Here is a 142,521-nt window from a genome sequence, read left to right as displayed (position 1 = left end):
ATAGCAAAAAATAATCAGTATTTTTTTGTGCCAACACTGTAATGGTCGACACCTATGTCACTAAAAAAATATTTTATCTCGTGATTGTAGTGGCAAGCAATAGTAAAAATATAATTTTTTTGTATTTTTTATTGTCGACACTATGGTGGCCGACACCCATGGCAGTAAAAAATAATTTTTCTTGGTGTTGTGTTTGTAATGGCCAGCACCAATAGGCTATATATACCAACCATAGATGCACTTTGGGTTTTTGATAAAAAGGGAAGTGGGAAAAAAAATTGAGCTTGTCCTACTAAAGAAAAAAATGAAGAGAGAAAAATAGGAAGAGAGAGAGAGAGATTGAAGTTTTTTTCATCTTTTTGGGAGTGTAACATCAACTAGAGATTTCTATTATATATTGGTAGTCATGCGTTGACGAGGTTGAATTATATACTGTCACGAGATCCACAAATGTGATGATGTTAAGGGGCGAAGCTGCCAGTTACAGTTTACACGAGTAGGTGGCAGTTTTCATGGACCAAAACCTTGTATCACGAGAACCCCAAACTTGGGGTAGAAGATTCTCGATGAAGCCATTTAAAGATCAACTTAGCGTTGTTTAGTCGGAAGATCGGATAATAGAAGTTATTGCGATTTCAACACAATTAATAATAAAAGTAAGCAACATAGATGTATTTGATAGAAGGCGGTCGAACTTAATATTACTAAATACAACGGTAGACCTGATTCTAACAGAATATAAATTTGCTGAAAAAAATACTTTCAAAATACATTAGCGAACCGTGTAGCTTGATTAATTCAAATTTAGTTAGCATTACTGCACCTAGATAATTTTCATAAATTATGAAATTAGTTAGGCAAATTTTGTAAAACAACGACAATAGTAGAGGTAAATAAAATTTTGAGTAAATTTTAATGTAAATGTTAGTATGATAAAAACGGAAGGTGCTGTTTTTAAGTTATAAAAAAATTTTATTGTTCATAAGTTTGTAAATTTTATCAGTAGCCAAATTGATATAAAATCGAGAATAATAAAAGAAACTGTGATATAATGTTTTTAAAAATATAAAAAAATGGTTGAAAAATTAATAATATACAAAATGTTGTTATTTTTTTTATAAATACGAACTATAATATTAAACAAATATTCAAGTAACGGAAAAATCGTATTAAATATTGCTAAACAAATCTATTAATTGAAAAACTATATTATTAAATAATGCCACTTGATGCCAATTTGACCTAATGGCCACTGCAGTACTGTTCATCCAACTTTTTTTCCCCTTTCTTTCTCATTTTCTTCTTCTTTCTTCCCCACTATATGTGTGTGTGTGTGTGCACGACCGCGCGCGCCAATGGTCCCCCACCCATCCACCATCACCTACCACCGATCGGCCGACCACTCACTAGATTCTTTTTTGCATTTTTTTTCCGTGTATTAAAATTGAAGTTTTAAGGTAATTTAGCATGTTGTTCATTTGAATGATTTGTTCAATTATTTGTCGTTATTTTGTATGATGATTGATAATTTAATTGACATTTATATAGAAATCGGAATGAATTTTTTTATCCGAGCTACCAACCACACAACACTTATGATAATGAGTCGATAAATGTGGTCCAAGTCAATTTTAAATAAAACAACATAATTTATTTTTTAAAAATATTTTTGAAGTCAATATCTTTAAAAAAACAATTATTCATTAATTATGAAATTTAAAATATGTACAGTACGGGTATTGGGTCTTGAGTCTTGAGGCCTCGACTCCATGCTCCGAGATATTTTCCTGACCATAGGATTATACCATACTTGAATGGCACTGAGTTTGGCACAATGATATTCATTGAGATTTTTTACTTAAGGTCGTATTTAATATCTGTCATTGTGGAATGATGACGCCCAGAGACCCATATATTCCATATTTCATGTGGGGAGTGCACGATAAACGTAGAAAGACGTATCAGTTCAACATGGACTCTCGGCTAATGGACCTGCGGTCACGGGGTATAGTGAAGTGGCCGATCATAATAGGATGATAGCATAACCTTTGCAATTCTTGTGACAGTATAAAATTTAGCCCCGTTAGTGCATGACTTCCAATACAAAATAGAAATCTCCAATTGATGGTACACTCTCCTACCAGATAAAAAAAATTTCAATCTCTCTCTCCCCCCATTTTTTTCTCTTCAACACTACATTCTCAATTTTTTTTTCTCACTTCCCGTACTATTAAAACCCAAAGTGCATCCACGGTTGGTATATATAGCCAATTGGTGCCGACCACTATAAACATGACAAAAAAATTTATTGCCATGGATGCTAACCACCACAATGTCGGCATAAAAAAATATAGAAAAAGTTTATTTTTTTTTACTGTAGTCAACCACTAAAATAAAAAATAATTTTTTTACTAACATGAGTGTCGTGCACCACAGTGCCGATACAAAAAAGTACTGAAAAAAAATAAATTTATTAAATCCCCCAACAATCAGCAGGCAATGATGCGGAAACGATTAACTTGGGTGTAGGCACTGCCCTCTACTGTTTATTTTAGATTATTCCCGTAATTGTTTTTAAAGTTAGACCATTCTTGTAAATAAATATATATATAGGTTGGTTAGGTAAAAATATATGTATTGTTATGTTGAGCTCTACTCGCTCTTTCCTTTTATTTTGCTTTCTTTCTGTAATGATGTTCTACGCATAAATGGCCAAAGTCGGCCAGTCGTATGTCAGTTTATCGAAGAAATTTACTTAAATCGATTAAATTTAATTATTAATTATTTTTTAAGAGAGACTTGTCTTTAATTGATGTTATAAAAATAAATAAATAAAATATTAATTTAATTTTATAAATAATTTTTACTATTAAAATTTTTGCAGTTTAAGTTTTTATATTATAGTGGGACTATGTGTATTAAAATAAATAAAATTATGAGAAATTTTAAATAAGCACCTATTTAAGTGGAATTTAAGCTATTGAAAATTCCTCTTGAAATTACTCACAAGCTATTGAAATTTTCTAATATATTTTATCTAAACAAGTAAATTCATTTTTAGAATTTTAAAACCACGATACAATGAAATTTCACCCACAAGTTTTTCACCTAAACACACCCATAGGAGTATAGTAAAAATTTAAAAAATAAATATTTTAAAAAATACACATTGTAATTTTTTAAAGTTGTTTGTAGAATAAAAAAAATAATGTAATGTACTAAATATTAACCCTTAAATTTATTTGTGAAGTTAAAAATTAAATGGTACGATAATAATTTAAATGTAAATTCATTTCATTTAGATTATTCGGTTTCACAATTGTTTAGTTAGGCGTGGTTATTTAGTTGGTTTGTTCAAGAAAAGAAGGTTAATTGACATCTTTAATCCTTCCATTGTATTCCAACGACAATCTTTTCTGAGGTAAAGAAATATATAAATAAATAGAAAGAATTTAAGCAATAATGTCATGTTTTAATGCATAAGTTAGTAATTAATAAATTAATTATAATCGGTAATTTTTAATTACTCACATAATTTGTTTACGGCAAAAAGAAGGATTTTTTTTTTTTTTTGCTTATTTTGGAGAGGTATAGTTTCTCATTCTTCTAATTTGAAGTTTAAATTTGTACTATTTTTTCTTTATTTTTACTATATTAACACATATGTATTAACTAATAAGTTTTTTCCTCATGTTATTACATTTGTAGCCAAACATATCACAAGTATTTGGTGCAATATAAACACATTTTACTCTCAATAAGAAAACTTGGATTCAAATAATGAGATCAATATTATTAAGAGATGTAACTACAAACTATAAATATAAACAACTAAACAAACTTTAAAAAAAACAGAAAGGAAATAGATGAAATTTATGGCATTGAAATATATATAAGCATATATATATAACGTGTATATGAATGTACAACATATGATGAAATAATTTTAGTTTTAGCGAGGTGATATAAACTAATTTATATCCATTACACAAATATATAAAATATTCTACAAGACTTGATGGTTAAAGGCAAGATCTCAAGAAGAAAGAATGTATGAAACTGTGATTTCACGTTATTTTTATCCCTTTTCAATAGAAACATGATAAACTAAATTTTTCTTAATTTGTTATGCTCCTATTAAAAAAAATTAAATAAAATTATAATTTCATACCATGCCTTCTTTAAACTCAAATATTTTTTTTTTGTTAATGAAGATTATTTGGAAAAGTATCGAAAGGCGGTGCAGTGGTATGATTGGAGATGATGAAGAGGACGATGAAACTTTCCGGAAAAGGATTAGTAAGTCGACAGTTATTCGTCTGCCGTTTTGGAATATCGGGCTGCGGGAGATGATGATTATTTACAGTTACTGCATCCACTCCTCCAACTACATGTCTGCTCTCAATAATATTCTTCTACCCATTTTTGCTGATTTAATCATTGTCCAAATTAACCATTTTTAAAAATGATATCCAGTTTTAATCATTATTCCAACATTTAGAACTTTTTTCTTTTTAGAATATTTTCAAATACATTTTTTTTTCCAATTTCAAGTACATGCTGTTTATTTTGATGAGAAAAGAATTAATGTTTTTCGAGACAGTTTCCTTCCATTCAATTCTTATAACGTCCCCTGTCTAGCTTATAGCTGTAGTAACTTATTATATATATTTTTATTTTTCATATTAGTTTTACAGTTTATATTTAAAGTTTGTGGTTATTCCTCTTAATAATATCGTGTCTAATATTTGAATTTCACTCTATTTTAAAGTGTAGTATATCTTGTCACTACACCCAACACTTGATAGTAAAAATTATATATTTTTTAAGTAAAAAAATCATCTTTATTAAAATACTTCAATAAATTATAATATTTTCGTATAATAAAGAAGTTGTCAATTAAGTATTAATATCTTACATCACTTTTTTGAAGTTTATTTTTTTAAGTAATAATTTACAATCATATCAATAGTTATTGTAAAAAAGTAAATCATTACAAATACTGAACCAAATAATTATTTTAATAATTAATTTAATTCAAATTGATCCGTCTAAACATAATTTTTATTAAGCAGAACTCAAATCTAATATTTAGGATATCAAAGCTCAAGTTTACCATTTCAATCAAAGTCTCACTAGCAATGTTCCATCCTAACTCAATCTTGTACATACAGACATATATTTTAGGATGGTTGAATGAATGGGTGTGATCCACCATGTTATTTGGATTTTTAGGTGATGATAGAGTTTTGTGTCTGATAAAATTATTTTTGTTGACGTTGAGAATTTTTGCTCACACAAATCCTAACACAATGATTTATCACCATGCTTCAATCTTAACTTAAAAGAAAGTTACCTTGCCCACGAATTTGACCCCAATCCGAAAATTAGTAAAAAAAAAAAAACTTGATCAGCTAATCATAATTTTATTTCACTCCCAAGTTTTATTGTTATTTCAAAGCAATCTATTTTAAGCAAAGAAAATAAGTCGCCAAAATTTATTGAACCTTAGAATTCACCATAAAATAACTTCAAAAACCAATGGCCTATATTTTTTTAGCAGAATGAAACCTTAAGTTTGGATATTGCACTCAGGAGCGTCAAAATTTTGTTATTCCAACATATATTATATAAATATTTTGCTGCTACAATATTATTATTGATAAAACAACCCTTTTGGGATTATATCTAGTATAATAGAGGTGGCAAGATGAGTAGGAGAGAAAATGATTCAGAATTTTCTTAACCTAATAATTATTTATATTTGTATATTGTTGAATATGGATATAGAAAATAAAGGGTTAGGAGTAAAAGCAAAATATGTAGCTAATAAGTTTACAGCTTGTTTGGTTGGCGGTAATGCTAAACCATTACAGCCTTATTCAGTAGGCCCAACCTTATTCCATTGTTTGGTTGGCTGAATGGGCTATTACAGCCCTATTCCTCACAGCCTTATTCAAGGCAAAATTACTGCTTATCATTCAGTAGCCTCCTCATTGAATACCTATTCAACGTGAAATTTTATCGACTTTGCCCTTCTCTTCTTTCTCACATCGGACCATTTTTCTTCTTTCTTTCTTTTTTTCACTTCTGATTCCTATTTCCTTCCAACCTTCTCCATCTTTTTCACCTCTGAACCATCCTCACCAACCCTATCCAAGCCTAAACCTAGATCCAATTTCAAACTAAAGCCACCAAATTCTTACCTACCAGCGAATTCCATCGATTCTCGCTCCTCAAGCTCCGGTTGAATTCCATCAATTTCCATCGATTCCCATTTCCACAAATTCATCCTCAAGCTCCAGTTGTGAAGAGCGGATAAAAACTTCATCAGGATCCTTATCATCTTCAACCGCACATGCAGATTTATGTGGATTTTGTTTTTAAAACAGGAACGAAGCATTTCTATTAAAGAGTAATACAACTGTTGTTGAAGATTTCTTTGTGAACCTGGTATGTTTCTCAATTAGTCATTTTTCTGTCAATTGGGTTAAGAAAATGCACAAAAATTAATACTTGCGTGATTTAAGTTGACTTATGGTTTAGTGCTATGTCTGAACAAGACCAGAATAGTTATTTTTAACAGTATTGGACCAACTCTAATCCATATTTTCCTGAAATTAAAAAAAACCAATAATAAGAGACAGTTTATCCTCTCTTTTTTCACGAAGGATGTCCTGGTTTCTGCTTTGTGTTATTTGTATATGTATAGTATTAAATAAATGTCAAAGTAGTATGTGTTTAAGATTTTTAGTTCCTCCTTTCATAGAAAAGCAAGTTGTTAATTCTTCGTAGACATAGAGATATATTATAGATAAGCACAGGGGTCATTGTACTGGATCTTCCAAGTGAGTCTGTAAGGTATGTCAGAGTAAATTTAATAATTTCTCGTTTTGTTGCTTCATTAATTTGGTACATTGAACCTTTTGAACATATAGGCAGCTTCATAATATATTCAAGCAGTTTCTTTATTACTTTATACTAAATTCAATTGAATCATTATTTGGTATGAAGTGATGAAAAATCATGATTGATAAATCTAATAGTCTGAAATAGGCTCCTTGTTGCCCCCTCTTGCCTGAAAAATGGCCCTCTGAACAGTTGTGGGATCTGTAAACTATATGGACTTGAATTCTTGAAGACCTTTAACACTATCTTGTGCTAGATTATTATGATGGCAGTGTTAAGTTACTCTATTTAACTTATGATTTGTAGCTAAAATATTTTCTTTAATCAGTACAAAATGATGACAAACACGCAGCAAGGGGGCTCGATTCATGAAGGAAGCCAGTTTATTTTTTTGTTCAAACAGTTGAAACAAAATTCAAATATTAGTTACTCTTAATAACTATTAGAGCTTTGATGAAGGTAGCTCTTCCCCGTCAAAGGCCCTCCTATTACTTTCATCATTAATGCTAAAAAATAGATGGACCAAATGTGTCACTTCTCTACTATCTGTATAAGCATGTATACCTCTCAAGTCCTTGCTCCTGCCACTCAACCCTACCTGTATAGCCTATGTAATAATCTACATAGCATAAGCTAAGCTGCCTTTGTACTAGAACAGCTGCAAGTTTAAGCCCCCCTGTTGTCTACGATCTAAATCAAATTGTTGAAATGCCTTGTACCATATTTAAGCACAATCAAGATTAAGTGATCTTCTCCTATGAACATAGAAACTAGTTCATGAAATGATTTTAAATCAAATAGAGATATACCCTATTTTGCAGTTTTCATATATAATTCTTATAGATTGTAAATGATATTATTTTAATAGTTAAATTTTGATCTTATTTGTTTTTTTTTTTAGTATTGCTACAACTATAAAAAATTATATATAAAAATCAAACATGATTTTAATTAAAATGTTAAAACTTAAAATCCATGGTTCGTTTATTTATTTAATATAAGAAGACAAAATCTTTTTTATGATGCTCTCTATTCTTGTCACCAAATTAGTTGCTGATGCTTCTTGTTTTACTGATGAGGTTTACATCTTTTCCTCAAGAAAACCTGTTATGTTTAGTGATTAACCTAGCACTTTACATAGGTTTCACCTTCAAAACTCGACATAATTGTCGTGGGAAGCTTTTCATTGAGGAAAAGCCATAAATGTGGCATAGCACATTCCATTTCTGTTGATAAAATTCTTGCTTTTATCTATTGTTGCATTTGTTGGATAGTCTTGACAAAATTCTTGCTATTTCATTTACAATATGCCACTGGGAAAAGGCAAATTATAATGAAGTTATGTTTTTGGCATGATACATATCTTTTGTCGGCTATTCTACCTGTGATTAACTTATAACCTTTCACTTGTTGCAGATCATCTTATCACAAGAGAAGAACATTCAGAGACTTTAGGAACTTGTGCGGAGCCTTCAGCAGCAACTTTTGCCTATTATTTTTTTTAACTCTCTATTAAATTTTGTCTAGTTTTATTTTTACCTGAATTTTTCTATTCAAAATTATTTAAATATAATTTTTAATTAAAACATATTTTTAATGTTTTATTTTAATAGTTAAAACAATAAATTAATTAATATAATTTAAAAAATTAAAGTTAAGTTATATTTAATTTTTAAGTCTTTTAATTTAATAAATAAAAATTCTAATTTAATGTATTATATTTTATAAATTAAGTTATGGTTAACTATTAAAATAAAATATTTGAAAGAATATTTTTCTTGTTAAAATTTGTTTTCAAATCATCAAAATCAATACAATTTTAATTAAAAAAAAATCAAAGTTGGTGGAAATATTCAATAAAATTCAATCACATTAAGTTAATTGACAAATTTACCTATATTCTTAGAGTATAATGACAAATGTAAATTAAAATAAAGTATAATGCTATCGTGGGTGCTCTCTAAAGAGGTAAACAAGATGAATAGTCACGAAATGTGCTCCATTCTCATTAATGGGGATCAAACTCCCGACCATAAGATAAAGTAGTGAATTTGTTTTGTATTTTTTTTTGTGTGTTTGTAATATTTAGATGGCATAATGATATGATAGAATGTCATTACAATGTTGTAACTTTTTGATGTTGTAAAATTTTTAAACATATGGATTATGACATATAAACTAATGAAATCATGTAACTTTTTGTTAATATATGAATATTATGCTTGGATGTGAAACATAATTCTCAAGTTATTTATTATTTTTTTGGCAATGAGTTATTTATTACTTCTAATATTTAATTATTTTTTATTGTAGAAAAATTAAATTATTTGTTTCAGTAATGATATTTTAGCACATTAAATATGTATTGCAGTTGAAAAATAATAAAGTAGATTATATATATTTTTATAGTATTATATATTTTGATTTTTTAATTCATATAATAATTATATTAAGAATGTTATTAAATTATTTTTTATTAAATTATATTTAATAATAATTATGTTAAAATATGGTTAAACTATTTATCATTTTTATTAAATTATTTTCAATAATAAACTTATTAAATTTTAATAACAATAACAATAATCATCTACCTTTAAAAAAATTTCTGCTGAGGGTATTATGATCATTTTAGGTTTTTTACTTATGCTATTACAACATCATTCTATTCAATCAAATACAAGAATACTATTATAGTTTTATTCCATTCCATTCAACCAAACAGTTCTATTCAATTAAAATTTTATTCAATTACAGCTCTATTCAATTACAGTGAAACAAACACACCCTTAAAGTGTAACACGGTGATGGGTAAAGTGAAAATGTGTACAAGGACATTATGAAAAGAAAAACGACCATAATGAAGGAGAGCGCATAATATTAATGTGCTGAATACAATAGGGGATACAACTACAGGGACGTCCAATCAATATTTGCCCAGATTCCAGTCATGATAAAGCAATCTGAGCTCGCCATCATATGTAATAAAAAATTAATGCTCCGTCATGATTTCACGTATTTGCCCTCGGCTTTTTAGACTAATTTTTTTTCGTCTATAATGTTTCGATTATTTATAAAAAAAATAAATATTAAAATTATACAACTTAATATATTAACTTTAATTTAGGGTAATTATATATATATGAAATTTTAATTGTGATTCAAGTATATATATTTAAAATTTTGATTTTAATTCAATTATACATATTTAAAAAATATATATTATTTTAATTTCATATTAAATAATATAATTTTTTGAGCATGTAATAATATGTAAATATAAAATAATGGTATATGAATAACGATGTTAACCATTTGTAAAAATTGGATTATAAAAAAAAATCCAATCCCTTAATAATTTTCAAGTTATTTCAAAACATCCTAAATTTGTGAAACTCTTGGTTGACTTCATTCAGTAAGAAATTTTATTAAACTTTCTAGTTTAACTTTTATTTTTTAGGATTTGTACATTTTGTTTATATTTTATATTTTTGTGCGGTTTATATTTATTACTTTAATTCCCTTAAGACCATTTCAAATATTGCGTCATTAATGTTATTCTTATTTTTTAAATTAAATGTAGATGACATTTATGTTGGACTTATGAATAATGTTATTGTATTTTATTTGAATACATGTTGGTGTGGAGTTTTTTTGAATTTTTTTTTTGTTATATTTATGTATATTTGAAAAATGACATCATTGTTGTCATCATCTACGTTTCTAAGATATGTTAAGAGTACATTTCTTCGAGATGTTTAGATATATGGTAATAAATTTTTTATTGTTATGAGTAATAATTAATTTTATTTAATGAAATATTAACCAGATGAAACGATTGAGATCTCTCGATGTAGCACCTGCTGGTATTTTAGATTTGTTGAGAGTTATCGAATTTGAGTATATTGCTAAAATTACACGTTTCATCTTGAATATATGTTATTATTATGTGTGTTGTTAGGGCGATGGAGACCAAAGATGTGTACAATTATTCTAAAAGACGTTTTACTTTAGTTGGGAGTCTAAATTAATGGTGAATTAGTAGAATATTTTGACATGCGTAATTCGAATGGGTATTTTGGATATAATAGTATAATATTTAGAATAAAATAATTTTTAAATATAATGTATTAGTTCATCATGATTTTCTTCAATATAAGTTCATTAGTTATAATTTGACTGGCGGTTCAATTAATTCTAAAATTATATATTTGAGTTGGTGTTATTTTTTATTATTCAAGTTTAATATTCATGAATCGTGATAAAAATATTTAAGGTGTATTTGGTTAGATGAAAAAGTGAAGGACTGGAAGGAGATAATTAAAAAGTGGAAAGAAGATAGATATTAAGTGTGTTTGGTAGGAAAGAAAAGTGAGAGAAAATAAAATAGGAGAGATGATTAAATTTCTATCCTAATGCATAAAAAATTATTCTTCCAAATTAAAGTGAGAAGAGTGGAGAAAATGAGATATTAGTTCAAATTTATGCAATTTTCAAATGTTTTTTTTCATTCATTTTCAACTATACTAAATAATGGTTGAATTTTTTTTTTATCTTCCTTACCAAATACTAAGTATGTCTATGGAAGAAAAAAATATATTTTTTGTCTTTCTATTTTTTCATCGCTTCGATTTTCCATCTTTTTAATTTTCTTTCTCACTCTATCAAGATTGGTAGAAAAGATGGAAAGTATTTTTATAGGAAATATAGAAAATTTGAAATAAAAAATAAATTTCTTTTCTGCCACTTTTGGGTAGAGTTGAAAATTGAGAAGAAATAAAATTAAACATCTGGAGAGTGTATCATTTTGAACTAACATACATACTTCTCTTCTATTGTCTTTGTTGTTATCATTGTAATTCGAAATGAATATTTTTATGCATTAGGAAAGAAAATTATCATCTCTCTTATTTTATTTCCTCTCGCTTTTCTTCCCCTATCAAGCACACTCAATATTTATTTTCTTTTTACCTTTTCATTCCCTCCTTTTATCCCTTTAATTTTTCATCCAACTAAATGTTAAGATGATTCAAATTTAATATTCAGAAAATTTGAGTTTATTAAGTTTAGAAACAAACTATTTCATCAAATGACATTGGTTAGAATTTTATTGATACTGTATATCATGTTGTATTTGCATTATTTTTCATGTGTACAATATAAAAAAATGTGTATACTCTTTTATATATTAATAATTATTCATAAATTTTTACATATTCATATTTATTATTTTTATATAACATCTCAATACTTTCATAACTTGTGTAGTTTATTATATTAGATGAATTTTAATTTAAAAATTATTTATTAATTATATCATCATATATCATATCTAAAACTATAGTGGATTCTAGTATCCTATAACATTAGTCCCTGCCAATTATTAAATCCAAGAATTACGGTACCGGAAAAAAAATCCAAGATTTTACCTGTTTACCAATTTTGCAACTTGTTGGACCCTACTTGTCTTTTCCATTTGAATTGGTTGTCGCAATTGTTCAGATATAGAGATGTAATATATATACTTTTATTTAACCCGTCTACCTATCTATCTATTTATCTATAGTAGTTACTTGGTAGTTAGGTTGGCCAAAATAGGGCAGTACTTATTAATTATCATGCATTCGGCATCTTTTAGAAAGAAAAAAAAAGAATTTATGAAAAACCAGACTCAAAAAGTCGATCAACTCATGTTTTCTTCAGAAGGATGTTTGGAACTTGAAATAGTAAGCCAACCATTGATGGTTATTGAACGGCTGAGATTGAATTGGAATGTTAGCAGAGTAGATAAAGGCCTTCTGATCCAGAAAGCAAAAAGACACTGCCTGCCTTGGACTTGGATTGCATGCATTGCATTTATGGGTTTGTCCACCGCTTACGTTTCTTATACTCTAAAACTAATTTGCTCAAGTTGAAGAAACCTGCCAACTAAAGGTAGGAGTGAGCAAAACTCGATTCGACTCGAAAAAATTGAAAAAAAATTTAAATTTCGAGTTAAACGAATTGAGTTATTCGAGTTAACCGAGTTATTTGAGTCAACTCGAATTTTTTTCGAATTTTGAGTTCGAATCGAGTTGAGTTTTTGAATTCGAATAACTCGAATAATTCGAATATTAAACTATAATATTCTATATTTTTACTCCAAATTCCCAAACATTTTCACTTTTCTCTCAAAATTTTTACTCTTTCCCAATTAATAATTAAGGACCGTATACTTGGACACTCACAGTTACAAAAAGATAAATTCTTTAGCCTTTTAGGCTTTATATACTTCATTAATTATCAACAATGTTAAGGTTAATTTCATTGCCAATAACAACTATACACGTATTACATCTTTCTTAATTATGTTTGTATGTGTACATAATTTATAGCGTTAAAAATTTTAAAATATCTTCAAGAATTTTAAAATTAAAAAATGAATTCACTTATTTTAATAAATAAAAACTTAAAATTTGTAAGAAATTTCAAAAAGAAATAGTAACTCAAATTTCCTAGAAAATAATCTAATTTTTTTAAAAAAATATTTATTCTAACAAAATAATCATAAATATTAACATTACATTAAAAAAGAGTGAGTAAGCTTTGTCATCCAAACACACATTAAAATATCCATAAGTCTCTTCACCCAGTTAAAATATTTTATAAATTTAGTAATTTGGATAAATATTTATATTGTTTGGTGAATAATTAGTAATGAAGAAGGAAGGTAGTTTAAATTATAAAGGGGGCAAGGACAATGCTTGTATGTGGCCTAGCTGTTACCCTTTAAAGTGACAGCTGCCACAATTATGCTAAGATATACCTTTCACTTTGTTGCTTTGACTCTTTTTCTTGATGTTAAAATTTTTGTTGATGGCTGCCTTTTTATTTTTTATTTATCTTTTTTACATTACCTTTGAAATTAACCTGTTTGAAGTAAAAAAAAGGATGGTTTAATTACCTAGTTTTGAGGTTAAGCTCAATCACTTTTAACTCTAAAATTCCTCAATTACTCAAATTAGTCTAAAGCATTGATATGTTTACTTTTATAACAAAAAAAATTGAATAACTCAAATAATTCGAATATTAAACTATAATATTTTATATTTTTACTCTCCTATTTACTTTTTCTCAAAATTTTACTCCCAAAAACCCTCAAAACTTTTTATTTTCCCCTATAATTTTTACTCCTTCCCACTTTCCCCCTAAAACTTTTACTTCATTCCAATCCCACCTCCCATATTCCCCAAATTCATCCCCCCAATTTTTTTTTAATATTTTTCCTCCAAAATTTTACTTCTCCCTATTTACTTTCCCTCAAACTTTTATCCCCCAAAACTTTTTATTTTCCCCCTAAATTTGTACTTCTCACCTTTTACTCTCAAATAAAAAATCAAAATTATCCAAAAAAAATCACTAAACATAAATAGTAATAATTTTATTTATATCTACTATTTATATTATTAAATTAAATTTCATATTTTATTTTATTTATATTATTAAATTGTTTAGTCATATTGAATATTTATATTAAAATTGAATTATTAATTATGCCATTAAATATTCATGTTAAAATTTTATATTGGTATCAATTTCACATTTTATCTTTAAAATAACTTTTATTAAAAAGTCACATTTTTACGTTTAATATATTTTTTAATTCCAAAATACATAGTGACAAGAATCTAAAGATAATTGAAAAAATTAGGGAAGCAAATAAGCTAACCCTATATAAAATATTAATAAATAAATTATGAAGTGATGGAAGTTAATAAAAATTTTGATTAAGGTGGACAAATTTTATTACGACGGGTGACAGTGGTTACAAGGATCCAAATTTATTTTTTAAAATTTAACTCGAACAAATATATTCTATTCGATTCGATTCGAATTTCATCTCACTCGACTCGATTCGAAAAAATTTCAAATCAAATTAGAATGATAAAATATGATTCGTCAACTCGATTAACTCGAAATTTTTTTATTTGATTCGATCGAACGCTTCCCCTCTAACTAAAGTTCGTTAGAAGAAGAAAGGGGGCGGGAGATGAGAGTGCTATTTTTTGTCAGGCCATACGATAAACACTATTATTATTGGACAGTGGTTCCAGACACAGTTATGGGAAACCTACGATTAGAGTAGTAGTAAGCAAAATCAAACAAATAACAAGACCTTGGTGGGCTGCTTGCCTGGGTTTTTTAGTACTAAATTTGACTGTAAGAGTTACTATTAGTCCGGTCGGATAATTAAGCACTGAAAGCACCATAAATGGTGGAATTAAAAAAAAAATTAGTCGAAATTAAATTATATATTTTTACGATAGTAAAAATATAATTTTATCATTTTAATAGTTTATATTTTTATAATTTTTAAATAGTTAAATCAAAATTTTATCAAAATAGAAGATTAAAGTATAATTTTATTATTATTAATTATAAAATTTTTAAATTAAAAATATACCATGGCCCCAGTCTCTACTAAGCTCCACTACTAATCATAAAATTAAAGAATGAACGAATGAGTAATGACAGAGACCACATCTTTTATGGAATGTCAAATTTCTTTTCTTTTCTGCCTTTTCCATTTAATTAGTCTCCGGTTTCGTTTAATATAGCCATGCTTTCACATGACAACCAAACAATCGTTTTAATTTGGACTTCATTTAGAACTTTATATTATAGTGATTTCTTTTTAAAGATATAGATATTATTATTAAGGTAGTTCGTGTATGGTTTTTTTATTGGTATATACTTTTACCAGCATGTTTTGATATTATATTTTTAGAATATTTTTAAATATTCTTAATACATGTATATATTTATAGTCTTTTTTTTTTCAAAAATATTCATTAGAATAAACCTAGTGATTAATCTTTCGCATTTTGTAAGTCTATTAAAAGAGTAGATATTGATTACAATTTTTAATTTATAGTCTAGTATTTAATTTGTCAATATATATTTATAGTCTAATTTTTAGTTTCTTAATAAATTATATATTATATATACTTACAAATATACCAAAACAATATATAATTTAATTTCGACCAAAAAAAATTATATGATTATGACCAAAGAAAATATATATTATATATAAATTATATATTCTTAACATAAAAATGTAAAAATATAATATATCTAAATCCAAAAAATTATATATATATATGATTATGACAAAAAAATGGTTTTTATGTCACCCTAGTAGTCGATCAAGAGAAAAATGAGGATGATGATAAGATTGGCGAAAACTTGAAGAGGCTCTTCCTTTATTTCTAATTGTTGCCGCTGATTCAGACATATATTTTCTTTGAGCAGTCTGATTTAGACATATCAGATACCTTAGTTCTCTATGTTTTAATAATGGAGTAAATTAAATTCCAGTGACGTGAGAGGGGTGGAAAAATTGACAGCCTGCCTCAAAATGCTAAACCGTATCTAACAAATTTGGGACAATTACAAACGATGAAACTATGATCCTTTTGTAATAAAATATAATTATCTTTAATTAAATTCTCATTTGATTTTTATATAACTCTTGACCTAATAATTTTCACTAATATGTGGGCCATGATCAAGTAATTCAAATATACTATATTTTTTTGTTTTTTTTTCCTGCTAAAATGTACAGTTTCTATTGTTTAAGATATAATATGTACTGCCATAGATTCTGATGACGTCAATTTTTAATAAGGGATACCCTACTTGTAAGACATGTTTTTTTATGTATAGCCCCACATATTGAAATAGAAGAATAAATATAAACAAATCAAAGAGTACGTGTATTAACTATGATGTCCCTAATCTAGGTATCAAGGAAGCTCTATCGACATAAGTAATCAAAGTGAACACTATATTCATTGCAGCCGTGTATAAGTTGCTACTCCTAATATACATTGTATATGTATTTCAATGCTAGAATTTATTTTTGTTTTATTTTACTAGAATGGACGGTTGGGAAGAAAAGGCCAAAAAAGGCCTTTTTTTTTCTATATCTGTCAACATGGTTTAATATTTTTTAGATGCATCAGTGCCTTGAGAAATTTTTTAAAATTGTTAGAAAATAAAATCAATTTTGGTCTTTTTTGCTTTCTTTATATACTAAGTAATGTCTATCAATATTTATATCTATACCTATTTCCATGTCGTAGCTTTGATGAACCTTTTATACCAGAGATTTAAGTTCTGTTATTTTCTTAGACCTCTTTGTTAGAATAGTTGGTTGTTATAGAGATAAAGTGATGCACAACCTCATCATAATTTCATTCATAGTTTTATCTAAGCTAGTAGACCTACAATTTAGAGAATAATATGAATAATCTTTTGTAACATTTATCGATTCATCACAATTAAAAAAATACCTCATTCAATCTTTTCACGTTGACTTCGACAATGCCTTAAGTTGATACCTGTCATCTTATTATAACATCTACGCATAAAGTAGGAAACTCAATCTCTAAGACCCATGCCCAACTTCTCTTCCCCTATAAATATCCTCTCATCACTGAGATAAGAAAAAAAAAAAACCAAGAAATCTACATGGTACTTACTTTGCAAAAATTCTACCCAGTTTACTCTATCAAAACCTCTAAATTTAGCAACTTTTTTCACATGTGAACAACTTTCCTTCCTACAATATCAACTATAGCCATAAATCACCTTCAACTTTTGCATTGAAACGAATTTCATAATTATAATATTTAAACTTGAATTCGAAAATTTTAGAATGGGTTATTGTAAAGAAAAGAATGCTACAAAATATGTAGGCAATAGCCGCAGCACTTGCAGGCTGCAATTATGGTGGGCCGAAGTAGCTCATGTAAGCAAAGGCAGTCGCTTCAGTGGATCTATATTGAAGTTTATTTGATGGTATTGTGTTGTCTCCGACCAAAATCATTAAAAGTTTTGCAACGCTTAGGTGTGCCTACTTCATCATTATGAATAATAGTATATCGGCATAATCATTGAAGTTTCTCTCGCATTGTAAATGCTATTTTATAGTTTTTTGTTTTTGTTTATTATTTTGACCATAACAATAAATACGATGATACATTCGTGATCTAATTTATTTAAAAATAATATTTGATTTAGAGTTAATATAATGCATCATTAATAATTAACAGAAAAACCATAAAATATTATAATTAATGTTTAAATAAATTTTGATATTTATAAATAATTACACTATTTTTAAGATTCTCTTAGTGTTTAAGCTCAGCTGTGCATTTTATTGAAAACCAACCAACACTTGAATGCCCCTAGCAGGGAAACATCAGCATGACATCCTGCGCTTGTACTTTTGCCACTCTATTAACCGCTCTTCCTTTTCCTGTCTCCCTCTCTCCCTCTCTCTCCATGGATCCTTACTGTCTGTCTTACTCTAATTCTCTAACATTGTGTGTGCACTGCTTGTCTCTCCCTTCTTCGCATCTTTGTCTATTTATACATGTTTTTTGAGAACCCTTTTTCTCAAACCACAAAACTCTCTAATAGAGGGGAAAAGAAAAGACAGATTTGGGAGGATAGGTTCTTGTTTTGTCTCTCTATAATGGCTCCAGCGGGGTCTTCTAGGTGGTGCCCAACACCCCAACAACTTATGATATTAGAAGAGATGTATAGGAGTGGGATTAGAACCCCAAATGCCAACCAAATCCAACAAATCACTTCTCAGCTCTCTTTGTATGGCAAGATTGAAGGCAAGAATGTTTTTTATTGGTTTCAAAACCATAAGGCAAGAGAAAGACTGAGGCTTCGAAAGAAACTTACCAAGCAACTTCAACAACAACAGCAGCTTTATCATCAACTTCAACATAACCCCCATTTTCTTCACTACTTAGACTCTCCCGCCTCTCCTGCTTTTCAACATCTTTCTTGTTATAACCCTGCCTCCGCCAATCTTTTTCCTCAGGTAAAAAAAAAAAGGAGGAGAATAAATGAAAAAAAAAATAGAATATTTATTTTAATATTTTATTTTGTTTCCAATATTGGTTAAATTAGAAGATCGAACAAAGCAATAGTACATTTTTTCCTGTGAAAACCATCTTTCAAATTTTTGGAATAGTTAACTGTCGTATATAGCTGCTTTTCATCTTCAGAATTGTCCATGAAGAATATTATCTCATTAGTTTGGTCGTCCTTTCATTTTATACGATAAACGAATCTCCGATAATACTAAGTTTTTAAAATATATTTTTACTACTAATTGAAACTAATGAGAGCTATACTGTTTCATGCAGGAAGATATAAAATTAGTATTTGAAGAAAGATCTTGCAATTAAACTTTAAAAGATTAAACTTTGGGGTTCCTTTAACAGGCAGGAAATATTAATATCCAAAGTTCAGATATATCTCCACACGAGTTTCTATATATATATACATTCATGTACTTGTTTTTAATACTTCAGTGACACTCAAAAATCAAAGTCGTCTGCTACCATTAGCTTTTAATTTTGAATGACAAATGTATATATATATTTTAAAATGAACTCTTATTTCAATAAATATAACTGGTCTGGTCCCCTTTGTTTCTTGACTCTCTTCTCCGGTGCTTATTAATATTTGGTATGGCCAAAACGACTGAGTTTTCAGCTTTTATTTATGTTGCAGGCAGGGATTCATGATGAAGGAGGAAAGCAAGTGACGAACTATACGTGGAATATTGATATCCCAGAAAAAATGGACAAGAACAAGGCCATAATGAGAATGTATGGCAACGATTGGTTGATGATGGTTGATGTGGGGCTACCTTTATCATCATTACCATGCTACTCCATGATCTCCAGGCCGCCCCTTAAAACCCTTGAACTTTTCCCAGTCACTGCTTCAAATCTCAAGGAGGAGTGCAACAACATCAACATCAACAACAACAACATCAACTCTTCCAATTCTCTTTCTTCAGTTTCTTGTAACATCACTCCAGCTAAAGTACCCCTAAGCCTCCCTTAACCCCACCCTCCCGAAAATAAATAAATAAATAAGTAAAAACCCTCTGCTAACTAGGTTGTAACTCGTAACTAGGTTTTAGCTTTTTCTAAAAAAAAGAAAAGAAATTTGGGTCTAATTTTGTTTGTTTTAGTTTTCTTGGGTTTCTTTCAATGCATGTGTTGTAATGTAATTTTAGGATCTTAGAACGAAAAGGATCTGGATTGTCTGGGGAGTAATGTTACATCTAGTACTGCTCCTTTCTTACTGCAGTATAATACTAGTACTATTACTTATTGATAATAATCAGCAGTGAGTATTTTGCCCATTTTCCAGTTCCAATTCCAAATCATTATCACAATTCTAGAAAAAGGTGTTTGTTTCCCTCATTCTATTTCACCTTTTCTAATGTATATCTTAAAACTGGCATGCATGAGATGAAAGCACAATATCAGTGCTTGATGGACATCTAATCACATGGAAAGCAGCTTTTTTTAAAAGTGGACTTGGATCTTTCAGACAAGTCAATACAGTATTCTTAATATATATCAAAACAATATTTAATTTTAAAACTCTTTTTTTTTTGAACTTTTCAAACACAGAAAATTTTCTTCTTCAGTTGTTCTGAGCATTCAATCTACATTATTATTATTATTATATTTTTGGAGTTGAAACAATCTACATTATTTTACAGCTTTAATAAACTATATATGTATCCAGACCAAAATAGGCTATATATTGTATATGTTAAGATCAGGTAAAATAATAATTCAACGTATTAAGTTTAAATGAGTTGGATAAGAAAAAAAAACTGTTTTTTATAGTTATTTGCAAATATAATTCATGTTTAAACTTAAAAGATATAATATATATTTTAATCAGAAAAGATAAGATATATATTATTATCCAAAACACGTAAAAGAATAACTACTCATTTGTACGTAAGAAAGAGAGAGAGAGAGAGAGAGAGAGGATTGGAGGCAATTCAATAAAGCTTGAAAAGAGCAAAACAGTTAATGGAATATTTCCACTTTTACGGACAAAAGGAAATAACTTCAGCCGATATAATTTAATTACTATATAAGAGGCAAGCAACATTGCATGCATTCATGAATGAAAATAAGAAAAAAGCAGCCCCTCGCCTACAATGCATTAAAATCTCACCCCAAGATTTATAGATTTCAACAGCAGTGTCATTTATAAATTAAAGCTGCATTTGTAATTATATATATATTTATGAGAATTTTTAACATTATTTTTTGATTGAAAGTATATTTTTCAATATCCAGTAACATAAAGAAAAAGCCACCTACTATTATTTAATGGATATTAACTGGTTATTTTTCTGTTCCAACAATGGTGATATTAATAATTATTATGGGTTGATTTTTCAATCTAATACTTATTTATTATTTTTTAATAAAATTACTCAATTACTTTTATTGGATTAGAAAAGATAAATACGACGTCGAAGAGGGTAGTAGCGCAAAAAGATGAAGAGAAAGAAGGGGGGGGGCGAGGGGCAGATCCAACGGCCGGAAACTTCCTAAATCATGGGGCACTATCTTCTGTCTTCCTTTGGCATGAACTCAACTCAACTCACTGAGTTGATGATTACAGTCGAGTCACACCCTCTGTCCTTTCCACTCACTTTCTTTCTTTCTTTCTTCCTCTACCTCCCCGCCCCTTCTGCCCTTTTTCGTCATTTCTCCTCTAATCCCCATCCGACGTCTCCCATCCTTCCACGTCACCACCGTCTTCTTCATCCTCCCTTCCCTTGCCCCATCTCTTTCTATTTTTATTTACCCCCCTTTAGGGTTTCTCAGATTTAACCAAATTCTCTGTTTTCCCCCATCCTTATTTTTCTCAAATTATAAAAGAACAAACCTTCAAATCTCCAATTCCTTGACTCTCTCAATTTTTGCAGCAGATATTCTTCCTACCGAGGTATTTTTCTTCTTCAATTTTGTTTCATTCTTATTTATTTTATTGTATTCGTTTTCAATTCTGTTTTTTAGTTTCAATATTTGTGAATTTCTTTTATTTATTTGTTTTCTGTTAGGGTTTCGATGAATTGGCGCTCTATTCCGTAATGCGCAAAATAAAATTTTCAATTTAAGTTTTGTAGAATTGAGGATTAGATTTTTCGTTCGTTTGGTGGTTTATGTTATGATGGCGATTGAGAAGAATAACTTCAAAGTTTCACGGTTTGATTCGGAGTTCTCGTATGGTAGTAGAGAGACGACTGTGTCGAGTGATGAGGATGAGCTTCAACGACAAAGCTCAGCTGTTGATTCTGATGGCGATGATGATGATGATGATGAATTTGATGATGCTGATTCAGGAGCAGGTTCGGATGACTTTGATTTATTGGAATTAGGAGAAACGGGGGCTGAATTCTGCCAAGTTGGGAACTTGACTTGTTCTGTTCCTTTCGAGTTGTACGATCTACCTGGATTGGAAGATATTTTGTCTCTTGATGTGTGGAATGAGTGTTTAAGTGATGAGGAGCGGTTTAGCCTTACTAAATTTTTGCCCGATGTGGATCAGGATACATTTATGCGGACTTTGAATGACCTTCTTAAGGGTGATAATTTTCATTTTGGGAGTCCTATAAAGAAGTTGTTTGATATGTTGAAAGGAGGCTTATGTGAGCCAAGGGTCGCACTTTATCGGGAAGGTTTGAATTTCTTTCAGAAGCGACAGCATTACCATCATTTGAGGAAGCATCAGAATAATATGGTTGCCAATCTTTGTCAAATAAGGGATGCTTGGCTTAAGTGCAGGGGATACGGTATCGAGGAGCGGCTTCGTGTTTTGAACATTATGAGAAGTCAGAAGAGTTTGATGTATGACAAATTCAAAGATGAGGATTCTGAATCCTCCAAAAGAGAGGATTTGAATGATGGATTGTGGAGCAAAAAGGAGAAGGACAGGAAAGCTTCACAGAAAAAGGCACGCTACTCGGGCTATGGGGTTGAACCGAATTTAGAATTCATTTCCCGAGGACAGCTGATGGCTTTGGAACCAGCAAAATATGGGAAGCAGAATCCAAAAGGTATGCTTAAGACAGGTGGGTCAATTTTTCCTTTTACAAAAGATTAACCTGCTTTTACCCTAGTTTGAATATGAACTCTGAGCCATATGGTTTTCCAGGAACTCTTCCTCGACAGAAATATGAGTCAGGGGCTGTCCTCAGGTCTAGGGATTGGATGAGGTTAGATGATGATGCCGAAGACCCAATGTTCGGAGCAGGTATTCGAAGAGACCGAAATGTTGTGCGTGATAGCATTATGGGAAAATCTGGTTCATTGAGAACAGGGAAAAAGTATGAAAGACCGGAAGAATTTGCTGGTGATAGTTCTGCGGCTTTGCCTTTGTCTTCAAAGCATGACTTGCAGGCCTATGGTAGGAACAGGGATATGAATAAATTGTCAGAGGCAAAAATGTATACTTCAAAGCCTCCTAACAGGACATCTGATGATTTGCCCAAGAAGGTCAAGTATTCTGAAAACCATCTGCAATTTGCTGTTGGAAAACAAATTAAGTCTTCGAAGGGCCGAACTCCTCCATTTCCATTGAAAGGGAGTCGAGTTGACTTATCTGAATGTGCTGAAATGTTTTGTCAAAATAAGAACCATGGAGAAGATATCTCTGTGGATTCTTCAGTTAGATCTGATGATTGGAATGTTAGGAGCAAGAAATGGAAAACAGGACGAGATTCTCCAGATGTCAGTTTTAAATCTTATAAAGTTTCTTCACCACTGATGAATGATCGAATCCTGCAGTCTGACAGTAGAACAAAACCTTTGCAGGAGAAGACCAGAGCGAACTATGTGCAAAAGAGAGGCCCTGTTTCCAAAGGCAGTAGAGCGTTTATTAGAAATGAAGAAACAGAATCCGGCTCATCTGAGCAATTTGATAATGACGAGGATAGCAATCCTCTAATGAGAAGCAAATTGGCATACCCTACGGGTATCATAAAAGATTCTCAGTTGTCTTCATTGAAGTCCGGTGTAGATTCTAAAAAGACCAAATCTTTGAAGAAAAATTCTATGGAGGATGGATGGACTGTTGATGGAATCACTCACTTCTCCAAGAAGAGCTTTAGGGAAGATGTGCATGTGCCTGGAGTAGAAAACTACTATTTTAAAGGAAAACAGAAGGGCAAGATGAGTGAAAGCCCCTTGCTTAACTCTACTTCTAGATTAATGGACGAGGTTGATAGGAAACAAGTTTACAAGTTGGGTAAAAGTGCCCAGTTACGAGGGGAACCTGGTAACGGGTTACACAAGTCCTCATCGAGGGTCTACCCTACTGACAAAAGGCAGAAAGGTGAACTCGCCTATGATCATTCTACGTCTCAGTCAAATTATCTGCGTGATTATCTTGTTGATGAGGAGGATGCTTTACCTGTGACACTCTCGTTAGCTGATGAAAATAACCCGGGTAGAAATACGAAGAAAGGTCAGAGCATTGAAGCATATGATCGCTGTGAAAAATCCGAAGCTTCATTACGAGGGTGCAACAAAGGGACAAAGAAAAGGAAGGGGAAGGAGTATGTGGCACATGTTGATAGAAGGGGCGAAGATGGTAACCTGCAGTCTAACCTTGAGCAGCAAATCGATGATTCCCTTTTCTTGAAGAAAAAGGGAAAGCGAAAACTGGAGGCTGATATTAGTGCTTCTGATATGGAAGCTTCTGAACCACATGGTGCAGAATTAGGAGCCATAGATGTGGAGATAGAAACCAAACCACAGAAAAAGCCATTTATTTTGATCACCCCCACAGTTCATACTGGTTTCTCGTTCTCAATTATACATCTTCTTTCTGCAGTTCGCTTGGCAATGATTACACCACTTCCAGAAGACTCCTTAGAGGTTAGCAAGCCTAGAGAAGAGCAAAATGGAAAGCAGGAAGGTGGCGCGAATGGAGTTCTTTCTTGTGAAAATGCAGTTAGCAATGATTTGGACCATCCTGTGCAAGCAAGTGCGCTTTCTCTAACTGTTCATGAGATTGTTAGTCGGGTGGCGGCGAATCCTGGGGATCCATGTATCCTTGAGACACAAGAGCCGCTTCAAGATTTAGTTCGGGGAGTTCTGAAAATTTTCTCATCAAAAACAGCACCTTTGGGAGCAAAAGGCTGGAAGGCACTTGTTGCCTATGAGAAGTCCACAAAAGGTTGGTCTTGGGTTGGTCCTGTTATGCATAGCTCAAATGATCATGAGACTATTGAGGAGGTAACATCACCCGAAGCCTGGGGTCTGCCACCGAAAATGCTTGTCAAGTTAGTTGATTCATTTGCCAATTGGCTGAAAAATGGTCAGGAGACTCTCCAGCTATTAGGGAGTCTTCCTGCACCACCGCTTGAATTGATGCAAGCCAATTTAGATGAGAAAGAAAGGTTCAGAGACCTAAGAGCTCAGAAGAGCCTTAGCACCATTAGTCCAAGTTCTGAAGAAGTGAGAGCTTATTTCCGTAGGGAGGAGCTTCTTAGATATTCTATTCCTGACAGGGCCTTCTCTTACACGGCTGCTGATGGCAAAAAATCTATAGTTGCTCCCTTGCGAAGGTGTGGAGGTAAACCAACTTCAAAGGCTCGAGATCATTTTATGCTGAAACGTGACCGGCCACCACATGTTACAATTCTTTGTATTGTGAGAGATGCAGCTGCCAGATTGCCTGGAAGTATCGGCACCCGTGCAGATGTTTGTACTTTGATAAGAGACTCCCAGTACATTGTCGAAGAAGTTTCTGATGCACAAGTTAACCAGGTTGTTAGCGGGGCCTTAGACCGTTTGCATTACGAACGAGATCCTTGTGTACAATTTGATGGAGAGAGGAAATTGTGGGTTTATTTGCATAGAGAAAGAGAAGAAGAGGATTTTGAGGATGATGGTACTTCATCTACTAAGAAATGGAAGAGGCAGAAAAAAGATGCTGCTGAGCAACCTGATCAAGGAGCCGTAACTGTGGCTTTTCATGGGACTGGGGATCAATCAGGAGATTTGGTCTCTGATCTTAATGTCGAGCCTCCATGCTGTGATAAAAAGATGGAGACAGATTCCCATAATACACAAAACGTGGAGGATAATGTTGACACCAGTCATGGGTCTGAGCAAGGTAACACCCAACAACATGGTCATCCTGTGCAAGAAAGCAAATTGCTATGTCAAGAAAATTCCACTAATGAAGATTTTGATCAACATTTCAGGTAGTTTTTTATTAAGTATATACGGTGCATAAACTTTTTGTTTGTTAGTTGTTTGAACTTATAAATCTCTTTAACCAGATGAGGCTTCAGAGGGTAACAATGATCCTGTTCTCACCATTTTCACCTCTCTGAATATTTTATTATTTTTAGTATATGAACATTTGTAATTATGAATTTTGTAGACATTTTAGAGGGCTGCATTTAACCCTGTTAATAATAGTTATGGGATTCTCTTCTGTGCTGTCTTTTTTACTGTACTTGTATAATTTCTGACAAAGGGAAACACCGGCAGTTTTGCAGGTCAGAGTCCACCAAGAGGGTAGAAGGTGGTGCGGTTGTCGATCCCATTCAAGGTTTTTGTGTTATACGTTGAAAGGCTTACATGTATAGTGATTTCTAGTCCAAAATGTAGATTAGAAAGTGATCTTCTGAGATATGCCCAAAGAACGGTGCTTCAATACATACAGGTGGATGTTCCATGATTTTTGCGTTTCATAAATATTTTTTGATATCTTATTTTGGTAATTTCAAATATAGCTTATATATGTTCACTGAGCTGATAAAAACATGCTAATTTGGTTCTTGTAATATGCCATATTTTGCATTCCCTAGAATTTGATAGAATTATTACATGCTTTATGTGCTTATTTTTACATAAACTTTCCTGCTTCGAAATTCTCTTTTCTTCCACTTTTTTGTTGAAAAGAAAGACACATGGGTTTTATTATCTGATGGACTAGGAAAGTGTCTGGATGAAGAGAAGCTAGAAAAGTAAGTAAGAAAATTGAAAAAGATAATAAATAAATTAATTTATTCACAAAAACAAAGATTAAGACAGATTCCAATCCTCCTCTTCTTCTTCTTCTTTTTTTTTTTTAAATTTATAAAAAAATATAATGCTAAAATATTACATTATAAGCATAAAATATTAAAATCATATTATATTTTTAACGTTATTGATGAATGTCCGAAACCTTTTTCATCATCCAATTTTGTATCTCTAGAGTTTCTATCTGCCTACCATACAAAGCTTTAATCCTGGTTTTGTTTCTTCTAGATTTTCTATGTTATCTGAATCAGTATTGAGCATATTCAGTTTTTTAACGGCATTCTTTAAAAACTTTTTCATATCTCATATACATGCTTGAATACATGTCCAAAAAAACACAGATAAAGGACAAAAGAGAGAAAAGAAGAGAAGAAAATCTGATTTAGTATGTAAATGTGATAATTTGCTGAATCCAACAAGCAAACAAACAATTAATGAAATACAAGAAAGAAAAAAAAAAAGAGTGGAATGGTTCTGAATCTGTACACACCTTTTGTTCTTAACACTATACTATACTCGGCCTTTGTTTTCTTAAATATGTTTGTTCCTTTCCATCTCACTTTTAGTTTATAGCAGTGAGTGGAACTCTGGAGTCTTTCAAGGCTTGGGCTGCTTCATATGCTGCCAGCATATGTTTTACATCTCCATTCGCTAGTTTTGCAGATTTTGCTTCCCAAAACAACTTCAATAACTCCTCGAATGGAGGAGTTCTGAGTTCGTCAATGGATGAAACACTCGGAAGGTTGAATGACCTCTTCCTTGGAGTCGAACAAGATGGCTTGTCCACCTATGATTTACAAAGATAATAACGTTTTAGTAAGGAATTGTCTGATTTGTCTAAACATAATCGAGTGGGGAAGAGGTTTTAGAGTCTTTACCATGTATTCGTCCTCGAGGCATTGTGAAGCATTCTCTGTAATTTCTACAATCTTGTGGTAGTGACCACTTTTCAGGTCTCTCAAATCGTCACAACAAGGAGATATCATGGAATTCAAGTTCCCACAAGCATCACGGTCAAGTTGTAACGAATCTGCAAGGATTTTTGTTTGATTAGTTTAAGGAAATTCCTAGAAATATCTGATTTTCATTTGTTTTGGACAAATCTAGATACTTACGATCAATGGATGTTAGGCAACTGTTGTTTGCTGTGTCTACGTCTTCAAGAGCAGTGGATACAGCAGAAGAAAATTGATCACGGAATATCCGATTGGCTTCCATCCCTCCACTGGTTGAATAAATAGGAAGAAGAATATCAATGATCTAGATTTGAAAATTTTGAGGTTATGTTACTCAGACATGAGTTAAGTCTGATACGAGGTATGTTACTAAGTTTTCCTATATAGTTAAAGGGTCCTTCCCAGCACACATGTCAGAGATATGGATGTCAAATACTGGGCTTTGAAGAAAAATAAACAGTTGAAATAACAGTTTTGACTTCTGAGGTGGTAGCATACCTAACGATGGAGTCCACAGAATCGACATTTCTCTTTTCTAGGCTAAGAAGGGATTCCTGGGCGTTCCTCCACTGCTGAGCACTCATTTTTGCTTGCTTCAAACTGCACGGCAATTTCGTAGAATGGTCAGTAAAAAAAAAAAAACACATTAAAAGCAGAGATCTGATGCCAGGGAAAAATGTATCTAATGTGTCATCATCACAAAAACAACCGGTACCAGTTTTGGAGAACATCTTCCATGTCTTTCTTTCCACATTCTACAGCAGAAGTATCTTCAACATAGTGGGATTCTGTGCTTTCCATGCGAACATTCCATTCTGTTTTGACAACAGAAGTGGACTCTTGCATGGTAGACATTTCTTTCTGTAGTTCACTGGTTTTGCTCGATGCATTTTCCCGCAGATCATGGACCGCCATTTGGACCTAAAGCAGACAGAAAAAAGGAACTTATTACCCCCAAATCGGTTATCAAGCATCAACAACACACTCCTACAACATATATAAGTCGGTACCAGTTTTTTCTTCCTAGCACTTGAACCTGCTAGCAGCTCTGCAACCTTTTGTAGCAACTGCTTCTCTTCATAAGCAGCACATTCCTACATTATAATACAATGTATTAAATTTAACTGCAACAGGCTTTAGTAAAATGCATATAATATCGACTAAGAACAATAGCCAACCTCAAACTCATATAATATCGAACTAAGAACAATAACCAACCTCAAACTTCTTTTCAAATTCAGACAGCTTGTTGTCATTTACGGCTTGTGCTTCTTCCACGATTTTGGTCAGCTTGGATGCATGCATGTCTAAAGTCGCAAAGAAATTCACTGCTATTTTAGAAATTGCCCTTGCATTATCTACGGCCCTGGAATGTGCCTGTATATTGCATAGAAATAAGTGAATCTACAATCAACAGCTCTCAGTTACAGGTTAGCTGAGACACGAAGCAATCATTTACAAACCTCACGCTGCTGTTGTGCAAATGCAGTTAGCTTCTCTTCTTGCTTGTAAAGACTACTTTGAAGGTCATTAAGTAATGCATCAGCTTCGGAAGCAATTCCTTTGAAGAGCTGAACCATTATAAAATAACTTCATAAGCAGTACAAAAAGAAGGTTCACTTAAAATCTAGCCATCTTAAGACTACTTACGTCTTCCAGGTCACGTGAGTGCTTGGAAACTTCCGAGTTTAGATCACCAAAAGTTGACTTGGAGTTCCCATCAAGCTTTAGAGCTATATCGTCCAAAGCTTTGATTCCCGAACCATATGTGCTCTTCAATTTCCCCAACCTTCCTTGAAGTTCTTCCGTGGCCTTCAGTTATAAACAGGTAAAGCTATTAGAGAACTATAAATCAAGTCATAGAATATGTTCAAAGGTGATGTTTGGAACCATACCTCTGATTTTGTTGATACAAAGGACTGCATATCTTCCTCCATTTCTTTCAGTTGCTGCTCTTGTTGAGTCACAGAAGCTGCCACTGTCTTATGCAAAATTTCAAGCTGCTGGGTCAACTGGGACTGGAACTTTTGGATAAGTGCTTTATTTCCATCCTCAATTTTATCCTTCCTTTCTGAAAACAGACAGCATTTGAAAAGAAACCATTACTTCATAGAACAACCATGCCAAAACAATGTGCACTCTGAAAGATACTAACCGATCTTGGCAAACAAATCTGAGACGTCTGAAGCAGCGTTTTCAAGCTCTTCTCGGAGTTCAAAAGCACGCTCAACAAGCGCTTTCTCTGAAAAATTAGCAATGGGCATATTAGTATTAGAAACTTTCACATAGGCTGGCATGAGTTCAAACTAGAGAAAGACAACCATAAAGATATTATATACATATTTATCATCAGAAAAAACACATTTACATCTCATGAAGACCTTACCTTGTGAAAAGTCATAAAAAACAACCGTTGAGTGAAGAAAATGAAAGAGAAATAAAGTGCCCAAGAATAAAGAAGCAGGTCATATTTCAACTCACCAGATTTAAGGAGATTAGATATTAAAAATTCCTTCTCTTTAATAGTTGCATTTGCTTGTCTATGTTTATCTTCAAGATCAAACAACGCATTTTCAGTTTCCTCCAGTTTTTTCTGAAAAAGTAGGCAAGTTCAGTTCTGTCACAATATGGGAGAAGAAAAGAGCTGCTATGACATTTGTAAGTTGATCGTGCAAAACTGTAATACCTCTGTCTTTCCAAGTTTCTCACTTAAATCTGCAGTCAACATCTGCTGTGAATTGTAGAGTTCCTGAAGCTCAGTAATTTGCTGCACAAAAGTAGAGAAATAAGCTTTGACCTCTAAACCATAGTCAGAAATAAAAGAAACGATTTTGATGAAATGTACCTTCTCTTTAGATTCTGACACAAGTTCCATGCGCTCTATTTTTTCAGCCATAGCCTGAGGTAAAAGTTAACATTTATTAGTAATGCTAATAAATCTAATGCACCATGAAATCGGGACAAACAATTCTACCACTCAATCATATTGTCAGAAATCCAACCTTCTTTTCTGCTTCGTCATGGAGATAGCGATCTCGTGGAATATAAATCCCATTTTTCTCTCTTGCAGCATACACCTCTGATTAAGCGTAAAAAGGGCAGCAAAAATTCATCACATATAAGAACCAATGGATGGGGAAATTAAATATTCTTGACAAAAAATTTAGGAGCAGTCAACTACCTTGCCTTAGCCGATCAATTTCAGAATATAGATCTTTTATTAAAGCAGATTTCATCATCTTCTGGTTAATCTGTAATAATAACAATTCAACTAATTTCAGCATGTTGCCAGTAGGAAAAAAAATAACTTGCTTTATTTTTTTAAAGCAATAACTTGCTATAAAAGAGAAATGGGACAAATTCAGCTTTATAATGCGAAAAAATTTAGGAACAAAAAGCTCAAAAGGTGATCCTGGTGACTAGGACACTGACCTCTGGTTTGTTCTTGATATTCTTGGCACGATGAGCATAATCTAGAGTGCTGAGTGTTTCTTCCAGACAATGGATGGATGGTGAGACTGTGGCGATTATACATGTTTTGGTTTTCCCTCCCAGTGAGTCCCTCAGCAGTCTTGTTAGTTTGCTATCTCTGCCATTTGCAAATTTATTTTATAAATCTTATCCAAAACACGAGCAAGTGCATATGAGAATTTTTCACCTATTGATAATTCATACCTATATGGAACATGACCTGAGTGCTCAACGAGAGCATTGATAACGCGACCAAGAGTGAGCAAGCTTTTATTAATCTCTCCAGCTTCCCTTGCTCTGCCCTGTAAGAGTTAACTTATTTGAGATCGACACATGAAAGCTCTAAATATTCTAACACAGTTAATATCAAATTACAATCTCTGAAACGAAAGAAAATTATATACAATAAGGGTGGTGCTGCAATACCTCTCGCGCCCCAGAACGTGAAATATTCTCGGAACCAGCAAGGTCAACAAGATTTAGCTTTCCACATTTAATCATCTCTTCCCCCTCTGGAGTGCACTCCTTTATGTGGATTGTAATAGAAAATATAGAATGAGATCGACTACTTTGTTTGTTAAGTAGAGTCTCAGCCGTACGCCGTTTAGCAGAACCTTTTTCCAAGATTTTGTAAATTTCATTAGCAGTAGTTACTAGCTCTTCTTCCAGGCCTCTGACAAAAACTCCCCCTTTTCCATCTTCCATAAGGGCAATGGGTTTCTTAGATTTATCATCAATGAATTTTGTAGTTTCCTCTGGTGCCAAAAGATCTGTTATTTCCTCATTGTAAAGCTCTAGAAATGTAACTTTCATACTATATTCAGCACTTTGAGCTTCTAATATATCAAAAATTTGTTTAACAGCTCTGGGAATAACACCAGCGTCACTTGGAAATTCCCCGTTCTGCATAAATCAGAAGTTTCTCTTAGAATTGTAGAATCGAAAGCTAGCCAAAAAAAATGAAATTCATAAATGAATTAGGAAAATTAGGATTAAAATAGAACACAAAAGGTGAACCTTTTTCCTTGCCCCTCCTTCCATTGTGTACGTCTTTCCAGTTCCCGTCTGACCATATGCAAAGATAGTGCAATTGTAACCCTCGAGAACTTCATTCACAATTGGAGAGACAGCCAATTCAAATAACTCCTTTTGCTGAGACGATGGACCAAAGACCTAAAAGAAACAATCCTCCAACATTATAAATCGTCACTCGATATCAAATTCTTCTCTACCTTTCAAATAAAACAAACAAAAAAAGAAAAAAATTGAAATGAAACCTTATCAAAAAGAAAGGTCCTGTCAATTTGCTTATTAGCAATATTCTGTACAGCACAAACTTCTCGTCTACTTTCATTACACGATATCACCACTGGTGTATGTATTCTCATTTCTTCTGCACTCAACGGCCTATGGAAAAAAAATCAAAATTGTATTGATATCATTAATCTTATTTAAATTAAATAACTAATTAAAAATCATGGGGAAAAACTGACCTGCAACGTAAAATGACCTGAACGTTAACGCCCTTATCCTTATCATGTTTGGAGCTTGAATTGGAATCACCCGATCGCAGATCTCGCACCGGTTTATCGTTTGAACGTGGCGTTTGAGATGGAGATAGCGACACAAATCCTCCTCCTCTCCTTTGATGCTGTGAAGATTCCATTGATGAGAGCTTTAACGATTGTGCGATTCAAAGCACTTTGTAACTACACTGAGCCAACTTGGAGTCAGTGAAAATGACGTAGTATTACTTCAAGATATAAATGCATTTATTACATTTCTTTTAATGAATCTGAAAACCTTTCAGTACACCGTGATCGAAGAAAAGCTGAAAGTCATTGAGTTGACACTAATGAATCAATAATTCAGCTATATAAGATCATCACTTTGATAAATATAGAAAGAAAAAATTATTAATAAAAAAAGCAACAAAAATGTTAATGTTTTACATTAGAATTGAAAGAAGAAGCAATTACCTTTTCCAGATTAAAAAAAATGAAAGAAAGAAGGAAAATCAAACAAAATGAGATTGAAATTTATGTATAGATTCGGATCGGAACTAACAGATTTGGAGTTTTTTCCTTTCATAAAAAGAAGAGGAGAATCGGCGACGAAAATTCTTCAGTGAACACTTACAGCGTTTAGAAATGCCGGCGAGTTGAATGGACAATCAAATGGCAACGAATTTAGATAGAGAAGATTTGTTTTATTCCTCTTTTTAAAATAAGCATGAAAGAGCTTGAGAATGAAGAGAGGGAGCCTCAAGCCTGGAGCTTTTTGACGGCGTTAGTATGGTTTGACTGTGATGGGACGGCAATAAGTTCGGAGAAATGTTGAGGTTAACGGCGTTAAAAGGATAATTTCCGACCGTTCTAAATGGAAAAACAAAAGCGAAAAGGGAATAATAAAGGCATTTTGAAAATTTTCGAAAAAAGAAAAACGGATATCGGAGCTTCGGGAATTTGCCTCCCACTTTTCCATATATTACGAGATTACCACTTTTCTAAATCTGAGAGGAAGTTAGTTAAGTATGCAATTAATTAAAGTTTTGCTTTCTTTAATGTTTAATTTAAATATTGAAGATATTGATTGCTATTGGGGCCTGGGAGCCGCTAAGAACCGATGGACCCATTACAAGCTTTTTGTCAGTTCAATCAATCGTTATAGTTTTTTTTTTTTTTTAAATGGGGCAAATTTTGAATTTTAATACCTAATTTTGTCTTGTATTAAATCTTTTTTATTCATGAACCTATTTAGGAGATCTTCGTTTATTTGATTTTTTTTTCAACTTGAATGAAAGAAATTTTGAATTTTGAAATATCAAATTTTGAAAAAATAATAAGTAAAAATTTTCCATGTGAACATGGTGGGCTAAGAAACATTTGTTGAAAATGCCAAAACTAAATAAATTAATATGCTTTTTTTCTCCAAAACTTTTTGAAATTGAACTCATTTGTTACTTAAATATGTCCATTTATAACCACTTTTATTACTTTATTTTAAATCACAATCTCTTAAAAAGTTTAGCAATTTTATTTGAATTTAAGGGAAAATATTTAATATCGATTTAATAATAATGTTAAGGTTTTAGAAATTTAGAAATAAATAAATCATATTTGAATTCTCTGTATATTAAGATTCTATATTTGAATATATTTCAATTATCAAATTATGTTTTATAATAATTATTTAGATGTACTTGTAATTATAAATCAACTTGTAATTTTATTTTATTTTTCAAAAGAAAACCTAAATAAGTGGGGAAATATGAAAAAACTTTAGGTTTTATAGAAAAAAAAAGATGGATATGTCTTTATAAATAAAATAAAATCACTATTTCCTTTTGTTTGTGTTGTTTCCCTTTCTTGGGATAATTAGGTAACTACATTGGTTAGCATTTCAAAAGGAAATATAAGATTTCTTACCTAAATTTCACTCGTTACGCCTTCTTCATGCATGAAACGAAAGCACCAAGCAATCACTGCTATGGAGGGTGAGTGTATTATTTATTTATTAAAGTCGTTTTGGTTTAAAATTGATGGTTTGTTTGCTTGCTTGTTTTTAAACGATTAAAAGAAAAAAAAAATACATAAATCATCATTAAATTTTAAAAATTATAAAATTATCATTAAATTATTTGAAAGTTTTCATTTAAATTATTAGTTTGGTAAAATTGTTATTGCTATTAATTTTTTGGATAATCTATAAAAATAGTCACTTTTGTTTGTCTCAGGTTACATTTTAGTCACTTATGTTTAAATTGTTACGTTTTAGTCACTTATGTTATTATTTTGTTACGAAGTGATCACTCTATCGTTAAGTTTTGTTATCTCTCTAACGGTAATCGTAGGTGGCAGTCCAACTAGATTTTAGGTGCCAACTTAGATTCCTAAATGGGATGAAAATAAAATTTTAATTAAAAAAATTAATTAATTAAAATTTTCAAACCTAAACCTTAACTAAAAAAACTGTTCATCTTCTCTTTTTACTTTTTCTTCTATCTCTTATTTTTTTCAATGGTTTTCTCTTTCATTTGACTGGAAAAACTATTATTAAGATCAAAATAGTTGAAATCAACAATAAGAAAGAATAATCTGGAATACCCACAAAGAGATTGTGAACATGCAAGTTGATTCAGATAAAAAAAATTGATTGAGAAACCAATTATTCAAGAACTGTGAAAGAACTAGAAAATATAATAATTAGGAACAAGAACAGTGAAAGTAACAGCCCTTTTCTGAAAATTTTAAAATTAGCTTGAATGAAACATGTTTCTGGTTGCATTTTATGGGATGTCTGTTTCTGGTTGCATTTTATGGGATGTCTATTGACGCAAAATAAAATACATGTTTACAAACAATTTCAAAAAAAAGAATAAAATATCAAGAATTTTAATTTAGGGTTTTCATTAAACAATAAAAAATCTAATCTTTTGTTTTTCAATACCAAATAAAAGAGATAGAGGAATATAAAAAAGACATACCTGAACCTTCCATTGAATCCACCTTTATGAAGCAGTCAATTTGATTTCAACTATTTTGATCTTAATAATAGTTTTTCCAATCAAATGAGAAAAAAAACCCGTTGAAAAAACGAAGAGATAGAAGAAAAATTAAAAAAGATGATATGAACAGTTTTTTTAGTTAAGGTTTAAGTTTAAAAATTTTAATTAATTAAAAATTTCAATTAAAATTTATTTTTATCCCATTTAGAAATCCAAGTTGTTACTTAAAATCTAGTTGGACTACCACGTAGGATTACCGTTAGAGAGATAACGGAACTTAACGATAGAGTGATCACTTCGTAACAAAATAATAACATAAGTGACTAAAACGTAACATTTCAAACATAAGTGACTAAAATGTAACCTGAGGCAAACAAAAGTGACTATTTTTGTAGATTACCCTAATTTTTTTAGTACGCATTACCTGTACCAATCAAAAGCCCTCATTTCCCTTATTTTTTATAATTTAGTTTTTTTTTCATGAATCAACTATAAACCTCATAAAAACTGCAAACCAAAATCATAACATCTTTCTTTTCTAAACATTGGTCATCAAATCGACTTGAATCTAAAATATGTTATCTACTCGTAAAAGGGTACTGATCCACCTAGTGGCGAAGCCAAGGGGGCTGGCAAGGGCCTCGATCACCCCTAAAATAGAAAATTTGACATTTAGGCCTTCTATAATTTATAAAATTCTAAATTAGTAATAGTAAAATTACACTTTGTACCCCAAAAATAATAAAAATTTGATTTAACCGTTTAAAAATGATAAAGATATACACTATTAAAATAGTGAAATTGTATTTTTACTATCGTAAAATATGCAATTTAATTTTGAGCCCAAAAAAATTTCTTTTTGGCTCTGCCACTGGATTCACCATACCGATTGTTGAATTGTCACTTTGAGCTGACTAATCGGACTTTAAAAAAGAAAACTTAACCACCCAATAGCTTAAAATAAAAACTTTCAAATAGTTTAATAATTTAAATAAAATTTTTTAAAGCTAAATAATTAAAATGTAGCATTACTAATAATTTAGTGATTTTTAGTGTAGTTTACCCATAATTTTTTTTTTCAGAAAGGATTGCTTGCCTTTGCCTAGACAAAGTATTTGTTTTGTAGTATTAAACAAGTTTAGCAACATGTTCTTAGCTTCTTTTTTGAGAAAATGAACAAAAAATCTAAGAATTGAAAGAATAAGTGAACCAAACACCAATTTAAAAAGATTAAGACACTTACCCTAAAAGGATCGACGGTTAGAATGCAAATTAAGTGTCTCTAGCAAACTATTTAACTTCAAACAATCATATTTAACTTAATTAATTAGCAAACTACAAGATTTAAATAGGAGAATAATTTTTCTTGCTAAATCAGGAGGTTCTAATTTGGAATTTGGGAAAATCTCGAAAAATGGTTTGGAATTTGGGATAAACTAAAAAGAAAAAAAAATATTGATAATAATGGAAAAAGGAAAGCAAAGTGGGGTTTGAATGTGGTGGCAAAGACGCCCCCACATGATAAAGAGTGATGTGAGGAGGCACATGCCTATTGCTTCCTTCTATATACTTTTCTCCTCTCAATAATATAAATTCTAATGCTTTCTTAATTAGAAGAATATATATATACACACATTGTATTATATTCAAGTGGAAATTATCACGGTAATAAAAAGTAAAATAAAAATTAGAAGTGAAAATCTTAAATTATAAATAATAAAGAATATAGAGTTAGTAGAACACTGATCTAATGCTAATTAGCTAGTTGCTTTGCTGCAGTGAACTTGAAGGCATTATAGACTTGGCATTTGGTATATATTATTATTATTATTATTGGTGTATTATATCGTGTTCGTTTTTGCGTGATGTGTAATATTATGTCAGAACTAATACAATATAATTCTTTGACTTCTTTATCGAAATTAGATCCATGCACGTGCAAGGATTAACTCCATATTAACATGTCAGTTACCTTCACCTAATCTTCAGAAAGGATTGTCCATTTACATATTAAAAGCTCGCTCATGACACAATTAAGTATAATTTTTTTTCAATAATTTACAAGATTTCTTGTGATGGTGCCTCCAAAACATGAAAATTCAGAGCAAAGTAATTTAGCTTACGATCTGTCATTTAACTGCTCCAAACTTTGGACAGGATAACTGTATCTCACATGGCTATGGGGTATAAGGAATATGACAGAGCTTAATTTATCCCTTTTTCTCTGCAAAAGTAGAGAAATGCAGCAGCAATAGATGTTACCTGTCATTCTGTAAGGTAGAACAACTGTTTAGTTACTTGGGACATGCTCTATGTATGTATTTATTTGCTTCTTATGCTTTACTTCACTGCTTCTTCTTAACCAACCTTTTTCCCTCTTTATTTCTCTCTCGGATATGCATTTCAAACCCGGTATTTTCAACCGTGAACAATATATTATACTTTAGCAAAAGTAATTTGATGGATGATTGCTGCTGTTTAAATTATCCAAATTCATATGAGTATTTTACATAAATTTAATTGATAAAAGCTGTAAGTTTGGTGAGATGCAATCCCATGTTTGGGGTTTTGATGGGTGCCTTGAGATTTTTATTGGTTAAAGAGGAAGCAGCTGAAAGACAAACCAAATACCAATGGAATCCAAGTAGAAATAATATGAGAAAACTTATCCCAGAAGGTTAATGCATATATAACAAGTTTGCAATTCGAGATATTTAGCCCCACTACGATGCAGATTTTAGTGTACAATATTTGATGTGTATAGTTTCTCGAAATGGAATCTTTGAGTCGGCCAAGTACTTGTCGTTGAAGCGACAGAGCGAAGATTTCTAAGCAGTAAGAGAGTTGAGTAAGTGGGACCATTACCAAGTAAACACGAAGTAGTAATTAAGTAACATACATAGCTTTCAGCTGAGGCTTGAGAGTTCACGGTCCTATGCTACATAATTGGGCAGCACGTGTAAATGGTTGAACTGGATCCATTAAGCTGGATTTCATGGGTCAGATTAGCTCAAACCAACTGCGCTTATAGATACACTATTTATACTCTCTTTTTTCTCAATTTTTCTGAAAACGTTAGTTTAACATGATAAAAGTATTTCTGTGAAAGAAAAGAAATATTATAAACATGGAAGGAACATGTTTGCTTACCTCACAAAGCATGGCCAAACAGTGAGAAAAATGTCAAACAAAAGAAGAGTAAGGTTAGGTGATAGTGTTATTATTATGGGTTTACAACTTATCTCGATTAAGCATAATTTGTAATTGTAATTGCTTGGAAGGGAAATGAGAAATGGTCCCCATGGTGAGCGATGAGTATTGATATAAGAAATCATCAGTGTCCATAGCTTTTTCGACAGTCCAGCGAAGTAAATGATGGCAGCCCCATGTTGAAAGTTGCTGCTGCATCGGAACATCAGTTGTTTGTTTGGTAAATGGAGGAGAAAATGGAGATATCATAAGACACATATTGTGTAAACTAATTCCAATTCTAGGATGTCGATTGTTGGCTAACTTTGGAGAGAAGTGGTGGTCGAGAACTAGGCCCTGGCGATGGATATTTCCGAAGCCTAGACAATTTTTCTATGATATTAATGTCAATTTTGGTAGGGATAGGAACATGATATTAAAATTTAGGAGACAACATATGCGAATCACAACCATTCACCACTGGCATCATCACGCAACAGTGGTAACAAAAAAGTTAGGAGGAAATTACGAAAATTACAAACACAACTAAAATGCATTAAAACTAGAGTAGATAGAAAATAAAACATCCAAGGAAAGTGAAGTATGAAAAATATTTCTTAACCTAATTAGAGTATCAGCACATCCCGCTTCCTCTATAGAATACATGCCTGAGCATATGTTAGTGTTATATTTGTATGCATACATAAAAGAAAAACCTTCAGAGAATTATATCACTATTTTTTAGAATAATATTTTCTAGCACATTTATTCAGTATCCATGAAACTTAATCGCAGCGGCACAATTTCACATGTTTTTTCAGTTCCCTTGATTCTAAAAATCAGTCAAATAGGACGCAATGAGAAGCAAATGCTAACATTTTTTTTAACGCAAAAACAGAATTTGTTTTTTTTCCCCTCAAAGGGAGAGAGATTGCAGAAGAAGAGGATGCAAACAGCCGAACACGGTATGCTTGCTAATAACAATGATTGGCCATATCAAAATAGCACCAAAAAAGAGACTCAAGCATTGGTCTGAAACGTGAAAAACACAAAACTCTGAAGCTGGAAGACGAAAAGAGCAGGAGCCAATCAAGTTTCGTAAGCCAAAGGGATCCAAAGCTCAAACCAGAGCAAGCCAAGTTCCAACAACACACCACTTTTTATTGACTGCAATACTCTGACACTTCATACAGATGTGTTCCATTATGGGTGGAGTTGATGGGCCATTTACCCAAAAGGGCTGGCTCTCGTGGCAATGAGAGTTTCTTTAAGTTTGTATTGGGCCGTACCAATATCATAATATAAGGGTAATAAAAAGATTTTGAAAATATTTGTTCTTTATGAGAAGCAGAAAAACATGTTGCCTATTTGGACTGTGTTAAGTTCCAACATAAAACTAGATCCAATAGGCCCATCAGACTATTACCCTATGTTTGCATGCCTTCAAATTTGATGTTAGAATTAAGTAGTGGAGACTGGAGCGTGCCGAAGGAAGCCCCTTCTTTCCATCAGGCAAGCATCAATCACCCCAAAAATCATCAACAGACTTCATGTCAAACTAAGCTTAAAAATCTGTTCAAAATAATCCATATGGAAGTCGATGCTTTGGAATCTTCTTTTATACTTAATAATCCTTCTTTTTCCTTTCTTCCTGATCTTACTCCTCTGTTAAAGAGGAGAAAATTTTCATATGAGACTGCTTTAAACTGCAAGAGCACGACAAGTTTCTAACATGAAATAAATGCAAAATTTTAGGCAATAATACTCAAGGATGTTTGACATGAATGTCTCTACGTAAAAATACCAATATGCCATGATAATCCTTAATAAACAATTAATGCTGGAGAGAAAAAGAAAAAGAATTTCAACTGCTTTCTTTTTAAGCCATAAAACTGTAAAAGACATACTTGAAAGCTTGAATGATCTTTGCTTTTTTGGGGGGAGAAAGAGAGAGTGGTTGGCATGTAAAAGTCCAATTCAGTAATTGATACAATATAACAGTGCGATATCATATTCCATATGTTTTAATCAAGCTAATCTCCAGTCCAGTTTATATATATATCCCTTTAAACAGAAGCTTAACTTTTGTAGTTTTAAGTCTGTTTTTGCTTGTACAACAGTTGCTTCAATGGGGGTTCCCTCCTTATTCCTCCATGACCTGTTCTTAATTAAAATGGAAAAAGAATAGCATGGGATCTAACTCTGAAATGACTGCTTGATGTAAACCCTGAAATTCGCTTTGCCACAAAGCATAACGGTTGAGGCTTCTGGATAATGTCAATCCACGATTTAGGTTTTCAATCCATCATTTACAACCATATAAACTCTTTAGGTTAAAAACCCATTGTGGTGAATCCAAAACTAGACCCGAGTTTAGATTCGAATCTCAACATTGACATAATCGGTTTGTCCAAATATTGAAATTCACACTTTTTTCATTCTGAAAAGTTTGCCTTGATTAGCCTCTTTTTACTGCTGATAGATGGTAGGTAAATGTCAGTGTCATGTTTGGGACTAATAATAATGTTACAGAATTTCTTCGTTGGTTCCAAGTTTCACCCATGAAGACAATGTGGGTTTTTACTACAAACATAGAAAACTGCTCAAAATCACGTACATTATGGGAAATAGCAGAACATTCATGTAGTATAGAATTCTTTGTTAAAATATAAAGATTTGACTTATCTTTGACACCACTCTAAAGTTGTTCTAACAACTGATTCCGGATCATACTGAAGTCTACATTGAAGCTACGGGTTTTTTTTTTTTTTCAATTTAAACAGAGAGAGAGTTTCCATCACCTAATCAACAAAAGTACACACCAAACAACCTTTTAATTTACTATATATATACTTTATTGTATGCTTCAATGAATACATATACTCAAGGAGTAGTTCAAAGTTCACCCGAAAAGGAAGAGAAATCAGACCAAGAAAAAGAAATGGCAGTTCCTCTTATTTCATCACCACCATTTCTGGTTTTCTTCTCATTTTTCACACTCTGTCTACTTGCTGACCCCGTACTTGGGATCACCAGGCACTACAAGTTTGATGTATGTTTTAATTTGGTATGATTATCAATCAGATATATGTTTGCTTATGACTTCTAAATTTAGTGAACCTTGACCGTTTTGTAGATCAAGTTGCATAATGTGACACGTTTGTGCCGTACAAGGAGCATTGTTTCAGTGAACCGACAATTTCCAGGGCCACGCATTGTAGCAAGGGAGGGTGATCAGCTTCTAATAAAAGTGGTCAACCATGTGCCTAACAATATTTCTATTCACTGGTATTGAAGTTTATTTTGAAAATGATATTCTGCAGATATTACAAGTTAAATAAATGATCTCGTATCGTTAATGAGGGAAGGTCTAAACTGCATGTCGTGGTGGTGTTAAACAGGCATGGCATTCGACAGCTTCGAAGTGGGTGGGCAGATGGACCAGCATATGTGACTCAATGTCCCATACAAACTGGTCAAAGCTACGTTTACAACTTCACAATTGTAGGCCAAAGAGGGACTCTCTTCTGGCACGCCCATATATCGTGGTTAAGAGCCACTCTTTATGGTCCCATTATCATTCTTCCCAAGCGTGGCGTTCCTTACCCTTTTGCTAAGCCGTACAAGGAAGTTCCCATCATTTTCGGTAATGAAATCATCAATGAACTGATCAATTAAGATTCTACATTTATTTTTGCGAACTCAAATCAAACTCCTTTATGATAAATTGTAGGAGAGTGGTTCAATACAGACCCTGAGGCTGTAATTAGCCAGGCACTCCAGACTGGTGGAGGCCCGAATGTCTCTGATGCTTATACCATCAACGGTCTTCCTGGACCACTTTATAACTGCTCTGCCAAAGGTACAAAATAGCTAAAACTTTGTGTTAAACTAAATATACACCCACATAAATTACAGAGATATGGGATTTACGCGGGGGCTAATAATTTTGACAGATATATTCAAGCTTAAGGTGAAACCTGGCAAGACTTACCTTCTGCGTTTAATCAATGCGGCACTCAACGATGAGCTCTTCTTCAGCATAGCAAATCACACACTAACTGTTGTAGATGTTGATGCCATTTATGTTAAACCATTTGAGACTGAAACACTTCTCATTGCCCCTGGTCAAACCACAAATGTGATCCTTAAGACTAAACCAAGATATCCAAATGCCACATTCTTCATGACTGCTAGACCATATGTGACAGGCCAAGGAACATTTGATAATTCGACTGTTGCCGGTGTCTTAGAATACGAATCACCGCCCAATAGCCTTCATTCAAGCATCTCAATTAAAATGCTCCCCTTGTTTAAACCAAATCTACCTGCTTTAAATGACACTTCCTTTGCTACAAATTTCGTGAATAAACTCCGTAGTCTGGCCAGTGCACAATATCCTGCCAACGTGCCCCAAAAGGTTGACAAGCATTTTTTCTTCACAGTTGGTCTTGGAACCAGCCCATGCCAGCATAACCAAACCTGCCAAGGACCTAATGGAACCAAGTTTGCAGCTTCAGTCAATAACGTATCATTTGCAATGCCAACTACAGCACTACTCCAGGCTCATTTCTTCGGCCAATCAAACGGGGTTTACGTCCCTGATTTTCCTAGCAGTCCTATAACTCCATTTAACTATACAGGCACACCACCTAACAATACTATGGTAAGCAACGGAACAAAGGTTGTAGTGCTTCCTTTTAACACTTCTGTGGAGCTAGTTATGCAGGACACGAGCATCCTTGGAGCGGAAAGCCACCCTCTTCATCTACATGGCTTCAATTTCTTCGTTGTCGGTCAGGGTTTTGGTAACTTTGATCCAAATAAGGACCCTGCAAAGTTCAACCTGATTGACCCTATTGAAAGGAACACTGTTGGTGTGCCATCAGGAGGTTGGGTTGCCATTCGTTTTCTAGCAGACAATCCAGGTAAGTGACATGCTGAACATAAATTAGATGCATCAAATTCTTGCTTAGATTTGATGATAATAACCAATGACAACAAGAACCACATGCTTGCAGGGGTATGGTTCATGCATTGCCATCTAGAAGTGCACACCAGCTGGGGCTTGAGGATGGCTTGGATTGTCTTGGATGGTGAACTTCCTAATCAGAAACTGCTGCCTCCACCAGCAGATCTTCCTAAATGTTGATCAATATGACTCATTTCTCGGGTCCAGTTTGACCAAAAACATACCCCTCAATCTTTTTCTTTTCCTTTCTTTTCCCAACTATTTTGATTTATTGACCCTTTCTTTTTGGCTTCTGACATTGGCCTATCAGTGGTCCAAAGTTGTTTTCTTGTTTCGTGTGGAGTTAAGATCTAAGTGAGGAATTTATTTTGTAACGACATTTGCAAATGTCAATAAATGAGGTCTCAATAATATATTGGCATCCTTTTGTTCATTCAATTTTAGCCTCTGAAGCATATCTATACGATTTGCAACTACTTCATAGTATATTTATTGCTTTATTTTTCATGACAATACCTTTGCCCTGATTGATCAGCTCAACCTGAATAGCTATAATAATCTTTCATAAATCTTGATTAATATATATGATCTAGTCTGATAAAAAAATTCACTTTATTATAGAAATTGCCAATACATTGTTACACGTTTCCTAGTTATCTCTCATATTGATTGCGTTAAAATTTACTAGTGTTCAGTAAAGCATTCAGCTAAGTTGAAAACATGTAGGATCCATGGCTCCTTTGATTAATTTTTAGAACATATTTAATCACCATTCTTCTTCACAAAAGAGCAGCAAGAATCATCAATGTAGTCCAAACAAGACCTGTCAGCTAGCTTTAGGGTAAAATTGATCATTTTCAAGGACGTTCCATGATTAGAAGCCTAACCAACTAAAACAAGATTGAGGTGATGAAGTTGACTATATCAGTGGATATATTATCATCCATATATGTAACTGATTGCCTAAGCTAGGGATCAATTATGAAGTTGTATAAAATCATTTTCCTAACTTAGAATAAAAATATCCACATCACAAGGACTATAATTCTGGCTGTACCTTATCCTCAAAAGGTCAAAATATTTGCCACTTCTTTTCTCCATTACAGTATTCATCAACCTCCCAATTAGTCCCACCAACAAATCTTCTTTGAAGATAGAACAATGAACGTGACAAACTTTAATTGCTTATGTTATTGGGAAATGACCCTTGATGTAAGAAACTCTCCACAAGGTTATACATATATGACCCTTTGATGTAGGAAACTCTCCACCGTATGTATTTTTCATAATTCTGCAAGACTTTTGTTGAGTTTATGAAGGGTAGCATCGAAGTCTTTTTTTCCTCATTTTAATTATGTGGGATTGGGATTGCTCAACTTTCAAAGTCAAAAATCTAAGGCACCAAACTTTCAGTTTAGATAGTTTGACATTCACTTTTCTCCTGCTAGTAAGAAAGATAAGAACTAACATAATGGTTAGGTCTCTGTCTATCACCAGATTTTTTTCTTTCTTTCTTTGATGTTAATCATAAAACACAAGCACTTTTTGGCTAAATCATCCCACGCTCTATTTTTCTTTTAGCTTCATAAAAGTTTTGACAAGTTAGTAAGTGCAGAAAAAATGACATGTTCCTACTTTGAAACAAAAAATCACCCCCCACCCCACAATTTTACCTCATATGGAAATGGGAAATAACTTTGAAACATCATCACAATGCTCCCTTCCATTGCTTTCAATGACACTAGTGGAAAAAGTTCCACCGCACTGCATGTAAAATTCTTCTAGTGAGGATTTCCTTTTTCCACTTTAACTCTCATTATAGGTTTATAAAAAGTTAAGTATATTATATATTATAAATTTCATCACTATAGAAAATAAATATAGTTAAAATCTAATTATATAAAGTTTGTTTTTCTATATAATATTATTTTTTATTTTAATATTATTTCACCGCTATTTTGTTAATTAATTAAATTTGTTAATTTTTAATATTTGAAATTGAAAGCTAAACCAATTAATTTAGTCCATTCTTGTACCATTCAATCCATTAACTTACATCATTAAATCTTTTAAATTATTACAACAACAATAATATATATCAACTAAACTAAAACTCAATTAATCATATCTTTTTGATTTTATGAATTCTAATTTTAATTATTTTTAAATAATGAATTAATTTATATATTATAATCAAAATGCTGATCTCCACGTGCCTCTTATAATCACTCATTGTAGTGGGTGAACTGTTTAGCACTGTTGGCCCCATTTCTTCACATTCCTTGCAGAGATATTATTTTTACAGCCATCTTTTTTATTATCTTTACATCATAACTTCACCGAAATCCCCACAATCTATTTTCTTTCCCCTTCTTTTTTGGCCCCATGTTGCTCACAATAAATAAAGCCTATCAAATGGAGCTTAGGCATTGATTAATTTCTATAGCCTGGCTAAAATATCGAAAATAACATGAACTAGAGTATTCGAAATTTGTGGGAAGTCCTACTTTAGTACTTTTAAACTTTGAGATCAGACCGTAATTCAGATTTCGATTCTCTATCATTGGAACTGAAATTTTTGTTTTTATGAATTCTAAAAAAGACATGATATTGACGTGCAAAATAGTTGAAATCATTTCAAAGCTTCAGGTTACAGAGCTGAGACATGGGTGCATCAAGTCAGCAGTAACTGCTGCAAAGTGGATGGAAATGGTTATTTGTTAAAGAAAATAGCGAAGGGGTTTCATGTTGTCTTCCGAATAGTGTACTCTTTGTTATTGTGGACCAACCAACGATCGAAACGTCGAGTAATCTTTATTTACTTGGAAGCTCCGGTACGTTGCATAAAAGTAGATAGTCTCCATGGCTATCAATTCCCAGTCCCAGATCCAGTGGATGTTTTTCTCCATTTTTTACTACTTATACATATATTTATAGAGAGAGAGAGAGAGAGATGATTCCGGTGGACCTACTACTGTGAGAAGAGGATAACCCACTATTGTGTTGTGTCCCTTCTTTCATTGTGATTCTTATGGATTCTCACTTAATTTCCACAAGTTATTTTCAATGTTTTCATCATCGTCTAAGGTTTTAGCCAACCATTAGGATTCATCCTTTTACATTAATTTTCATTTGTTTTCCTCAATTCGAAGCTCGTGTTCATGAGTTGAAGAATTTAAATTAAAAAAATTATTTTATAAAAATTTAATTATAAATTATATAATTATTAATATAAAAATAATTTTAATATACCAATCATGACACTAGTATTGTGATAAATTTACGTAAATTTCAAGTTAATTGATATGAAATTTTATATACAATTTTTGTGTTTGTAAACCCTTTGCACCATTTTTTTATATTGTAATCGAATTGCTTATTTAAAGGAATAATAAATTTAATATTTTATGGGATTTGAATTATAAAAAACAAACTAGGAGTGTATGAAATTTAAGTTTGAGTATGATAAAAAGTTATTGCACTAAGTCATGACCTGACTCGACTAGCTAAAGTGATGAATAAGTCAATTATGCATGTAGATGACTTTATTTGGTTCTTAATAAGGATATGGTTTGTCCATGGCAACATAAGCCAAAGCTTTACTTTCTTCCAAGAGATCGAGTCTCTACTTCATTGAGTGTTTCTAAGTGCTAACAGCATTTCCACTAACTATAAGAATATGAGAGAACCATATATAAAACTCATGGCCTTCATTATATTTTAAATGCATGTGTAGATTAATTCATATAATTATATAGTTTTTTAATGCAGTTATATCCTGTTAAAAAATGTTATATCTAAGCTTTCTATAACTTGTATCATATCTTTGATTTTTGGATTTTAACATTTTAATAAAGTTGGAGAAATATTCAGTGTATGCTGTAGTTTTGATTTTCTTACTAGCTCTCTTGTTATCTTAAATTAGTAATAATGCATATTTTTATGTCTTTAATAAGAACATTAATGTTGTTAAGAAGCAATTTAACATGGTCAGCCTCGTCCAATCTTTCCAAAATTGAAAGGGTACTTCTATGACATTCTAATGATGATCATAATTATGTTTGTTGATCAACAAAATCATAATTACTATAATCTACCCTAGCTAGCCTATAATAAAGTAATTAATTAACAACTTGTCTAACTATGTGCTTGTCACATGGGAGTTTGCCTTGAAAAATACTTAAGTCCATTTCTCTTCAAGTGGGTGTGGGTGGGGTATTTCTCCTTTCCCCTTTTTCTTTAAGTCCATTTCTCTTCAAGGCGGTCATGATTTTTCATAGGCAATCTTATTATAAAAATTGTTGTCAAAGAAATATTTTGCATTTCGGTGTTTGGCCCAATTTTATAATATCTGCCAACTTTATTCGAGAAATTCACCATTTTTATTTGAAAAATGCAATAATGCAATGAGTAAAGGAAAAGTTATAAAACAGTTCATAGTCCATACTACAATTAACAATCAAAACAAATCCTTATGTTTTATTGTTTCGGTGGTTTGATAACTTTTACGAGTCACTAAATATAGTACTTTAAACTCTATACCTATAGGGTTTGTAACAAAGCATTAAAGCGTAATGATTTATTGTCTGTGTAGGGTGATAGGTAAGGATCTTAAAGTCTTAAAATAACCGTCCAAAATGAAAGAAAAATAACTTTTGTAAAAACATTTGTGATATGATAAAATATTATTAATATCTTGAAATTTATCAGATATGTTATTTAATATATTTTTATAAAAAAGTGTTAATGTTTAAAATTATATTTATAAAAAAATGATTTTTTTTTAGTTTTAATATTGAAATACAATATTAATTTTGTAAATATTAGAAGTTATTTTTTGATTTTTTTAATTTAAAATTAAATTGATAAAACGTATAAATATTGAAAGGTTAAGTTTTAGTAAATTATTTTAAATATTAACATTTATAAATATAAAAGATCTATGTTAAAGTGTGGTTCAGACTTATGATATTTTTACGTTAACAAAAATGCAAATTTTGTAAATTCCAAAAGGGAGGAAGGGTTAGAAAACTGTAATAATTAGCTGGTATTTTTATTCATGTAAAAGAGTAGTACAGTTGGGCACTAATTAAGTAAAACTAGACAATTCATGCCTGATAATTAAATGATGGCAGGGTATTCGGTCCGTTAATTATTTTCCTGCCTATAATAGGAGACAATAAATAAACGATTATTGTGTGGTTTAATATATTTAAAAAACTTAGCCTACTATATTTTATTTAAATAAGTATTTATAATTTTTTAATTAAATAAGTTTCTAAACTCCTATTTTTATTGTAGAGATTTTTTTAATATTAAAGTAAAAACATTTTAAAATTTTAAATTAATTTCTATTCGATTAAGGATAAAGTTAGAAAATTTTTTTAAGGGCTGAAATTAAATTTTAACTTTTAATAGTCTATATCTTTATAATTTTTAAATGATTAAATTAATATTTTATTATTTTTAGGGGGTTAAAGTGTAATTTTATATTTATTAATTAAAATTTTAAAATTTTTAAAGAGTTAAAATGGATAATTTTTTATTTTAGGGGCATCAATGCCCTTACCGACCCACCTAAATACGCCACTGCATTCAATGATGGCGTGAATTTGATGAGAATAATTTATTAAATAAAAAATAAAATAACAGTTTTTGAAAGTAAAATTAAATAATATTTTAAATATTTTTAAAGTGATTAATTTTTTTAGTCTCTTAAAATTTATGTTGATGTTAAGTTGTATATAATTTATTTTAATATTAAAATTCAAAATAATTTATTTTAATATTAAAATCAAGAGCTTTTATAGGTAAAAATCATAAGCTAAGGCCTTATTTAACTACAAAAATAATTTAAAGGCTTGTTTAAATAAAGTATAATAGTTTAAGGGTTTTTTAATATATTAGCCTTTTTTTAAGTTGTAATTAATAAATTGAGCTTAAATTATTCGAATTTTCATATTGATCTTTAAAGTTTTTTTTCATTTGAAATGATATGTAAATTATCAATTTTATCTCATTTTACCAAAAAAAATGTATGGCATCCAATAAAAATGTGCCACGTGTTATGTTCTTCTTATTGATATCATTTTAGAGTAAACTGAGACAAGATTGATAGTCAGGTTGTAACACCCCTATACCCAGTCCGACCCAAAGAACCTAATATAAGGATATTACATTTGGTACCAAAGTGATTTTGGCTAATCATTAATATATTTGAACATAAAAAAAAATCATAACTTATATTTTTGTCCCTATTATTTGGAATACACTTGATTTTCCTAAGTACATGCTATTCTATTCAAAATTTTGAAACATACCCTCTTGGCACTTGGAAATGTGATGAGATGGATGTTCACAACCTCATTTACAACTCTTCAAAATCACTGTACTTAATCTGCGCACGGAAAACAAAACCTTATGCTGAGTAAAACTCAGTGATATTTCTATAATCCGAATATTTAAAGACATGATAATATAATATGCATATTTTAGTTATAAACACATTTGAATATTTAAGACCACATTTATTCAAACAATGGCATTAGCCATTCAATATTCAATTCATAAATAGATCATTTCATACCATTCTCAAATCTCATCACTTGCTATATAATAGCTTTTTACAATTTAATATGTATTATTTATACAAAAATATTATTCAATCAATATCCAATTCATGAATATGTAATTCATGTGTCTCATTTTCATGTTTCAATTCACTATCCCATTTTCATTTCACATACAATATCATTTCAATATCAATTATAGAACTTTATTATTTATTTACCCCTATTAACACGAGTCGGACTCGGACGGATACACAGATCCAACCTACACATCAGTTTGGCACCAGTGCCTCATCGGATAATCTGAAGTAGTAAATTGACACCCAGTGTCTCATCTGTTAAACTGAAGTAAATTGGCACCCAGTGCATCATCGACTCGAATCAAAAAAGTCCCTGAACTCTTCCAATCCTATGGCATGTCATCTATATCCGACTTAGTCCGATACAATTAATAGGGTTTCAATTCACTTTCTAAATACAACCAATATTCAATTATCATATTTGCACATATATATATTCATTTCAATTCAAATAATCAATATATTCATAATATATATATATATCAATTCAATTCATTCAATCAGCTTTTAATTCAATTCAATGTTAAAATGCCAAATACTCACCTCAATACTTACCATATGCATTAAATAAAAAATACAACAATTAATAACTAGTTTCAAATTATAGAAATACAAACCAGGAATTCTGAGCTATTCCACATCACTTTTTCTTTTTCCTTTTTAGTTGAAGATTTCGGTACGACGTTAGCTACGGAATTAAAACAATTAAAATTCATCAATATAACACAATTCAATTTTATATTGAATATTTCAATTTTTGACTCAATATTTGTCTAATTTTCAATTTAGTCCATAAAACGAGACTAACTTTATTTCTTTACAATTAATCATATATTTTTATACAAATTTCACTTTAAGCTAAATTTAACTCCCTATTTTTCACTTAAATCCCTAAATTTCAATTTTTTTTTACATTTTTTTCCCTATTACTCAAAATTTAAAATTTATTCTACAATTAAACATTTTTCATTCCTAACTTAAAAATCTATCAATTCAGTCTCTAATACTAAAATTATTCAACATTAACAACATTTAAAAACTCAATAATTGCTAAAATTTCGACATTTAACACTGGGATTCCAAAAACATAAAAATTACAAGAAAAAAGGACTAAATTGATTAATCAATCAAACTTAGAAACTTTGAAACCCTAATATATTATCTTTCTCCTTTCTTTTTTTTTTCTTTTCTTTCTTTCCTTTCTGTTCGTTTTGTTTCTTTCTTTGTTTATTCATTTACTTATTTGTCCTGTTTATTATATTTACTTTATTATTATATTATATATATTTACTTAAATATTAAATAATATATTATTATATATATTTTAACTTAAAATTTTATAATAATTTCAGCCTTATGCATCCTCATTTATAAATTATGGCAAAATTTCTTATTTAGTCCTTTTAATTTTTTTCTTTAATCTATAATTCAACTTTCACCCTTTATGCAATTTAGTCCTTATACCTAATTACTCTTAATTCATGCAAATTCACCTAACCAAAACCTAATTAACTACACAACTAACTAAAAATATTTATGAGTCCAATTTACAATAACGAAGTCTCGAAAATACACTTTTCGAGACCCGTGACTATCGAGTCGTTACATAGGTATCATTATGATAATAAAAAACCTTTAAGAACCAACTTGAAAAATAGAGTAAAGTTTAGGTGTCAATTTACTTTATTTTAAACCAGTCAAGATAATTAAATAAAACTAAATTATGGCACAACCAAAATACGAGTGGAAAAAATTATGTACCAAATATATTTATTAGACATTAATATCATAAATAAACGAGACTTAAGTGGAATGATAAAGTTAAGCTAAAACATTGTAAATTATTGTGTTCTGAGTTTGAATCCTATCAAGTGCATTTACATGATTTAAAATGATAAAATATCTTTAAAATAATATTTGCTTTTTTTATAAAAAAATAAGAGGTTTTTGGTAACCTTATAATTGCAACCTGGTTATAGTGACACCAAACTCAATCAGGCTCTTTATAGTTAGTATAGATATCAATTAATGATAATGACGACTTCTTACTTTTACTCATAGAATTAAAAAAATTATTACACCATTATCAAAGGCTTAATTCACGAGTTAGTCCATTAAGTATATATTTTTTATTACTTTGGTAACTAAATTTGTTTACACCTATTATGGTATTTAAAGTTTTATTTTATTAAAGATTTTTTAATGTTGTTTTAGTATTTCAATGTATCAATCTTTGAACAAGGGAATGAGAAAGCTCCTGACCCTGATGGCTACGTAGCTTATTTCTTCAAATCAGTATGGAGCATTGTTGGTTCTAATATGTGAGAATCCAAGCCACATCAAGGAGTTTAGGCTTATCTATTGTTGTAGCATTGTCTATAAATGTATTTCTAAGGTTCCAGCTAACAAAATTACTTAGTACCTATTTGTATAATCTTTAAAAGTCAAAGTACATTCATTAAGGGTAGAAACATAATTGACAACACTCTCTTGGCTTATAAGTTAATGAGGAGTTATTGTAGAAAGCACATTTCTCCTAAACGTGCTCACAAGGTGGATTTACAAAAAGCTTTTAACTTGTTGAGTTGAAATATTGTCATTTCTATTTTGAAAGCCCTGGAATTCCTTGAACAACTTGTTAAGTGGATTGTTGTTTGCAAAACCACCTGTAACACCCCTAACCCACATCCTCATCAGAACAGGGTTATAAGATGTTATCGAAGTTTACGGAATAATTATACAAAAATTTCATTATTTACCTATATTCACGTCAAAGCTGTTCACTTGGTCATAGTCACTAAATTATTTATATCTACAGCTACGGAACTCCAAATTAAGATCTACTAATTTTTCCTGAAACTAGACTCACGTATCTTCCTACCATACAATTTTCAGAATTTTTGGTTTAGCCAATAAGTACAGTTTATTCTTTAAAATCTCCCATGTTTCACTGCTCGACAGTTCTGACCACTCTTCACTAAAATTTAATTATCTCTCTGTACAGAATTCAAATAATATTATCGATTGTTTCTCCTGAAAATAGACTCATAAGGAATCTAACAATATAAATTATGTCCAATAATTATTTTTTTACAATTTTTAATGATTTTTACAAGTCAGAACAGGGGAGCTCGAAATCACTCTGACCTTATCTCACAAAAATTCAAATATCTCCTGATATGAAAGTCTTTTTCTTACACCGTTTCTTCTATGTGAAACTAGATTCAATAGGCTTTAATTTCATATCTTATTCAACCTCTAATTAGATTTTCATAATTTATGGTGAATTTTCAAAGTCAAACTACTGCTACTAACTAAAAACTATTTTAGTACAAAATATTGTTAACTAGTTTATAACAATTTTACTTCAATTCATTTAAACTCTATACATGCCATATAAATCTTTAAACATAAAACAAAAGCTACCGAAATTGATCTAGATAGTGTGCCTTGTTGTGTTGATCCGATCTACCAACTTCACTTCAATTCAATCTACATAAAAATATCAAACACACACAAGTAAGCTTATTGAAGCTTAGCAAGTTCATAGGTTTAAAAGTAATGCTTACCAAACACAATATTTCCAAACAATACCAGAACATTTACTAAAGTTTCCTGTCATTCACAACCACAATTATAATACTTCACATAGTTGAGCTCAACATTAACAACTACTCAATCTCTTTCATTTGGTTCATTTCTCTTGTATTACTTATTATCAAATTAGGAAACGGCTTATGAAATTAAGCACGTCGTTGTTCAGTGCCACGATTCATAACTCAGTATGGTTTTCCTCATTAAAATACCATACCTACATTTTACAACTCGGTATGGGAAATGTCATACCTACGTTTCTTAACTCAGTATGGATTTGATAATACCATATCTACATTTCACAACTCAGTATGGATGATACCATACCTACATTTCACACTTTGCCATGGAACAACCATGGTCTTATCCGTCAATTCATCACATGTCACAATATGAACGTATTCAATCCTGTGTTTTTCCTAATTTGCATTTCCACATTTATTCTTTCATTAACAAAATTTTCACAATCTCACAACAAATTCATATATAATAACACATTATATCATTCAATTATTCACAAATGAACATCTAAATTCAACCATATGAACTTACCCGACTGATTTGTAAAAGATATTGAAATTTAGGGACTATTCCGCAACTTTTTCTTTTCATCGTTCTTCTTTGGATTCTTGATCTATAATATAAAATATTTCCACTCATTAGCATTTATTTGAATTCTATTTCAATTCAAAATTTATGCTCTTCAACTTTTGAAATTTTACTTTTACCCCAAAATTTATAGTTTTTACAATTTAGTCCCTGCTCAATTCACCCATTAATTGAACTAATTTTTCTCAATTAACACTTTATTTTATCATCATAAACTATTTCAAAACCTTTTATATTCTTAATTTCAACACCAACCTTCAATTCACAACTTTTTCACAATTAGGTCTTAAATACCATTTTCTATCAAAATCACTTAATAAAACCACCTTAATATGAAATTAAAACTTAAATTTCATAATAATTAATCATGAAATTCCCTTAACCATCCAGGGTAACTTCCAATTTCACCCATAAAATAAAAAACTAATGAATTCTATAAGTGGACCAAATTGATTAAGTCATAAAAACATAAAAATTATCAAGAAAAAGCAAGAATTAAACTCACATGATGTAAAAATATGAAAAATAAGCTTTCTCCAGACCTTCTATGGCATTTTGGCTGAGAAAATATGAAGAGATCTCTAGATTTTTCAATTTTGTCCTTATATTATATGTTAAAATTGTAAAATTTCCAATTTTGCCCTTATTTCCCTTATTTTTCTGCTGATTTTCTTGCCCTTGCCGTCCAGCCTATTCACTTTTAGGCTTAATTTCCCTTTAAATCCTCTTTCTTTTAATACTTGAGCTATTTATTCCTTCTAGTAAATTTTATTTTTATTACAATTTAGTCCTTTTTATTTAATTGACTACCCAAACGTTAAAATTTCTCAACCAAATTTTAATAATAACTAAATGACACTCCATAAATACTTATAAAAATATTTATAGCTCGGTTTTCAAATTTGAGGTCTCAATACCTTATTTTTGACTCGTTTGAGCTAATAATTCTTTTAATTCACCAAATTATTCTAAATTCTTACTTGACTCATAAATATTAAATTACTATCTTGTTCAACTTTACTTGTTGGATTTAGTGATCTCAAATCACCATTTCCGACACCACTGAAAATTAGGTCGTTACACCACCCCTAAGTTTTCCATATCCCTTAATGGAGGACTTATTGGTTTCGTTAGAGGGGAAGGGGAATAAGGCAGGGACACCCTCTTTCTCCCTACCTCTTTGTTGTAGTAATGAATGTATAGTCCAAGCTTTTAGAGGTGGCAAGTAAGCATGGAATTTTTAAGTATTACCCTAAGTTCCTTGGAGTACAACTTTCATAATTTTCCTTTACAGATGACCTCATTATATTTTTAAAGGGTACTAATGATTCTATTGTGGGCATTTGGTGTATAATAAAGGAGTTTTATTGGTTTTCTGGTTTGCACCTCAATGCTTTTAAGAATGAGCTCTTTTAAGAGAAGCATCACTAGTTTCAACATTAGTAAATTGCCCTTGAGGTATTTGAGAGTGCCCCTTGTGTGGAAGTTAACTTATTCAAATTGTGGACCTTTGATTGGCAAGATTTTGGCTAAAGTTAGTTGTTGATCTACTAGGTATCTGAATTATGCTAGCTGGCTTTAGCTCATTAAAGTTATGGTATTCAGTATTCAGGCCAAAAGTTTACATTAAAAAGATTTCTCAAATTTGCACTAGATTCTTTTCAAAAGGAAGGGATTATGTTGCAAATGAAGTCAAGGTTTGTTGACAATTGATATACTCACCTAAACGAGAAGGTGGATTGGGATTGAGGAATCTAGAAGAATGGAACAAGGCTTGTATCTTGCTGCAAGTTGGAAGAATTCTAGCACAAAAAGATTCTATATGGATTGCTTGGATCAAAGAGTATGTTATGAAGGGGAAAAGCTTTTGGGATGTTGCTCCTTATTTTGCAAGTAACTGGAATTGGAGAAGAATGCTCAAATTGAAGGAGTTAGTTGCTTATAATGTTTCAAGGGATTCCTATATATATATATATATAGCAAGATTGCTACTTCAAGATTGTGGGAGGAAATTAGAATGAAGGGTGGAAAAGTGTGTTGGCATGGATTATTGTGGTTTCCTTTGCATGTTCATAAGCACTATATTGTTGCCTTAGATGTCAGTGCTGAATAGGCTCTTCATTGGAGATTAATTATTCTCTATTTGACTAAATTTTGCGTTAAGGTTGAAATTTTAAATATATAAGAGATTAAGAATATTGAATTAAGAAACATGGATTAAATCTATAATTTTATGAATAGGACAAGAATAGCAATCAATCAAATAGACTTAATTGCTATCATTTGGATCAAAATTGAAATTTTAAAATTTGAAAAGTATAAAGACTAAATCTGACCAATTCATAAAATATAAAAAACTAAAATTACCAATCAAAGAATACTGAGTATATAGGGACTAATAGAAGAATTTGACCATTCTAAAATAAATATATTATTTTTTCTAATAGACAAAGTCAACGCCGAACGCATATAAGCTGACGTCATCTTCCATGTCAATCTCTCTTGGCTCGTTATAAATAACAGCTTTGGAGCCTCTGCTCTCTCCATCTCCAGTCCACTCCTTTCTTCATTTCTTTAGGCTTTAAAAAAAAAGCACTCAATCAAGTCAATCTGAATCCTTCCCGTGTCCACGCGCTATGTTTGGATACCCAATATTCCCACGCTCCTCCTCGGAGTTTCTGAGAGACTCCCTGACGTCTCCCGACGTCATGACATCGCCGTTAAACTTCCCATTATGTCCGCTAAATCAACTCACAGTGGCCGAGTCATACGACTTGGTAAGAGAGGCGCTTCACAGCAGCGGCAGCAGCAGTAGCAGCAGCAGTAGCGGGAGTTACAACTCGCCGAGTTCGCAATTGAGTTGCTGCACCCAGAAACAGGGTTTCTTGCAGAGGAGCGTCAGTAGCCATTCCCTTCAAAACAAAGGGTTTCCTTGTTACTTTACCTCAAGCCTTAGCGAGTTTGTTGACTCTGGTTCCGGTCCGGTTAGGAGAGCTTTTAGCACCGGTGATTTGGAGCAGGTAATTAGTTTATGTTATAGCCAACCTGAAGGCGCAAATTAACCCTTCAAAAACATATTGATTAACTTTACTTGGTTTAATGGGTGGGGATAGGGGTTGCAGAGTGGCGGTCGGCGGTCGGAGAGTCCATTGTCGAATGAGAGCAGTGCGAATGACATAATTGAAGGAATGAACAGAACGTACCGCTACAGTCCTGAGGAAAAGAAAGAAAGGATTGAAAGATACCGATCCAAAAGAAACCTCAGGAACTTCACCAAGAAAATCAAGGTCTGTCTTTACTCTTAATCTTAATTATAACTTTATAATAATATAGTTAACAAATCAAAATGTGTAGCATTCCATTCTAGTTAGTTGTGTACGAATGTCCAAGTTTCTAGAGCCAATTGAATTGGAGTTTTATCATGTTAAGTTTCTAGCATGCATGTTGAATGAGTCCTTTTTGCTAGCATATCCAAAATAACATAGAGGTGTATAAATATGTATATATGATAATCTAAAACTCTCTCTATTATTGGTATTCTCTGAATAAAATCTAATCCCAATGTTGCTCGCAACTTAACTAAAGTACTTCAATAATAAAAATACTATCACCCCCTCCTCCCCAGCCCCCTCTAGAAAAGCAAAAATCTACTGTGTAATATTAATTAATATATTAAAAGCATGATGGCTATGTTCCTCCTGGTTATATGATGCCTTTTGATGTCTGCCACATTCAATTTTGTGAAAGAACAAAAAAGAAAAAACACTTTTTTTTTCTTGTTTTTGGTACCATCCATACAAAAAGAAGACAAGAATCCCCTATGTAAATAATATATAAATAATTGTTCCATTGATTTTGTAAAACTAATTTATGTAAGTATCCAAATCCAGCATCTGTTATTTTTCTTCTCTATCTCGAAATTATCTCATATATATCATCAAACGAAGTAAACATAATGAATATATGTTTATGCCTACATGCATGCATTTTCACGTACGGTCTTTGTAATAATGTTAGATATACTGCTTGACTCAGCAGTCATTTGCTGATGAATATCTTTTTTCTTTTTTTTGTGGGCAGTATACATGTAGGAAAACATTGGCAGACAGCAGGCCAAGAATCCGAGGACGGTTTGCAAGGAATGAAGAAATTGAAAAGAATGTTGCTCAAGTTGAATGGAGCCACCACATCCACATTGGTGGACATCATGAAGAAGATGATGATGAGAATTGGGTCAATTTTCTGGATTCACTCTCTGCAAATCTTATTAATCCTTAATTGTTTTAAAAAGGATCATTAGTTGATCCTGATTTCTTCTATATATTTTAGTGTGGAAAATTTTAGAATTTTTTCTTCTTTTGCTTTATATATATATTTGATGCAATATTAGAAGTCTCTTTCAGCTTCAAATAGGTGTTTGTAAATATGATTGATCACATTATTTATTATATGGAATTCCAAGGCTTATCCAAGAGTGAACTTTATAAATGGGCAACTAACCATCTCAAACTTCTCAATTCATTTGTAATATAGTGTCAACTATATTACCTTTATTCAATCTCAAGTAGTCTCCAATAGTAATAAAAATGCAGGATAAATAATAAAAGGGGAATGAATTGAAACTTCCACTTTTGTGAATCACAAGATATAGTACAAAGGATAGAGACAATTTCAGGTGGATGAAAACAGTTCGTCAATTTAAAAAAAAGAACCAACTCAAGACAAATGCAGCTTACATATTGTTCCCATTGAGAATAACTATTAACTACATCACCATGACAGACTAGACTGTAAACATAAAGAAGAAAAAAAAAGGATCTTTATACAAGAATTTTCTTACTTTCACGATACCCTAGTAATCATTTAACTCACCAATTTTTTCCGAGTTTTTTTCCTGGCTTCTCTAGAGTGTTGTTTCTTTTAGCTTTTTCAAACCTTACCAATATTGGGATGTAATCAGAAAGCAGGGAAAAAAAAAGAAAGAGAAGTAATATAATTACCATCTGTGTTTTGCTTATCATATTCACAGCTGGTGTTAGTTGATAATGACGAGGTTGATGTTTTATGAGAATTTGAACCAAGATGTTGCTTTAGTTAAAGGCTATTAACCCTAGAGATGGGAAGGGCGGCGATGTTTAGTTTTTGTCGGGCCCTGGAAGCGGCTGTGGTTTGCGCACTAAGTTTATGTATGACCTTTGCATTAGGAAAAGACGTTGAAAATATTAAGTTATTGAGAATCCAAGGTTCCCATTATCCAAATTATAATAAACAATTAAGCAAGTACTATGAAACTCTGACCTTTTTTTTTTTCTCTTTAGATTCATCATTGTCTTCAAAGTTTTCTTCTTTGAATATACTACGCAAATGGACAACAATCTTAGTAATAAAGAATGATAAAAAGGGAGAAACATCACAGTTTTTGGGATTGCAAATTGGGGGAAAAAGTGACGTGGGATGTTGTCTTTTTAGTGTTTTCTCTTTAAATAAAAGAGTTGTTTATTTTCCTGATCAAAGTTTTTTTAAAGTTATTTAAAACCTAGCTCCTCACATACAATAAAATTTTAAATTGCACTTTAATTGATTCATATGATAATCTTAAAAATGATATTAATTAGATTCATGAATCCCATCAAATTACAAGAAAAAGAAACACCAAAGTTGCAATTTTAAAAAATAAACTGGGTCCAGGAAGATGCCAAGAACATGAGCCGAATACAGTGAAACCCCATACTCTTTGGAAGAAGCTAGCCACCACAATAATGATGGTAGGAATTGATTTAGAGTCTAAGCAGTAATGATTAGCCGCTTTTTGGCCACAATTTAGCTGCTATATTCACAAATTGATTTAACCTTTCACAAATTTAAAATAATTATAAATTTGAAATGTTAAAATTTTAACTATCAAATGAATTCGGATCGATTCACTTTAAAGGAAGTAGATATTTTTATTTAAAAAGTGGATGCAAAGTGGGTTAAAGTAATTTTTTTTTGGATAGCGAGTATAGAGCGGTTATTGTAATTATTTGCCCTACCCCAACTTATTCTACTATGTAAAATTATCATTATATCCTTGTATATATAAATTATTAAAGGGGTAAAAATATAATAACATAATATAGAAAAAAATTATATATTTTATGTTTAAATATTTTTTTGAAGAATTATTTTTAAATTTTATATTTGACTTTAAAAAATTAAAAATATCAAATAACAAGAATTAGATTGAAATTAAGTGAGATGAGGCTCGAACAAATGCATGATGCATCCATTTTCACAATTAAACATTCACAATGGAGTGGGACATGTGATGAAGCAAAACCCAATTATGAAGTAATAATAAATTTAATAATATCCCTAATTGCCATATCTACACCTTGAATTGAGTAGCAGTAATTAGGTGACTTATTTATTTTAAGGTTGGAGAGTCGTTGGCTCAATGCAAATTGAGTTACCTTTCATCACCACCGAATGTTTTAACAATATGATGGGCCGAAGTATAAAACATAATTAGAAATGCAGTAGAAAAGCACTGGTTAAAATTAATACCCAAAAAATTAACATCCAAATCTATATTCTCAAATTTACAGGTCTAAGGCCCATTCTTACAATTAACTGTATTGAACTCAGGCCCCATCCACAGACCACTAGATTAGAAGTTTTTCCGTAAAAGAAAGAAAAAATAGTATTCAATAATGCAAAGGGTTAAACCATGCACACTCATATTAATTAATGTTCTTCCAACTTCACCCTGCGCTCTGATTTTCGAGCTGCTTTCCTCTTGAAAGATACAGGATACAGGTTGCGCCGTAAAGGCAACAAGGGCGCCTGATGATGATTCCTGTGTCTTCTTCTTGACTTTCCTGGCATTTGATAGGCAACTTGAAGTCAGATAAGGAGAAGCAAAGTCTGTTGATCGGGAGAAAATAATCAAGCAAACACACAGAAAACTAAAACCATCTGACTTCGATACATTGATACTAGTACCTGATATTCGCTGACCTAAAGTAGGATCATTAGTTTTGTTATCATCTTCTCCATGCCTTTCCAATTCCATTGCCACCTCTTGGATCTCATTAGTCAAGGTTGACGAGGGGACTTTAAATTTCATCTTTGGATTGGACTCTGGAAATGGATTCCTTAGTATTGTGGTTGGTTCTTTCTTGATGACAGTTTCATGCAAGGTTCATTGCTTCGGACTGAGCCAAGATCATTCATACTGCTATCAGCTTCAGCAAGCTTTGGCTCTTCCATTAACAACACTTGGTTTTCATGGTTTGGCACTAAGGAGTCATCTTTAACTCTCATCTCATCATCCGATTGCTGGCGTGAAATTTGATCAACAATAACTGCATCATCTTCAGAAGTCCTCAATGACATTCTTTCCGAAATATTTTCAAGCGAAGACATATTATTCAAGGACGAAGCCGTAGTTTCCTGGCGTTCCTTATCCATATCAACTGCTATATCATCCACCTTAATAGTCTCCACACCTGAAAATACACAAGAACCTTTAGAACTCTTAAACTCCCTGCCCTGAGTAGGAGGTAACCTACTGCTCTCAGATGGAGGAGAAATCTCTAAAGCAGCTGCCTCCAGTTCAATGTCCATGGCAGATGTCTGATGAGATATCACCTCCTCATTCAGCATTACAGCATTTAGACCATCATTCACATTCTCATTTAGTAACACAAAATTTTGTTCATAGCACTTTTTGGATTGCAGACCCTGGTTTTCAGCTTCAACAGAGCCAGATGCTGCAACTGAGGCATTACAAGTCTCCGATTCTATCTCAGTCATGACCGTATCAGTTACCACTTCTTCAGAACCAGTTGAAGTTTTTGTAGCATAACTTGCCAGGTATAACTTTTGAGGATCCCCAAATGCAGAGGTCAGAGGTTCTGAACATGTATTATCTAACGTAGCATCATCTGTTTCAGGAAAAAGATCATGCCTGATGGAATTTTCAGACGCCTGATTAGTTCTAACAGATAACTCAATTGGCTGAGGAGTAGACAAAAAGCTTTTTACTTCTGTCTGTGGCTGGAAGGAAGCCTCACTTCCAGATATCAAATCCTTAATTTGGAAGCCATGTGAGGGCATCTTGTCAATAATAGAATCGAAATCAATGGCTTTCACGGTTTTTGATGCATTAGTGGAGGCAGAAAAGGATTTCGCCATGTCATCCAGCAGTAAATCACCTTCACCGCTAGAGATGGGATCCCACTTAAGCCAGTCCGCATACAAAGGTATTTCAGAGTCAGATTGCCGACTGGAGGACACTGCTTCAACTCTGATAACCTCCTTGAAAAAGTGCTTTCTTCTCAAAGCATTGGTCAAAAGGCTCCTGAACGATGAAACAAAAGGAGGTCCACACAGAATAAGACATTAACTACGGCCCTTGCAAAAACTACAAAGTTCTGTGAATTAGCATACCTACAATTTTTGGAAATAGCTGCTTTAGCTCGTTCCATAGAGAGACCAAGCAAAGATGCTAAGTTTGCAACATCATTAGGCCCTCTAACTTCACATACAGAAGGTGCAGCACTAGAAAGTATGACATTTTTTCCTTGAGTCCAATCCAGCAGCAACTGGAACAGTATGCTACAGATAATTAGTTCACATTGACAGCATCCACTACCATCTAGAACAACCAAAATTGCATCTTATAAAGCAACTAAAAAATCATAATTGAATCTCTCAATTCTTGCTGCTCACCAATTGTTCATATCCTAGTTCATCACCATTTCATCAGCTATAAATTTATATTTTAATGCGCTAAAACACATAAATTATTAGACCACAGCAAAAAAGAAAAAAAGAAACAACCGTTCAAAAACAATGCAACAAGCTCTGGATTCCTCACCTTAGCATTGGATATGATTTGCCTCCTTTGATGAACATCCACAATAAGATCAGAATATGTTATTTCAAAATATATCCCACGCTGCGAGACCGCAAGATGAAATTATCCATTAAAACAAATCAAAATTTCAATTTTGGATGAGTATAGAAATCAAGTCAATACCAAACCTTAATAGCAGCTTTAACCATAGGCAATTTCAATCGAAACGGCAACTTGTCTGAGAAATCAATTGAAATTATATCCACCTAAATCACAAAAAAGAAATAAAAGTTAAAACCTATATCTTTAAAATTTTCTCCATTGAAATTTGAATCAATTAATGACCTCGGCTTTTTCGCAAGCGTGATCAAATGCATTTTGGTTCAACGGCCTAACGGCAACAATGTCGTACGTCTTCAATATCGGGTTTCCCGAATTTAAAGCTTGTGACTGCGACGCGGTATCAATGCAGACGGTGAGGCGCGTGTATTGGCGGAAAGGAGAGGAGCGAGGGACCCCGAGGAGGTCTCGGTGGAAGTTTACGGAAGAGGAGAGAAAGGGGGCGACATCGAGGAGAGAGGAGAGACCAAGAAGAGGAATCGAGCACCGGTCACGATCAGACATGACGCCCCTGATCGTACGGTTGTAGGCGATCCCCGTGTAGCCCAGCTCCATCGCTTTGATCACAATTTTAATGCGGGTGGATTTGGCGACGGTGGAATTCGCCTTGCTGAGCGGCGTGGAATCCGTGTATGGAATATTAAGGTCGAAAAACCCCATAGGCTCTCAGACAGAGATTATAGGTAAGGGTTTTTGGTGGGAGTTGTAGGGTTTAAAGATGAAGATGATCTTTGGGTTTTTTATGAAGAAAACCAAAACGATGACGTACAAACTTGGTAATTACACTTGGATCATGAAATATATCTTGGCCCAAAGCTATTAAAAGGACTTTCTTATTGGGCCAACAATTAATAATGGCTCCCTGGTTTACGCTTAAAGAACTGTTTCTCGACTTTTCAACATACAAAAGAAACACAAAAACCATAATGTGCGCTTCAAAATAACCGCTAAAACAATCCACGTCAGTGATCCGCGTCGATGCTTCTCCTCATCTCAACCCTCCACTTTAACTCATCAATGGCAATAATTCATAGTTAAGACACATCACGGATCACTATCCCTACCAACTTCTCCTATAAATAAAAGATCCTTTAGTTTGAATTCCCTGTAACAAATCAAATCTCAATAAGTAGAGTAGGCTATAATCTAAGTTCAAGATTCGAAGATGTCGGGAAGAGGAAAGGGAGGCAAGGGACTGGGCAAGGGAGGAGCAAAGCGCCATCGTAAGGTTCTCCGTGATAATATCCAGGGTATCACAAAGCCGGCAATTCGGCGTTTGGCTCGTAGAGGAGGCGTCAAGCGTATCAGCGGTCTAATCTACGAGGAAACCCGTGGGGTTTTGAAGATCTTCTTGGAGAACGTGATTCGTGATGCAGTAACCTACACCGAACATGCGAGGAGGAAGACTGTGACTGCTATGGATGTGGTTTATGCACTGAAGAGGCAGGGCAGGACATTGTATGGGTTTGGTGGTTAGATGATTTAGGGATTAGATCTTTCTGCGATGTTGGCGGATCTGGACTAGTTCTCATGATATCAAGAATGTTTTAGGATTAGGAATAGGGCTTGTAATTAAAGGGTGCTATTGGGATTATTGGAAATTATAATTTGGTCGTGTGGTTTTCTTTGGTGATTTGTAATTCGTGCCATGAATTGCAGATTTTAATGAAATTTGGAATTTAATTTCGGCAATTTTGTTGCATTTTTCCCAAGTTTGTGTAGGTTTTAAGTAGAAATGCCAATTGTTACAACATCTGTTTCTAGTCGCTTTCAAAATTGTGTTTTTATGCAAACTGCGTTTATTAGAGATTAGCTAGAAGGATTTCTTTGAATTTAATTCAGAAATCCGTATGCTATTGGTAAAATCCTAAATTAAGATTGAAAAAGAATATATTTTCAATTTTGTAATTAGAAAGTAATTTGGTGTTATTGGGAACCGCATGTTTGTTTATTTCCAGAATGTACCTTCCAATGGAATGGAATTAGGGAAAGAAAAGAGCAGGAAAATATACTTTCGATTTTGCCCTAGTCTAGAATTTATGGATAAATGAAGTGAGAAGAAGAGCAAGTGAAAGTCTATGAAAATTGTATGTAAATGTTAGTTACAATTCAGAATAATCACTCAGTTTTCTGCTTTGATGTTTTAGTTGGAGCAGAATAGCGCAATCCAGATTTATGTCTGCCTACGAATTTGAGAACCAAGTCGATTAGAATGAGAACCGCTATAAGGAGCCATTCGTTTAGGCTGAGGGGAAAATACCAAATACTTGAGTAAGGAATGGCATGTAGAGTATCAAGAAGTATAGGCCAAATGACACTGACATGGCGAAAAGGAGCCATGGAGGCTTTGTCAATAAGCTTCCATCTTCAGAGAGGGCATTAAGTGAGTTGAACATTTCAATGGTTTTGAATTTTCCTGACCGAAAGTAATCGCATGGGTCTCTTACCGAATTTAAACTGTTGGGAACCAGCGGCGAATGGTGACTCAGAAATTTTTCCAGGAACCACATTGATCCCAGTTGGCAATTTGGTAACGAGACTATGGCAATCGCCACTCAGATCAATGCCCATGAAGGAGTGGTGTGCGTACCATATGACGAATACCCCGACTGTAGCTTTCCCGACATACATCCCAATCACCTGCACCAGTGAAGGAATTAAGTTAGCTCCCATCTTTGGTAAACTCAAGGACCAGAAGAAATGAGTTTCCTACTGCCTTCAGTTCAACAAATCGAAAAACAAAGATATTTTAGCAAGTAGAGGAATAAGATCCAAGAAGTGAGCGTCTGTACCACAAGAGTATTGCTTTCCTGACGAAGCTATACTGGCGAGTTTCGCCATATATAGTGCTGCACTTCACCGAGTTTCATGTAACCAGTTGAATAATCATACGAGAGGGTTTAGAGCGAGAGTACGCCAGTAATCTATGAAATTTCTTATACATCTTTTATAGTTTTTTTTTTTTGGGAAATATGACACATTGGTAGAAGTTAGAAAATCTTGAATTCACTTGAATTGCACTCAATGGAATCTAGAAATGTTAGTCAACTCCATTAGTACTCTATATAGGAAATTACCTGAAAGATGTAACTGCAAAACCCATCTTTCTCACAGGTTCTATGTATTCCAATTTTCATTAGCAGATATGAAATTGGTATGAACGGGATATCGGCATATTGCATATTTGCTCTTTCACTTTCTTTTGACAAACCGTTTCAGTTTCATACTTGGAAGAACTAATTCGTCAAATTGTATTTCATATTGAGCAATGCCAAATTGCCAATCCTATTAGGCAGCCATATCTCCGGTGGGGACAAAAGTGAAATCATATTGGTTGGGATTTGTGTAGTTGTTGGGGTAGTGGAAACTTTGTCCGTAGATAAGGTGAGGCCGAAGCAATTTTCTCTGAGCTTTCTATCCATTTGTGGACTTTAGTTAATTCTATATACTTTTGTTCATGAGTCTATGGTGTTGGGTTAACCCCACAAAAGCACAGATGAGTTAACGTTTCCTTTTCCCTCCTTTTTCAGTCTATATATTTAATTTCTACCTCTTAATTGCTTTCTCAACAACAATATGTTGAACCATTTATTTATTTGAGTAAATTATTGGAAAGAAAAAAAGATTCTTTTCTAAGTTAATAGGATGGTGATAACAATGACATATATAACTTTTAGCAAAGAGTAAAACAAATGAAAACAATTGATCAGTTATAGGTTAAAACAACCATCATAGTACAAAAATTGTTGAGTGGGCGATAGTTCGGCCAATAACCATTGGCTAATGGCTAAGATTAGATGTGAAACTAATGCATAGTTAAGCAAACTCCCTCATAAGTAGTGATAGAGAAAGGAGCATAGGCCCATCATCAAATTTGACCCATGAATCTTTTGGTAAGAGGCCCAAATTATTAAAGGAAAAATTGTTAAAACTAGACTAATGTAATTGTGCATCATGACCCCGTGAGACTTTAGTATTTATACAATACATTTTTAGGTACGATATAAGTACAATCATATGTCCAGTTAATTATAATGAAGAATCAATTAGTATAAAGCACAATATAAGTAGAACTAACAATAATCAAACAAATCTCATATATTGTGTAAGATTGAAGATCCACGCATGCGTTAGACATGATAAAACATGAATTTAAGTATTCAAAACTTAAAAGTTCAGCCTCTTCCTTGATTATTTTTCTTTTTGAAAGTTTAATATTTAGTATTTTACATATTAATATTTTGAATTATATAGATTTTTGTTGTTTGTGTAGTCGTATCTACTTGAAATATGAATACCAATTACAATATCAATTTTCAGGCACCTCTTTGCAAAAAAGGTTTTGAATAAGAAAGAATTTTTATTCGTAAAAAAAAAATAATGCTACTACAAGAAAAAGCTTAATCAATTGCAAACTTAATGCCCTCATTCTCTTGTCAAACAGTCGGTAACACTCATCGCAATTGGCGGAAATATGTCGATACAGCATTTTTAATATTCAAAAGTTGCTGCTAATCAACATTCAATTTATTGTGGACTTTGCTTTCATGTTCGCAGTGTAATTGCCTTAGAAATCAACATATATATAAAACCTTCGTCTTTTTTTGTTTCATTGATTCAAAGCTAGAAGTTGCCCAAGAAGCAACTATACAAGCAGAGTCATAGCAACTTGTCCCTTTGCTATCCTTTACCTACTAATAATGGAGGGAATCAACGCCTCTTTTCTACATTTACAACCCAACTTCGAGGCATTGACTTGCTATCGTAAACTCTTCCAAAGTCAATACTTAATCTATAAACTATTTCCAGAAATGATTACTTCACGCGTCAAAACATAGTTTAATTTAATTTATTCATAGTAATCTTTAAATGTGTATGAAGTTCAATGGATTATAAGAAAAAAATAACGGCAATAATAATAATTACACCCAACTAATTGAATTAAATTATGAGTTCTTAACCTACGTCTAATTTTAAGTACACTATTGAAACAAAACACAATCAAGTGCATAAACTTAATTCGGATAATATAATGATGGATGGAAGGAATTCCACCGAATCCAAAACCAAACCATGCGCTGGCACAAGCAATCGCTTATGTTTACCGGTCTAATTACAATCTCACGACCTTATTTTTATTTTATTCTTTTGGAATATTTTAGCCTTATGACCCGGTCGTAGTCAACCTATACTATTCATTCACTACTCTTATTTAATGGCCATTAACCCCTTAATTTTGCATGTCAACTCTCAACTCTAGACATGGCTACCTATCTCTTACTTCTCATCATAGCAGCTTCAGCATTTTCCACACTTAATGCTGATAGTGAGTTGTTTTCTTATAATGTTTCACTTTATTAATTTTCATGAACTAAAAGCAACTTTATATATGCATATATAATGGTGTTATTGGTTTTTGTGTGGTTGTTTTTGTTGATATTAGAATTGATGTTTACATGTGTGAATTGCAGTAAGCATCGATTGTGGATCATCTGAATCTTACAGTTCTGATGACTATTCTATTGGTTGGGTTGGAGACGACCTCTACATTCAACATGGTGAATCTGTAGAGTTGCAATCTAGCAAAGCCATATATCAACCGATGGCCACTCTAAGGATATTCACTGACAGGAAGAAAAATTGTTACAATATTGATTCCGAAAAGGGATCTAAAGTTCTTGTCCGAGCCTATTTCTTTTATGGAAACTATGACGGGAAATCATCTCCTCCAAAATTTGATCTACATTTTGATGGGAATCATTGGATTACGGTGGAGACTTCAGCTGACCAACTTGTTTACTATGAGGCTATTTATGTCACGAAGACGGATACCATTAGCGTATGCGTAGCTCAGACATTTCCTAACATGTTCCCCTTTATATCCGCCATTGAAGTTCGGGACTTGGACTCCAAAATGTATGGGTATTCAGATTCGAATCGTGCTTTGATGTTAAGGAGGAGGGTTGCTTATGGTACCAAAGCAATCGTTAGGTACGTTAATGTTTTTGCCCTTTTTACTTGTGATTGTTGGATTTTCTTTCACCTTGCATAATTAACAAATCTCATGGTGTATGTTCTTGTGTTGTTAGGTCTACCGATGATTTTTACGATAGAATATGGATTCCAGCCGTCAACGGAGACGATTTCACAGTTCTTACAAGTGATGAAACATTCATTGAAGTTAGTTTAGACGATAGCCCTCCTAGAGCCTTGTTTCAAAATGCATTTGCCACTGACAACACTTCCACATCCATACAATTAGGGACTAATCTTCCCACAACTAAAGTTCCGGTTTACATGAACATATATTATTCGGAAGCTTCGGTACTTGATTCAACCCAGAAAAGATCGCTCCAGCTCCTTGTAGATGGAAAGGTTAACTCCAAACCCTTTATCCCAGTCTATGGAACAGCAGGAGAATTCACCCTGTACAACTTGACTGCCAATTCCGACACCACCTTCTCTTTGGCAGCCTCGCCCGATTCAACACTGCCCCCTCTTATCAATGCCCTGGAAGTTTTTACAGTCAGTGATGAACTAACAGATGGAACCAACAGTGATGATGGTTGGTACCTAAGGCATAAACTCACTTGATATCTTTCTCATTTCCAGACATGAAAATTTGAAACTTTTTAATTCACATGCTTTATATTCCAGTGGAAGGACTGGCCTCACTGCAGGATGAATTTGACGTACTGAAAGACTGGGGTGGCGACCCTTGTCTTCCTTCACCATATTCATGGGACTGGATCAATTGCACTTCTGGTTCCACACCCAGAGTAACAGCATTGTGAGTTCATTAATTTTTAACCAAAAATAGCTTTCCATGAAAGCTTGATGGTCAATGATATCATTTGGTTTGTTTAAATAATTTTCAGGTATCTCGGTAGCTTTGGGTTATCTGGTGTTCTTCCTGATTTTAGTTCGATGACAAGCCTCGAGATAATGTAAGTTGTATATATGGCACCAAGTTTATTATTTAATTTTTTGGATTCCAATTTGTTTAATCTGGTTTTTGAGATTTTCTTTTCTTTTGATTGCAGAGATTTGCACAATAACAGCCTAATCGGGTCTATCCCAGAATTCCTTGGCACCTTGCCTAATCTAAAACAATTGTGAGTTTTGTCGACACTCATTTTATCAAAATTTCCATTTTTATAATTTCTCGAAGCTCGACTGAAAACGTTCTTCCTCCTTCAGGAACTTGGCTGGTAATGATTTGAGTGGAACAATTCCTTCCTCGATATCAAAGAATAAAAAGTTAAAATTAACGTAAGTAAACAAATTTTGCTTATAAAATCATACCAGAAAACTGCTTTGTTTGTCCAGTGATTCACAATATTTGTTCATTGTCTGAATTTCAGTGTGACAGACAACCCAAATTTGTGTGTCTCCGGTAAGTCATGTAAAACAGCGAGTGTAGATACATCTGGATCTGGCGGTTCCTCAAGCAGCGGCGGCAGGAAAAAGAGCAAGTTACCAGTAATCCTTGGAACCACAATTCCAATTTTTGTGCTTGTCTGGGTTATTGGTGGTGTTTGTGCCGTGCTTCATCATAAGAGAAAATCAGCAGCCATTGCTGCCGGTAATGTAGGTTAGTATAATCACCAACTTATTCTGAAAAGCAACTTATTGACCCAGCAACCCTTTACAACTGGAATTCCTCGAATCGCGAGGATAAACATTCAAATGGAAAACTTAAAATAAATAAAAAACTATTGGCCCTCCATTTCTCTTCCTGGAAAACGAAGGAAATTTTACAGGCCAAACAAACGAATGTATAGTTATTTAAAAAAAAAAAAAAAACCCCGGATACTGTTTTGTCTTTCACGATCTGACTTTAACATTTGACTTTCTTTTTTTACTATATTCATGCGATTTCTGACCTTGTTTATGTACAATGGTATTTAGGGCAAACGGGAGGAGCTAACAAGCCTAGTGGCAATCCACAGGCAGCTCAAACGCAGATGGCAGCTAATAATATGGCTCAAAACGTAGTAAATGACTTCATAATGAACGTCCATGAGCAGCAATCGGCTCCAGAGCCTGTTTACAGCGACGATCAACAAAATCATCTTGAAGAAGGGAATTAAGTTAATTGTTAGATCACCGTGACCTTAAACATCTGAAGTTGTATGTTAGATTGAATTTGTTTTTTTCTGAAAAGTGTGTTTTTGTGCAAAATATTTGTAAACGAACAAAACCGTTTGAAATAAAAGTTCAAGTTTGGAGAAAATATAAAAGCTTTCGTCGTAAACTAAAGAGGATCAATGGCTACCCTTTCGCTGGCCTTTAAGCAAACATGGAACGTTGAAACTTCGGACAAATATATATGATTTGAGTGAGATTTAAAAAATGTATATATTTCTTTTTTAGAAAAAAAGATAAATTAGATTTTTTTTTCTATTTTTAATTAGATCGCAATACAGTGCTCGCAAAATTAAAACTTTTGCTACTATATTTATTTTTATTTGTAATTCATATTCGACCCTTAAGTATTAAAATAAGTTTAAGTGCGTATAAAATCATATTTTTTAATGTAAGTTCTCTTATTTGTTATAATAGTAATAATATAAATTGAGTTAAAAATTAAATTGACAATTTTCAATAATTTTTAAATATTAAATTAGTAAAAATTATATATAACTCATGAGACTATTAAAAGTGTTCATGGTGAAGCGGCCGCCCAATTTAATTAACTTGTTTTCTAATTTTAATCTAGTTCTGCCCAGCCCATGTTATCATATAGAAATAATATAAAAAATTTATATTGTTATTTATATATTCTGATAACTGAATTTTTTTTAAGCTATTATTTTTGAGTAATAAAACCAATCATTTAGCTGGGTTTAAACAAGTCAAGTTTGAACCTAAATTTTTTTAAAAATCGGACCTCCCAACTTAATTAACGAACCCTCTACTATAATAATGAAAAAGAAATTCTATTGCATCAACTTTTCCTTTAAAAAATATTCTTTAAAATTTGGTGATTTCTTTTGAAATCATGGATACTTAAAATTTAAGATTTAAGATTTATATTTTATAAAAAATTAAGTACATGTATTTTGTTATATTAATATATATAATATTAAATTAATTTTTTAAAATTTTATTAATAATAAATCATATAAACCAGGATAATTTTTGCTATTAATTCTTGTATTATATATAAGTTGTTGATTGAGTCCTTATACTTTAAACAGATCATTTTTAGTTATTGTATTTTTTTGCATTCTAAAATATGAGTCCTAACCAATAAATAAATATTAAATACATTAAGGGTGTGTTTGATAAATTATTGAAAATGAAAATCTTTAACATTTAGATGTACTTGATAATCATTTTAAATTTTTTACTTAATATAAAATTTTCAACAAAAAAAGTATTCAACAAGATAAGTAGGTAGATATCTATTTTTCACTTAATGTATAAAATATTAAGTTGAATTTTATTTTATTAAAAAATTGAAATAATTATCATTTTTAAATGAGATAATTAAATTACCATATTTATCTTTTATCCAAAACTATACAAAATCATATAAAATATTATATTAAAAGGATTAAAATTTAAAAAAAAATATTTAAAAATCAAGATTTACTTTTATCAAACACGTAATTATATTTGTTACTTATATGTACTATTTTACCAAACAATTTTCTAATATAAATCTAGCACTTATAAAATACATAATTTTTCAACAATTAAATTTTAAATTCATTATACACACCCTAAGTTAAGTTTTGCTATTTTTGAAATCTAATTCAACAAACATATTATCACTTGTGTAGTGTCGTGCCAACTTACTATTTTCACATATAACTAAAAAAAGTCAATTAATGAATTTAATGACTATTATTTTGCATGAATACTAAAAATTTGAATTTTAAAAAGCATAAATACTAAGAATGATATGATTGGAGAATATAAACTAAATTTATAACTTTACATGTACGACAAAACTAATTACAAAATTTAACTAAACAAATTGAATTGCTACCATTTGGACCAATAATGAGATTTTAAAATTAAGAAATTATAAAATTAAATTTGATCAATTTGATAAGTATAAAGACAAATTTTAGCCAAAACTAACGCAAAATAAAAGGACTAATAGCAGAATTTTACTCTTAAATTATAATGAAAGGGCAATAAATTTACCATAGTAATTTATATTTTGTGGTTCCCTCGGAAATGATAGACCGTTAGCTAATATATATATTATGGGTAAACTACAAATTGGTCACTTAACATTCATAAGTTTTTTTTTTGGACATAAAAAAAATTTGCAAATTGAGCATCACTGTTAACAATCCTTTTCATTTTAGTTATTCAAATTTAATAAGCTTTTATTCTGATCACTGTTGTTAATTCAATATTATTTTACACTTATTTTAGTCATCCAACTTTAATAAATTTTCGTTTTTGTCATTATTTTTTTTCAAAATTAAATTTAATTTTTTCAAAAAAACCTAAATTTTACAACAAATTGAATTATTTAACTGTGGAGATGAAACCCATTTTTTTAAACTCAATTCTTTGTAAAAAAAACTAGATTTTCCTCTAAAAAGTAGGTTTTTCCTTAAAGTTGAAAAAACTAAAAATAAAAAAGGTAGAACGGTTTTTTTGGGTGACCCAAGTATTTTTTTCACAAAACCCTAGATTTTTCTCTTTTGCCGGGGAAAAAACTAATTCTAAAAAGGAAAAAGATAAAGGAAATTAGAAAGATAAATGGGGTTATTACCTATAATAATCCAGATAATTTCGTGCAAAATCTCACTTTCCCTGTTTATAGTAAAACTAAAATAATTCTAAAAAGGAAAAAAAACAAATTAAAAAGATAAAATGGCTTTCCTTCTAATGATCCAAGATATTCCCATAAAAACCCAAGTTTTTTATATAAAACCCCAGGTTTTCCTTTTACTGAAAATAAATTAAAATAATTCTAAAAAAAGGAAAAATAAAATAAAAATTTAAAAGTTAAAATGAGTGACCAAAATGAAAACTTATTAAAGTTGGGTGACCAAAATGAAAACCGTTGTTAATGACAGTGCCCAATTTGAAAATTTTTAATTTTTGTGCCCAAAATGAAAACTTATGAAAGTTGGTGACCAACTGTGTATTTTATCCATTTTCCATCCTGGGCTCATTCGATTTAGGGCAGAAAATAAAAATTAAAAGATAAAATCCGACCCAGAACAAAAACGCAAGACCTCGATCGTTGATCTACCTTGCAGGTGTAGCTCACTCTCTTCTCACTCGATCTTGAGTCTTCTGAGTTTGATCTCCAAGGCTAATTTTTCTTTCGTATAAATGTTTTGTTTGTTTTCCTAGTGAAGATTATTAGTTTTTTGAATTCCGATTTTTAATTTCTCTTACCGAATTTTTTTTATTAGTTTCTGTGAGTTCCGATTTTTATTTTTACTGAATCTTGAGTTTAATGGACTGTAGAGACTGTTTTTAAGCCACTGTTTGGCTGCTAAGAAACAGTAAAAAATGTGAAAGAGCAGCCTTACGATGCTGAACTGAACTAACCGGAGAGTACTGTAGGGTCTTTTTATTCATTTATTTGGGAAAAAAGCATCTTCGAGGATTTATTTCTTTGAATCAGTATATTGATGTTTTTTGCAAAAATGATATCTATATCAACAAATATGTTCGGTTTTTAGTTTTCTTCTTCTTCTTCTTCTTTTCGTTTTTGGATTTATCGTTTAATTTAAAAACAATGGATTAGTTTAAGATGAAGCAATCAGTTACACTGACTTATTTCCTTCCAACTTAAAATGGTTTAAGATGAAACAATGGATCAGTAGTGCTGCTATAAATTTGGGTTTCGTTTTGTGGATGTTCTTTGGATGATTTGTTTAGTGATTCTTTCTATTGTGGCCATGCAAAATTTCCTTAATTTCAATACAGAAAAAAATTTTATGAAAGCCAAAAGGTTTCAAGTGTATCCGATATAGGTTCTTTTCTTTAAAGAACATCATGTACTGTCATTGGGAAGTGGAAAGTTGTAAAAGTGGGTGGTTTTAAGCCAAATGTGATGTTGTGAACCATAGCTGGACATATTTTCTTGGTGCAAATGTCATAGCCTAAGTAACGGGAAAGAGTTTAGATTGTTGTTGTTTTATTTCTACATATCTGTAGTATTTTGGGTGTGTATTGTTGGTATCAGGTTTGGCTCAGCATTGGCTTGATGTTTGCATTTCACCTCCTTTTTATTGTTCTGATGTTAGTTTCTTACAATTATGTTTTCCTTTTTCAGGCTATAACCCCTACGATACTGAAGATATTGAAGGGCTCTTTCTCAACAGCTAATGATTTTATGCATGTTTCATTGACACTTGTGCAATGTCGGGGTTACTTAATGTATTATTTCTGTAACTGAACAGTTTATTTAGAGTTGCAATCTTTTAGGAACGTTAATCTCATTTGTGTGGTTTCTGTAGGTGAACTTAATTCTTTGAGAAGAAGATGATTAGATTGTTCTTTGTAGTTTGTAGATGCAACATATTGGATTCTGTTGCTTCCTTATGTCTACGTGCATGTACTTGATGATAAATATTTTCTGGCATACTGATTTCTAAACTTAGAGAGTATAAATATTTTGGCTATAGGTCTTCAGTGGTTTGAAATGTTAGAATTCCTTTCAAAATCATAAATGATATAATATATAGGAATCTTCTTCCTTTCATGGTCTATTGTCTTTTTAATTGAAAGTTAAAATCAAGTTTGCATGTGATTCCTTTCTCTTGCCTGTATCGTTTTCCTTCTTGCTTGTATTTTTTATAATAGTAGGTTCATGTATTAACTGAAAACTATAACGTGCATATCATTGCAGTCTTCTATTAATGGATCAGCTTCAAATCTTCCAGACAGTAGCGGACGTTCTTTTGGAACATCTTTCTCAAGTCAGTCTGGTGCGGCTTCCCCTGTTTTCCATCACGCTGGTGGGTAGATTTTACCAGAACTCAATCTTCTTTGTTCTTCTGAACTCATGCAATTGTGTTGTTATTTTTTGCAGGTACTATTCAAGGCCTGCACAATATTCATGGTAGCTTTAATATTCCCAACATGCCTGGTACCCTCACATCTAGAAACTCAACATTAAGTAATGTTCCAACTGGTGGGGTTCAACAACCTACTGGGAGCCTTTCTGGTGGCAGATTTGCATCAAATAATCTCCCTATTGCTCTTTCTCAGGTACTTTTAATATTCCCACCATACTATGATCTGACTTTTTGCGTTTCAGCATTAGAGATGATTATATTTTTTTCTCTACACTTCTCACATGTGGTCAGGAAACACATATAAAATTGAAAAATAATAGGAAGAAAGTGATATCTAACTTTCTTGTAACATGTACTCTATTTCTCATTGATACCATTTTGCAGTTATCTCATGGCGGCTCCCATGGACATTCAGGAGTGACAAATAGAGGAGGTATTAGTGTTGTAGGAAACCCTGGATTTAGTAGTAACACAAATGGAGTTGGTGGTTCTATACCTGGGATTCTACCAACCTCTGCTGCAATTGGTAACCGTAATGCTGTTCCAGGATTGGGAGTATCCCCAATTTTGGGAAATGCAGGTCCTAGGATCACGAGTTCTATGGGAAACATGGTTGGTGGAGGCAACATCGGGAGGAGTGTCAGCTCTGGTGGAGGATTATCTGTACCTGGTCTTGCATCTCGTCTGAATTTAAGTGCCAATAGTGGATCAGGAAGTTTAAGTTTGCAGGGACAGAATCGGTTGATGAGTAGTATGCTTCCTCAAGGTATGTTACTGTGAAAAATTGTTCGTCACTTGTATGAAAGATCTGCATTTGGTTATGGTACTGGCTATAATTGCCCTTAGGTACCAATCAGTACAATGGCCAGAATTTGAGATTCCTATTCCTTACTCTTTTTTATTGGTATTCTGATTTCTTTTCTTGCATTCTAATTCTTAGTTGATCCTGAATACATGTTTCAGTTTTATATTTTTGGGATTATTACTTTTATATGACCGAATGTGAGTTTTGTGGATTTACTAGTTTAGCCATAATTGTTCATGGGAATGACACTTCCTGGATTCAGGATCTCCTCAGGTCATTTCAATGTTAGGCAATTCTTATCCTAGTGCTGGGGGTCCACTTTCCCAGGGCCATGTTCAAGCTGTGAACAATCTTAGCTCTCTGGGAATGTTGAATGATGTGAACTCAAATGAAAATTCCCCTTTTGACATAACTAATGATTTCCCTCAGTTGACAAGTCGTCCTAATTCTTCTGGAGGGCCTCAAGGACAATTGGGTAAGTGAAGAAGATGCTTTCTGATTCTTTCTTTTGGCTTTTTTTCCTGTTGTTGAGTTATAGCAATTTAAGTTAAAAAAATTATAACAGGTTCATTACGAAAACAAGGTCTTACTCCCATTGTTCAACAGAACCAAGAGTTCAGCATTCAAAATGAAGATTTCCCTGCTTTACCAGGCTTTAAAGGTGCACAGATATTCTGTGACGTGGTTCTGATATTCTGTGACGTGGTTCTGCTTTAATTCTACATTCCGGTTGACAGCAATAAATCCTGTATTTCTTTATCACTTTACGTTCTGTAGAATCCAGCTTTAAGTTATATCAGTTCTTAATATTACGGTTATTCTACTATATTGACCATCTACTGAGTTTTTATAGCTGTTCTATTGGTGCCTTTAATAGCTTACCTTTCGTTCTTGTGATGCTATATTATTTTTTTAAAACTATCATGTTCTTGACCATATTATTAGATATTATACAGGTGGAAATGCTGATTATGCAATGGATTTGCACCAGAAGGAGCAACTTCATGACAATACCATTTCAATGATGCAATCTCAGCAATTCTCTGTGAGTCTCTTCTTATAAAACTGAAAATTGGACTATTTTCTTTTTCATTTCTGGAATTATTGCTCGCTGTACGTATTATATGAGTTATTTGTTTCAATTTCTTCTTCATTTGCTGAAAAAGAAGTATATCTTTTTTTCTTCATGCTGTATGTATTATGAGATTTTCTCTAATTCTCGTGTGTGAATTGCTCAGATGGGGAGATCTGGAGCATTTAATTTGGGTGGATCCTATTCATCTCATCGCCCACAGCAGCAGCAACATGCTCCATCAGCCAGTAGTAGTGGTGTCTCCTTTGCATCTGTAAACAACCAAGATCCTCTTCATTTACATGGCTCTGATATTTTCACATCTTCGCATTCGGGCTACCACACACAGGTGTGGTATTCCTTGCAAATGTAACTAAGGGTTTATTAGGGGGTAATAGGAAATGAATATTTTTTTTGGTCTGTATCTTTCACTGATAGGAAATCAAAGTAGAGGTTCGTTTTGAATTGAAACATCATATTTGAAGAGTGTTTCAGTAGGTGGGTTGGGTTGAGATTCATTGTTGGTCAAATAGGAATGCTGTGGAATTGGCCCTTTTCTTTTTTTTTTCTCTTATACAGAAGGATTTTGAAAGTTCAAGAAATGGGTTTGACATTCTTACTATAGACATCTTTCATATGTGCATTTGATTTGTACATCAATATCATTTTCTTTTTTGTATAGGATAATAAAATTGCTCCTAACATCCTCTTTTTTCATTTTTGGTTCAGAACAGTGGGCCACCTGGGATTGGGCTAAGACCTCTAAATTCCTCAAATACGGTTTCTGGTATGGGTTATGATCAGCTTATCCAGCAATATCAGCAACATCAAAACCAGTCCCCCTTTCGTCTGCAACAGATGTCAGCTGTCAATCAGTCATTTAGGGAACCAGGCTTGAAATCAACACAGGCTGCGCAATCTAATTCTGACCCTTTTGGTTTACTTGGTTTGCAAAGTGTAATAAAGATGACTAATCCTGATCTGACTTCCCTTGCTCTTGGAATTGATCTGACAACTCTTGGCTTAAATCTGAATTCATCGGAAAATCTTCACAAGACTTTTGGTTCTCCATGGTCAGATGAACCTGCTAAGGGTGACCCAGAGTTCACCGTGCCACAATGTTATTATGCTAAGCAACCACCTGCTTTGCATGTAAGCTATTTTTTATTTTGTAATTCGGTAAAATGCTTGATGTTACTGTGTGGATTACTGAATTTCTTCTGTAGTTCTGATTTCTTTTTTTGTCCATGCAGCAAGGCTATTTTTCGAAGTTTACAGTTGATGCGTTGTTCTATATATTTTACAGGTGTGTTTTTATTCATTGCTTCTCTTGTATATTTTAAGATCTTATTCTTAGCTATCTTTACTTCTCTGTTTCTAATGCAGCATGCCAAAAGACGAAGCCCAATTATATGCTGCAAATGAACTGTATGCTCTCTACTGAATGAAGTGTTTTGAAATCTTTATGCACATTCTTTTGCCAACTGTCACTTGACACCTCTTATTGACAGTTATAATAGAGGCTGGTTTTACCACAAGGAGTTCCGATTCTGGTTCATGAGGGTCCCCAATGTGGAGCCACTAGTTAAGACAAACACATACGAGAGAGGTTCATACCACTATTTTGATCCCAACTCATTTGAAATAATCCGCAAGGTTGGAACTATTACATTACTACTTACTGTTATTGGTGACTCTAGTTGAGGAATATTGACTGTATATTTCAACTGCAGGATAATTTTGTCGTCCATTATGAGTTGTTGGAAAAGAGACCGTCGCTACCTCAACATTAATATTTTTCCCCCTCATTTACACTGTAAAGCACAAGCATGTAACTCATTCCTTTATAACATCAGTTTGCAGCGTTTGTGTTTTTGCAAATTTTAGCGATTTTAAGCATTTCTGTTCATCTTTTTCCCAAGCCATTGTAGCTTCTTTACAAATCTAATGCATACCAACATTTCCATCTATGACATTCCACCGAGTCACTGAAGACTTGCTTTAACCTGTTGTCTAGGTTATTTGAACTTTTAATTTGTTTTCTTTTTTAAAAAGAATCTGTATCTAGCATCGATGTCCGTCACATGTTCGAGTATATAAATTAAAAATGACGATTTGGGGTTGATCTCGTCGATCATTTGTATGGTAGTTGGATGACATTTCTTCTGCTGTTGGCATGGCTCCAGGGCCCTCATTTGTATGTTTGCGCGATATATCTGGATTGGTACATTAACCATCTCCGTTTGATATTCAAGAATTATTATATTCAATGGCTAGTGATTGCCTATTCAATGCATCTGTGCTCATTGCGGAGGAAGCAACCCCTTCTTGGGACTGTCCAGTGGTGGTTACTCCTTGATTACCGCCCAACTCCACTGCTGTGACTTGTCCTTGAGTTGATGTTTTCTGTTTCCGAACTAAGAGGAAAACAAGGGCAAGTATAAATAAGAAGAATATAGGTAATACCACAGCCAATCCGAGTATCAAAGCCAATCTTTGCTCTGCGATTGATTATTGCTCGAACCTATCCTGCAAACAATGATAAATACGAACAATAAACAAGTAGGTTTGATTCAGAGATATTTCCATTGCTGGAATTGAACTAGTGTCAAATTATGGTCCTGGCAGGCAGCTTACATGTATTTTATTTGGTTGTTACTGGTTATACTTTACGGAACACCACCACAAAATTGTTATCCCGGAGGTCACTGAGAAAGATAAATTTTTATTCAGCAGAGAGAGAGAGTGACGAGCCATGTTGCTTGTTCGTATATGTACATATACCCATGCAACTTGACTCATAGTAGCCTTAGATTAGGCAGCTTTCCAAGAACATCTTGAATTGGACCATCAAGGTGGTTGTTCCGCAGATCTCTGCGCCAAGAAGGAAGCAGAACAGTACAATACTTTAGGCATGTAATGTATGAATACCGATAAGACTGCGTTTATCATAAAATAGTAACAGTTTCACGTTTTCTTGAGGGTGCGGCTTTTGATGCTAAAAAGTAATTCTTACACGGTTTCCAGGTCATCATCCATTTGGCTAAAATCTGGAAGTGGATCATCAAGACCATATCCGGAGAGATATCCGCAAAAACAAGTAAGAAACAAATCAAAGCAATCGGATGCTAGCATGTCAAAATAGCTAAAACAAAAAAGAAAAGAAACATTGAGGTTACTCTAGGAGGATTATCACCCCTGCAATTCCACCATTGCCAGACGGTATCATTAGGAATACACTGTTCCCCACTTCACCCTTGTTGCTGTTGGAACGCGCTTATCAACACTTCTAGTCCATTCACTGCTTAACCATACATACGAGCCCCTCAAGTTACCCCCCAAAAGAAAAAAAGTCTTACATATCTATGAGAGAAGGGAAATGACACTCACAGTCAACTTTTAACGTATATACACCGACAAGAGGATCACTAGCAGTGTATACTTCGATGGCGCTTATTAGAGGAGACAGTGTGTAACCGTTGATTGGAAGTTGGGACTAGCTCGATATTCAAAGTACGAACAGAGATGGCATTTATCCATACGCCACCACAATTCTGATATAAAAGGCTGATTGCATATACAAACTCATTGTTGACATTTATGTTGAATGATCAGGTTGCGGGCGTATACAAAGGTTCAGTGAAGCAGTGAAGTACAGTTCCACATGGTCAAGCCGGTTCGTTTTGCTAAATGTAAAAGACAATTCAAGGTTCTGTTTTGGACTTAGAGCTTCAACTGCTTCGATTACAGCCATAACTGGAGAGTAATTAACATTTGTTTCAACAAGTGAGCCAAATGTTGCGTTTATCGCCTTCGAACCAGACGGAATCATCATAGGTTCCCATACACGATTGTTAGTATCACCACCAGCATACCTGACAGATTATAAACTCGAGGAGTCATTTTAAAACCGAAAAAAATGTTCCCCTATAGTCAATCTTACCCAAGAATCCAGTCGTTGGGACAGGCTCTGTAGTTGTGTCAGTAGCCATTGAACCATGATCTATCATTTATCATCTAACATCCCTTACCTGAATTAAACGTATATCTAGGGAAAAGATTATTACATTTAAATACGATGAATGCCTAACTTGAATATTAATTTAAACACTTCATTTTAACATATTAAAGTTTATTTGAAGTAATTTAAGTCATTTCTAGTCTTCTTTTAAAGTTTGGTTACAAATAAGGATCATTCGAGGTCTTTTCAAGCCTAAACAAAGTTAATGTCGCGATATTGAAATTGAGTGTTGCAACACTGAGGACAAAATACTCCAATGACTCCAATGTCCCGACAAAGCCAATGTTGCAACACTGAATATTGGATGTCGCAACATCAGGGATAAATTTTCCAAAATATGACTTAAACACTTAAAATTAAGTCAAAACTATCTTTAATCATTCTACAACATTTTTATACATTTTTAGAATTTAAAATATATCAAAATATCATTCAAAAACCACTTATAAAACATGCATATATCCACTTAAGAAAGATCATCCCAAGATACAAAATAATTTTAAACATGCATGACATAGTTTTGGAACCACTTAGCTAATTTACTACAAATATTCTCATGGTTCTAATCCTATGTATGTGCCACTAAATTACCAAAATTCAAATTCCATACACTTCAATCCTTACTTGATGATGAGATGGGATGAAGATGACCACTACAAAAGATGTCTTCAAACCAATATTTACCTATGTGTTTAAAATAATGCGTTAACATTTAATAGTAATTAAATTTATAACATTAACATTAAGTTAATTTATTATTTTCAAAAATCTAATTAGGTAAGAAAAAATTCTAAGTACTTATAAATCTTAATTAGGTTATGCTTTCTTCAAACTTTATCTACCTGTTTTGCTTTGTCTACACTCCTTCCATCTCCTTCCTTATCTTTCTCTTCATTTCATGGTAATTCCATAAAACATGAGAAATCAATTTATTTATTTCATAACATTTTCATGCTCAAATAATTGCAATAAACATGATACTACCACTAAATAAAAAAACTTACCTTAAAACCTTAGTTTCTCTCATGATCTAAATTTTCTCTCTCTTCAAACATGAACATTTCGTTTTCAGTTTGAAAACTAAGCTTGCTAGGCTGTGGATAACTTGTGTCTACTATAGATTTCCATGAAAACTTGGTAGTTTTTGGCTTGGAGGGGTCTTTATTGATGATAAGGACCAAATTGCAAGAAAAAAAAAACTTCTCTTCAATAATGGTAGGTGGCTTGAGAAAAATGAAAAGAAATATGAAGTCTCTAATTTTTTCCATCATAATATCTAGCTATGTTAATAATAATTTAATACATTATAAATAATCTATGAAAAAAAAATTAGAGGTATATATTAAAAAGAATTTAAGGATATAAGCAGATATGTTTTGAAATTGTTGAAGGCTAAATTTATTGAAAATTTTAAAATTAGAATTAAAATGACAAATAAGGGTTAAATTTGTCATTTTTTTTAGATTTAGGATTAAATTGATAGAATATGTAAACAAAAAAAAATAAAATTTGTTATTAAACTCATAAAAGAAGACTTACTCAAGTTTCCGTCACTCATTAATAGAAACTAAGGAGAGAACGACTAAAATATTTAATTTTAAAAATAAAATAATTTGATTTAGAAAAACATTAAAAATAATATGATATGAATTATGTAGTCACAACAATATAAGTTGCCTATCGGCAATATATTATATATTCCACGGCCCGCTAAGTGAAGCGAAATAGAACACTGGGTTACAACATCGCCTAGTAAAAGCTCTGCGATTTGAAGATTATTATTTCCTTGTATTTAATTTTATTTCCCATTAGAACTTAATGCATGCCAGTTTTCAAGCCACGGCTACTTGTAATCATGCATTAACGATTTGGGTATAAAACCATTGCATCAATTAAACCTGTTTTGACACAATCATTACAATTACGCTTGAAATTTGGTATGAATTTATCTAGGGACACGTAAAGGCAACGGAAAAAAATGGGAAAGAAATTCACATATAGTCGCTATAATTCAATACCCAAGGGAGCTTGAAATAAGAAACGTATAAGGAAGTTGGCACATCCCATTTCTCTAGATTCCATGTCACATTTTCTTTTCGTTTTTTTCCTTCGAATATAACTTTCAGTCCAGTTAGTATGCTTGATTTGAGGAGAAAATGGAAGGTGGGGGGCACTAATGTCTATAACAGCAGAGTGAGTCAGTTATCAATGAAACCATAACCAAGTGATGGTCGTCTTGAGTTCTGTCAAGCTTGAGAGCCAGAGGAGCCTAAAACCAAAGCTTTTAGCGCCGGCATTTGGCCCTCCAAAAGCTCCTTTTTACTCAAAATTCTATCAGATGAACAGTCTGCTTCCTGCCACAACCAAAAAATAAAACAATGATGCTTGACACATAATTCAGAAGTAAGCTCGGAACGCATAATCAAGACCTAAATATCTTTCAACATGAAAACAACCTTGCAACCTAATGAACACCAAAATGAGAAAATTTTGCTCATTGCCAAAGTATGAATGGCACTCTGATTAAAAACCAACATTATAACAACAATAATCATATAACTTAACTTACATCACCAGCTGCAGCAGAAATAAGTGCTAAAAGTGTCACTGCTGCAGTTTGGAAATCTGTCAAGATCTTGTATGCTGAATCATCTAGTTTATCCTAAAATAAGAGACAGCAAAGCGTTACATATAAATATTTTTGGTTGAACTATTTAAAGAAGAGCCCAAGAAGGTTAAAGTGCATGATTTATGCAACAAGTTCACGTGTAGCCTTGGCTAAAATAGATGATATAAGTGCTATTTTGTGTCCAATGCATGTCTTACAGATGAAGAGACATTGTATTTGCTGTTAATCACACTGATATTTACATTGTCACAACAACCTTCTAATTTGCCATCATCAGATACAAAAGAGATTGGGCACTTTGGGCCCAGTACACAAGTTTGTTGTATACTGAATCAAAAATATCCCAACACAAAGTTTCAGATTTTACCATTGCCTTCAAATATCTAGACTGTTAAAGCTGATAAAGAAAAGCTTATTTGAAAACAAAAAGCCAAAATGTTTTTAGATGTCTCAAGAAAAATACAGTGAAAAGAATACATGTTTATGGCACCATACCTTCAATCGAGTTACAGCAACAGAAATTGCCCGTCCAGGAGCTTGAAGAGCTCTACTGTGAACCTATGAATAGCAGACAATTGGATTTAGCAAAACAATGATGATTAGACATTGAGATATATAGGAAATGGGTGTTCTATCTAGCCACCTGTATATAAAGTAGGGAAACAACTTTCGGCAGAAGAGAAACTGGGTCAGTTTCAGCAGATACTTGAGAAGTCAAATCCTGAAAACAACAAACAATGAGAAGCTCCATCGTATAACCTTCTTGAGTTTTCTACTGGCTTCTTCTTCACCATATACAAGGAGGAAAGATTTGCATCTCACAACCTTGGCCATAATACGCTATGCCAGAACCCCCAAGATTAGAACAAACGTAAACATATTTACAAAGTAAATCATGCTATGAGCTAACAGATAAGCAACTGAGTCCAAGTGTAATCTTGAATTTTGATAGCAATGGAAGATACTTGTGGATAACTAGCCTTGGCATGCCACCTGAGGCCCACCCTTTATTTAATATTGCTGCAAAGCTTTAAAAGCATGAAGGTCTAGCAACCATAAGGAGGTAGTTTACACGCGCGTGTGTGTGTTGTGTTTTACAAATCAATATAATCAAGTAGGGTATGCATGCCTTGCGATATGAATGCAAGAGAGTTCTTTCCAATTTTTTGTCAAGCTTTTTAAGGAATAACCCACTGCAAAAATGGAACATAAAACATCATGATTAATGTAAGTGCTAACTTCAGGTAAAAATAAAAAAACCCAAAGCCCACAAAAGACACCATGGACAATTAAACAGAAAGGACATAACCTCTCCTCAGCCAAGTCTCTCAGTGCAGGCATGAATGTCTCCATCCGCTGATGCATACAAAATCCCAAGTTAAAATTCAAGTATATCTCAAAAAATATATATAGTAACAAGCAATACATGGAAAGTATCTGCTCTATTTAACAGAATCAGAGATGAAATAAGTTAAGAGAAACAAGAATATGAGGCTTTTGGTAGTGATTATTATCAGAGACAGGTAAATCCTCGTATTTCATGTTTTAATAAACAAGAACTGACCTTCCCTTCCAAAGCTTCAACCACTGCCAGGGCTCGTTTTGACTGAGATTCAGGAAGGCTCTTAGCCTGAAAAAGCAAAAGGTATCAAAACTAATAACAACAGCATTATCCATGTCAGAATGTTAAATGGGTTAGGAATCATTTCATACTATAGCAGTTCTTTCACCGGGGCTAAGTGAAATGCTTTCTGAATTTTGAGAATCTTCAACTTGAGTCCCATTTTTTAACTTGTTGTGCAAGTCCTGTAAAGGATGGATCATGAACCATTAGACATACTTTCACATCATTAGAGTATAGCAAGTCAAATTAAAACAAAACTTGTACTTAAGTCCTACCAGGTTATGGAAAAGCATATCAGCTATCCAAGTGGCAACAGTTCTAAGCAAGTGCCTGTGCAAAGTAACCTATAAAACAGAAAAAACTCAAAATAAGCCCTTTCAAAGTAATCTCTTTCAAATAAATGACTATAAGAAGAACTTACAGAAGTTGACTGGTCATCTTCAAACAAATCTAATGCCTTCTCATAAAGCTGCATATTTAAGAAAGACTGCCAACGAGACAAGATTAACAAAGAGAGAAGAAATATAAGTTAAGGTGCAGAATAGAGAAGTTAACAACATTTCCAAGAGAAATGGATACATAATACTAGATAAAAGAACCAAAACCTAAACAAAAATGAAAGTTACAGCAACCAAGCAGACCTCATCAAGTTTCCTTTGCAAATTATCAAGTAAAATTTTCATTTTCTCCACATTTTCTGTGAACAATGCCTTTCTCCTCTCCTTCAAATAATTTGCTAGCATAGGTCTTAAATAGTCAGCCAAATATTTAAGAATTGCTTGAGGATCATCAACACCTGACACATAGACATGATCAAATATATTAAAACTCAGATAGAAAAGCCAAAACTAATTTGCTAATAGATAGAGAATAATAATAACATTAATATCAATAAAAACTTATAGACCTTGTTCTTCGAAATCAGGAAGCAGGGCCTCAAGCTTTTGCATTAACCATTCTTCTGAAGGCACATTTTCCTCCTGTGCTTTAATTGAGTCCTTCTTCACTACTTTTCTCGAGTCTGCAACCTGAGAGGAAGATGCATCCTTGCCTTTCTTCTGGTTTTTCTTAGATTTGGTGGGGATGTAATCCTCGTTTTCCGAATCACCTTCAGCTGACACTGTTCTTGCACCCGAAGATTTTCCCTTTTTCTTCTTTGATCCTTTCTCAGTACCACGCTTTTTGTTGCCACTCTCAGTAACAGTTTCAACTGGCTCTGAAGACTTGCTTAAATCTTTTCCGGCTTTAGCTTCCTTAACCATGTGTGAATCATCACTCAGAATAATAGTAGAAGACCCACTATGGCTAAGGGTTTCCAACTCTTTCTCTACACGATCATAGACATCCTAACCAACAACAAGAAGAACTTGTGGGCACCTAACTTTATGAGAATCAAAGAGGGTATAATATAAACGCAGACTGGCTTCAATTAGTATTCTAGTATCCAAACCTGTAAGGTTACTGCAAATACATGCCTAAGGAAGTAAAAATGTTAGGCATACGATGTTGAGTGTTAAATCTGGGTAAGAAAAGTTAGCCAGAAAAAGGGGGCAAATAAAAATTTAAACCCCCAAAATTGCAGAGGGTAAAGATTTTAAGAAGTTAAGCTTGAAGACAAAGTGAACAAGTCAGGATCCTATTACTTATGAACCCTTGGAAAAAGACATTTTTCTATCGTCTGATTCAAATGATAAAACTATTTTCTTCTTCCAACACAAATTTGCAACAAATCAGCTGGACTGCTATTAAGATTCAGCTGTCATGCAAGACACCACAGCTAAAACTATTAATGACCAAAACTAACATCTGCGACTCCTCATTACATTGCTTTTCAATTGAAATCATAGGTGGCAAATTGCATCAATCTGACCAAATATGCCAGTCCCACTCAGAAACTACTTGTTGGGAATAAATAATGGTAGACTTACGTGGTAGACAGATATTGATACTTTTTTATATTAGGCGTGCTTGTAAAGATTAATTTCTTTAACTAATTTGAAATACTTACACAAATCAACTCAAAGGTCCTACCTTCACAAAGCTGCTGCTAAATAAATAGGAATCCCCTACGATGAGTGCCTTATTAGCCTGAAATAAACATGAAATAAATCTATATGAAATACACATATAATAAAAAGGAAGTATGTGATCAACACACAAGGGGTAACACGTTACCTTGAGTGCTGACTGAACAGAAGGGGAAAGGGACAAAATCTTAGATGCATCTTGGGCTCCAAAAGATGTGGGCAATAAAGAAAGAGAATCAAGCCTGCAGTATCCAATCCAATTAGACCAGGGATAGAGAAATCAAAAAGAAAAAGGACCTTGACACACAAAATAGAATAAGATCATGTTGAAACACTTTAAAAACATTATTTATGCAAATCTAAATGTCATCCTCAGAAGCATATTCCTGAACATACAAATTACATGGTCACAAATTATGAAAACTTATTTGTAGGTCTTACCAGCTACCACGTTCAATTGCATCTTCAATAGCAGCATCCAACATCTCAATCATTGAAGGGTGAACAAATGCTGTAACTAGTGGTATGCCTTCAGGAAATCTGGGCTAAATTGGAGCATAACCAAGTTTTAATTAAATAAAAACCATAGAAAATCATCAAATGTGGCATAATCACTACACAATCTGTTTATCATGTATGCAATACATTACCTGCAAGTACTGAATAGGCTGGGAAATTCCAAGTTTATGCAAAGTGTCATAGCTGATAAAAGAGTTCTGTAAGAAAAAGGGAACAATGAGGAACATAACATCAATGTTTATCTAACATAATTAGTGATAAAACTCAGTGACACTTTTAAATATGATAGACCACAGATTATGTACAGTTACACTTGATAATCTGGAACTGTAAATGAAACTTTGAATGAAATGCATGTGATGTAACATTGATAGATTCATTTTTTATTTAAATGACCTAGGATGCAAAAGTCTAGTGAACTACCAAGGACTAAACATTTTTTTGACTACAGGCTACAGCCTTCTCGGATACAGCTGTAGAATCATACATCACAAAAATAACAGACTTCAGGGGAAGAGGGGTAGAATTAATATGAAGAACCAGAACCGTCACAAAAGTACATCAACAGACAGCCTTAGGAGACACATCATATGAGATGCATGCAATACCTCTGCATATGCATCTAAATATCAAATAAAATTACAAATAAATCCAAAGAGTAAGGAAACAGACCTGTGAGAAGAAAGAATCAACACACTCCTTTTGAGCAATAGCGAAAACCTGTTACATGATCACACTTAAGTATTAAAAGCTTGTAAAACAAAATGTTTATCATGCTTGGATTTCTTCAGAAGATAAACTTGCACTCTCGGCAAATTCCCCTATTTCTTTGGTGAGTTTTCAGAGTTTACTAGGATAGAAAATAAAATAAAAGAATTGAAGCAGCTTTAAATGTTGACTAGTAGTACTCCTTAACATAAGCAAGGAAAATATTCATTAAAAAGTAATCATCTTGCAGTTTAAATCAATCAATTCTTAAATTTCCAAACTGGTGCCTTGAGGAAACTGCAAAGAAGCTACCTTTCAGTTAAAAAGTCTCAACTAGGCTAGAAAGTAGCATCAACAGAGGATTTTGTAAGCCATTAGAATTTGTTTATTATATAATGTAAATCCAGACAAACATCAAAGAAAAAGCTCATATTACATACAGTTGGAGTCCAATGAATTCCTGCACGAAGTGTACCAAGAACCTCGCCTTCCTTAACCAGCCCATTAAAAAGGGATTGGAAGAATGAACCTTCAACTGCTAAACCAGTGGCTCCTTCCATTTCTTGTAACAGCTGCTGCAAAGAGCTCCACAGAACAGACAAATTCGTTGGTACCGTGATACCCCTGGAAGCACCACGAACCATGGCACTGACACGAGCTATATATGCAGGTGTGTACAATTGCCCACCTTCAAGCCTACCTTTCACCTAGCAGACCAAGTAGGAAAAAAAAACTATCAAGAAAGTTCTTCCTCCAGTTTCCAAAAAGTATTTACAAGGAAAGTAAGCTACCAAAGTCCCTAGGCGAGGCTCCAAGACAGATGCCACCAACTCAGAGCCAACATATAACTGTGCAGCCAATTCAGCTAAAGCAATTTGACTGCATTCCTGCAGTCTCTCATTGATTTCTTCAGCTACAGAATCCCAATAAGATTGTGATATAATTTCCCCTTGAATCAACATGAGCCCTGGATCCTCCGACACTACATGCTGAGCTTGCTTCTCAACATGATATAAATCCACCCCAGTAGTATCCGCAAGATCAATCAATGAAACACGTCCTAATTTCTTCACCTCCCCAGCAATTTCATGTCTCAATTGCTCCTACAATACAATAGATCATGACGATCAGAAAATTCAAAATAACCCGCCTGTAATAAATCAAATATACATGCATAACAACAAAAAGATACTAAAATTTTACACAACAATCCAGAAGGTAGGAATCACGTGCATTTTCTAACATCATTTTCATGGAAGCCAAACAACCGTTAAAATTCATAATACAATCCAGAAGTAATCATCACTACCTAAAAAAGTGTTTTCTTATTTATTGTGTTCATACTTTTCTTCCTAACCAAACATGAGATAAAGACAGAGAGTATTACGGGAGTGATATATTCTTTGCCAGAAACTGTATGGAGAAGTTCGAAATCAATGATACGAAGCTCGTGGAGCTTTTGGACCAATTCAACGACGTTCCGTTCCGATAATCGGATGCTCGATTTGGCCTGCTGTGCAAACTCGAATTGCCTCTGCAATTCCAGCAATTCATCATCCATTCTTCCTATTCCAAATTCCACTCAACTGAAGAAGATCAGCTTTTTTTATGGTTTTATTATGAGTTTTTACAAAAATCTTAAAGATCTGAAACGGAAGTAAAAGTTAATTACTCAGAAGATTTTGTTCTGTTTTGTTTTGTTTTTCTGCTGAAGCTTTTGGGCCTAAAAGGCCATAAAACAAAACATTCCTGGATCTCATTTGCTTGATTAAGGCTTCGATGGAGGCCCATTTTAATCTTCCCATTGGAGTAACGAAGAAAAGAAAAACATTTTCTAGATTCTCTTAATAATTATTTCATACATTGTTACCGGACTTCAATCAAAATAGAGGGGTGACATGCAAATGGAGGTCTAGTAAAAAAGAAAAAAAAATTAAATATAGAAAAAATCTCCATGTTATTCTGTGAAATTTAAAAAATTCATCCCAATATTAAGAATAATTACTTTTTTTTAATTCAAGTAAGAGAACATAATGGAAATTAAATATTTTTATTTCAATTTTTATTTAGCCCAATTTAAAATTCTTTTTAACATGTAAAATTTCTTTTTTATCATCATCTTTTGAACTTTTTTTTAATGAAAAAGTTAAGCTTTTTAACTGCTAAAGATGGTTAAAATTATTTACTTTCATTTTATTTACTAATTTTAACCATCCAAGTGAAATAATATTTTGTTATTTACTTACCTTAACCTTCTACTCTTTTAGTTTCCTTTCATCTTTTCTTTTACTACTGTTATTTTTTTATTGCATAATGATTATAATTATATTCACTCACCCATAACTTTGTCATCTGAAGTTGTTATCAAAAACTTAATCAAGACAGATTTCCTTTTTGGTTATGAAAATGAATGAAGTTGCGATTCAAATCCCGGACCTGCTTGTTCAAGATAAGATATTGTTTGTTAAATACAAGATGCTTGAATTGGCCCCTAAACCTTCTTTCTGTTAAAGCTACAAGACTTTCAAATTACATGCAAGTTGGAATGAAAATGTCCAACAGAAAGAAATCCCCACAATACAATAAATAACTCCTCTGATTTATTATACAACATATCACACTGCTTACAATTAGCCTGGAATTTCCTTGAAAGCAATTAAAATGACGTTATAGTTACATCAAAGTTTATGAACTCGATGTTATTGCTTTGAAATCTAAGATGGAAAATATATAGAAGAGTAGAAATTTGAAATCGAAGAGAGCAGCAGCAATGAACTATCATCAGTTCTTCTTCAACGCTTCAACCATTAGTTTATAGAGAGCAAATCCACCTTGATGACAGCCAGGCATTTTTAATGTCATATGCTCTACTTCAATCTGATCATCAAAACGGAGCATTCAACATTTGAGGGGGAAAAAATGGGTCTGTATTCGTATATTTGTGTTATATAAACTTTGACATGTTCATGTAATTGTGTTATATTCACTAGCTATATGTCGTTTTTTAGTTATTCTTCACATGTCATGTTCGTTTTGTGTCTAGGTAGAGGGGAAGAAAGCAATCCAATCAACTTCCAGTCCTACCAAAATTTACCAGAAGAAAAAGCAAGAAGGAAAAGACTTACCATTGAGACTGTATAAAGTTGAGTGGATTCATAGCCATCTTGTGCCTTAGAATACAGTTGATGGATTTCTTTTGATTCAAGACTGCATTTAATAAAGAAAAAGATAGCTGGTCTAACATTCAAGACCCTGCGGGATATGCCGATAAAAAGAGGATCTGACTGCAAGCAAAAGAAGAAACTGGAATGAAAGCATCTGGAAATAACAAAGTTGTTTGTCAACTATCTCAAGATGAATTTATAACGGGATTTTTTGAAAAAAGGTCATTATTGTTTATGTTATCCGGACTCTTCATGTTCCCTAGAGTAACCAAATCCGTATATGGGTATGGGGTACAAATTATAACTGAAAATTTAAAACTTGTGTAATACACATCCTCATATCCAACACTCACCTCAAATCTGGGTAACAAAATGTATATCATCTAAAAGAAGGCTCTCATACCAAGAACCAGATAATAAATCGCCTATTCCGAATCTCAAACCTAAAGAGTTATGAGGTTTAAATATTTATTTTCTTCGACCTGTGTCCTTTATCAAAAAAATGACAAACAGAGCTCTGTATTCTAGATATTTTGGACAATTCAAACTACCCCCAATTTCACAACCATTAACAAAAGGAAGCAGCACCAACAACAAAGTGACTTCGCTTACCAAGGATGTAGCTGGCACTCCAATTTCCTCAACAACTGCACGGATGATGCTTTCGAACATCTCCTGCGAAACCTTTTTATTAACAAGCTCAGAATCTTTCGAGCCCTTGCAGTACTCGTGGGTTTCTATGCCAACTTCTTGTGGCTGTAAAAGCAAAAGTACAAAAGATACACCAATTAATGCAGATAAAACATGGTAGCTTAAATTAATCTGAAAAAGTAAAGCAGGGTCTTAGGATCAAAAAGTAAGATCTATTGTGTACCCTTCATTATGTATTACCTCAGGGTGGCCTCCTGGGAAAACAAAATGCCCAGGAAATTCGCCAACATTATCACTTCTTTGCAGCAGCACTATTTTTTGGTCAGATGTCTCCACAATTGCACCATTACCTAGAGGGCTCGAGGTGTGTTGACACTGTGTTGGGTCATCTGCAGAAAAGTACTGATAATGGTCAAGAGATGCAGAATCTCGCATGTATAAGCAATCAGAAGGTTGCAACCGTGTTTGTAAGATTAAAGTTAAAACTTCAGCCAAGTGTTGTAAAGGGCACTGAGCGAACTCTCAAGTGCTAAAACTGTTATATTGTTTTAGGCATAATGGGGTAAATAAAAGTATTTGCCAGCTATAGTATATATAAATTTGTGTTAACTGCTAACGAGAAAGAGAAAGAATCTCGTCTGCAGATGATATCGTAAATTCGCATTGAGATACCTTCTGATGCAACCAAGAATTTTTCCCATGAAGGATTCAAATTTGTCCCCACAAAAGTTCTGGTAACATGTAGAGAAACATCAATAAGATATGATAAAGTAAATGTTCTTATATCATTATTTTTTTTATTTGGGTTCTCCTATATTTATGGCAATTGATCATGATAACATCCATAACCGTGATAAATGCTACACAAGCAACATGGCAAAAAATGCTATATTGATTGCAATTTAAATCCAGAAGGTATGTTAGGCAAAAATGCAAGCATAAACAAATAGAGTGAGAGAGAGACCTATAATCTGTCAATCCAAGGTGAAGGCATACATAAGACTCTTTCTTTGATCCATCTCCACTCTTCTGACTATACCCTCCATACTGTAAAAATTATCAGTAGTGGCAACAATAATGAATGCTAATTTGAACAAAATTCATTCAAATGAAATAACTTGGCAAATGTTGAAGCATCCTCATCTTGGGTTTTTCCCCATCAGTACAAAAATGGGGTCAGGTTTTCTTTTGCTGCATCTCAAAAGATTGCCCCTAAAAGTTTATGTGGGGGGGGGGGGACACAAATTTAAGAGATAAACAAGATTAAATTAGATCAGATCATACCCTAAATTTCTTGCCATTGAATAAAGATCCATTTTTCTGAACCCTCTGATCCCATATCTAAGCAAACCAAAAACACATTTAAGGTTAAAAAAATTTTGAACAACTCGACTTCCAAAAAACTTGAAAAACTTAAAAGTTTACCTGAGAAATGGAATTCTCCAAATTCGAGTCTGAATGAGGAATTCTATCGTATGATTCATCGAAAACTGCGGACAGCTTCATCCACCCAAACAAACAAATAAAGGCATAATAAATGAAACATTAAAGCAAATGTAAATGCATAAAAAGAGAATAAACTGGAGAAAGTTAAAAACCTGTGGCTGAGACAGACCGAAAGGGCATGAGAATAAAAGCTTGTAAGCAAGAGAAGAACACCCGTTGCCCACTTCCTTCTCCATTTTTTGAGATATCTTAATGAAAATTCACGATTTGACCTATGGTCAAGGTAGCCTCGGAGTTGATTTTTCTTCTTTTTCACGTATAATCCCAAATGCAAGACGAAAGTTTATTGATTTTAAAGGTGCAAATGTATCATATTTTTTCTGAAGAAAACAACACATTTTGAAAACCTAGGCACACGTTTATTCTAGTGTCGTTCATGTTATTTCTTTCTGTCGGTTTTTTTTTTTTTCGGCCAGTGTTCTGTCCTTTTTTATGTTTAACAAAGATTGCATCCAATTACCATGGCATGGGATCCATGGAAAGGTAGTCTCAATCACACACAACGCACAAATGGGCGTTAAGAATAGGTACAAAATGGGCCTGGCTCAGTATCAATACTTCTTTAATAGAATGATCAGATCCTTGCCCAATATATTGAGCTATTATTAAGGTAGGAAAACTAACAAAGTGACTGACATGTAAAAAACTAAACAGCCCAAACCTTAGTTGGATATAGTCAGATCATCACAAAGGAAGTAACTCTTTAGAAGGTTTATTAACACAATTAATAAGATACCATTACCATACGATGTTGATAAAAAAATACAATAGAATAAAACATGATAGAACACAATGTGTATCACTTAGATATCATATTCGAATTTAAAAATTTAGTATATTTAATAATTTACGTGATATTATATTTTATGATAGTCACGAGAAAAAAGAACACACACAGAAAATATAATACACAATATATACATGAGCTATTAAATTTGCATGTAAAACGATACCTGGTGTGGTTTAATTTTGGAGCAGCTTTTTAGACTTATCATCAACCAAAAAAGTAAAACTGGAACTGACCTTCAAGTAGGGGTGTGCATAATTCGGGTAAAACCGAAAAAATTCGGTTAACCGACCGAATTCGGTTAATCGGTCGGTTAACCGAATTTTTTCGGTCGGGGGTCGGTTAATTTTTTTATGATTTTTCGGTTAACGGTTAATTCGGTTTGAAACCGGTCGGTTAACCGAAAATTTTCGGTTAACCGAAAAAATTAATAAATAAAATTATCCAACCCAACCCAAACTCAATTACCCAACCCAATAAAACTAAAACTAAAGTTTACCCAATTACCCAATCCAATAAAACTAAAACTAAAAGACAACCCAATTTACTAAAGTCTAAAACCCAATTTACTTTAATAATTTATAAATTTTTTAAATTTTAAAAATAAAAAATAAAAAAATTCGGGTATTTTTCGGTAATTCGGTTAATTCGGTTAATTCGGGTAATTCGGGTAATTCGGATAATTCGGGTAATTTTAACCAAAAATAAAAAATACATAATTTTCGGTTAATTCGGTTAACCGACCTTATTAACCGAAAAAATTTCGGTTCGGTTAAATTTTTTTTAAAAAAAATCGGTTCGGTTAACGGTTAAAATTTTTGAAAGGTCGGTTAATTCGGTTATAGTAATTTCGGGTCGGTTAACCGAATGAACACCCCTACCTTCAAGTTAAGCTAAGAACCAAGATCGCACATTAAGGGAAAGGCAAGGGAACATGCATGTTCATGAGACCCTACATTAATTGTATGCCCATCCGCATTGAAGGCCAATAAATTTGAGTTTGCTTTATGTGCAAAACTTCCGTACAGCTAATTAAACAAGCAAGACATTTTCACATGAGAATCTAAAGCAGTCCTGGCTAACAAAAGTAGAGGGTTTTTCTTTTTTTAAATTTGATCTCATATTGTCTGTCTGAGGAAATATTTTATTGCCAGAAACAACCACAACAAAAGGCAAGGCAAACGTCATCAAATTATATCCATTATTTCATCTATTTCCCCTTGTAGATAGAAACAGAGAGATAAAGGGTTCAACCTTTATGTCTCACTTGAAACATGGGAAGCGAGTGAGTGACCAAAAAGGGCGGATGACCAATGTGAAACCCATGAAGGGTTTTTCTGGTAATGTGTCAGTTTAGGGGAAAAGATTAATTCTTCTTAATATGGGAATATGGTGGCCATATAAAAACCTTTCACATTAAAAATATTCGAAGAGTGTATTTTATAATGATTTATTTGGTCTTTTAATTTTATAAAAAAATTATTTTAATTTTTGTTTTTTTTAATTTTTAAACTTATAATTTTTTGTCAAATCACCCCTAAAATGAATAAAGAATTTAATGTTTGTTAATTTTTCTAACATAACATACAATGTGGATTGTTACATAAATGATATGTCAACAATAAATTAATTTTTTGAAATTTTAAAAAATATTTTTATAATAAAATAGTTTTTAATAATTTTAATGATTTTTAATAATTTTTATATTTTAAAATTTTAAAAAATTAATTAAATGTTTACTTGATAATTCACATCTGTCAAGAAAATTAAAAAAGATTAATTTTTCTATCCATTTTGAGTGATTCTAAGAAAATACAAGTTTAAAAATTAAAAGAACCAAAAATTAAATACAAAACTTTCAAATGACTTTTTTTTTTTTAATTTGAGAGAAATAAATGATTGTGCCATACAAATTTTCGGTTTCATCAAATCTTGGGCAGTTGATATATGACTATACATAAAGTACTTTTCGTGAATTTTATTTTCAATGAATTGTCATTTATGAGAACTGCTCGTAAAGCAAAAGGAAAAACATGAAATGCTTACAAGTAATATCAAGATTTTAAGTTTTTAAAAAACAAAGTTGAGTAAAATAATGAAATTTGATAAATTGATATATAATTTCAGTAGTCTTTCTTCAAAATTCATATGAATAGGTGGTTTTCTTTTAAATTCTCTACAATAAAAATATTTTTATTTAATTATAATATTATTTTAAATTTTACATTATTAAAAATATTTAAATTTTTCTACAAAACAAAAGTTATGTATATTGCTATTTTTATATTTTTAATATTATTTTTCTTTTTATAATTATATTTTTAATTCAACAACAGAATTGCAATTGTTAGTATTTTAAATTGATGAATTTTAAAATATTAGAATTAAATAAAAATGATATTTGAAGTTTAATTTCTTATTTTATAAATAAAATCATATATATCAAATAAAATAAAATTATACACTTATTTATAACGATTTATTTTAAATTCTGTTAGCAATAGTCACCGGACCTGTTGATGGACAACTAAACTGCAGTTTCAATGATTAAAGCGCACTATAAATATATGAATTAATTGCACCAATCATCCTCAAATTATGATTTTTATTTTAAATTAGACCTTAAACTTTAACACATTCTAATTACATGCTCAAACTATGATGTTATATGAGTAAGGTCCTTCCGTTACTAGAATTGCTAATTTAACTATTAAATGAGATGTCAGATATTATGTGACACGATTTAAAATGAATACCGTAAAAATAGATGTTTTAAAAAAAATCTTTGTTTTTATTTGTTTTTAGGTTTTCGAAGCTCTTACAAAAATTATTGTATTCCACTCTCTCTTTTTTTTTCTTATTATACTTTATTTTTAGCTTTAAATTTTAAAAATTGTGCAATAACATTTTACTATTTTTAAAAAAAATATTATTTTAAATTACGTCACATAAGATTTCTTGTGTCATTTAATGGCTAAATCAATGGTTTCAATAATGGAAGTGTAACGACTTGAAACTAATTGATGTTGAAATCTGCGGTTTAGGGACCCTGTTTTCATAAACCAAGTCTGTAAACATTTCATAGAATTTATGAAGTTATTATATAGGTGAATTTTATATAAGTATTTTTGCCGAATTAATGATTAATTAAGGTATGATGACTAAATTGTACAAGTGATAAAAGTTCAATTGTTATGGGTTCTTAATTAGAAAATGGATTGAGGGCTTAAATAGCAATTAACCAAGGGTTCAAAACAACAAATAAACCATAAATAAATATTAGATAGTGGACGTGAGTGCATGTGATGATTAATTAGACTAAAACAAGCTTGATTTAATTAAAGTAAAACTAATTACTTGATTAACATGTTAAATACCATTATAAAAAAACAAGTTTAGGTGGGAAGAGAGAGGAATCATCTTCTCCACCGAATTGAAGGAAAGAAAAATTAAGAAGCTTCACGCCATTGAAGAGGGTTCCAAGCTTTAAATCAAAAGTTGATATATGCAATTTAGTCATTTTCTTGTAATTTTTATGTTTTTGATATCAAGAGAGCTTAATTTAGCTAGTTCATGTATCAATTTGTAAAACTGTTAAAGTTTAGAAAGTCATTGATGAATTCTTAAAGTTTTAGGCGTTAAATTGATAGATTTTAAGCTGTGAAAAAGGACTAAATGATGAAGTTAATTGATAATTTCGTACATTAGGGACCAAACTAAGTAGATTGTAAAAATTTGCTGTCAAAATAAGAAATAGGAGGTTCCTAATTGATCATAGTGAAATCAGATTTCATATTGACATTTTAAATTGAAAGTTATGTTAGTCTCGGTTTTAGGGACTAAATTGAATAAAAAGTAAACTTTGTATAAAATGATGATTGGCTGTGAATTTGATTAAGTATTGATGTCATTGTATGTTTATGTTAATCCGTAGCTAACTTCGATCCGAATTTATCAAGAGGAAAGGAAAAAGCTAAAGCCGTCAATGAATAGCTCGGAGTTTTCGGTTTGTATTTCTACAATTCGATTTACTTAAATTGTTGCATAAATTCATTACATAACATGATAAGATATTGAGGTAAGTTGGGACTGATTAGATGAATTGTATTTACATGAAAATGTTGATTTTTGAAATGAGGGATTAAATTGAAAATATTAAAGATCGATAAAATGTGAAATTGAATTTGTATTGGATTGATTCGTGCTATCATATGAATGAAATTATTATTGAGTTGATGAGTTGGATATGATAAATTATGAATTGACTATATTTGGAAATTCAAATAGTTATTATCCTATTAATTGTTCGAGCAAAGTCGGATATAATTAACCTTCAAGTTAAGCTTATGAATTGACTATATTTGGAAATTTAAATAGTTATTACCCTATTAAATGTTTAAACATATTCGAATAAAATTGACATGCCATAGTGTTATATCTAACTTTATTTGATAATATATTTTGGTATAATAAATTAAAATGTTTTTGAACAAAAGTTAAAGTCGAACAAAATTAGCAAAATGATAAAATCAAGTTAAAATGGTTTCAATTGAGTTAAATATTTTTCAATCATGTTAAAAGAGTTTTAAAACAAGTTATTATTGCTCGATACTTTTTGGCCAAGTATCGATAGTTTCCAAAATATCGGTACCCATTCTAAAATTGATACCAAATTGATATTATGTTTTCAATTAATTATAAAAGTATTGATACATTTTCAAAAAGTATCGATACCTTTTATCAAGTATCGATAATTTGTGTTTAGTATCGTTGTAAACTAACTTTAACAGTCACTCAATCAGTCATTAAATGCTAATAGTATTGATACTCGTAGAAAAAGTACCGGTACCTTTTGTTATTGGTGAATTTAATGATATAGTATTTTCATCCCTAATGACTCTGCTCATGTTTTCAACAACCACAACGGTTGGAGCTAAAAGACCAATCATTACAACCTTAGTGCTTAATTTTTTCATACTTTTCTTGTACATACTTGTAAGCTTTCATTGTTATTCTTTAGCTCAAGTGTATTCTTGTTTATTTGTGCTTTATTGGCAAATATTCTGATATTGTAAGGATTGCTTCTTAGTTTGCTATTTGTATTTACTTTTTGAATGGTTGAGTCTTAAAATTTGGGAAGAAATCTTACGGGAGTTGCAATATTAAGATTTTGGGTAGAATTCTTAAGAGAAATTGTAAGGTAAAACATTGTCCTCAAAGGTTATCAAATTGGTGAAATTGAGAAAATCCTTAGTTGTGAAAAGCTAAGGTAGTGGAGTAGACAATTAGGCTCGAACCACTAAAAATTGAAGTGTTCATTATTTCTATCCTTTTATTAGCAACTATAAAATTTTAATAGGCCAATTCATCCCCCTTTTGGTGATTTCGAGTTGAATTATCAAGCTAACAATTGATATCATAGCTAGACTCTAAAGACGGCTTAGCAACCAAGAGAAGATCCTTGGAGAAGCTCAAACGATCATTAACTCATCCTACAACAATGACGTCTACTTTCGGGTCAATTTTCTTTGATGAGTCTCAATCTATCTCTAAACCTCCTTATTTCAATGGTGATAACTGTTCTTATTGGAAGACAATGATGATGTTGTTCATCCAAACAAATAATATTGTCGTATGAGACTTACCATGGACGGTCCTTCCATACCACTCAAACAAAAAAGAGAGCTTTTAGTTCCAAAAGGCAAGAATGAATGAAATGAGGAAGATGGGAAAAACATTCAACTCAATGGAGACAATGCACATTCTATTTTGTGTACTTGGTCCAGATAAGTATAGTAGAATTTCGTCTTGTTCAAATGCCAAAGACCTTATTGATATAACACCCATAGTTTAGGTATGCAATTAGAACGTCTTATAGTTTTAAAACCAATTTAAAATCAATATCTTAGTTTAAAGATGTCTAGTACAATTAATTCTAAAATTATATATTAAAAACTTTGTTTTCAATTTATGGTTAGAAAAATGCATTCACTAAGTTTAGAGTTAACAAAATAACAATTGTTTTTTATTTATTTTTAAAAAGTAAAAAATATATAAATAAAATACATGTTCGTCTTTAAATTTTGTTTATAAAATTAAAAAAACTCGACAACTATAACTGAAATAGTAATCTAATTTTCACAACATTTTCTCAGAACACTTTTTTTTAATAATACTCATAACAAATTTTTAAAATTAAGTTTTTTCCTCAAGTGCAACACTAATATGAAATTAAACTTATAAATATTCTAAAAGTGTAATATTGTTGGAAAAAATAATCACGAATTTTAAATATAAATAATAAAACAAATTTAAAAAAAACAAAAATATCTTAAATATGATTATTATAGTCAACAAAGTCAAATCAAGGACAAAATATTTTCGTTCATTTCAACTCTTGATTGAGATTAGGTCAAGATTTGTGTGATTTGTTTAAATGTTAACAACTTAGTCCCTCGAAGAACAAGAGCATTGATTTGAAAATCTCTTCAACTATAAACCTGATTCCTTTTTAATTTCCCTCGAAATTCAACAATAAATTAAGGATTACCAATTATTAATAAAAAAAAAGGGCACACTTCTCATCACCGAAAGCTGCCCAACTTATTGTTTATGAATCCACTTTGGGATTTAACAGTCTTAAGAACTTGACTGTATACAAAGAAATACAATGGTCAAATTTAGATATTTTATTTTTACCTTAATAGACTTTTAATCTCCGGGATTGAAGGTGCTAGGATCTTCATCTTGAATCCAGCCAAACTTTTCCATGTAAGGATTAACCAATGTCTTTGGTGGGTACATGTAAATTTCATCTTTCCATACATTCCCATCTCCTAAATCCCTTACAACCTCCCACAAACAACTGTTGCATTTAAAGCCAGCACCAAAGCTTATCATCAACACCTTATCCCCTTTCTTCAGCCTCTTTTTGGCTTCCATGTATGCCAAAACATACCACAGGCTACTTGCCGATGTGTTGCCAAATCGATGCAGTGTCATCCTAGCTGGCTCCAAATCATACTCGGTCAAATCAAGGCTTATTCCGATCCCATCTATCACTGCTTTCCCTCCTGTGTGGATGCAGAAATGGTCCACCCCACTCTTGAAGTTCACCCCAGCTTTGATTGGTCCTTGAGAAGCTCCCTTGTGGGAAGAACCATGGCGGACGACGTTCCATTTTTTAAGGAGTGAAACTGCCATGAACCGGACTAGTTCCCTAACAGGCAGGATCTTTGGGGTGATGACCCTCAAATTATCGACGAAAGAACGAGTTGCGGCTTTGGGAAGGCTTTTGCTAAGGTGAAATCCCATCCTTCCTTTATCATCTTCCCTTTGGATACAACAACCATACGACTCATCTTTGGCTCCATGATGTGTTCTCACCAAGCATTTCAATTTGAACATTGCTCGATGCTTCAAGGACTTCTTGTTCGTCAAAAGTACTGCGCAGCCACCCGAACGGAACAAACAATTGGAGAGAATCATCGATCTATCGTTGCCAGCATACCAATTCGGACTCAACGATTCCGAAGTCACAAGCAATGCGAACTTGTTCTTGTAAGACTTGAAGACATTGCGAACAATGTCAAGAGAAATCAGACTAGCACTACACCCCATTCCAGTTAAGTTAAAAGACTTGATGTCTGGTCTCATTTTGTAGTGGTTTATGATCCGAGAACACAAAGAAGGAACTGTGGATAACATGGAGACATTGACGACTAAGAGATCGATTTCTTGAGGAGATATGCCTGCCCTTGATAACACCTTCTCGATGCTATCGTGAAAAAACTCTTCCATTTCCAAGATCCCATCTTCCAGTTTCGGGCTCTCTTCTCTCCCGGAAAACATGATCCTCGGGGCGTAGGTTTGTTCTCCGATGCCTGAACTGACAATGGCTTTCAGCAAGAACTTGTACTCGTTGAGTCCGAGATTCTTGTTCCTCTTTATCACTTCCCCGCAGAACTCAGTCCCCACCATCCTATCATCACTGGGCTTGTAGCATTGGTAATCCAAAATGTAACATTGTTGGTCTCTCACGTTATTGATCCAATTCCATATTTTGAAGAGAAGATAGAAAATTGAAATTATCAACAAAAAAGAGAACGACTCCATAAGAGACAATTAATTAAGGGAAATGACAAAAAGGCAAAAGAAAAAGGCTATACTTGGTAAGATCGATTGAGCCGATAGAGATCAAAATAATGAAAGCCTTATAAAGGAGAATCTCCCACCGGACTCCGTCCTCCACCCCGAATGAGTTGGAGTTTGGACATGTGAAAATGCTTAAAGACCCATTGCTATCACTCAACAGTCAACACCCACCAACCGAATTTGCGTGTAGTTCCGTATCAATCTTTATTACAAAGTCGAGACACAGTCACCCACCCCTTTAGCGAGCTCTGCATCATGTGAGATAATAGAAAGCAAAGCAAAGAAAACACTGTCAAGTGCCAACCTTGGCCAACTATATTTTTCTAGCTGATTAAATTTTATTCCATTTGAGTCAGCAAAGCGTTCCAATCTCTGATGAAGTCCAGTACACGCAAATGGAAATGCCATTATAGTTCACAGTTAGCAGCTTTAACCAGTTCGGTTGGTCATCCGCATTTAAAAACGGTCTGGCAAATAAAGATATACATAGATTATAGGGCGACAGAGCTAATTAGTCTACGAAATTATATCATTGTCTGCATGGAAAGACGATTTACATTTGAGAAGGATGAGCTCTTATTTTCACGCCTGCCTCATTTTCCATGTTCTTCAATTCAAATATTAATGCAGTAACATTTTTTAATATTGTTTAAACATTTCTATATGTCTCAATTTTTGAATCTTTACGTATAGATTTGTAAAGTTTAAAAAATAAAATTTTTTGACAATCATTAGGATAACTTTTCTTGTGCAGAATAAAAATATTTTATAAGTAGACTTATAATGTTTTTAAAATCTTTAAAAAAATTTAATATTATTAAAATACATATGGTAATATTATAATTTTCCTGGTGAAGCTTTCTTCGTCTTCTTCTTTTACTAATTTTTATATTAAGTAATAGACAAATTGGCTGAAGTCTTATGGTAACAAAATTTGTTATGCAGAAAAAAGGATAAAAAAGTTAAAAAGACAACCGAAAGAGACCGTATAGATAATTTGTTGCGGGCAATTAATTGGGGATGTAACGACTGGATATTATATACTATATAATAAATTGATAAGGTGAGATATATTGCATTTCAAGAACAGAATTTATATTCAAACTTTAAAAATAATATTATTAAGAGGGCAGTCATAAACCCTAAACATAAATTGTAAAATGGATATACATAATATAAAAAAGTTAAAAAATCTTTTAGAAAGAGATGATCACGTTATGGATTTTTATTTACAGGGTATCAAAGCCTTAGAGCCCACAAATATGGTCGGCTAATTAATAGTAGTAGCTTATTAAACTTATCTTTCGGACTCAACGGGGCCCATGAATGATTCATATGGTCCCTTAAATTAATATGCGGCAAATTGCTAAACTAACGTTTCATTTCAAACATTTGGCTATGACTTGTTTGATTAGAGCTTTTGTATTTCTTTACATACAACCGTTAAAACTCTTATCACATTTTCTTTTGATATTATTACACTCTTAATATTGTAATGAAATAAAAATTTTAAACATTTAGCTAGCTAGAAAAAAGTTAAACATTTGGGATTGCCATTGTTGCTTAATAGGCAATACCATTCATCTACTTGCCACTACTGAAATATTTTTATAACACCTCTGACTCGTATCCGTGTAACTTATTGATTTAGGTCACACGGTCATGCCACACACCCGTGTGCCAAGTCGTGTACCCTTCGAAATGATCTCACACGTCCGTGTGATAGGCCGTGTAACAACTTGACTTGCATATCTTGAACCTTCAAGAGACACATGTCCATGTCGCATGGCCGTGTGTCACACACAGCGAGACACACGCCCATGTCTCAGGCTGTGTGGCCTCAAAATGAACATTCAAACACAAGTTTATCATTTTGAAATTGCTTGGACCTTAAGAAACTCAAATACTAACCAAAATACAAAATCAAAATGACATTAATCGGGTCAAAAACACATCAAAACCAACCTAATATGTGTCTAACCAATGTACCCTCATTGGTACCACAATTATATACAACTTAATCTCAAAATACACATTAATTCAATTCATCAACTTATTCAAGCAATACCAAATCAAAATACCTAACAAAGTTACCACAACCACAACAAATCAAATATATGTAAGCCATACATACTAGCATAACAACTATACCTCATTCTCATACCCTTTGCAAATTGGTTATTTACACAAAATATCATTTATAACATTTACATAAGCCAAACATTAACCAAAATAGCACAAGAGCCTATACATGCCATATAGTCTGAATTTAACGGTTCAAAAAATACGGAGATAAACTGGATAGTATGACTTGAGTGCCGATCCGATCGTTCAACCTTCTGAAAATCTATAATGACATTAAACAACACAAGTAAGCTTAATGAAGCTTAGTAAGTTCGAGAAGTTAAACAAAAATCTTACCGAACTACTTATAATAAATCAAATAATAAAAATCATCTAAGACAACTCATTGTCGTTCATGACTTCAATCGATAAATACATACGTATTTAAATCAATACAAAAATAAATAACATGTTTTTCAAATTCATTAAATAAAAAACCTTACCGAGATTTTTCTATCTGAATAACGACTTACGGGTAAAAGTACATCGCCTACAGAAGCTCGTAAGAGCTAATTCACCTAATCACGCCAAATAGAAAGTAAAACACGAGAGTTCGCAACAAATTTTGAACCCCGATTTACTTGGGTAAAATGCCGATATCTCCCTCCAATACCATCTCCACTCTAAACCCCCGTCATACACCAAATCAATAATGTATTCAAAATCCCGTGTTCAATTTAAACCGAATATCCAATTCAATATTATAATTCAAACAATAATTCATTTCCAACAATAGAATATATGCATAATGTAACGCCCCTTACCCGAGACCGTTGCTGGAGTCGAGCACAGGGCACTACTAAACTTATTTGAGCACTTAACCAAATTTAGATAATTTATATCATACTTTTCAGACAAGCTGTCCAACTGCGTCATAGTTGCTAAATAATTCATATCTCGAGTTATAAAACTCGAAACCCAAATACGTAAATTTTCCCCGAATTTATACTCATATATATACTTACAATTTTTTTTTATAATTTTTGGTTGGTCCAATTAGTACAGTTTATTAGTTAAATCCTCCCCTGTTTCAGGGTTTGGCTACTTTGACCCCTGTGCACTACGAACCAAATTTCTCTCTGTAAAAAATTCAAATAACCATGCCGTCTGTTTCTCTTAAAAATAGACCCAATGAGGAATCCATACGTATACAGTATGACTCATAATTATTTTTTTGCAATTTTTAATGATTTTTTTAAAATCAGAACAGGGGAACTCGAAGTCATTCAGACTCTGTCTCACCACAATTTAAATATCTCATAACATAAAATCCAATTGCATGCACCGTTTCCTCTATATGAAACTAGACTCATTAGACTTTAATCTCATTTTTTTCCCAGCCCTTAACTCAATTTCCACAATTTATGGTGAATTTTCAAAGTCAAACTACTGCTATTTACCAAAAACTGTTTTAGTACAAATATTGTTAACTAGTTCATAACATCTTTACTTCAATTCATTCAAACTCTATACATGCCATATAAATCTTTAAACATAAAAAAAAAACTACCAGAATTGATCTGAATAGTGTGCCCTATTGTGTTGATCCGATCTACCCACTTCACTTCAAGTCAATCTACATAAAAATATTAAACACACACAAGTAAGCTTGTTGAAGCTTAGTAAGCTCATAGGCATATAAACACAAATCATATCAAATATCGTACACAATCATATATCTATTAGTTTAACTATTTCATCCTCCAAATCACAATTTCATTAATAACTCATTGGAATAATTTCCATATGGCTACTCACAATTTAACTCCCTTAGGCCCATTTCTCATTTACTTCATTGTCAAATTAGGGAACAATAAGGGAATTGAGTGCTTCATTATCACATTGCCATAGTAAACTATGGACTTTCACATTGTTACGCATCACACACCGAAGCCATAGCCTTGCCATGGTCTTACACGGTTCACATATCATACCGAAGCCATATCCCAGACATGGTCTTATACGGAATCACATTATCACATTATACCGATGCCATAGCCCAGCTATGGTCTTATACGAAGTCACATTATCACATTGCACCGATGCCATAGCCCAGCTATGGTCTTAAACGGACACACTTATCACATATTTTTCGTCAACTCATCAGGGTCACAGAATAGAAGCACTCAAATCCATTGTTCCTACTAATTTGTACTTTTAGTTACACATTATTCATTAGTTAATGCAAATTGATAGTATTCATCAACAATAAAATACTTTAACAATCATAATATTTTCATATCAAAACATTGAACTTTTCCATATGAACTTACCTGGACTAATTTGCAAAAGTCGTAGAAATTCAGGGATTATTCTTGAATTTTCTCCTTTCCACGATTCAGTTCGTTTTCTTGATCTATAATTATAAAATCATTCCTTCATTAGCATCCATTTCAATTCTATTGCACTTCGCAATTTATACTGTTCAAATTTCGAAATTGCACTTTTACCCCAAAATTTACAGTTTTCACAATTTAGTCCCTACTCAATTCACCCATCAATTGAACTAATTTTTCTCAATTAACACTTTATTTTATCATTATAAACTATTTCAAAACCTTTTATATTCTTAATTTCAACAGAAACCTTCAATTCATAACTTTTTCACAATTAGGTCCTAAATATCATTTCCTATCAAAATCACTTAATAAAACCACCTTAATATGAAATTAGAACTTAAATTTCATAATAATTCATCATAAAATTCCCTTATCCATCCAGGGTAACTTCCAATTTCACCCATAAAATCAAAAACTAATGAATTCTACAAGTGGACCTAATTGTAAAAGTCATAAAAACATAAAAATTATCAAGAAAAGTAAGAATTAAACTCACATGATGTAAGAATATGAAAAACCAGCTTTCTCCAGACCTTCTATGGCGTTTTGGCTGAGAAAATATGAAGAAATGTCTAAATTTTTCAATTACATCATTATTTAACTATTAACTTTTATGCTATTTCCAATTTTGCCCCTTGTTCACATTGTTTTCTTGCTTATTTCATACCCAAACCGTCCAGCCATTAACCTTTGGGTCTAATTGCTCTTTAATTCCATATTTTTAAATACTTAAGTTATTTACTCACAATTTAACAAATTTTGTGCTATTTTCAATTTAGTCCTTTTTAATTAATTAGCCATCCAAACGTTAAAATTTTCTAACGAAACTTTAATACTAACTCAATGACACTCCATAAATATTTATAAAAATATTTATAGCTCAATTTTCAACTTTGAGGTCTCGATACCTCATTTTTGACCCGTTTGACCTAATAAATTCTTTTAATTCACTAATTTCACCATTTCACAAATTCTTCTAAATTCTTACTTGACTCATAAATATTAAATTACTATCTTGTTCAATCTTATTTGTCGAATTTAGTGATCTCAAATCACCATTTCCGACACCACTGAAAATTAGGCCGTTACAACTCTCCCCCCTTTAAAAATTTCGTCCTCGAAATTTGTTACCTGAAAACAGATTTGGATACTGTGATCTCATTGACTCCTCTGTTTCCTAGGTTGCCTCCTCCAATCCATGTCGATGCCATAACACTTTAATTAACGGTACTCGTTTATTCCGTAGTTCTTTAACTTCTCGAGCTAATATTTTCACTGGTTCCTCCAAATAAGTCATATCTGATTGTAGCTCTATCTCAGTATGAGGAATCACATGTGAAGGGTCTGATCTATATCGTCTCAACATAGATACATGAAATACATTATGGATCTTCTCAAGTTCTGGAGGCAAGGCCAATCTATAAGCTACCGGACCGATCCTCTCAATGATTTCGTATGGTCCGATAAATCGTGGACTAAGCTTTCCTTTTCTACCAAACCGTAAAACTTTTTTCCACGGAGAAACTTTCAAGAACACACGATCACCCACATTGAACTCTATATCTCTTCTTTTCAAATCTGCATACGACTTTTGACGATCAGAAGCAGCTTTCAAACTTTCCCGAATAATCTGAACTTTCTCTTCAGTTTCCCGAATTAAATCCACTCCGACTAATTTCGATTCACTTAATTCTGACCAATACAACAGGGTTCTGCACTTCTTTCCATACAGAGCTTCAAACGGTGCCATTTTGATACTAGCTTGATAACTGTTATTATAAGCAAATTCAGCTAAAGGTAAGTACCTTTCCCAGCTACCACTGAACTCGAGTATACAACACCTTAACATATCTTCCAAAATCCGAATCACTCACTCTGATTGTCCATCTGTCTGAGGGTGAAAAGCTGTACTAAATTTTAACTTAGTACCTAAAGCTTCCTGTAGTTTATTCCAAAATCTCGAAGTAAACCTCGGATCTCGATCAGAAATAATTGATGTCGGCACCCCATGTAATCTCACAATTTCTGACACATATAATTCCGCTAACTTATCAAGTGAAAAATCTGTTCTGACCGGAATAAAATGCGTTGATTTAGTGAATCTGTCTACTATCACCCAAATTGAATCTTTTTTCTTCGGAGTCACTGGCAATCCAGATACAAAATCCATCGTCACATGTTCCCACTTCCATTCTGGAATCATTACGGGTTGTAACAAACCTGTAGGCACTTGATGTTCAGCTTTTACCTGTTGACAGATTAAACATTTTGCCACAAATTCACAAATTTCCCGTTTCATACCAGGCCACCAATACATTTTTTTCAAATCACAATACATCTTCGTACTACCCGGATGAATCGAGTACATACTACTATGAGCCTCTAATAAGATATCCTTCTTCAATTCTAGATTATTCGGGACACAAATTCTATTACGATGGTATAACATACCACTATTATCAATAGAGTAATCTAAGTTCAAATTATCCCGAACCATTTGTCGTTTCAACACCAACTTCGGATCTTCATCTTGCAATTCCCGAATTCGTTGAAAGAATACTGGTTTTGTCTTTAATTCAGCTAATATAGAACCATTTTCATTAACAGACAAATGAGCATTTAACGCCCGAAGAGCAAATAATGATGATCTCCAACTAAGTGCATCTGCCACTACATTTGCCTTACCCGGATGATAATCAATGATAAGATCGTAATCTTTCAACAGCTCTAACCATCGCCTCTGTCTCAAATTCAGCTCTTTCTGCGACATTAAATATTTCAAACTTTTATGGTCTGTATACACATAACATTTCTCTCCATATAGGTAGTGTCTCCAAATTTTTAAAGCAAATACTATGGCAGCTAATTCAAGATCATGTGTAGGGTAGTTCCTCTCATGTGGTTTCAACTGTCGAGAAGCATATGCTACAACTTTTCCTGACTGCATCAATACACAACCTAAACCATTCAGAGACGCATCACTATATACTACATATGGCACACCTGATTCAGGCTGAGTTAACACCGGAGCCTCTGTCAACATTTTCTTTAATTGATCAAAACTTTGTTGGCACTCATCAGACCATACAAACTCAACATTCTTCTGTAATAATTTAGTTATCGGTAAAGCAATCAGTGAAAAATCTTTCACAAATCGACGATAGTAACCAACTAATCCAAGGAAACTTCGCACTTCCGTAACATTCTTTGGAGTTTTCCAATTAATCACCGCTGACACCTTACTCGGATCTACCCGTATACCATCAACTGACACAATGTGACCCAAGAATCCCACTTCATGAAGCCAAAATTCACATTTACTAAATTTTGCACATAACTGTTTTTCCCTTAATATCTGTAGTACAATTCTCAAGTGCTGAGCATGCTCGGATTCTGTCTTTGAATAGATCAGTATATCGTCAATAAACACAACCACAAATCTATCCAGGTAAGATTGGAAAATTCGATTCATTAAATCCATAAAAGCAGCAGGAGTATTTGTCAAACCGAATGCAATAAGTACGAGCAGGAGCCCTAACTTCTGATCGGCTAGCAGTATCTTTCATACCCAAACGAGTAGCCCCTGTAGCACTACTCTGACCAGAGCGTCTTCCTTTTTGAGGAAGAATTTTCTGTTTCTCCCTCTGTTCCACTTCTTCTACTTGTAATTGGGGACAATCACGAATAAAGTGATCAGTGGCCCCACATTTATAACAAGCCCCTAACTTCTACATTCACCGGGGTGACTTCTTCCACAATGTTGACACTTAGGCCTTTGGGTATTTTGTACACTACCCACACTAACAGCAGGTCTGTCAGATGCTTTGTAATCAGATTGTCTTGGCCTACTTTTTCCTAATCTTTCCGGTACTGAAGTGGCTCGACTGAATTCCTCTTTAGATTTCTTCACTGGTAAAGCCGAAAATGACTTAGATGCACTTCTTTTGAAAGATACTTTACTTCTTCTATCTCGTTGCATCTTTTTATTATATACTTCTTCAAGCTTCTGAGCACGATATGATAGAACAACAAATTCTCTATCTCAATGCCCCCTATCATCATTTTAATCTCATCATTAAGCCCTTCTTCAAATCTGATACACATTTCTTCTTCTGTGGGTACTATATCTCGAGCATATTTGCTCAGATAAACAAATTCTCTTTCATATCCAGCCACTGACTTGTTTCCCTGTCGCAAGTCGAGAAATTCTCTTTTCTTCTTATCCAAATATCTTCTACTGACATATTTCTTCTTAAGTTCATTTTGAAAAAATTCCCAAGTGATCTTCTCAGCCGGTACAACAGCTTCTATTGTTTCCCACCAGTTATAAGCTTCTTCTTTCAATAATGACACGGCACATATTAAGTAATCATCTGGTGAGCACGCCATTAGCTTAAAAACCCTCATTATACTTTGTAACCAATATTCAGCTTTAACGGGGTCATCATCTGTTCTTCCCCGAAATTCTTCAGCCCCATGTTTTCTGAGCTTTTCAAATGGAGAACGTTTGCCAGATTCAATTGTCGGAGGAGGTGGAGGAGCAACCGGGGGTACTACAGATGTTGAGATAGGGGGAGGAGGTTGTGTAGTCTGATTTCTTTCTCGCACATTCTCATTATACCACTGATTCATGAATCCATAAATAATATTTTTGAGTTCTTGTTCTCGCATCAATGAAATCGGAGCTTCACTACTTGTTCCTTGTTCAGAGGTTTGTACTCTGCTATTAACTTCTTCTTGCTTAGGTTGTTCTGGTCTATCTGACATCTTTTCAAATCGAAGATAATCTATAATAAAAATAAGGATTAGATCGGATCATACACAGCACACTATCACAGATTTATATGGCATGTAATTCTAGACACTTTTCACATCATACATATTCCGAGAATCAGCTAAACCGAAGCTCTGATACCAATAAATGTAACGCCCCTTACCCGATACCGTTGCCGGAGTCGAGCACAAGGCACTACTAAACTTATTTGAGCACTTAACCAAATTTAGATAATTTATATCACACTTTTCAGACAAACTGTCCAACTGCGTCATAGTTGCTAAATAATTCATATCTCGAGTTATAAAACTCGAAACCCAAATCCGTAAATTTTCCCCGAATTTATACTCATATATATACTTACCAATTTTTTTTATAATTTTTGGTTGGTCCAATTAGTACAGGTTATTAGTTAAATCCTCCCCTATTTCAGGGTTTGGCTACTTTGACCCCTGTGCACTACGAACCAAATTTCTCTCTGTAAAAAATTCAAATAACCATGTCGTTTGTTTCTCTTAAAAATAGACCCAATGAGAAATCCATACATATACAGTATGACTCATAATTATTTTTGTGAAATTTTTAATGATTTTTTTAAAATCAGAACAGGGGAACTCGAAGTCATTCAGACTCTGTCTCACCATAATTTAAATATCTCATAACATAAAATCCAATTGCATGCACCGTTTCCTCTATATGAAACTAGACTCATTAGGATTTAATCTCATTTTTTTTCCCAGCCCTTAACTCAATTTCCACAATTTATGGTGAATTTTCAAAGTCAAACTACTGCTACTTACCAAAAACTGTTTTAGTACAAATATTGTTAACTAGTTCATAACATCTTTACTTCAATTCATTCAAACTCTATACATGCCATATAAATCTTTAAACATAAAACAAAAACTACTAGAATTGATCCGAATAGTGTGCCCTATTGTGTTGATCCGATCTACCCACTTCACTTCAAGTCAATCTACATAAAAATATTAAACACACACAAGTAAGCTTATTGAAGCTTAGTAAGCTCATAGGCATATAAACACAAATCATATCAAATATCGTACACAATCATATATCTATTAGTTTAATTATTTCATCCTCCAAATCACAATTTCATTAATAACTCATTGGAATAATTTCCATATGGCTACTCACAATTTAACTCCCTTAGGCCCATTTCTCATTTACTTCATTGTCAAATTAAGGAACAATAAGGGAATTGAGTGATTCATTATCACATTGCCATAGTAAACTATGGACTTTCACATTGTTACGCATCACACACCGAAGCCATAGCCTTGCCATGGTCTTACACGGTTCACATATCATACCGAAGCCATATCCCAGACATGGTCTTATACGGAATCACATTATCACATTATACCGATGCCATAACCTAGCTATGGTCTTATACGGAGTCACATTATCACATTGCACCGATGCCATAGCCCAGCTATGGTCTTAAACGGGCACACTTATCACATATTTTTCGTCAACTCATCAGGGTCACAGAATAGAAGCACTCAAATCCATTGTTCCTACTAATTTGTACTTTTAGTTACACATTATTCATTAGTTAATGCAAATTGATAGTATTCATCAACAATAAAATACTTTAACAATCATAATATTTTCATATCAAAACATTGAACTTTGCCATATGAACTTACCTGGACTAATTTGCAAAAGTCGTAGAAATTCAGGGATTATTCTTGAATTTTCTCCTTTCCACGATTCAGTTCTTTTTCTTGATCTATAATTATAAAATCATTCCTTCATTAGCATCCATTTCAATTCTATTTCACTTCACAATTTATACTGTTCAAATTTTGAAATTGCACTTTTACCCCAAAATTTACAATTTTCACAATTTAGTCCCTGCTCAATTCACCCATCAATTGAACTAATTTTTCTCAATTAACACTTTATTTTATCATTATAAACTATTTCAAAACCTTTTATATTCTTAATTTCAACAGAAACCTTCAATTCACAACTTTTTCACAATTAGGTCCTAAATATCATTTCCTATCAAAATCACTTAATAAAACCACCTTAATATGAAATTAGAACTTAAATTTCATAATAATTCATCATAAAATTTCCTTATCCATCCAGGGTAACTTCCAATTTCACCCATAAAATAAAAAACTAATGAATTCTACAAGTGGATCTATTTGTAAAAGTCATAAAAACATAAAAATTATCAAGAAAAGTAAGAATTAAACTCACATGATGTAAAAATATGAAAAACCAGCTTTCTCCAGACCTCTATGGCGTTTTGGCTGAGAAAATATGAAGAAATGTCTAGATTTTTCAATTACATCATTATTTAACTCTTTTATGCTATTTCCAATTTTGCCCCTTGTCACATTGTTTTCTTGCTTATTTCATACCCAAACCGTCCAGCCATTAACCTTTGGGTCTAATTGCTCTTTAAATCCATCTTTTTAAATACTTAAGCTATTTACTCACAATTTAACAAATTTTGCGCTATTTTCAATTTAGTCCTTTTTAATTAATTAGCCATCCAAACGTTAAAATTTTCTAACGAAACTTTAATACTAACTCAATGACACTCCATAAATATTTATAAAAATATTTATAGCTCGATTTTCAACTTTGAGGTCTTGATACCTCATTTTTGACCCGTTTGACCTAATAAATTCTTTTAATTCACTAATTTCACAATTTCACAAATTCTTCTAAATTCTTCTAAATTCTTACTTGACTCATAAATATTAAATTACTATCTTGTTCAATCTTATTTGTCGAATTTAGTGATCTCAAATCACCATTTCCGACACCACTGAAAATTAGGCCGTTACACATAATACCAATCATAAATTTATACAAATGTTAAATTTTAACCGTATTAACTTACCTAGACTGAATTGTAGTAATTGCAGAAGTTCAATGACTATTCTGTTATTTTTTCTTTTTTCACGAATATCTACGAGATCTTAATCTAAAATACAAAATTACTCATTTATTAGCATATATTTCATTTCCAATCCATTTTACAATTAATACCTTTTTTTTGAATTTCCGTAATTACCCTAAACTTTTACAATTTTTACAATTTAATCCCTTAATTAGTTAGTCTATCAAATTAACTAATTTTCTCAAATCAATAATCTATCCAAATATTCTAGGCCCTCATACATCCCCTAATAAACCTAAAATTTACTATCAAACCCTAATATTTTGACATTTTTACAATTTAATCCTAAAATCAATATTTAACAAAAATCACTTTACAAAATCAGCACACAGCACAATAAAAGCTCCAAATCCATGTTATTCATCAAAAACATCTAATATTTATCAATGGAAACTTCCAAAACTTTTAACAGAATCAGAAACGAAGGTACGAGCTAACTGGATCTAATTACAACGATGGGATAAGGATTGAACTCACATGAAAGCTCTTATGCTGAAATGATTCTCCAAGCTATTTATATGGTGTTTCGGCAATGGAAAAAGAATAAAATGAAGAAAACCTATTTCTTCTTACTTAATTTTGTTTTAATTTCAACTAAATTTCAAGTTTGCCATTATAATTTCATTTTTTTGTCCTTATCCATCAATTTGCTGTCCCACTATATTATTTAGGGCTTAGATATCACTTAAGTCATTCCTCAATTAATAATTACACATTTTCATCACCTAATTGCTATAATTAGCAAGTTTTTCACATTTTTCAATTTAGTCCTTTTTCTTTATTTAACTAACTAAACATTACTATTTCTTAACCAATTTTTAATATGACTATAATGACTCTATAAATATTATAAAAATAATATTTATGAATTGATACGATAGAAATTTGTGGTCCCGAAATAACTATTTCGTCACCACTGAAAATCGGGCCGTTACAATTTTTGTTACAATCATATAAAACATTGTGTGACCAATAAAACCTTATAATTTATTTGTATCTATATATTAAGGTATGTCCAAAAGATTTTTCTTGTAACAACCCGGTTTTCAGTGGTGTCAGAAACAGTGGTTTCGGGGCCACTAAATCTAGCAAGTAAGTTCGTAAATATTAATTATTATTTAATATTTATGGGTCAAATATGATTTTAGAAAGGTTTTTGAATTAGTAATTTGTATTTTATAAAGATTTATTCGATTAAATGGTGTTAGAAAATGTGGTGTCGAGACCTCGATTCTATAAATCGAGTTGTAAATATTTTTATAAATATTTACGGAGTGTCATTAAGGTGGTATTAAAGTTTTATTAAGAAATTTTAGCATTTCGATGGTTAATTAATTAAAAAGGATCAAATTAAAAAAATACATTCCCGAGACTCCGTTCCCATAAATTAGACTCGTAAGTATTTTTAAATATTTACGGAGCTAGTTGTATAGTTAATTAGGTGTCGGTTAAGTGAATTTGCTTGAATTAAAAGTAATTAGATATAAAGACTAAATTGCATATAGGGTGAAAGTTGAATTATAGATTAAAGAAAAATTAAAGAGACCTAAAAACCAATTATGTCATTGCTTAAAGTTGAGGCGGCATAAGTAGATATTTATTTAAAAATCTAAAGTTAAAATATAATATTATAATAATATTACCTTAAAAGTTAAGTGTATATATTATATTAATTATATTATCTTATAAAACAAAAAAATAAAAGAGAAAGAAACAGAGAAGCAAAACAAAAACAAGGGAGAAAGGAAAGAAAAAGGGAAAGGGAAGGAAAGAAAGAAAATTTGGGATTTCAAGGTTCAAAGTTTGATTGGTAAGCAAATTTAGTCCATTTTCTTGTAATTTTTGAGTTTTTAAAATCCTAAAATAAAATACTATTTGATTTATGTTGAAATTTTGAAAGTTAATGAATTTTTAGATGTTGTTCATGTTGAATAATTTGAGCATTAGGAGTTAAATTGATAGAATTTCAAGTTAGAATTGAGAAAAGGATTGAATTGTAAAATAAATTATAAGTTTTGAGAAATAAGGGATAAATTGAAAAAAAATTGAAATTTAGGGATTTAAGTGAAATTAGAGAGTTTAAATTAGTCTAAAGTGGAAATTGAATGAAAATATGGAATTATTTTAAAAGAAATTCTCGGATTAGGGACTAAATTGGAATTTGGGAAAAAGATGAATAAATAAATTGAAATATTTAATATGAGATTGAATTGTGTTGTATTGATAAATTTTAATTGTTTTAATTCTGTAGCTAACGTCGTACCAGAATTCTCGACTAAAAAGGAAAGGATAAAATCGACGTTGAATAGCTCGAAATTCCTGGTTTGTATTTCTATAATCCGAATCTAATTATTAATTGTTGTATTTTGATTAAATGTTATGGTAAGTGATGTAACACCCCCTACTCGTATCCATCGCCAGAATAGAATACGAGGCATTACTGAGGAGTACGAAACACTTATAGATAATTTAAATATATTTTCATAACCACTTGTCTCGATTTCATACTATTTCATGTTTAAGCTTTACTCACCAAAGTATTTTAAATATCATCTTTATGCAAATAGCACACATGAGGTATATAATTCCATAATTATGAATGAACACATTTATCAAACATATTCCATATGCATATATCAATGTCTCATGTCTTCATATATCAATAACCGTCATTTTTCTTGTTTTTCAGATAAATATGTGTAACCATTCATAAGCATGCAATTCACCGTTTCCTCATGTCAATCACAATTTCAAATGAAAAATTCATGTGAATGACCTCAACCTCATTAGCTGTTTAAATTCGGTCACTTTGATTCACATACTCATAATTTACTAATATAACCTGTCAAACACAATCTCTGAATGATGAAATCACATAATTGAGCTCAATTTCAATGTTCACTAAAATCTATCATATAAATTCAAATAATAATTACCAAAACTTTGTCAATTTGAAAAACATCTTACGTTCATTGGTCTGCACCGGTATGCACTGAATTTCACTGATAATCACTGATGCTGTAACATAACTATGGTCTTTTCACTAAAATGCCAAAGCCCAGCTATGGTCTTACACGAAAATCACTTGTCACTTGTAGCCGAAGCTATAACTATTCACTGATCAGGTAGCTGGAACTATCACTTCTCATTGATCAAATTACTTATTATCAAATTAGGAAACATCTTACAAAATTGAGTACGTCGTTGCTCAGTGCCACGATTCACAACTCAGTATGGTTTTCCTCATTGAAATACCATACCTATGTTTCACAACTCGGTATGGAAAACACCATACCTACTTTTCATGCTCGGTATGGAAAATACCATACCTATATTTCATAACTCAGTATGGACGATGCCATACCTACGTATCATAGCTCAGTATGGACGATGCCATACCTACGTATCATAGCTCAGTATGGACGACTCCATATCTACGTTTCACAGCTCAGTATGGAAATACCATACTTACGTTTCACAGCTCAGTATGGAAATACCATACCTACATTTCACAGCTCAGTATGGTTAATACCATACCTATGTTTCACAACTCGGTATGGATGATACCATACCTACGTATTACAACTCGGTAAGGATGATACCATACCTACATTTCACAACTCAGTATGGTTAATACCATACCTACGTTTCACAACTCGGTATGGATGATACCATACCTACGTTTCACAACTCAGTATGGATGATACCATACCTACATTTCACACTTTACCATGGACCAGCCACAGTCTTTTCCGTCAATTCATCTTGTCACTGAACTGAAGTGCTCAATTTGATCATTTATTCAATTTTCATGCTTTTACATTATTCACGATTTTATCATCAATACATATGAAATAACATATCATGAAATTCATAAAATTAACAAATGATCACTAAAATTTAGTTATATAAACTCACAAGTTCGATTTTTGTATTATAACGATAATCATAATTTCATAATAAATATTCCAAATAAAACATTATATCATTTCTAATTCAACATTTATCGATTATAACCGGGCATGTGATATATGTATATTTTCCTCCTTCTCCTTCTCCTCCTCTCCATCTACATCCTTAGTATAAATAACACACTTGTAAGTAACATTATCCATAATTTTCACTATTTACTTATGTGAATATTCAAGCCATCCATCCGTGTCATAGTCACCAAATTATTTTTATCTTGAGCTACAAAACTCAAAATTAAGATCCAATAATTTTCCCTGAAACTAGACTCATGTATCTTCTTACCATAAAATTTTCATAATTTTTGGTTTAACCAATAAGTACAGTTTATTCTTTAAAGTCACCCCTGTTCGGCTGTCTAATAGTTCCGACCCTATTTCACTTAAAATTAATTATCTCTTCGTACAGGATTTGAATGATGTTACCGTTTGTTTCTATTGAAAATAGACTTATTTAGAATTATAAACATATAAATTTAAGCCCCTAATTATTTTTATTAGATTTTTTTATGACTTTTCAAAGTCAGAATAGGGGAACCCAAATTCATTCTAAACTTGTCTTACAAAATTTATTATATCTCATGATTTGCAATTTCATTGCTTACAACATTTCTTCTATGAGAAACTAGACTCAATAGGATTTAATTCCATATTTTTTTCCATCTTCTAATTCGATTTATACAATTTATGGTGATTTTTCAAAGTTAGCCTACTACTGCTGTCCAAAACTGTTTTAGTGCAAGATGTTTATTACCATTTTTCCCCTAAGCTTTTAATAAATAATAATTTCGGCCCTACTCAGTTAGCCTATTTTTCTCAATTAAAACTTTATTCTATCACTTTAAACTACTTTATAAACTTTTGGAATCACAATTTCAGCACTAGAATTTAATTCCAAACATTTTCACAATTTGGTCCTAAAAATCAATTTCTATTGAAATTACCTAATAAAATCATCTCATAAACAAATTAAAGCTTCAATTTCATGCTATTTCATCATAAACTTACAGAACTCAACCATGATGACTTTCAATTTCACCCATGAAATCAGAAACTAATGAATTTAATAGTAGGACCTAGTTGTAAAAGTCTTAAAAACACAAAAATTATAAGAAAAAGGCAAGGATTAACTCACTTGGTGCAAAAATTATGGAATAACAGCTTAAAGAACCCCTCCTATGGCGTTTTGGCTGATGAGAATGAAGAAAAAATGAAGAGAATTCTAGATATTCGAATTTGGTCCAATTTTTATTTAGCTAATTTTGACAATTTTCTAATTTTGCCCTTCTTTCACCCTTTTTCTGATTTTTCTCAGCTATTGTCGCTCAAAATATCTCCTTTGGGCTTATTTCACTTTAGATCCTTCTTTATTTGACTATTGAGCTATTTAATCCTTTTAGCAACTTTTACACCTTTTCAATTTAGTCCTTTTTATTTAATTAACCACCCAAACGTCAAAATTTTTTGACGAAATTTTAATACTTCTATATTCACATTTGAAGTCGAGGTCTCAATACATCATTCTCAACCTAATTTACCTAATTAATTCTTTTAAATCACCAAATTCACTAATTCAAAAATACTTCTATATTCACATTTGACTCATAGGTATTAATTTATTAAATTTCTGACTCACTCATCGGATTTAGTGATCTCAAATCTCTATTCCCGATACCACTGAAAATTAGGCTGTTACAAGTGATGAAGGTGAAAATTATTGTATTTTACAAATGAAATAGATTGTTTTGGTATGTGATGAAATTATATTTGTTGAATTAAATTGGAATATATATTATGAATATATATGTGCAAATGTGGAATTGTGCAAATATGATAATTGGATTGTTTTTGATATGTATGAAATTCAGTTTTAATGCCCAAGTAGACGGAATTTAGAACTACTGGGATATTAGTGGCATGCCTTTAAGGAACTCTAGCGCGCTATCTGATAATTAGCACATTACTGTTCTCCGATTACTAGCACATTAATGCTCTTTGTTTAGCACATTCATGCTCTCTGTATAGCACTTTAGTGCTCTCTGTTTAATAGTGCATAATAATGCACCTCTGTATTTGTTCTGTATATCTGGTGTGTTCTATAAAGTCTACTTTCGGCTAAGAATATGAGATAGTGATCTGAAAATAGAATGTGAAATATGTTGTAAATACATGGAATACACGAGTTATATATTCATGAATTGAATGTGGAATGGATAGTACCATTATTTAAATGATACGTGAATAAATTGTAGAAAACTATTATATATAGCAAGTGATGAAAATTGAGTATTGTATGGTTTTAAATGTTCAATTGTGCTTAACATTTTATTTTACATATTTTATTGTTAATTTTTAAATATTCGGATTATAGAAATACCACTGAGTTTTTTCTCAGCGTACGGTTTTGTTTTCCGTGCTAGGTTAAATACTTAAGTTTGATCGTTGATTCAGCATCCAACAATGATCCCGAACTCAAATATGGAGATGTTTATTTATTTGTGTCGGCATGTACCTAGAGTATCTAAATGATAGTTATTTTGTGGTTTGATTGTAAATGAAGTTATAAGATTAATTTTGGAAAGTTATAATATGGATTAAAATGATGCTTTGATGTCTTGTTTTGATGATATAAAATGTTTGAGATTTCTGTCTGTTTGATCTGTAATCTCTGGTAATGCTGCGTAACCCGGTTCCAGCGAGGGATACGGGTTGAGGGTGTTACATTTTTCATGCTGACATATGATATGTAAAAACCCAATTTTTAATGGTGTCGGAAAAAGATGATTTCAAGATCACATTTTCATAAATAGAGTCTGTAAATATTAAATAAAAAATAATATTTACGAAGTTAATATATAGGTGAATTAAATTTTGGATAATCAATTTAGTCAAAATTATGGTTAATTAGGGTTCAAGGACTAAATTCTAAAGTCCAATTGCTATAAATTTTTTATTTAGAATAAGGCTTGAGGACTTAAATGACAATTATATCAAGGACTAAAATGATATTTAAACCAATGTTTTCAATTAGACGGGTATTGAGGGATTATTAAGATTAAATTATAAATTAAATTAAGTTTAATTAATGAATAAATAATGGTTAAGTAAGCTTAATTTTTTTATTATATAAAGAAAACACTAGTGGTGGTTGTAATCTTCCTCCCCAAAAACCACCAAAATATTTGAAAGAAAGACTCAAAGGAAAGCTTCAAAAATTGTAAACTTTGGCCAACAAATTGGTAAGTTCAATTAAGTATTTTTCTTGTAATTTTTACGTTTTTGAGATTACGAGAGTTTGATTTAGCTAGTCCATATACCAATTTTCAAAATTGTTAAAGTTTTAGAAAGTTGTCATTGTTAAGAAATGGATGAATTTTGTGTTAAATTGGTAGAAGTTAAACTTAGTTTAAGAAAAAGACTAGATTGTAAAAATTAATTGATTGTTTTGAATGTTAGGAACTACATTGAATAAAATGTAAAATTGTTAGTAGGAATAAGAAATAGGAGATTCTTAATGAGTAATTGTAAATCAGATTTCAGTCTGAAGCTTTATATTGAAAATTATGTTAGTCCCAGTTTTAGGGACTAAATTGAATATCTTGAAATATGTATGACTTTGTAATTGAATGTGACTTTGATGGAGTTTGATATTGTATTATTTTTAAACTTTTACTCGTAGTTAAAAATGACGCAGGATCGTCGAAAGGGAGAGGAAATGCAAGAGTTGACAATGAGTGATGTGAGCTTTTGGTTTTTATCTCTATGGCCCGAGACTAATCTAATTACTACATATTCATGACATTTTGGCTTATATAATATTGAGGTGAGTTATTAATGGTTTTTGAATTGAAATGCTATGGTTGAAATTGAATATCGAAACAGAAACTTAATTGAATAATTTAGAAAGTTGTATGACTTAACTGAGATAGAAAATTGGTATGAAATTGAGTTGAATCATGTTATATTTTATGATGAAATGACGATTTGATGTTGAGTTGAGAATGATGGGATGTGAATGAAACTATGTGATGAAATTGGAAAATGATTATCCTATTAACTGTACAAGTATGTACTTCGACTTAGTCGATGATGCATTTACGTGCCTGTAACACCCTAAAAATTTCTACAGTAAGATATTATCCTTAATATAGCAAAATAAGGAAATAAAGTGACAATAAGAGGAAAAATTGAGTTATGTCACTGGGAAGTATATTATGATATACTGATTTAAGAAATGACTAAATTGTAAAAGTGAGAAAAGTTTTGTGGCCCAAGAGTAAATACTCAAAATTTGAGGGATTAAAATGTAAATATAAAAATTTGAAGGACTAATTGTGCAAATATTTTAAGGGTGGAATGATCTAGAAACCAAGGAAAATTGATCAATTAGGACCAAATTGAATAGGTAAAGAATTATGAGGGACTAAATTGTAATTTTACCAAATTAAGTGATGACTCAAGAATGGAATTTTAAAAGATCACTAAGGGCAAAATGGTCAATTGGAAGAGAGAGAAATCTAGAGACAATGATGATGTTGGAGATATTTTAGATAAATTAAATAATAAATATTAATTTATTAATACTTTAAATTTATTTTTAAATGATATTTTATTATTTTATTATTATTTTATTTAGTATATATAAGGAAAGAAAGATGAAGAATCATCATCTTTTCTTTCCCATGCAAACCAACGTGAGAGAGAGGATGAAGAAAAGAAGTTTTCTTTCTTTACAATTTGATCCTTCCACCAAAAATTCACCATTTTCACCTAGAAATCAAAAGAATTTCCATAGCTACTAAGAGAGAAAATGTTAAGGAGACCATGAGGAGTTAGAATATCAAGTTGGATTCAAGAAATAGAAGCTGGAGGAGAGAGAAAATCAAGTTAAAGATTAGTATCAATAGAATAAGGTAAGTACATCAAGATTTCAATATGTTTTTAAGTTTGTTATTATTGACAAAGCATGAAAATAATGTAATAGTAGAGTTTTCTTACATAAGGTCCTATATTCTTGATATGTTAGTGAAGAGAAAATAAGAGAAAGTGATGAGAAATGGTGTAGAAAAAGAAAATAAGGGTGTTATAACATGGTAATTAATATCTTGTACTAAAACAGTTTTGGACAACAACAGTAGTCTAACTTTGAAAAATCATAAAAATTTTAGAAATCTAATTATAGGATGAATGAAACATGAAATTAAATATTATTAAGTCTAGTTTCTTATAGAAGAAATTATGTAAGCAATGGAATTGTAAATCATGAGATATGATGAATTTTGTGAGACAAGGTCAGAATGATTTCGGGTTCCCCTGTTCTGACTTTGTAAAATCATAAAAAATTGGATAAAAATAATTATGGGCTTAAATTTATATATTTAGAATTCTGAATGAGTCTATTTTCAATAGAAACAAATGGGAACATCATTAGAATTCTGTATGAGAAGATAATTAATTTTTAGTGAAGAAGGGTCACAACTGTCAGACAGCAGAATAAGGGTGACTTTAAAAAATAAATTGTACTTATTGGCTAAACCAAAAACTCTAAAAATTTTAAGGAAATAATATATATGAGTCTAGTTTCAGGTAAAATTAGCGGATCTTAATTTGGAGTTCTATATCTCCAGAATAAATAATTTATTGATTATGATGCAGATAGACAGCTTGAATATTCATAAAAGTAAATAATAAAAATTATAGATAATGTTACTTACAAGTGTGTATATCTATTAAGGATGTGGAATGGAGAGGAGGAGGAGGAAAAATATGTATGAATATTCATCTAGCATGGCTAATTTGCATATTTTAGGCTCAGGGACTAAATTGAATAAAAGTAAAATTTTATGGGCAATTTTGTAAAAATGTCAGAAATGACCAAATTGCATGAAATGGATTATTTTATTATTTAAATTATAAAATTGAATGAAATTATTGATTTAGTTCAAGATCGGGGGAAAACATGTTTTAGGGATTAAATTGAAAAGAGTTGAAATTATGGAAAATTTTGATATTTTATAGAATTCATGGACTGTTATCAATATGTATGAGAATAATAGCTGGAAATAAGGATTAAATTGCAAGAATTTTATTTTCCTGACCCTAAGGATGAAATCGTCATTAATTAAAAGTTTAGGGGCAAAATGGTAATTTTGCCTAGAGCATTAATTAAATGCATTAGAATATGAAATGAATGAAAATGATTATCAAATTTATTTATAAAGATCCGGACGACTCAAATACGAGACTTGATCGTGGAAAAGAAAAGATATCAGATTAATGAAATTATAAAAACAAACAAGCAATGAGGTAAGTTTGTGTAACTTGAATTGTATTTTTAAATACTTGAAATATGTGGTTATGTGTTGAAAATATGATTTGAATGTTCAATTCATGATAATTGATGAAATATTGATAATACTCGATATAAATTGAAAATAAATCCCAGTTGAATGGAATGGAATTCGATGGATCATTGGAAAAGGAATTGACGGTAAAAAGGATCTAGCCCGGACGGGTGATCCTATTCTGATATAGCCCTCCCAAAGAATACGTGTAAAATGGATTTAGTCCGGATGGGTAATCCGAATTAGGGTCTGAATTTAGCCTAGACTGGTAATTCAGATCCAAGCTTGTTAGAGTAATTGTCGTTGTAGGGGATTTAACCTGGACTGGTAATCCCGAAAATACTCTATGAGTTTATATTACAGGGGATTTGGCCTGGACTAGTAATCCCGCTGTAAGGATGAGGTTTGTTGGAGTGTGCTTTCTGAAATGAAATGTGTAAGACCATAGTTGAAAGATACCATGGCAACATGATATGAAATGTGTAAGACCATGGTTGAAAGACACCATGGAAACATGATATGAAATGTGTAAGACCATGGTTGAAAGATACCATGGCAACATGATATGAAATGTGTAAGACCATGGTTGAAAGATACCATGGCAACATGATATGAAATGTGTAAGACCATGGTTGAAAGATACCATGGCAACAGGATATAAAATGTGTAAGACCATGGTTGAAAGATACCATGGCAACATGACGGGAATGAATAAGACCATGGTTGAAAGATACCATGGCAATGTAACATGAAATGAACAAGACCATGGTTGAAAGATACCATGGCAACCTGACAGAAAATGAGTAAGACCATAGTTGAAAGACACTATGGCATCATGTCAAAGATAAATAAGACCGTGGATGGGAGACGCGATGACATCTATTGAACAATTGATATTCAGGTAATATGTATCTGATGACGAATGGTTATATGAAATGGTTGTGTGAATTGTTTACAAGAACTGGTCATCTAGAAATGTATGTACAAAATAGTTGTATGAAATAATTATGAAGATAGATAAACGAAATAAGAATAAGTACATAGAATATAATTTATATTAAGTTTGATATAAACTTTACCGGAACAAATATACATAAAATAAATGGAAATAATGGAGCATGAAATATTGATATAATGAAATGATGGATATATACTTATGAAGAAACGGTAAGAGAATGATATGTTTCATGACATGTACATATATGATTATCTTTGATATGTTGATACAATGAAATTATGTAAGTAAAGACAATTATTAAACTCAAGCATGACATGTCGAGAAAATAAGTATATCAATGTTGAATTTATATGAAATATGTGCAAGTATACTAACAATGATGGTGTTTGACGCTTAGGCAAGTGTCAAGCTATTGATTGAATGGTAACATGTTTAATTATAAGAAGCATTGAAATGGTAAGTACTTAGATGAAAATATTTAAGATTTTGTGAAATTTTTTATGATCCCGATTTAATTCCGGTTGGTTTTTAATGTATGTTTGGGGCTTCAAGGGCCCAATAGAGAGACATTATGATTATTTTCAAAATATGAATAATAAATGACTTAGAATTATCTAAAAATGTTCAATAAACTCCGGTAATGCCTCGTACCTATTCCGGCAATGGATACGGGTAGGGGGTGTTACAGTGCCAATATATTTTCTTCAGTGCATTTGATGATGCACTTACGTGCCAATATGATTGCTTCGGTTTAATCGATGATGCACTATGTGTGCCAACATCTTTCCTTCAGTTATCTGATGATGCACTACATTGAGATGCAAATCGACTAATTTGTCTTGAAATCCGAGTCAAGTCAATAGGATTATATAAACATGATTTGGCTAGGCTATATGGTAGATTGAAATGAAATGTAAATTGATTTGATATAATTTCTCACATATGAATTGTGATATTTGATAACATGTGAATGACCATGCGAATTGGCTAGAAACGAGCCTTAGAGGTCGACTGAGTATTTATGAGCCAATAGACTAGAAAATGATTGAATTGATGAGATGAAATTAAATATATAAATTGATGAATGTGTATATATATAAATGAGTATATGCTCATAAATGGTGATATAAAATGATCAACGAAGTGAAATATGTGGAAAATGGTTAGATAGGTGTTAGGAAGTAAGATATGAAATTGATCATTAGGTTTATATTACAATTTGGTATACAAATTAGGTGAACAATAGACTTTAATTGATTATTTTCATTTGAATAACATTTATGTTATATTGACTTGAATTATAGAAATAACGTTGAGCTTTATCGCTTAGCATAGGTTTGTTTTTCCTTGCGTAGGTTAGGTCCCAATCGAGATCCTGAGCATTAACTTTAGCATCCATTCAAGATCCTAAACTCAACAATGTTTGTATAGATTCTCTTTGTTGGTTATATGACATGTACCTAGGTTACGTTGGTTTTGATATTTTGCTATGTTTCGAGGATACTAAATTTGAAAGTTTAGTACAATAGACATAATTACATGGAAGTAAAAATTATATAAAGTTTATTTTGTGGTTTAGTATTGTATAAAATATGTATTTGCAAATGGTACTTGTGGATAGGAAGTATGTTTGAAGCCATAAATGAATTAGGCTAGTTGATGAACTTATATGTAATTTAGCATTAGTGTATAGTTGATTAAAGTATTATTATTTCAGGTAAACTGCATTATTTGGATAAAAGTATGGTATGTTTATGCACATACGTTCATTTGGATATTTGCAGGTTGAAATTCAATTAGGAATTGGAGAAATAGTATGTGACATCGTGACGTCAAATATATGTCGTTACGATGAGAAATGTCCTATAATGTCATGGGGTGACAAGAGACGCCATCATCTCGACAAGGCTAAAATAATATGCCACGGCATGATGAGAGACTCCATCTTCTTGACGAGGCCAAAACAGTATGTCATGATGCTACGAGGAACCCCTTCATGTTGCAGTGTCAACCCTATAAATTGAATTCTTTACAATTTAGTCCTAATTGATCTTGGGTTAGCATTAGAGCTTTCATAAGCTCGTATAAGATTCGAGAATGATTATTTATCGTATTACTTGCTTATATTACTCGTATTTGCATGTATAATGATAGGAACTGTATTTAATTTGGTCATAGTTACTTTGGCAAAAAATGTGACACCTAGTAGCTCAGACTTGGTGATCAGATCGGGTATGGGGTGTTACATGACACACACCTATCGTGCTTTTTTTATATTTTATAAAAGCAGTTAATTTTTAGTTTTGGTCTTTCTAATATACTTAAATTTAAATTTTAATCCTTATAATTTAATTCCTAACAGAATTTAGTCTGAACCGATCGAAATGTTACATGGTTATATATAATTTGAAAGTAAGTTTATAAATAAAAAAAGTAGAGAGGTTAAATTCTTGAAAATAAAAGTAAGTGGACTAAATTCCAAATTTACGAAATGTAGAGACTTAGAGTTATGGTTGTTTGAACCGATTGAAATATCAGTTCGAAGAGAGACATTAGACCAATTGACCCACAAACCAATATGGACTAGTTAAACTAAGTAAAAAAAACGATTGAACTGATTTTTTATTTTTTAAATATTTTTATTATTTTTTAATGATTTATTCAATTAAACCATACGAACAAGTGGTAGGATCAATTTAACCATTAATTCGATTCTAAAAATCTTACTTAATAAATAAATAATCAACTTAACACGAATATTGATATATCTCTTAATTGTTTGTAACTTGTATACGTGGATGTGTTGATTGAGTAATAGAATTCGCAGCTAGTAGTTGGCGTTGATGGCAAAATGTCCGTGATTCTAAAACGGGGCATGCAATGAATGTTTCACATGCATTTTCTTTTCCCTATTGTGCCAACCCTACGCTAGTCGGTGATCCCTATTAATTTCCCAACTTTTTCATTTCTTTGGTACATAAAAATCCCATAGATTGATTGTTTTGATTTTGAACTTCACCCCAATCAAAATGTACGTTTCAATAATTATGATTCGTTGCGTTAAAAATATCAATAAAATAATAAAATTGCTATTTATGGAATTTGAATCCCATCTTTGCAAAAAAGAGTTACCAAGCAAGCTCAACCAATTGAGACAATTCTGTTTATTCATTTAAAAAACTTTGTTTTAATTTCAAATTATACTTAAAATTTGCTGACACTTAATACTAAAAATTTCAAATGGATTTTTAGAATGAAAGGTGAGATATAGAATTTTAAAAGATTAATCTAACGTGACTTCACTACAACAAGCTATAGAAAATAGGAAAAAGAAAAATCTATTATTAAGATTTAATTAACTTTCAACTAGAAAAATCCGTTCCAAAGAGTTGGAATAAAAAAATTGTTAATTGTACTAAAATATGTTTATCATTTTAAATAATTGTAATTTAAACTCAAATAATTTTATTGGCAACCATCGTATAAAGTTTTAATAAGTATAAAAAAAAGTGTTAGTTATTTTTTTAAATTTAATTATAAAAAATTATTGTCTAAAATACCAATGATAACATTAAAATAATCGTCATTTAAAATAAAAAAGACATTGATTTTACTTTTAGACAACGATCACATAGCGTTGTAATAATTGTAAAAAAATGTTACATTTCCTTTCATATAAATGTTGTGTTGCATAAAACACTAATAGCAACATTAGACTAAATCATTATTTAAAAAGTAAAAACGTTGTGTTGTTTTTAAGCCACAACAGCATAATGTTGCAATAACTATAAAAAATGTTGTATTTTTTTTAAATAAATGTTACATTTAACAATAAATATTATTATCTAACATCACATTATTAAAAAAAAAAGAAAGGAAAGAAGCATTACTTTTAAGTTTAGGTCACAGCTACATTAACAACCATCGTTGCATAAACTTTAATACAATGAAATTGTCCGTTTAAGCAACAATTTACGAGCTTTACATAAAGTAATTTTTGTTGTACATTTTAAGAATGATGAACTCTAAAATAAATGGCTTCTTTTATTTATGACTCGTAATTTTTTAAAAAAACTATCATTATTAATATTTTTCCTAATTAATGATAAAAATAAATCAGAAGAGTCAAAACATTTAACTCAAAAGTGAATGCACATGTAATATACTCAAGGAATTACATTTGCAAATTATTATTATTTTAATTCACACAATCATCTTAAAATAACAATTAAAAATAAACTTCGAATTTCCCTATTTTTCAGTTTCGTAAGTGAGGTGTTTTATGGCCACTATTTGTATGGTTTGATGGACCTAGCGAAGGAAAAACCGGCTATATCAAGGCAGGGACAAAGAGCAGAGGTCCATAGCCCTGAGACGTAGGTACACGGTCCATCAGCTGAGCTTTGGACTAACCTTTCTCCTACCTAAGCTAGCCTTCTAACTTTAGGGATATGGGTTGAATTGGAATAAATGCTAAACAATCACTTTGCTTTTCAGTTTATTTATTTCATTTGTATATGAGTGTAATATTACCATTTTAGTTTTTATTTTTTTTATATAATATATAAAATTATTTATAACCTTTCCTCAACCATTAAATAAGAGGATAATGTATATTCAAACTCACCTTCTCTTATAATAAAATAATACCAACTAAACTACAACTCAATCAACTACTTTTCAGTTTTCTAATTATTACATGTTGATGATTAAATAATATTTTCTTATTTTATTTTATGCTAGTAATAGTTTATTAACTTATTCTCCCTCTGCTCTCAAAATTCTTGCCATGTTACAAGCATGTACTAATTTATTATTCTTAGTTAAATCAATCTAAAACCTATTTTATCAATTATATTGGTGGGTTGAGATGTAGATGTTATCATTCTCCTAAGAAGTCGTGAATCACACTGACATAAGTTGTCCGTTACGGTTTGATTTACTTGAACTTTTATTTTGTCAATGCATGAACAACACTTAAACTTAGTTTAATAGAAAAGATAAAATAATAATGATGATGAAAATTTTGCTAATCTAACGTTAAGTTGCAAAATTAGTTTAATAAATTCATCATTATTCATTTCCATGCTTTCATTATTTTTCATCGGGGGCACCGAAATAAAAAAAATTACAAATTAGGTATTGTTGTTAACGATTGTTTTAATTTTAGTTATCCAACAAAAATTAGTGATCAACATGAAAATTTATTAAAGTTAAGTTATTATAATGAGTGTACAATAACATTGAGTTAATGAAAATGACATAACCAAAAATTTATTAAAATTAGGTGACTAAAATAAAAATAGTTATTAATTGCAATACCCAATTTACATTTTTTTTATGCTTAAAATGAAAACTTATAAAAATTAAGTAACCAACTATATAATTTTTCCTAAAAAATAAGCATCAACATATTTATAATATCAAGTTTAACATTTATAACATTTTTTAGGGTAACTTTTCTTTTTCTCATTTTCATGTATCGTAATCTGTACAACTATATATAACATGAAAGCCCTAAGTACTTCTTTCATGACAGTTGTCCGTTCCTATTTTCTGACATGAAAAGATTATGGTCAAATTTCATCTTTAATCCCTTTACCTTTTTGAGATTATATTAGAATGGTTAATTTCAATTATGATATTTATATTTAACTCAAAATAGAAACCAAATATTTATACTTTAGTTTCAACATAATTTGAGACCTCAATTCTTAAAATGTCATTAGTTAATCTAAATACTTTTATTCCAATTAAAAGTTGATGTGAATTTTTAAGGATTGTTAACGCCGTTAAAGTTCTCTATTAAATTTATGTCCATTATAGCATTGTTTTTTTTATATGGATATCACGTGGGTATCTTTTTAATTTCAAAATGTCACAATAGTAAATTTAGCAAAAGAATTATAACAGTGTTAACAAATGAACTTAAATTTTTAATTTTAAAAATTAAAGGGGCTAAATTCTTAAAAAAAATATAGAGATTAAATTCTAAATATACAATGGCCGCAATATTTTTTTTGTTTGGATAAATGGTGATTTTATTATCCAAAGAAGTATAACTCTACTACATTAAAACATCAAAAACCTAAAAACAACAATAACTCCTATGCAAACTACTCTAGTATATTCCAAACTGTAAATAATTGAAAATTAACTACAACAACTCTATCATGCTTTTACCACTAAGTCGAATTGCAACTAATTCCTTTATAGAATACAAGATTCCACTCTCATTCCTTTGCTACCCCCTAAATTAACTTCTGTTACGTTCTTCCCAAATCAAGTACACATACACACTCCAAGCAGTCCTCAGTATAATTGTAATGAGAGCCTTGCCTTTAAGCTTTCTATAAGCCTACTGTAATTCCCTTTGCCAATCCATGATCTCTCTGTCAATCCTGCATAATCCAAAAATAGATTTCCATATGCTTCTTGAGCATCAGCATTCAAATAAAAGATTATTCCTGGTCTCTAGCTCACTATTACATCACTTGCATTGCCCATCATTGATAATACCCAACTGAAAAAGCTTGTCTTTTGTTCGAATTCTTTCCAAAATGACTATCCAGGTAACAGCTGCATGTTTTGGGATATGTACTGGGAACCAAATCAGTTTATGCCATTGTACTTTGCACCTTATCTGGATTAGAAAACATGCTTTACTTACTGAAGCCTTATTTGGATTAGAAAACATGCTTTGAAATTGAGTTGCGTCAGCTCTCATCTTGAAAAGCTTCCTGAAATACCAACGCATCTTACTTCTGCATTCAAATTGCCAAAAATTTGCATCTTAAATGATGTAATGTAACACCTCACACTCGATTTGGTCGCCGAATCCAAACATGTGATGTCACATTACATTGACGAAGTAACTCGGGATAATCCATTTTGTAATCATAAAATTTAAAACATAACATATTCAACTAATTTAATCATCAATCGGACTCGCAAATATTCATTTGTAATGATTAAGTTTCAATTTAACTGCTATACAAAATTAAGAAAGGTCAACTGTAGAGTTAAGACTTGAATTTAAACTCAAATGTCAAATTTTAAATTCATGTCTAATCTTTACAATAATTAGTTGCGAATCCTTTTCAGTTAACTTCATAGTCACTAAAGGAAAACCCAAATATCTAACAGGCAGCCTCCCTAACTTAAACCCAGATATTCTCTAAATATGTTCTAATTCTATGGGCTGAATACTAGTGGCAAACAGTTCACTGTTTGTTGCATTCAACTTCAAACCAGAAAGCAAATAAAATTGTGATAACGCACTCTGAATTCCAATGATAAAATCCAAAATTCTCTTACAAAAAATCAATAAGTCATTTGCAAAACATAAATGAATCATCCCAATCTTATGACATTTAGGATGAAAATTAAAAAATTCCTTTTGCCACAACAACATCAAGAATCTTGGAGAGGATATTCACAAATGAGGAGATTCATGGTCCTGATGGATATTTCTTCTTCAAAGTTGCTTGCTCTATTATTGATAAGGATTCCATTGAAGCTATGGGGCACGTTTTCTCTACTTCAATCATGCTTCTTGCTTTTATTGCTATTATAATTATTTTTGAGTATAAAAACTTTGAATATATTATAATTTTTAAAATTTTATTTTATAATTTAATTAAAAATAAATAATTAACGATTGAAATCATACTAGCAATAATAACTGAGCCTATTATTTAAATAATCAAGCTTAGTCTTCAAGTATAAAAGACCTCAAGAATTGTCAATTTGGTCGGTGGGACAAAAATGTATAAACCAAGTATATATAATTTTCCTTAAAAAAATTGTATAATTTTGCCAAATCCAATGTTTTGCATAAAATTAATCTATAAGCTTCGTGCAAGCTCTTACCCATCCCCCAATGCAAAGCAACAAGCACGTGACTCGTTCTTTTACCCAAAGATCAATATTAATATCAGAAGTTTATAAATTCATATATACACTAGTTTTTTTTTTAAAGAAAATATATACAGTAATATTAGATAAACATAGTTTGTGTATATATACTAATGAATCATCACAAATAAATTAGAATGTATTTCCCCAAAACATTTAAATTAAATATATTTAACCAACATTTACAAAAATTAAAACAAAAAGTAAGTTCAATCAATCATATTGGAAATGAATCAGAATGATTACAAAGAATCATTTATTTGGCATTTAGCTCTTGAAAAGTTTCATATAACATCTATATTTTATAAATCCATATGCTCATTCTGTTTTCCTTCAATTCAAAGCCATATCGCCCATTGGAATTGGATCTACCACACATCACAAAAAACAAGCACATAAAAATAAATATAAAATCGGCTGTATTAGATTAATATTTTCTATATACACGTGTCAATCGGATTCAATACAAAGCTTGTTTGTCTTCATATTATCCACAAAAATCCAGGTGCCTGTATATGCCAATGTGGCCGGCGATTCTTTCCACGCCCAAATAGGATCGGCTCAACGACTCCTGCCACCGCGGCTTGAACTTGACGAAACACTCCCTGAACTTCCGCTTCCATTGAGCAGATCCGACCAGTAGTTTCCCAAATCATCAGGGGTATATCTGACAAGTGACTCAACCCATATTTCTTTCCTAAGGTGCATTCCTCCGTACGTCTCGTAAAACTCCTTGTAGATCGGTACTATCCGTCTCGCCAACGAGATTTTGATATCATCTCGGAGTCCCGGGTCGGGTACGACCCAAGATGTTTGTTTCGTATAGGTTTCTTCAAACGCCAAATTAAAATTTCTGAAATGGTCTTTCACTTGATCGACTGGGATCTCAGCCGTTGGATTTTCAGGCAGTGAAGCGAGCACTTTGCTCCATCCCATTCTCTCGTAATTCGAACAGTACTGTTTCACTTTTAGTTCGTGCTTCGTCACCCATTCGTCACCGAGAAGAATCTTCAAGTTCGATTGTCGAACTTTTCCGACGACGTACTGGAGATTATTGGCTAAGAACAAATAAGAAAGCGAGACGTCTTTGTACATCGCGGCTTTCCCGTCGAGTTTGCAAAGCATGAGGAGGATAAGCCAAGCTAACCGGACTGAAACCGGCGATGAAATGCTTTCCTCGTTGTCGGGGCTGCCGAAGAATGGCTCTGGTAAAGGTGATGGAATCGTTAACGGCCAATCTGCGACGATGTCGGAAAGAACCTCGGTGTAATCGGCTAGGAAAGAGATGTAATTCATGACGTATCGTGTCAGAGGGTGGATCCCACCGCCGGGAACCGTCGATTTGGATGGTTCCTTTTGAATTGCCGTTTCGAAGCTCGTTAACATGGTTCTAACGGCGTCTCCGAGCTTGATTAAGGAGTTTACGGCGGTTGATCGTAGGGTTGAGGTTGATTCGGAGTTGAACATTGATTCAACCTCGGGCCAAAGATTGGAAACCGCTTCATATAAATCCAAGAAACGGAACATTTTCTCTGGTGTTTTCTTGCACTTGGCTACATTTTCCGGGAACTCAAACAGAGCTAATGCTCCTTCTTTCGAAATTTCTGCGAAACAAGATTCCCCCATAGCAGGGGCAATGGAAAACACTTGATCGCTGAGGATTCTCTCTCCGGGAAACAGCGTTTTAACAGCCACTTTAACAGCATGTAACCAATTCCTGATTTTAACCTCCAAAACTTCCCAATCCATCTTCTGAACTTTCTGTAAGTTCAACGTCCTGTCAACTCCGAGACCGTGAAGAGCTTCATCGACGAACGATTTCCGAATAATTTTATAAATTTTGATACATTCCTTGGCGTACCCAGCTTTTATCATGGCCTCTGCAATGGCTCTTAAATCCTCCACTGGAGTTAACGACACTCTCTGGGCTCCTGGGATTGAGTCATTCTCGTCCCTTGACTCGTTCTCAGACTCATCTTCTTCCAAGTCTGAAAAACTGGACCTGGAAGCCGATGGTCTAGAGGATGACGAGTGAGCAGAAAAGGATTCTGGGTCAAGATAAAACCGGAAAGACTTAAAAATCTGGTAAAACTCCTTCTCGAGCCGTTTCATGGCGGTTTGCATAAGTGCTTGAGCTCGGACAAGCTTTTCGGAACTTGCTTGGTGTGAAACCAGGTACTGCATAGCTTTTTGCAGACCCTTAACGGAAGACAAATACTGTTTCGCCTCTTCCCTGTTCTCATCGGAGAAAAGGGAAGCGTTGCTAGAGGAGGAGTGGTTGTCGGAAGGGGAGTCCCATTTGGTGATGATTAATTCGGCAGCTTCGATGTTTTCTTCCATTAAAGACTCGGAAAAAGTAAGGTGAAGTGGAGAAGCTGGTGGAGTCATCCTGGTAGGAGAAGGTGATGATTTGAAGAAGATGGCCTTCATCTCTTCTCTTTGCGTACAATACAAACCAGCCCTTCTTCCAAACAAAGATCAATAGATGGAGTTCAAAATTAGGATGTTTGTTTTTGCAGAAAAGTGACGATGGGAACAGAGTATATGGGTATTAGGGGGGTAATATAGAGCGCGAGCTGTAGGAAGGAAAGTGCCAAGATATGAGGGTTGCAAGGGCGGTTTTCAACCTGGGGGGATCAGAAGGTGAAACTGAGAAGGCGGCGATGAGTTAAGCATTGGACGCGGTGGAAAATGACATGTTAGAATTTGAATTGCTCGCTTTTCTTGTATTCTGAAATTTGATGCGTTTAAGAGGATGATAATGACCCATTCTTCCGTTTAAATATTTTTAGCTGAGAATCGTAGAATAAGCCAATAGTTTCCAGAGTTGAGGGGACTCAAGATCTTCGGATCTCTAGACAAAGGCTATTTTTCTTATTCATTTATTTGAAGTTGCGAATTTAAGGAGTTATAAAGCTCTGAAACCCGCGTAGGACTAACCTGTTAGCATCTAACTGGAATTCTCGTTGAAGATAGTCAAACATTTAAATCCAATCGATTTAATATTGGAATTGGTAACTTTCTTCTTCAGCTAATTAGAAATAAGATTTATCGAATGACATATTTGATTACTAGTTTAATAGAAATGTTAAGATATTATTAGCCTTTATTTTCTCACATTTATTTTCACCTTTAAAAAAAAAAACTCTACTATGAATCTATAAAAATTAACTTTGTCGTGAGAAATTTTCAATCGAGCTCATTTATCATTGAATATTTTTGTACTCTTCATTTATTTCCAATTTACTTATGTAAAATAAATTCTTATGCAACTTTATATTAATTGAAATATGTTATTTAATAAATTTATTCAGAGTGTGACATAATTATCACTAATTTACATTCTAAAAGCATGACACAATTATCACAAACGATATAGTTTACAATTATATTGATACAATATTAATATTTATCCATTTCCTCAATGTTAATATTTGTAAATAAAGATCTTAATAAATTTGTTTATTTAAAATTTTAAAAATATTCACTAATTAATTTCCATTATGGATGATTTAATTCATTGGTAATAATGTTTTATTTCAATAATTTTACCTAATAAAAAATAAAGTAAAATAAATAAATAAATACTTAACAATAAAATATGTTATATTTTTATTTATTATTTTATACATTTCAATTAATAGCTAAATTTTATCATAATTAAATCAGTTATTACAAATAGCTCTCAACTATCGACCAATTGAAAGTTTTTACATGAGATTCTTTACTCAGTCGTACCGCATTGCTTGTTCATCCACTTTTCTTTTTCCTTCTTTTGAAAATCTACATCGAATTTACCTGTCTTCTATTACTAATTCTTGATGAGTTGCAATGAAATGAATGCCATTTATTTAATTATATTTATCTTGTTCTTTTCTGGGTAGTAACTACTAGTAAAGGTCTAGAAGATAGAATTGATTGGTATTTTGTTTTGAATGACTCCAAGGCAGAGGTTTTGTTTTCACTAATAAGAATACCAATTAATTTTGAAAGTTTCAATTTCATTTACGGGGCCATGAAATTCAATTAACATTTCTTTTCCATTACTTTTTTTTTTTATTAAATCAAAGAAACAAATACCCCCATTATCTCGTATATTATGGGATTATATTGGATGCTTCGTTAGTATGCATTCTCTATCTATCACAATTCGTTACATTAATAATGAGTAAAATAAGAAAAAGTTGAAGAATTTTTTAATAATACTTAAAAAATAATTTAAACCGATAATACTAAATTATTTGTATATTTTTAATAATTGATAATGTAATATTACTTTGTTAGTAATTTAAATTTATATATTTTAGGATTATTTTAATATAAGTTATTCGTATATTTTATTCCTAAATATTAATTAGAATCTCCCTTTATAATCTTCTCATCTTCCTCTTTGTGTTTCAACACAAAACATATAATAATTTCAATCAATCAAAATTATCATGACCAAACCTTAAAATCAATTAAAATTTTGAAGGCTTATGTATTGTTGATGCATAAAATATAAAGGTATTTATATGTCAAGTAGGGTCTAAGCATGATATTAACATATTTTATATTTATTCAAGTCCAATTTGACCCAAAATCTATACTTCAAATTTTGCCCAAATCCACTCATATTTGTAAAATACTAACCCAAATTCATTTTAGACTCACCCATATTGTTTTTTGATTTTTTAAATATTTATATTGTTTTATTTTAATATTTAATAAATGTATACATTTTTTATTTATTGAAAAATTTTATAATCATATTAACATTTTCTAATGTTTACGTTTGAGTAGTATTATATATTTAGTATAGACTTATTTTTTTAATGTGTTCTAAATTATATAATATAGAATATTATAAACTTAAAATGGGTCGGGCCGAGCTCGAGCCTCAAATGGTTAAGCCTGAGTATAACTCATATTTTAAATGGATCTATTTTTTATACCCAAGCCCATTTTTTGAACATAAACTTTTTACCAAAGCTCTTTTAAATTTCGAGTTTTCTCAAAATTTTAGAGGTTCTAGCGTCGTTAATAAGAGACAAAAAAGAAATTTTAACGAGTATAAATAAAAATTTAGGTATTTATTAAAAAATCTTTTAACATTTGCAACTAATTGTGGTGCATAAAATTCCATTCACTTTCATCAATCCACTACAATTAATTATATAATTAATGAACAAAATAAGAACTTTTTACTAAATATTTAAAATTTTATTTAAAGGAAATTATAATTTCTTACAGTAGTAGAACCTTTTAAATTTAAGGCACCCCAAATTTGGAAAAAAATAACTTATATAAAACAAAAGACAATTTTATTTTTAAATTTTGTTGAAAAAATCAACCTTTTTAAATTTAAAGTCCTCAAATTTGGAATAAATAACTTATATCAAAGAAAGACAAATCTGTTCTTTTTTATTTTGTTGAAAAAAATCAAATTGAAGGTATGGTTTTGCTACATTCTAATCTCAGATTCATGGTTTCATTGTGTGGAATGCTACAAATTTCTATTGAAGAGGGAGGGTATCTATAATTGGGAAATGAAACCAACATCCAAATGTTTTTCCTTTTTGCTAACATCTTGTGGTTTTATATACTCGATTTTAGCTTAGAAAACTTATAATCATAATCTTATCCAAAAAAAAAAAAAAAAAAAACCTTACAGCCTTCTTTGGAGAGGACCTTTGCATGATTGTCGCCATCTTTGCCTCCAATTTTTAGGTTTCCAAAATTCAATAATCCATTCAATTCAACTTTAGTCCCAAATCCCAATCATAACAATTCCAACCATTTTTTAAAGATATTTTTAGTGAACCCTAAAACTTTATTAGTTTGGGATTGGTACAGAAAGAGAGGAGATGAGAAAATTATAATTCATTTAAATAAAATTGCAAGTATTTATTAAAAAGACATTTGAGTTTTTCTTATTTACTCATTAATGGTGTTGTGAATTATGATATATTTATGGTGTATAATCTCTATTTTTAAATTCACATAACCATGTATTTCTGATTGGATTTGTTTTTCTTTTGGCCACATTAGCTTTTATTAATAGAAACGGTATACCATTTCAACTCTTCTTATTTGCTTAATTTTGAATATTATAGAGTTTAAATTGTTTCATTTAATTTAATAGAGACTAAATTAATCCATTGATTTTGATAAGGATGAAATTACTTTAAACTCTTATATAACAACTTTTTAGGTATTTCTTTCCTAAATTAAAATAATGGTATATCAATTGTTTTCTTTTCATCAATGTCACTAAACACTGATTTATATCTTTTAATATAATTTTTATTTATTTAATTTAAAAATATATTATTTATTATATACGTTTTTGGTAGGTTGAGTGTAGCCATTTGTGATTTATAGTTTGTAAAATTCTCCTATTAATTTATTTATTGTTCATTTCTATTTTATAGTATATATTCGAACCTCTTTTAGTCTCTTCGTCTTTAAAGTCATTAAAAAATATACCATTTTTTTATATTAATTTCCTGATGTTGATTTCATATAACATTGTCTTCAACTTGCGGAAGCATTATTAATTAAGCACGAAAACTGAAAAACATCAACTTCACACCGAAAAGAAGGAAAAAAAATTAGATCTACATTCTCATGCACTGTAAATTTTACTTTAGGACTTTATATAAACAATAATATGTATATATATTAGGGTGGGAAATTTTGTGTATTAGTTTTCATTAATTAAAATTTAACGCAT

At 32.0% G+C, this 142,521-nt stretch overlaps 14 protein-coding genes, 2 long non-coding RNA genes, 1 other non-coding gene and 1 pseudogene across 33 annotated transcripts; 8 read left to right on the top strand and 10 right to left on the bottom strand.

The window, feature by feature from the left end:
* The first annotated feature begins 5,963 nt into the window (after positions 1-5,963).
* LOC121229308 (uncharacterized) lies at positions 5,964-8,497 on the top strand. Its single transcript, XR_005927038.1, has 2 exons — positions 5,964-6,453; positions 8,326-8,497. It is a non-coding gene; the product is annotated as an uncharacterized lncRNA (long non-coding RNA).
* Positions 8,498-18,252: 9,755 nt separating this feature from the next.
* Positions 18,253-20,134, top strand: LOC107961373 (WUSCHEL-related homeobox 3). Its single transcript, XM_016897520.2, has 2 exons — positions 18,253-18,793; positions 19,492-20,134. The coding sequence occupies exons 1-2, from the start codon at positions 18,332-18,334 to the stop codon at positions 19,828-19,830; spliced, it is 801 nt and encodes a 266-aa protein (XP_016753009.1). The 5' UTR covers positions 18,253-18,331; the 3' UTR covers positions 19,831-20,134.
* Positions 20,135-21,286: 1,152 nt separating this feature from the next.
* On the top strand, positions 21,287-26,634 carry LOC107959068 (uncharacterized). 2 transcript variants are annotated; one of them, XM_016895035.2, is made up of 4 exons: positions 21,287-21,753; positions 21,869-22,879; positions 22,963-26,020; positions 26,313-26,634. In XM_016895035.2, the coding sequence occupies exons 2-4, from the start codon at positions 21,976-21,978 to the stop codon at positions 26,341-26,343; spliced, it is 3,993 nt and encodes a 1,330-aa protein (XP_016750524.2). In that variant the 5' UTR covers positions 21,287-21,753; positions 21,869-21,975; the 3' UTR covers positions 26,344-26,634. The 2 variants fall into 2 exon arrangements, with proteins under 2 accessions (XP_016750524.2, XP_016750525.2); XM_016895036.2 differs by having other exon boundaries at positions 21,295-21,753; positions 21,869-22,864.
* A 573-nt stretch (positions 26,635-27,207) lies between these two features.
* On the bottom strand, positions 27,208-33,649 carry LOC107959069 (kinesin-like protein KIN-5D). Of its 3 annotated transcripts, none has more exons than XM_041113238.1 (23): positions 33,344-33,649; positions 32,770-32,985; positions 32,554-32,683; positions 32,294-32,449; positions 31,703-32,179; positions 31,481-31,578; positions 31,238-31,394; positions 30,987-31,056; positions 30,808-30,884; positions 30,651-30,704; positions 30,492-30,572; positions 30,287-30,398; positions 29,961-30,047; positions 29,701-29,876; positions 29,456-29,617; positions 29,269-29,376; positions 29,024-29,182; positions 28,816-28,899; positions 28,521-28,726; positions 28,304-28,405; positions 27,965-28,074; positions 27,728-27,879; positions 27,208-27,636 (listed from the first exon to the last, which is right to left on the bottom strand). In XM_041113238.1, exons 2-23 carry the CDS (start codon positions 32,940-32,942, stop codon positions 27,412-27,414), a joined length of 3,156 nt encoding a protein of 1,051 aa, XP_040969172.1. In that variant the 5' UTR covers positions 32,943-32,985; positions 33,344-33,649; the 3' UTR covers positions 27,208-27,411. The 3 variants fall into 3 exon arrangements, with proteins under 3 accessions (XP_040969172.1, XP_016750526.2, XP_040969171.1); XM_016895037.2 differs by having other exon boundaries at positions 32,770-32,990; positions 33,416-33,648; XM_041113237.1 differs by having other exon boundaries at positions 32,770-32,990; positions 33,344-33,642.
* An 8,206-nt stretch (positions 33,650-41,855) lies between these two features.
* LOC107959070 (laccase-17) lies at positions 41,856-44,377 on the top strand. The gene is made up of 6 exons (XM_016895038.2): positions 41,856-42,024; positions 42,109-42,260; positions 42,374-42,618; positions 42,706-42,834; positions 42,929-43,900; positions 43,994-44,377. The coding sequence occupies exons 1-6, from the start codon at positions 41,914-41,916 to the stop codon at positions 44,122-44,124; spliced, it is 1,740 nt and encodes a 579-aa protein (XP_016750527.2). The 5' UTR covers positions 41,856-41,913; the 3' UTR covers positions 44,125-44,377.
* A 12,964-nt stretch (positions 44,378-57,341) lies between these two features.
* On the top strand, positions 57,342-59,274 carry LOC107959071 (zinc finger protein CONSTANS-LIKE 1). Of its 2 annotated transcripts, none has more exons than XM_016895039.2 (3): positions 57,342-57,816; positions 57,910-58,083; positions 58,877-59,274. In XM_016895039.2, the coding sequence occupies exons 1-3, from the start codon at positions 57,433-57,435 to the stop codon at positions 59,072-59,074; spliced, it is 756 nt and encodes a 251-aa protein (XP_016750528.2). In that variant the 5' UTR covers positions 57,342-57,432; the 3' UTR covers positions 59,075-59,274. The 2 variants fall into 2 exon arrangements, with proteins under 2 accessions (XP_016750528.2, XP_016750529.2); XM_016895040.2 differs by having other exon boundaries at positions 57,348-57,816; positions 57,919-58,083; positions 58,877-59,269.
* A 2,037-nt stretch (positions 59,275-61,311) lies between these two features.
* On the bottom strand, positions 61,312-64,550 carry LOC107959072 (protein GAMETOPHYTE DEFECTIVE 1). Of its 2 annotated transcripts, XM_041113236.1 has the most exons (7): positions 63,984-64,550; positions 63,827-63,904; positions 63,660-63,740; positions 63,230-63,384; positions 62,350-63,140; positions 61,781-62,286; positions 61,312-61,656 (listed from the first exon to the last, which is right to left on the bottom strand). In XM_041113236.1, exons 1-6 carry the CDS (start codon positions 64,416-64,418, stop codon positions 61,934-61,936), a joined length of 1,893 nt encoding a protein of 630 aa, XP_040969170.1. In that variant the 5' UTR covers positions 64,419-64,550; the 3' UTR covers positions 61,312-61,656; positions 61,781-61,933. The 2 variants fall into 2 exon arrangements, with proteins under 2 accessions (XP_040969170.1, XP_040969169.1); XM_041113235.1 differs by having other exon boundaries at positions 61,781-63,140.
* A 114-nt stretch (positions 64,551-64,664) lies between these two features.
* LOC107959073 (histone H4) lies at positions 64,665-65,450 on the top strand. The gene has a single exon (XM_016895041.2). It carries the CDS (start codon positions 64,924-64,926, stop codon positions 65,233-65,235), a length of 312 nt encoding a protein of 103 aa, XP_016750530.1. The 5' UTR covers positions 64,665-64,923; the 3' UTR covers positions 65,236-65,450.
* Positions 65,451-65,630: 180 nt separating this feature from the next.
* On the bottom strand, positions 65,631-67,345 carry LOC107960828 (calcium-transporting ATPase 4, endoplasmic reticulum-type-like; annotated as a pseudogene).
* A 1,661-nt stretch (positions 67,346-69,006) lies between these two features.
* LOC107960830 (probable LRR receptor-like serine/threonine-protein kinase At1g05700) lies at positions 69,007-71,994 on the top strand. Its single transcript, XM_016897100.2, has 9 exons — positions 69,007-69,084; positions 69,230-69,749; positions 69,848-70,323; positions 70,416-70,548; positions 70,637-70,705; positions 70,802-70,873; positions 70,959-71,030; positions 71,123-71,352; positions 71,670-71,994. The coding sequence occupies exons 1-9, from the start codon at positions 69,021-69,023 to the stop codon at positions 71,849-71,851; spliced, it is 1,818 nt and encodes a 605-aa protein (XP_016752589.2). The 5' UTR covers positions 69,007-69,020; the 3' UTR covers positions 71,852-71,994.
* A 2,912-nt stretch (positions 71,995-74,906) lies between these two features.
* LOC107959074 (probable NOT transcription complex subunit VIP2) lies at positions 74,907-80,613 on the top strand. 10 transcript variants are annotated; one of them, XM_041113234.1, is made up of 15 exons: positions 74,907-74,995; positions 76,024-76,127; positions 76,600-76,678; positions 76,783-76,961; positions 77,153-77,201; positions 77,316-77,534; positions 77,836-78,048; positions 78,139-78,234; positions 78,530-78,618; positions 78,812-78,919; positions 79,375-79,797; positions 79,899-79,951; positions 80,032-80,073; positions 80,157-80,301; positions 80,379-80,613. In XM_041113234.1, the coding sequence occupies exons 2-15, from the start codon at positions 76,110-76,112 to the stop codon at positions 80,436-80,438; spliced, it is 1,773 nt and encodes a 590-aa protein (XP_040969168.1). In that variant the 5' UTR covers positions 74,907-74,995; positions 76,024-76,109; the 3' UTR covers positions 80,439-80,613. The 10 variants fall into 10 exon arrangements, with proteins under 10 accessions (XP_040969168.1, XP_016750535.2, XP_040969166.1 ...); XM_016895046.2 differs by having other exon boundaries at positions 78,812-78,994; XM_041113232.1 differs by having other exon boundaries at positions 76,600-76,708.
* On the bottom strand, positions 76,628-76,708 carry LOC121230197 (small nucleolar RNA snoR35). The gene has a single exon (XR_005928144.1). It is a non-coding gene; the product is annotated as a small nucleolar RNA snoR35 (small nucleolar RNA).
* LOC121229307 (uncharacterized) lies at positions 80,557-83,406 on the bottom strand. Its single transcript, XR_005927037.1, has 2 exons — positions 82,036-83,406; positions 80,557-81,946 (listed from the first exon to the last, which is right to left on the bottom strand). It is a non-coding gene; the product is annotated as an uncharacterized lncRNA (long non-coding RNA).
* A 1,305-nt stretch (positions 83,407-84,711) lies between these two features.
* Positions 84,712-91,867, bottom strand: LOC107959076 (E3 UFM1-protein ligase 1 homolog). Of its 2 annotated transcripts, XM_016895050.2 has the most exons (20): positions 91,561-91,867; positions 90,965-91,276; positions 90,614-90,880; positions 90,138-90,185; positions 89,597-89,662; positions 89,388-89,491; positions 89,095-89,188; positions 88,951-89,007; positions 87,827-88,265; positions 87,561-87,715; positions 87,341-87,406; positions 87,195-87,263; positions 87,009-87,101; positions 86,860-86,925; positions 86,605-86,651; positions 86,425-86,488; positions 85,939-86,016; positions 85,791-85,853; positions 85,236-85,328; positions 84,712-85,020 (listed from the first exon to the last, which is right to left on the bottom strand). In XM_016895050.2, the coding sequence occupies exons 1-20, from the start codon at positions 91,732-91,734 to the stop codon at positions 84,913-84,915; spliced, it is 2,463 nt and encodes an 820-aa protein (XP_016750539.2). In that variant the 5' UTR covers positions 91,735-91,867; the 3' UTR covers positions 84,712-84,912. The 2 variants fall into 2 exon arrangements, 1 of the variants encoding a protein (XP_016750539.2); XR_005927036.1 differs by lacking the exons at positions 84,712-85,020; positions 85,236-85,328; positions 86,425-86,488.
* Positions 91,868-92,751: 884 nt separating this feature from the next.
* Positions 92,752-96,308, bottom strand: LOC107959077 (nudix hydrolase 9). Of its 2 annotated transcripts, XM_016895051.2 has the most exons (9): positions 95,587-96,308; positions 95,414-95,488; positions 95,273-95,329; positions 94,953-95,035; positions 94,661-94,719; positions 94,229-94,377; positions 93,950-94,093; positions 93,299-93,457; positions 92,752-93,050 (listed from the first exon to the last, which is right to left on the bottom strand). In XM_016895051.2, the coding sequence occupies exons 1-9, from the start codon at positions 95,668-95,670 to the stop codon at positions 92,955-92,957; spliced, it is 906 nt and encodes a 301-aa protein (XP_016750540.2). In that variant the 5' UTR covers positions 95,671-96,308; the 3' UTR covers positions 92,752-92,954. The 2 variants fall into 2 exon arrangements, with proteins under 2 accessions (XP_016750540.2, XP_040969162.1); XM_041113228.1 differs by lacking the exon at positions 92,752-93,050 and having other exon boundaries at positions 93,373-93,491; positions 95,587-95,980.
* A 6,460-nt stretch (positions 96,309-102,768) lies between these two features.
* LOC107959078 (3-ketoacyl-CoA synthase 12) lies at positions 102,769-104,884 on the bottom strand. Its single transcript, XM_041113227.1, has one exon. The coding sequence runs from the start codon at positions 104,394-104,396 to the stop codon at positions 102,993-102,995; it is 1,404 nt and encodes a 467-aa protein (XP_040969161.1). The 5' UTR covers positions 104,397-104,884; the 3' UTR covers positions 102,769-102,992.
* A 7,454-nt stretch (positions 104,885-112,338) lies between these two features.
* LOC121228849 (uncharacterized) lies at positions 112,339-113,665 on the bottom strand. Its single transcript, XM_041111854.1, has 3 exons — positions 113,021-113,665; positions 112,704-112,904; positions 112,339-112,626 (listed from the first exon to the last, which is right to left on the bottom strand). The coding sequence occupies exons 1-3, from the start codon at positions 113,663-113,665 to the stop codon at positions 112,339-112,341; spliced, it is 1,134 nt and encodes a 377-aa protein (XP_040967788.1).
* A 22,537-nt stretch (positions 113,666-136,202) lies between these two features.
* Positions 136,203-138,809, bottom strand: LOC107960831 (exocyst complex component EXO70H1). Its single transcript, XM_016897101.2, has one exon. It carries the CDS (start codon positions 138,234-138,236, stop codon positions 136,368-136,370), a length of 1,869 nt encoding a protein of 622 aa, XP_016752590.2. The 5' UTR covers positions 138,237-138,809; the 3' UTR covers positions 136,203-136,367.
* Positions 138,810-142,521: the final 3,712 nt, after the last annotated feature.

The sequence above is a fragment of the Gossypium hirsutum genome, chromosome A05 (assembly GCF_007990345.1).
Source record: "Gossypium hirsutum isolate 1008001.06 chromosome A05, Gossypium_hirsutum_v2.1, whole genome shotgun sequence".
Taxonomy (NCBI): domain Eukaryota; kingdom Viridiplantae; phylum Streptophyta; class Magnoliopsida; order Malvales; family Malvaceae; genus Gossypium; species Gossypium hirsutum.
The sequence above is the reverse complement of the archived record's forward strand: the minus strand, read 5'-3'. Positions and strand labels throughout refer to the sequence as shown.

What these genes read in the sequence shown, in the direction of transcription:
- LOC107961373 (XM_016897520.2), top strand. Translation starts at nt 18,332, where the DNA reads ATGTTTTTTGAGAACCCTTTTTCTCAAACCACAAAACTCTCTAATAGA. An exon ending in CCGCCAATCTTTTTCCTCAG is followed by an intron (nt 18,794 to 19,491) that starts GTAAAAAAAAAA and finishes TTTATGTTGCAG; the next exon opens with GCAGGGATTCATGATGAAGG.
- LOC107959068 (XM_016895035.2), top strand. Translation starts at nt 21,976, where the DNA reads ATGATGGCGATTGAGAAGAATAACTTCAAAGTTTCACGGTTTGATTCG. An exon ending in AAAAGGTATGCTTAAGACAG is followed by an intron (nt 22,880 to 22,962) that starts GTGGGTCAATTT and finishes ATGGTTTTCCAG; the next exon opens with GAACTCTTCCTCGACAGAAA. An exon ending in GATTTTGATCAACATTTCAG is followed by an intron (nt 26,021 to 26,312) that starts GTAGTTTTTTAT and finishes AAACACCGGCAG; the next exon opens with TTTTGCAGGTCAGAGTCCAC.
- LOC107959069 (XM_041113238.1), bottom strand. Translation starts at nt 32,942, where the DNA reads ATGGAATCTTCACAGCATCAAAGGAGAGGAGGAGGATTTGTGTCGCTA. An exon ending in AAGGAGGGGCAAGGAAAAAG is followed by an intron (nt 32,180 to 32,293) that starts GTTCACCTTTTG and finishes TGATTTATGCAG; the next exon opens with AACGGGGAATTTCCAAGTGA. An exon ending in CACGTTCTGGGGCGCGAGAG is followed by an intron (nt 31,579 to 31,702) that starts GTATTGCAGCAC and finishes TAACTCTTACAG; the next exon opens with GGCAGAGCAAGGGAAGCTGG.
- LOC107959070 (XM_016895038.2), top strand. Translation starts at nt 41,914, where the DNA reads ATGGCAGTTCCTCTTATTTCATCACCACCATTTCTGGTTTTCTTCTCA. An exon ending in CCAGGCACTACAAGTTTGAT is followed by an intron (nt 42,025 to 42,108) that starts GTATGTTTTAAT and finishes ACCGTTTTGTAG; the next exon opens with ATCAAGTTGCATAATGTGAC. An exon ending in TTATAACTGCTCTGCCAAAG is followed by an intron (nt 42,835 to 42,928) that starts GTACAAAATAGC and finishes TAATTTTGACAG; the next exon opens with ATATATTCAAGCTTAAGGTG.
- LOC107959071 (XM_016895039.2), top strand. Translation starts at nt 57,433, where the DNA reads ATGTTTGGATACCCAATATTCCCACGCTCCTCCTCGGAGTTTCTGAGA. An exon ending in GCACCGGTGATTTGGAGCAG is followed by an intron (nt 57,817 to 57,909) that starts GTAATTAGTTTA and finishes GGGTGGGGATAG; the next exon opens with GGGTTGCAGAGTGGCGGTCG. An exon ending in ACTTCACCAAGAAAATCAAG is followed by an intron (nt 58,084 to 58,876) that starts GTCTGTCTTTAC and finishes TTTTGTGGGCAG; the next exon opens with TATACATGTAGGAAAACATT.
- LOC107959072 (XM_041113235.1), bottom strand. Translation starts at nt 64,418, where the DNA reads ATGGGGTTTTTCGACCTTAATATTCCATACACGGATTCCACGCCGCTC. An exon ending in AAATCATATCCAATGCTAAG is followed by an intron (nt 63,385 to 63,659) that starts GTGAGGAATCCA and finishes ATACTGTTCCAG; the next exon opens with TTGCTGCTGGATTGGACTCA. An exon ending in GCTATTTCCAAAAATTGTAG is followed by an intron (nt 63,141 to 63,229) that starts GTATGCTAATTC and finishes TTCATCGTTCAG; the next exon opens with GAGCCTTTTGACCAATGCTT.
- LOC107959073 (XM_016895041.2), top strand. Translation starts at nt 64,924, where the DNA reads ATGTCGGGAAGAGGAAAGGGAGGCAAGGGACTGGGCAAGGGAGGAGCA.
- LOC107960830 (XM_016897100.2), top strand. Translation starts at nt 69,021, where the DNA reads ATGGCTACCTATCTCTTACTTCTCATCATAGCAGCTTCAGCATTTTCC. An exon ending in TTCCACACTTAATGCTGATA is followed by an intron (nt 69,085 to 69,229) that starts GTGAGTTGTTTT and finishes TGTGAATTGCAG; the next exon opens with TAAGCATCGATTGTGGATCA. An exon ending in ATGACAAGCCTCGAGATAAT is followed by an intron (nt 70,706 to 70,801) that starts GTAAGTTGTATA and finishes TTTTGATTGCAG; the next exon opens with AGATTTGCACAATAACAGCC.
- LOC107959074 (XM_041113229.1), top strand. An exon ending in TCCCTATTGCTCTTTCTCAG is followed by an intron (nt 76,962 to 77,152) that starts GTACTTTTAATA and finishes ACCATTTTGCAG; the next exon opens with TTATCTCATGGCGGCTCCCA. An exon ending in TGCAATCTCAGCAATTCTCT is followed by an intron (nt 78,619 to 78,811) that starts GTGAGTCTCTTC and finishes TGAATTGCTCAG; the next exon opens with ATGGGGAGATCTGGAGCATT.
- LOC107959076 (XM_016895050.2), bottom strand. Translation starts at nt 91,734, where the DNA reads ATGGATGATGAATTGCTGGAATTGCAGAGGCAATTCGAGTTTGCACAG. An exon ending in CCGGTGAAAGAACTGCTATA is followed by an intron (nt 86,926 to 87,008) that starts GTATGAAATGAT and finishes TTGCTTTTTCAG; the next exon opens with GCTAAGAGCCTTCCTGAATC. An exon ending in TTGAAGCTTTGGAAGGGAAG is followed by an intron (nt 86,652 to 86,859) that starts GTCAGTTCTTGT and finishes TGTATGCATCAG; the next exon opens with CGGATGGAGACATTCATGCC.
- LOC107959077 (XM_016895051.2), bottom strand. Translation starts at nt 95,670, where the DNA reads ATGGAGAAGGAAGTGGGCAACGGGTGTTCTTCTCTTGCTTACAAGCTT. An exon ending in TCGGTCTGTCTCAGCCACAG is followed by an intron (nt 95,489 to 95,586) that starts GTTTTTAACTTT and finishes GGGTGGATGAAG; the next exon opens with CTGTCCGCAGTTTTCGATGA. An exon ending in AACTTTATACAGTCTCAATG is followed by an intron (nt 93,051 to 93,298) that starts GTAAGTCTTTTC and finishes TTTGATGATCAG; the next exon opens with ATTGAAGTAGAGCATATGAC.
- LOC107959078 (XM_041113227.1), bottom strand. Translation starts at nt 104,396, where the DNA reads ATGGAGTCGTTCTCTTTTTTGTTGATAATTTCAATTTTCTATCTTCTC.
- LOC121228849 (XM_041111854.1), bottom strand. Translation starts at nt 113,665, where the DNA reads ATGTCAGATAGACCAGAACAACCTAAGCAAGAAGAAGTTAATAGCAGA. An exon ending in GCAAATATGCTCGAGATATA is followed by an intron (nt 112,905 to 113,020) that starts GTACCCACAGAA and finishes TATCGTGCTCAG; the next exon opens with AAGCTTGAAGAAGTATATAA. An exon ending in AAGCATCTGACAGACCTGCT is followed by an intron (nt 112,627 to 112,703) that starts GTTAGTGTGGGT and finishes CGGTGAATGTAG; the next exon opens with AAGTTAGGGGCTTGTTATAA.
- LOC107960831 (XM_016897101.2), bottom strand. Translation starts at nt 138,236, where the DNA reads ATGAAGGCCATCTTCTTCAAATCATCACCTTCTCCTACCAGGATGACT.